This window comes from Pyrus communis, chromosome 13, assembly GCF_963583255.1.
Source record: "Pyrus communis chromosome 13, drPyrComm1.1, whole genome shotgun sequence".
NCBI lineage: Eukaryota > Viridiplantae > Streptophyta > Magnoliopsida > Rosales > Rosaceae > Pyrus > Pyrus communis.
In genome coordinates this window covers 8,112,071-8,233,966 of record NC_084815.1, presented here as the reverse complement: position 1 = coordinate 8,233,966, position 121,896 = coordinate 8,112,071, and the positions used below count along the sequence as shown (strand labels likewise).

At 38.4% G+C, this 121,896-nt stretch overlaps 3 protein-coding genes across 4 annotated transcripts; all 3 read left to right on the top strand.

Annotated features, from left to right (window-relative positions):
- Nucleotides 1-12,633: 12,633 nt before the first annotated feature.
- On the top strand, nt 12,634-17,497 carry LOC137713451 (uncharacterized). The gene is made up of 6 exons (XM_068452746.1): nt 12,634-12,764; nt 14,003-14,095; nt 14,209-14,457; nt 14,773-14,934; nt 16,929-17,018; nt 17,156-17,497. Exons 2-6 carry the CDS (start codon nt 14,008-14,010, stop codon nt 17,350-17,352), a joined length of 786 nt encoding a protein of 261 aa, XP_068308847.1. The 5' UTR covers nt 12,634-12,764; nt 14,003-14,007; the 3' UTR covers nt 17,353-17,497.
- Nucleotides 17,498-18,789: 1,292 nt separating this feature from the next.
- Nucleotides 18,790-22,387, top strand: LOC137713996 (phosphatidylinositol 4-phosphate 5-kinase 4). Of its 2 annotated transcripts, XM_068453357.1 has the most exons (9): nt 18,790-19,803; nt 19,858-20,031; nt 20,219-20,386; nt 20,514-20,679; nt 20,774-20,893; nt 20,981-21,174; nt 21,464-21,594; nt 21,695-21,767; nt 21,985-22,387. In XM_068453357.1, exons 1-9 carry the CDS (start codon nt 18,830-18,832, stop codon nt 22,274-22,276), a joined length of 2,292 nt encoding a protein of 763 aa, XP_068309458.1. In that variant the 5' UTR covers nt 18,790-18,829; the 3' UTR covers nt 22,277-22,387. The 2 variants fall into 2 exon arrangements, with proteins under 2 accessions (XP_068309458.1, XP_068309457.1); XM_068453356.1 differs by having other exon boundaries at nt 18,790-20,031.
- Nucleotides 22,388-37,944: 15,557 nt separating this feature from the next.
- LOC137713033 (ferredoxin-dependent glutamate synthase 1, chloroplastic/mitochondrial) lies at nt 37,945-64,136 on the top strand. The gene is made up of 33 exons (XM_068452264.1): nt 37,945-38,430; nt 42,380-42,692; nt 44,396-44,838; nt 44,939-45,070; nt 46,091-46,189; nt 46,638-46,708; nt 47,950-48,046; nt 49,131-49,223; nt 50,263-50,408; nt 51,284-51,443; nt 51,779-51,889; nt 51,997-52,212; nt 52,548-52,705; nt 53,173-53,302; nt 53,740-53,798; nt 53,969-54,074; nt 54,748-54,844; nt 55,212-55,327; nt 55,447-55,644; nt 55,771-55,881; nt 56,096-56,335; nt 56,428-56,526; nt 57,769-57,864; nt 57,961-58,158; nt 58,451-58,525; nt 58,630-58,758; nt 58,854-58,952; nt 61,961-62,103; nt 62,213-62,306; nt 62,724-62,962; nt 63,056-63,134; nt 63,275-63,358; nt 63,537-64,136. The coding sequence occupies exons 1-33, from the start codon at nt 38,137-38,139 to the stop codon at nt 63,696-63,698; spliced, it is 4,887 nt and encodes a 1,628-aa protein (XP_068308365.1). The 5' UTR covers nt 37,945-38,136; the 3' UTR covers nt 63,699-64,136.
- The last annotated feature ends 57,760 nt before the right edge of the window (nt 64,137-121,896 follow it).

Sequence of the window (121,896 nt, the reverse complement as noted above, 5' to 3'; positions counted from 1 at the left end):
CTGGAAATTGGTTTGTATGCATATGTCATGTGTGGAGAAAAACCCTCTAACTAGCCTTTCACCCTTTTCAATTCACCAAATTCGTTTTTATTAAGTGTTTTATGCAAAGTTTCTGTTTTAAGTTTTAAATTCGTCAAAAATAATCCCCCTTCCATTGGGTCTTGTTATTTGAGTCAAAATCTGTTTTTTTTTTAGTCTCTTGAGTCAAGTTAAGTCTTATTTTCGTAAAAATCACTTGTTAGGTCTAGAATTGAGTCTTTTTGATTGGTTGTTGCTATTTTGAGTGTTTTGAGTTAGTTTTGAGTGTATAGAGTCTAATTTAGTGTTTTTAAGTCTTATTTGTGTTGATTAGCATCCATAGTTAATCCCCGGTCTAGAATGATCCCTACTTACATAAATACTACAATTGTCAACATTAGGGTTTAATTTGTGTGTCAAGTTAATTTTCACATCAAATTTTGGCACCGTTGCCAGGGATTAGCAAAATTGCTAATCTTCACCTAGTTAGTGTCATGTGTTTTGTTTATGTCTGTTTCTGTTTTGTTTTGTTTTCTGATTTTATTTTGTTTTGTTTGCTTGTTTTAGGTATTAGCTTATGACTCGTAGTTCTCAACCTGTTCATGAGCATGTATTGGAGTTTGACAACGATTTTGAACGAACGTTGAAAAGATAGAGAAGGCATCCAGAACCTAGTCCACCTAGTTCTGAAGCCGAATCTGAAGAAGAAGAAGTGGAAGAGGAAGAACAAGCCATGGCTACAGATAATCAAACAATTAAGGAACTTTCAGCCTCGAGATTAGACAATGTTGTGCCCTTATGCATTCAATATCCTAGGGCAACTCAAGGCAAGACCAATGAGTTCGAATTGAAGTCTAGCTTGTTGCATCACATTCCCAAATATCATGGGTTGTCCATGGAAGATCCAAACAAGCATCTTAAGGAGTTTGAAGTGGTATGTTCGAGCATGACACCCATCAATGTCGATGGGAACATTATGAAAATGAAAGCCTTTCCATTCTCTCTTTTGGAAAAGGCTAAAGATTGGTTATACGAATTGGCACCCGGAACCGTCACTTTTTGGGAAAGTATGAAGCGAGCATTCTTAGAGAAGTTTTTCCCAACTTCAAGAGTCATTATCTTGAGGAAGAGAATTAGTGGCATTCAACAAAGCCAAGGAGAATCATTTCCAGTGTATTATGAGCGTTTCAAGACTCTAGTTGCATCATGCCCTCAACATCAAATGAAGGAAGATCTTTTAATTCAATGTTTCTACGAGGACTCTTTCTAATTGAGAGATAAATGCTAGATGCTTTAGTGGGAGGTGCTTTGGTTAACAAAACACCAGTGACTGCCAAGATCTTAATTGCAAACCTAGCCTTGAATGCACAACAATACAAAGGTGTTGGACAAAGAGACATCACACGGCAGCAAGTCCATAAGGTAAGTTCAGTAGCTGAAATTCAATCTCAATTAGCTAACCTCACTATGCTTGTATCTCAGGTTGCGGAATGATGCAAAGTGCAAGAAATTACACCAAGTGTGTGTGGCGTGTGCTCTATGCAATAGCCCCTCAATGATCAATGTCCTCAATTGATAGAGAATGGATAATGGGAAAACGCCAATGCCATAGGTTATCAAGGCCAAAATCAGCAAAGGAATGATCCATACTCAAATACGTACAATCCGGGATGGAGAAATCACCCAAATTTCAAGTAGAGGGAGCCTCAACAACTTCGACAACAAGGAGGATTTCGACAGCCACCCCCTGGGATACATCAAAGGCCATTCGCACAATCTCAACCTCAATCAAAAACTTCTCAACCAAACTCAGGTTCGCTATTTGATAATGATCAAGCTATTCAATTACTAACTTCTGTATCGCAGAAATTACAAAATCAAAATAATAGAATAGCGAACCAAGACAATGAGATGAGTGACATGAAGAAGCAAATAGGGCAGATTTCAAAATTCCTTAGGTAGTTTCGAGAACAAGGTAAACTTCCTAGTTCAACCGTTGTGAATCCAAAGGGTGGCTTTGAAACCGCCAAGGCCATTACGTTGAGAAATGACATGGAGCTTGGAAATCACCCAAAACCATCCAAAAAGACCTTAACGAGGATGAAAAGTTGTTGCAAGAAGAAGAACAGGAAGCAAGGGCTACGGCAAGAGAAGACCAATCCTTGTCGCAGCCCTCTAAGGCCTCAAAACCGTCCCAAACCACCAAGGTAAGTCCAAATTTGAATTTTTCTAGTTCTATTCCACTAAATGGGCCTTTTCCTAGCAGGTTAGGCAATCAAAGAAAGAAGAGAATGAGAAAGACATTCTGGAAACTTTTAGGAAAGTTCAAGTCAATATTCTGCTCCTTGATGCAATCAAGCAAGTTCTTAAGTATGCCAAATTCCTAAAAGAGCTTTGCACAACAAGGAAGAGGATTTCGAACAAGGAAGTGGTCCAGGTAAGTGAGAATGTTTATGTGGTGTTACAAAGGAAACTACCACCTAAATGCAAAGATCCAGGTAGTTTTACAATTCCTTGTGTTATTGGCAATACTAAATTTGAACATGCTATGTTAGACTTAGGAGCTTCAATTAATGTCATGCCTTACTCAATTTATGCATCTATGAACTTAAGAGAGCTTAAAAATGATGGTGTGATTATTCAATTGGCCGATCATTCTAATGCATATCCGAAAAGAGTTTTGGAAGATGTTTTGGTGCAGGTTAACAATTTGATATTTCCAATGGACTTTTACATGCTTGACATGGAAGATTCAGCCCACTCTACCCCATTGTCGATCCTCCTAGGGAGAACTTTCATGAAAACAGCCCGTACCAAGATCGATGTGTTCAAAAGGACTTTAACGATGGAATTTGATGGTGAGATTATAGATTTTAATATTTCTGAAGCTATTAAATATCCTAAAGAAGATCATTCTTGTTTTTCTATTGATGTGTTTGATTCGTTGGACAAAGATCCCCTTGAAACAACAATTGCCGAGGGATTGGGCTTAGAACCCAATCTGGCCGTGCCTAATGATGAAATTAACGAGATGGTGGCTGCCTTAGGGGCATTGCCATAACATCCTAGTAAGTCTCCAATCCCAATTTCAATTCCCGTTTTTACTAATAAGTTGTTACCTTTAGTGATTTAGGCCCCGATTCTTGAACTTAAACCATTGTCAAGTCATTTGAAGTACGTCTATTTGGGAGACAAAGAAACGTTGCCAGTCATAGTTTCTTCAACACTCATGGCATTAGAGGAAGAAAAATTGATTCGGGTGTTGAAAGATCACAAAACATCCATAGGATGGACCTTGGCCGACATTAGGGGTATTAGCCCTACAACTTGCATGCATCGCATACTTCTAGAGGAGGGGGCTAAACCAACTCGAGAGGCTTAACACCGACTCAACCCTCCAATGATGGAAGTTGTGAAGAAGGAAATTATCAAGCTTCTCGATAATGAAGTGATTTATCCTATCTTGGATAGCCATTGGGTTTCGCTGGTTCAAGTTGTTCCAAAGAAATCAGGAGTTACAATAATGAAGAATGCCGAGAATGAGCTTGTGCCAACTCGTATCCAAACAGGTTGGAGAGTTTACATTGATTATAGGAAGCTCAACGTCACCACAAGGAAGGATCACTTCCCCTTGCCGTTCATTGATCAAATGCTTGAAAAGTTAGCTGGTCATTCTTTTTATTGTTTTCTTAATGGTTATTCGAGATATAATCAGATTGTCATAGCACTGGATGACCAAGAAAATACCACTTTCACGTGCCCCTTTGGTACTTTTGCCTATCGTTGCATGCCATTCAGTTTATGCAATGCAGCTGCCACATTTCAACGATGTATCATAAGTATCTTTTCAAAATTCGTTGAGAAGATTGTTGAGGTATTCATGGATGATTTTAGTGTATTTGGTGATTCGTTTGATAATTGTTTGGATAATCTCACATTAATCTTGAAACTATGCGTTGAAACTAACCTTGTTTTAAATTGGGAGAAATGTCACTTTATGGTAAAACAAGGTATAGTTTTAGGTCATATCGTTTCAGAAAGGCGAATTGAGGTTGATAAATCGAAAATAGATCTTGTATGCTACTTACCCTCTCCTACTTCGGTTAGAGAGGTTCGTTCTTTTCTTGGACATGCATGATTCTATAGGCGATTCATCAAGGATTTTTCAAAGATTTCCAACCCCCTTTGTCGTTTCCTTCAGAAAGATGTACCTTTCAAGTTCGATGAGGAATGTGAGAAGGCCTTCAAACACCTCAAGGAGATGCTTACTTCGTACCCCCATCATTGTTCCACCAGATTGGAGTCTTCCTTTTGAGCTTATGTGTGATGCCTCAGATTATGCATTAGGAGCTGTTTTAGGCCAAAGGAAGAACAAGCAGCCACATGTTATATATTATGCATCTCGGACCTTAAATGATGCTCAATTGAATTACTCCACAACGGAAAAAAGAACTTCTTGTTGTTGTTTTTGCTTTAGATAAGTTTCGTTCTTATTTACTCGGTACTAAAGTTATAATCTACTCTGATCATGCAGCGTTGAAGTACTTACTTACAAAGAAGAAGGCCAAACCAAGGCTTATTTGTTGGATGCTTCTTCTCCAAGAGTTTGATATTGAAATCCGGGACAAGAAAGGAAGTGAAAACGTGGTGGTTGACAACTTGAGCCATATGGTGCATGAAGAGGATGCTGTGCCTATCCCAGAGACATTCCCAGATGAACAGCTGCTGTCCATCGAGGTAAATGTGCTATGGTATGCCGATTTAGTTAACTATTTAGTCACTAAACAAGTTCCAAGCACTCTAAATAAGCACCAACGTGATAAACTTAAGAAAGAAGCTCGTTTTTATGTGTAGAATGATCCTTATTTGTGGAAATATTGTGCTGATCAAATCATTCATAGGTGTGTGCATGATTCTGAATTTCATTCGATTTTAACTTTTTGTCACACTTATGCATGTGGAGGTCACTCAAAGGACTGGACGTAAAGTACTTGAATGCGGTTTTTATTAGCCTACTATCTTTAAGGATGCTAGAACCTTTTTCATAACATGTGATCATTGTCAAAGAACCGGAAACATTGGTTCAAATGATCAAATGCCACAGTGATAGGAGCATATTTATGTTACTTAGTTATGTTGTTTCCTTGCATTTAGTGAGTTAATTACTATTTATTTCACTCTTTTAAGTTATTTTCGTATGTTTTTAGGTCCTAATGGCAAAAGGAGCAAGAAAGTGCATTTTGAGGCTATTTGGAGCATTTTTGGGCATGGATTGGATAGCTTAACCATGGAGCAAAGAGGATGGCAGAAATTGAAGTCAAGAAAGGCTAGGAAAGGCTACAAATCTGGTGGAAGAAGTCCTAATGCAATGAAGATAAGGAAGAAGCAAGAAACAAGGAACCTTATCCAACCTTATCCAACCTTATCTTATCCTATCCTAGAAACCTTATCCTATCATATCCTAACTCTAACATTATCTTATTCTATCCTATCCAAATCAGGTTTAGGAATTGCAATCCTCCTTCTACATAAATATCATGTGTCCTTGGCCCTTTAGGTTTAGGAATCTGCCTTAAACACTCCTTCTAGAACACCTTATCTTCGCGCATGTGTGTGCCGCACCAAAACCTTCTAGAATTCCCTAAATCCTAGCCGCACTACCGAATCCATTTCCCATTTGGTTTCTGCCTTGAATTAACCCTTTTTCAATGGGATTGTGCAATCCTTTTCCTTCACTAAGTGTGCCTAATTAGCCTATATAAACAGCCCTATGCCGCACCATTCATTCATCCACTCACTCATTCATTCATTCATCCACTCACTCATTCATTCATTCATACTTTCATCCATCAAACACCACAATCCATTCTACGCCATCCTAGTGCCGCAAGCAAGGAAGCAAGGAGAGGAGGACTTGTGCAATCTGCCATCCAATGAGGGTTCGAAATCTGCCATTGGAGTGTGGAGAGTTTCTAGGTGTATTCTATCCTTAGTCTTAGTTCAATGTTTAAATTTAATTATCTTTGTTTTGCGAACATGAGGAACTAACTTCTTTTTAGTTAGAAGAGAATTTGAAGTCATGATTATATGTTTTATATGAATTGATTACGTCCGATTATTATTTCTTAACGCATGAATGTGATTTGCTTATCTAAGTTATTAAAACTGGTTTATGTATGTGGGTTGGGGGTTAACACTTAATTTGCATGCATAAACTTGATGCTAGAGTATAGGGGGGGTTTCACGTAATTGTTATTCACTTATATTCAAAAGTAGTGGAGGTTGCTAGTCACAATCGCGTTAAGTAAATCCTTGGTACGAATCTCATGCGTTTCATAGTGATGAGTGCCTTGTCAACGCTTATAGTTTTCACAAAGCTTAATGACTTTTGATATGTATCTTTGTTATGCATCTCATATTAAAGAACTTGAAAAAGATAATTTGGTTGTAATGCGTTTTCATTCAATTCAATGAAATAAGGAAAACTTGAGGGTTAGTTGTGCGATGCAACTAATTTGGGACGTTGTCATTCATAGTCTAAATGAGTAATAATTGGACATTGGTTCGTATGCATATATCATGTGTGAAGAAGGACCCTCTAACTAGCCTTTTACCCATTTATTTTACCTAAATTCGTTTTTCAAAAGTGTTTTCTACTAAGTTTTTGTTTTGAGTCTAAAATTAGTCAAAAACAATCCCCATGTTATTTAGTCTTCATATTTGAGTCAAAACTTGTTTTCCTTGAGTCTTTTGAGTCTAGTCAAGTCCTATTTTTGTCCAAAATCTTTATTGAGTCTAAAAGTGAGTCTTTTTGAGTATTGGTTGCTGTTTAAAGTGTCTAAAGTTAGTTTTGAGTCCATAGAGTCTAGTTTAGTGTTTTTGAGTCTTATTTACATAGATTAGCATCCCTAGTTAATCCCCGGTCTAGAACGATCCCTACTTACATATCTACTACAATTGTCACAAATAGGGTTTAATTTGTGTGCCACAGGCCCCCCCATCTTTGTTGTCAAAATTTTTTATGTTTGGGGTATTTATTTTATGGGTCCTTTCCCTTCATCTCATGGTTTTGTTTATATTTTACTTGCGGTTAATTATGTTTCGAAATGGGTGGAAGCAAAAGTCACCTTTATTAATGATTCCAAAGTGGTTGCAGATTTTGTGAAAGCTAACATATTTGCAAGATTTGGAATGCCAAGGGTTCTTATAAGCGATGGGGGTTCCCATTTTTGCAATCTAACCATTGCGGTGCTGGTCAAGAAGTATAACGTCACACATAAGGTGGCAACACCTTATCATACTTAAACAAGTGGGCAAGCCGAAGTTTCTAATCGGGAGATCAAATAGATTTTGGAGAAGACCGTTGGGCTAAACCGAAAAGATTGGAGCTTACTTTTGAATGATTCATTGTGGGCGTATCGTATGGCCTACAAAACACCAATTGGAATGTCCTCATTTCGGCTCATCTATGGGAAACCATGTCATCTACCTGTTGAATTGGAGCACAAAGTTTGGGCAGTCAAATCATTCATTATGGACATAGATGCTGCTGGAATTCATAGGAAACTTCAATTGAATGAGCTTGAAGAGATAAAGAATGAGGCTTATGAGAACGCTCTTATGTACAAAGAAAAGTCGAAGGCATTCCATGACAAGATGATTCGTACCAAAACGTTTGTCATAGGGCAAAAAGTGTTACTCTTCAATTCCCGCCTTCGATTGTTTCCAGGTAAGTTACGTTCTAAATGGATGGGCCCGTTTGTTGTTATTAATGTCTTTCCTTATGGTGCAGTCCAAATTCAAAGTTTAAAGATCGGAAACGATTTCAAAGTGAATGGACATCGTTTGAAGCCATACTATGAGCACTTTGAGGAGCATGTCGTGGAAGATATACCCATCTAGGTCGTAGGCTCCAATGAAGCTTAAAAGGAGGTATCGTTCGGCTAGAAGACTTAAAGCAAGCGCTTCTTGGGAGGCAACCCATGTATTCAAATAAAGAAGACTTAGGAATCTTTGGCTCGACAACCAGATTTGCGTTCCTAAACCCTTCTATTTATTGCTTTTACTTTGCCATAATTGTTTGTTTATGAGACTTTGTTTGAAACATTGAGGACAATGTTTGGTTTAAGTGTGGAGGGGGGTAAACAAATGATTTTGGATTGAATTTCATTAGATTTTATCACCTATCACTTCTAAAGTTGTTACTCTTTCTTTTTAAATTTCATCAGATTTTATCACCTATCACTTCTAAAGTTGTTACTCTCTCTTTTTAAGTGTTTTTAGTGTGTTTTGAGGTGTTTTAATGTGTCTTAAACAGAAAATCCGAAATTTTGAAGAAAAAAAAAATCGAAAAAGAGTGTTTGAAAAGCCCAAAAAGAGTTGTTTTTGTTTTTATGTTTGTTTGTGTTTTAGGTTACCTTCCAACACAATAATGAGGATTTGGTTTTTAATTGCATGATTGTTAAAGAAAGTTACAAACATGGATGGAAGTTTGATATGCTCTTTGGTTTATGCTTAGTTGTAGTTGTCATTTACGAATTCACATATAATCACAAAAAGAAAAAAAAAAAATCAGTTTTTGTAACATGCTTGAAGGAAAGAACTCAAACTAACGCGACAACCCTGAGAAACTTAAGCCTATACTTTGTTCAGAGAGTTATTAATCTGTGATGTTTTTGTTTTCTAAAGTCGTTGCATGATCTCATTATTTCTTTGTTTGGGTGCTACTTAGAATGCGTTTCATCACTATAGTTCCAAATATTATAACTCATGCCCGTTTCATTCAAAGCATAAAATTGAGTGCATAACATACAATAAGATGAAGTTGTTTAGTTAAACCAGAGCCAAAAACATTACCCTTTGCATATGTATTGTAGGTTTAACCCCCTTGAGCCTTAGTTAGCCTATTTTCTTTGTTAATCACATTATCCTTACCTAGCCTAGAATAGGACTATCCATACCCTTGTTCTTAAAGGATAGTGGAGCATGACTTAGAGGGAATTCCTTTTGATCTACCATTTGCAGGAAAAACAAGTGTGGGGGAAGGATTTTTGTTGGAAATCTAGGAGGTTGTACATTTAGTGTGCCAAAGAAAGAATTGAGCACGGAAAAAAAAAAAAAAAAAACGTGATAAAGAAAGAAAAGAAGAAGAAGAAAAAGTTGAAGAAAAGAAAGAAAAAGGAGTTGAAAATAAGTGAGAATGAACTCACAAGTATTGGTTGTTGAAGAAATGGTCCAAAAGTTTGAATCTGGCCCTATTTGATGTGTGAATCTCCCATGGGTGTTTAGAGTTGATTTCTGCATTCAAAAGTGAATTCTAAGTGCTTATTTCATTACTTTGCTTACTATTGCTTTAAGAACTTTTGTTTATCCTAACCTTTCTTTGTTAGCCAATACCTTAGCCCTGTTACAACCCTTTGACTTTGATCTTGATTGTTATGTATTTCAATATGTGGAGTTTAAAATTGGTACGAGCATATGGTATCCCTAGTTCTCGCGTCTAAGTAGTGGCATTCCATTCATGAGATCATATACATGTTAATAATTCCAGAAAGTGCCTTCTTTGTTATAACATATGTGAGTGTTATTCTACATGTTTACATCAATCTTCTCACATATACCTAGTGTAGGGAATATAGTAAGAAAATCTATGTGAAAATAGAGAGTATATCCGGTGAGGAATTGAGAGATTCTCTAAGGCATGTTACTACATTCAAAATGTGTTTTAATTGATTAAATGAGAGCTAGTGAGTGGTGACTGCGATTAAGTATATACCTGAGGGTAGGGATAGCTAAAAAATGTGGGATTAGTGATTTTTAATATGTCATGTTGCATTGGAAATCCCTGAGGCAATTGTTGGAAGGTCTAGGTTATGTTTTGTTTTCTTTGTTTTGCTCAGGAACTAGTAAAAGCTAAGTGTGAGGGAATTGATAGGAGCATATTTATGCGACTTAGTTAGCTTGTTTTCTTGCATTTACATAGTTAGTTTCTATTTATTATAGTGATTTAAGCTATTTTCGTGTGTTTGTAGGTTTAAATGGTAAAAGAGGCAAGAAAGTGCATTTTGGTGCATTTTAGTGCAATTGTGGGCTGGGTCAAAAGAGGCTAGGAACATGCTACAAATCTAGAGAAACAAGTTCAAGACAAAGAAGATAAGGAAAGAGTAAGAAACATGGAACATTATCCAAACAACCTTATCTTATCCAAACCTTATCCTATCCTAATCTTGTTCCACCTTAATTCCAACTACAGAGAAGACTTAATTTCACATTAGAACACCTAGATATATGGTCCTAGAAAGGTGACGCCTCTCCCTCTTCTAGAAGCTCTAGAACCTGCAATCATTTTCCTTAGGGGATTGAGCAATCATTTTCCCTTCAGATTTTGGTGCACCCTAGTCCTTTTCCCACCTGATTTCTACCAAACCCTAGACCTAATTCTGAGGGTTTGCCATGCATCATACATATATATTTAAGTTTATGCCGCACCTATCCATTCACTCATTCATTCATTCATTCATTCAGCCATCTCACACCATAATTCACACCACATACACCTAAATCTCTCTAGTGTCGTAGCAAGGAAGGAGAAGAAGAGTGTCATGCAATCTGCCATCCAAAGGGTGCCGCAAGCCTACTTTGGAGTGTGGAGTGTTTTTGGGTTCTATCTATCATTAGTTTTAGTTTGATATTTATTTTAATTTGGTTTTCAATTATGATGAACATGAGGAACTAATTTATTTTTAGTTGGAGGTGAATTTGAAGCCATGATTATGTTTTATATGAATTGATTACATCCAATTATTGTTTCTTGAGTTTTGAATGTGATTTGCTTATCTGAGTTATCAAAACTTATTTATGTATGTTGATTGAAGATCGACACTTAATTTGCATGCATGAATTTGATGCTAGAGTATAAGGGAGTTTTACTTAATCGTTATGAACTTATATTCACAAGTAGTGGAAGTCACTAGTCATGATTGTGTTAAGTAAATTATTGGCATGAGTATCATGCTTTTCATAGTTACGAATGTCTCGTCAATGCTTATGGTTTTCAAAGAACTTAATGACCTTTGATATGTTTTTCTATCATGCTTTTCATAGTTAGGGAACTTGATAAGGATAATTTGGTTGCGATGCGTATTCCATCCAATTCAATGAGTTGAGGAAAATCTGAAAGTTAATTTGTGCTTTTCACGGTTAATTTGGGGCATTGTCATTCATAGTCTAAAGGAATAATAACTGGAAATTGGTTTGTATGCATATGTTATGTGTAGAGAAAGACCCTCTAACTAGCCTTTCACCCTTTTCAATTCACCAAATTCGTTTTTATTAAGTGTTTTATTCAAAGTTTCTGTTTTAAGTTTTAAATTCGTCAAAAACAATCCCCATTCCATTGAGTCTTGTTATTTGAGTCAAAATCTGTTTTCTTTTAGTCTCTTGAGTCAAGTTAAGTCTTATTTTCGTAAAAATCCCTTGTTAGGTCTAGAATTGAGTTTTTTTTTATTGTTTGTTGCTGTTTTGAGTGTTTTGAGTCAGTTTTGAGTGTATAGAGTCTAATTTAGTGTTTTTAAGTCTTATTTGTGTTGATTAGCATCCCTAGTTAATCCCAGGTCTAGAACAATCACTCCTTATATATATACTACAATTGTCAACATTAGGGTTTAATTTGTGTGTCAAGTTAATTTTCACACCACCCTCCCATCCAAAACCCCACCCCACCCCTACCTTCACCGCAACCCCCCACCCACCTATTTCCAGCGACTTCCCCTTACGCTCGCTCAACTGCTCCCTCCGCCCAGCAATTGCGATCTACCACCAAGGATCCCAAGCTTGGGGTCCACGCCCAATCTTGTCGTCAAGGATCCCCAGGACCGTAGGGTGCAGCGGGTGTTCCTGGGCTCGCCAGTAGTCGGAAAAGGCACATACGCCAGCCGGTTCTCAAATATCCTCTTTTTTCCTCACATCGCCATCGAAGATCTCGTTCGTGAAGAGCTCCCTTTCTCCGACCCTCTCTCTCAAGAGGTTTTTGAATCTTTTGATTGCCTTTTTTTTTTTTTTGTCAGATTTGCATTTTATTGGGTTTTTATTGTTTGCGATTGTTTTATGGTGTTGTGGGGGAGGTGGGGTAGGGTGGGGTGGGGTGGGGTGGGAGGGGTTGCGGTGGAGGTAGAGGTAGGGTGGGGGGGTTGCGGGGGAAGAGGTGGGGGTGGGGTGAGGTGGGGTGGGGTGGGATGGGATGGGGTGGGTTTTTGGATGGGAGGGGAGGTGAAGAGAGTGGAGGAGAGGGAGGTGGGTCAGGGATTTTGAGTTTCTGAGTTTTTTTTAAATTTTTTTTAATAAGATAAATATTATTATATTTTAAATGCATAAAAAATTATTTTTTAGCACGTGGCATAAATTTGTCAGCGTAAGCATAAATGTGGATTCTATATTTGTCACGTCATTACTAAACGGTTTACTTAATAAATTTTCTAACAAATGTATGAAATTAAAATAAAATGATAATTAAATATATGAAATTAAAATGCTTTAAAAATTTTGTAACAAATTAAAATCTATGACAGATCTAGGGGTAAAATGTAATTGACGTAAGCAGATAATCAGAACGACCGAGAGACCACAAAATCAAAAAAGAAAGTGCCATCCATCCGATCCCCCATTGCCCGCAAGATCCCCTCTTTCGTTTGTTCCACTACACTTGCTTCCTCCTTCCTCCTTTCTCCTTCCATCCATCCATTAAAAGGGTAAATTTTCTGCCTTCAATTTGCTCTGCTGCTTCACTGTCCTCAACTTTTACGCTTACTGCTTTACATCTTCATCCAATTGCATTGTCTGTTCTATTTCTCCATAATTTCGACTGAAGTTTCTAGGAATCGAGGGTTTATTTGGGTCTTGTTTCAAGCCAAAGCTTAGATTCTCAGGCGACCTTTTCTGCTCAAAGCTCTCGCTACTTTGTTGTGTTTTTTCTTCACGTTCTCATTTTTCTGTGGCTTTGATTTAAGCATATTCAAATTTTTTTCGTAATTTCGACGGAAGCTTCTTGGAATCTAAGGGCTTTTAAGTGTTTTTAGGCTCTGGTAAATTGGGTGTGGGTTTGTCTGTGTCTCTCCGGCCTTGGTTGAAGGCGCAGGTTGCGTTTGGTTTGATTAGTATATGTTTTTTTGGATATTAAGTAAAATACCCAATTACTAGCACCGCGTGTTTTCCTTGTTATCGGATTCAAAAAGGTTCATCGTAACATTTGATTCCACGGGTCATTGATTTTTTTGTGTTTAGTTGATCGTTATAAGGTATGCTGGTTTATGCACTTTTATGTCTGGGTCGATGCATCTGTTGGATCTAGTTTCTAATGTTTAGTCGAGGTGGCTGCATTGCAGGAATAGTACATAGTGATATTGGTTATATAACTTATATTGCAATGAAAACAACTGTTTTTGTTTTCCTCCTGTTGCCACTTAATGGATTCTATAGCATAAGCTACAAGTTGTTTTGAATCTTTAAGGGTTGGGCCCTTGGGGCAGCTTGTCAGGGCATTGTTGATATATACTTTTTCTATTAGTTCATAAACAAACAGTTCTAATCTTGGCAAACGTTGGAAGATGTCGACAGTTAATTATTTTTCTCCGTCTCCTTAATTTCAGAAAAATCAATTTTTGGTGTGGCTAACTCATTATGCATTTTCGGATACTTCTTGGAAGCAACTACATATACGCACTTGTGGATTTCATAGTGTTGTACTTGTTTCGATGTTGGAGTGATTTCAATAGTTTTTAATCAGGATAGCGGAGTCATACTGACAAAAGTCCACAAATATTTCAAAACACATATGATGTTATATGTTGAGAAATTTATCATCGACCATTTTGACTAATAACGCTATCTGCATTTGTGTCGTACTATTAGCAATAAATGGATATGGGAAAAGTTGTTTTTATGTGATGCTTTAATTATTTAAAAACATATGTATACTTTGTAATGGCAGGAAACATGAGTGATTCCTCAAGTAAAGCAACTGGTCTAACAAAAGATGTCGAGACGGAGCTGCCGCTGCATTCAGACACGTCAGTAGAAGAAGGCAAGTTTCAATCAGTAGCTAGTGTTGATTGTTGATGTGGTGGATATTGGTTCCTCCTATTTGCAACTTGTTATAGGATAATTATGAAATCCTTGTTAATTTTGTGACTGCAGATTGGGAATCTATTGCGGATTGCACACCTGATGAATTGCTCTCGTCACAATCTTTGCCTGAAGTATCAAAACTATCTTTGGAAGATACCAAAGTTCAGACCCCTAAGCGACGTGGAAGAGGAACATTTTCATATAAGAAACATGAACTTTACAGTGATCAAGTATCTGATAAGTTAATTGTTGATAATGATACACCAGACGATGAAAATGTGTCCCATAATTTGGAGGGGGATCCAAAATTAATAAAATGTAAGTTATTTGTTTTCCATATTTCATTTGGATGGAACCAATATGCTATGTTCTCTTTTATATAGTGATGTTCCTTGGCTTCCAACCTGTTAATGATTCTGACCCAGAAAAGAAAATGTTGATGCCATATGAAAGTCTGCACGTTGGTTGAACATGAAAGAACTTCACAAGTAAATTATTTAATAAATCCTATAAAATTCTGTCTACTTTTTGTTTGTAATCATTGTCAAATAGCATCTAGGGGTTCTAGCCTGTAGGTTTAAATTTTATCTCAGATGGCATGCAGGAGCTGAGTGTTTGTTCTTGTGAATTCAGCAAAATATGGAACACAACATATTCTTGTTCTGGCTGACTTTCCACCAAGCACTACCACAATAGAGTTGGAGAAGCTTTTTGTGAATATTAGAGATCCTGGAGTTGTTATTCGCTGGGTCAATGATACAGTTGCTCTTGCAGTTTTCCAAACACCATCAATTGGTAATTACACAATTACTGAGTTTTTCAACTTCATAAATTTGTAGTTTATGATTAAATTTTAGAGATTCTTGCATTACAAACTTAGACGTGGATTTATCGGGTCTGCTAGTGTTGTTCATTATTTATGCTGCTCATGTTGTATGATGATGATATAAATGGCTGACCAAAAACAGTTGTACATTGTACTTAATGGACAAAACCGATGATGGATAATTTCACTTTTGTTCCAATTAAGAACTCAAAAACCCCTAGATTTAGGAAGGAGTGTTTAACGTTCAGACATGGCTCTGTGTGTGATTTGATTCCATTTTTGGGCAGAATGAGGGTTGACTATGATAATTAGTCGGTACTACCTGCAGTCATGGGACTCCTCATGCATGGTAAAAGTACAAAGGAAACAAACGTAGCATCCTTCAGACATTGATCAAGATGCTTCATAATGTTGAAATTTGAGCTACAGTAGGATATAGAGCAGTAAGTGCAGTTTCAAAACTGGTACAATCATTAACAATTTATTATAATTGAAAAAAAAAAAAAAAATAGGACATAGATACAAACACTGAATGCAAGTTGAATTCTATATGGGCCTTCTAGTTGTAGAGGCTAAAGAGAGCCTAACAATTGTTGGCCAACATTCTATCTGCATATGTTTTGGAAGCAATGGTAAACCAACAATACTTATCAGTCACAATAAAGTTATGCAAGTTAAGGTGTGGTCTCAAGTATTTGAAGATGTTCATGGCTGGTGTATGCTGGTCATAGAAAATACCCTGTTATAAGAATCAGTAAAAATAAAATTGGTTTTTAGCAATATGAGAAAGAAGAGATTGCAATTTTTCCAGAAACGAAACGAGTGGATAAACTCCTGTTCAATCCTGAAATATAGAAAGTAGATGGAACAAAAGGGATGCAGAGAGAGAAACTGATGTAGGGTGGAGGTCAGGAGATCTTCCTTATGCATGTTTCGTGTGGTGGATTGGGGAGAACAGGTCTGTTAGAATTTTTGGACGAGAACTTTGGCTTTGAAAGCTATTGAGGAGCATTAGGTTGAGGTATTTGGGGTTTTAGGCTTTATTTGGGAGGAACAGAGATCTGATTTGGGATAGCAAAGATACAGGAATTATAAACACAAATGTGCCACCATGGATCTCTGAAAGGTAAATTCAACAGTAACAATAACAGAACGACACAAGGAAATCTGTGCCTCTTACAAACACCGAAGCTCAATTTCATTAATCAAACCCTAGTAAACAGGAAATTATAGAGGAAAAGAGTATTTGTAATGTCTAGTGCCTTTATTTTCATTCAAGTTCGAGGGCAGTTTATGCACTAATTCATGCTTATTTGTGTAGTCTGGGCGTTAAGCTGTATAAGACTTGTAAAATACTATCTAACTATATTACTGAAGATTCTCTTTGAACGAAATTTTATCTCTTTTATTTTCAAAAAGTTTTTGTACTACCAATGACCAGACTTCTATTATCCCTTCTTTTTGTGTTCTAACTTGGTGGTAGTTGAGTTGCAAATCAATCTCACATTTTGACAACATCCCGTGTCTTAGATTAAAATGTTATTCTGCCTAGTAATCTTAAAATGATTTAAAAGAAAATTGTATATAGAGCTGTTTCATTTTTTCAAGCTGTTTAATTTTTTCATTTTCAATGACAAATATGCTTAGATGGTGAAACATTATTGAAACAGTTAGCTATGGTGATGGCTTAATGTATGTTCTTTTGCTCCAATGTCTGTGTCATTCTTTTGTTGATTTCAAAATGTGATGATGGCTTAAATGGAAGAAGATTATGGAGGAATAGATGTTTCAATCCTTTTACTAGGTTGTGCAGACTGGGAGCTCCCTTTCTTGTTTAGCAATTGGACCTCCACGAAGCATTACATTTTACGCCTATTAAGCACACAATTGTGATTCATTGTCTGCGTTTAAGTTTCTGCTTTGCAGTTGCTTTAATCATTTCATGATTTTAATTTTTATGCAGCACTCGAAGCTCTTAGCTGCGTTCGATGTTCTATGGCAGTGCGAGTGCTTGAAGAGAATGATTTCCTTTTGAGCTCAATTTCACCGAAAGGTAAAAAAAGCAACATGAACTTTTTACCGTTACACAATAATATTCTCTTACAACACAAAGGAGACCACTATATTTTTGTCCCCTTATCTACAAATATTGTTTGCCTCATACATTGTATTAATACTATTCGTTACTAGATCTGGAACCTCCTCGGCAAAGGCCGCAGACATCAGCTAGAACTGCTCAGAGGCTCATTGCTCATGGAATGGGACTGAAACTACCTTCCACGGCCTTTGGGTCAAAGGATTTAAAGAAACAGGAAGATGATCGAAAGAGCCGCATAGTCATGAGGCAAAAGTTGAAAGATGACGCATGGGGTACAGATGAAGATTAATATTTTTCTTACATGACAAATACTTGCTCCGTTCCTTTTTGATCTGTATATGACCTCTGTAGCTTAAAGGGTCTCTGCATTTGGTCTTGTAAGCACACATAATCAATTTCAATGCTAGAAAAACTTGAGTGGCTTGGCTTGCATATATATGGTTTCGGAATGCGTGGTTGACATAACTCGAAGAAATTGCATCTTATTCGATCTTTGTGTGTGTGTCTGTACTACAACTGTTTTTTTTGTAGGACATATCTTGTAGCCAAAATAAAGGAACTTTTCGTACATTTGTTGCAGCAAATTGTAAACTCCCAACCCTGGTTGTGGGAGGACGAATCACACTTTTACCACTTGAACTATACCTGCTACAATCCGAACAACGAACAAGAAACTTACATAGTCCGCACCTGAGGGATTAGTTTTGATTCTCCCTCCTATGAGCTCGAGTTCAACTCTCCTTCACTGTAGTTTAAATTAGTTTAATGTAGAAGATCGCTCGTATAAAGTAGACTAATTATTCCAACCATAATAAATCTGTTCAAATTAGTGATATAATGTACATCAAATACATTACTCTCCCTCGCTCAGGCTACACTGAGGGTTAATCCCCTTAATATTCCCGACATTTTGTTAATGAAAACTCCAAGAATACTAGAAAGTAAGCATCTCACACACACACACTCTCTCTCTTTCTCTCCCTCTCTCTAAATGTTTTATGGTTGTTAGAGGTTGTAGGAGATGAACGACACTTTCTCACAACCACAAAGAACAAACGTAGGAAAACAGTTGCACTCCTCACCCATCGTTGCATGAAACTCCCATGCAACCACCAACCACAACCAAATCAAGTTTATCTCTTTCTTCTCTTCATAATTCATATATGAAATGAAATAAGTGCGTAATTTGCATTACGTCTTAGACAAAATTGATAAAACAACATTATTTTATTTTATTTTTTGTGGAAACACTATTATCTGATGAAAAATAATATTATTATTATTAATACAAAAGCGGCATTACCAATTTTTTTTTCACTAATTAACAAACATAAATATACATAACCATGCATTTAGCAGCCATGTTGTCTTAATTACTTAATTCTCCTGCGACAACCCCGCCCGGTTTTGATGTTGATTTCAGTGAAACAAGTTCATCCACTTGTCAGAATTTCGACAACAGACACACATTTCTTCATCTGGTTCAGAAACAAAAGGCACTTCTTTGTTTCAATCGCTCTTTTCGCTTTCCTCGTAAAAACAAGGAATACCATAACCGAAATAATTTTGTTTTTCTTCAAATGGAAGATTCATAATTTTTGTTTTATCATCATTACATGATGCTGCATTGGTATTTTGATTCATTCCTTCATGATTTCTGCATAAAAGAATTATTTGATCGTCGTTCTTGTTTAGTTTGCAAAATTTTACTGTGAAAAATTGAATATATTCATGGAGACGTGAAATTGCAAAGAGTTAGTGCAGAAATGAGCAAAGAAAGTGGTAGTAGTGTGTATAAGGCATGGGAAGCCACGGTGCGCAAGACGCAGGCTGCAAGGAAGCGTGCTAACAGCATTTTCGGAATTTCAGTGGATCATGCAGACGATGATGATCATGACCATAGTAGCGATGAAAGTGATTGTGGCCCCGAAGATATGATATATAATGCAGATAGGATTCTTCCCAATGGAGACTACTACACCGGTCATTGGTGCGAAAATTTCCCTCATGGCCAAGGAAAGTACTTGTGGACCGATGGCTGTATGTATGTTGGAGAGTGGTTTAAAGGAAAAACCATGGGGAAAGGTAGGTTCAGCTGGCCTTCTGGGGCTACATATGAGGGCGAGTTTAAAAGCGGATACATGGATGGGAATGGTACATACACAGGGTCTAATGGCGATACTTTTAAGGGACAATGGGTTATGAATTTAAAACATGGACATGGTACTAAGAATTATTCGAATGGGGATTGGTACGAGGGGGAATGGCGACGTGGGTTGCAGGAAGGTCAAGGCAGGTATCAATGGAAGGATGGGAACCATTACACAGGGGAATGGAAAAATGGAGTGATTTGTGGGAAAGGGGCATTTGTTTGGAGTAATGGGAATAGGTATGATGGAAATTGGGAAGATTGTGTACCTAAAGGGAATGGGACTTTCCGATGGCCTGATGGGAGTCTTTACGTAGGGAATTGGAGTAAGGATCTGAGCGAGCAGAACGGGACTTATTATCCATCCCAGTCATCATCGGATGCCAATCTTGAATGGAATCCTGAAGATGTGTACAATGTTGATTTGAAGAATTGTATAATTTGTCCAGGGGATAAGGTTTCGGTTTTGCCTTCCCAGAAGAAGCTTGCAGTGTGGAGATCAGCAAAGGGTGAGAGTGTCAAGCCGAGAAGAATGTCGGTGGATGGAAGGGTAAGCGTTGGGCTGGATAAACCATTTGATAGGATGCAAATGTGGGATGGTAGCGCCCATGGCGGTGAATCACCATGTAATGCCGGTGATCATAGGGCTTCTACTGTCGGGGGAGAACTGGATGAAGATATGATGGGTCTGCATGTTGAAGATGGGAATCAAAGGGGACTCCCAATGAAGGTACCTAAGACTGCAAGGAGGCAGGGGGAAACAATCAGCAGGGGCCACAAAAACTATGAACTCATGCTCAATTTGCAGCTAGGAATCAGGTTTTAATGCATTATTAATTAACTTCAAACGATTTTATTGCACCTTCTTGTTTCTATCTTATCATTTTGATTCAACTACTAATATATCATACGCATTGTAGATCTTTCGCTTGTAAAGATGTCGTGGATTTGATTCCTGTAGTCTAATGTGAGTCATTTGATGTATGTGGAATGATTTCATGTACAGGCATTCTGTTGGCAGACCAGGTCCATCTGGATCCCTTGATCTGAAGCCTTCGGCTTTCAACCCCAGGGAAAAATATTGGACTAGATTTCCTTCAGAAGGCTCCAAATACACTCCGCCACACCAGTCCTGTGAATTTAAATGGAAGGATTACTGTCCATTAGTCTTCAGGTCTGACCTTGTACATAACAAATATACATATATCTTGCTGTTGCTGGTTTCCACAAAGCGGGGAAAATGTCACTTAATTTCGCTAGATGTAACCGTTTATCATGTACAAATGTTTTTTCCTGTTCAGGACCCTTAGAAAGTTGTTCAAGGTCGATCAAGCAGACTACATGTTATCCATTTGCGGGAATGATGCGCTTCGGGAACTCTCCTCTCCTGGTAAAAGTGGCAGCTTCTTTTACTTGACCAATGACGACCGCTACATGATTAAAACAATGAAGAAGGCAGAAGTTAAAGTAAGTTCTATTTGCACTCCCCTCATATTTTTCTCTCAAATCAACACTAGTCTTAACTGAGTACTTGGTTAATTTCCGTTTAACGGCGAATTAGGTGCTTATAAGGATGCTTTCAGCCTACTACAACCATGTTCGAGCATACGAAAACACTCTGGTCACTAAATTTTATGGTCTACATTGTGTAAAGCTAATGGGCCAACCTATTCAAAAGAAGGTACTTTCCAAGTATTGGTAGATCTATATACAACTAGTTTATACTTTTAGTTTTGAGTATACCATTCACAATTTTCTTATGATCCAGGTGCGGTTCATCATCATGGGGAACCTTTTCTGTTCTGAATATACAATTCACAGACGTTTCGACTTGAAGGGATCTTCCCTCGGTCGAACAACAGATAAGCCTGAGACAGAGATTGATGAAATGACTATTCTTAAGGATCTTGATCTTAACTTTATATTTCGACTTCAGAAGACATGGTTTCAAGATTTTTGCAGGTGAACTGTTTTCTTCTTTGGCTCCATTGTTTTGCTAACATACTGGAACAACATGTTGAAGAATACAGTCCCACATCGGAAATATAACAAAATAATATATGTGGTGGGAGGTTCACTATGATATCAGTAAGGCCTTTTGCAACAAAACTCACACCTAGTAATAGGTGGTTAAGTTGTTGACATTATCGATGATGTTGTTGGTGGTGGTGGCCATGCGACGCTAAAATGTTTATCACGACAACAACAATTAAATATACGTACTTAAATGAACGTGTTTGGGTTTTTGCAGGCAAATTGATAGGGATTGTGAGTTTCTTGAACAGGAGAGAATAATGGATTATAGCCTGTTGGTTGGACTGCATTTCAGAAATATATCAGCTGCTGGGGATCTTATTCCTTCTGGAGCACACACTCCTACTGGTTGGTATTACTTTTTTTTATATGAAGTCCTATATTTTCTTCATTTTTCATTAACAATTTGCCCATCATACAAGAGGCTGCTATGTTTTCTTTCCCTCAGGTGACCAAGAGAGCGAGGGAGCTCCCCGTCTTTCTCGAGCAGACATGGATCAACTTCTTTTAGATCCATCCAGGTCAAATCTCTCTCTACTTAAACCACTCATGATTGGTGCTTGAAACAAGTGAACATACATACATACATACATACATACATATATATATATATATATCAACCTCAGTATCTACGGAAAAAAGAACAACGGAGATTATGAAAACTTAAAATCGATTTAAGCTGCGAGAAATGCAAAACTAGTATGAAGCTTTTTATGGCGATTTGGTTTTGAGATGCAGGTGGGCTAGTATTAAATTGGGTTTGAACATGCCAGCAAGAGTTGAAAAGACGGAGAGAAAAACTGATTGTGAATTTCAACTTGTGGTAGATCCAACTGGGGAGTATTATGATGTTATAATGTTCTTTGGAATCATAGACATTCTTCAAGACTACGACATAAGCAAGAAGCTTGAGCATGCATACAAGTCCATCCAGTACGACGCAACTTCTATATCCGCTGTTGATCCGAGGCAATATTCGAGGCGCTTTCGTGATTTCATTTACAAAGTTTTTGCAGAAGAAACCACTTGAAACTTGAAATTAAGGAATTCTCTCTTCATTTCTTGACTAGCAAGAAAACTGTTCAAATTTCGACAACAAAGTTTTATTTCGTAAACACGACGAGAGTACGTACATATTTCACTAAATGAAATTGGTGTGCAGTATATAGTCCATTGATTCACCCTCGTAAAACTGTATCAGAATCCAGATTTTTCTGATGATTTTTAATCTATTTCTTCGTCTCTATCTCTGATATTGAGAGATAGAGAGGTTTATGGGAGGGACTTGTAGCATTTGCATTTGAATCCAATTGGATACTGGAAAAGTGAATTTTTGGTTTATCGATAATGTTTGTTATTTCTAAACCATTCTTTTTGTCTGATTAAATTAGTTTTTTTGTTCAATTTCTCACCATTCTCTTTTTTTTTTTTTTTTTCTCTCTCTTTATTTTCTTTTCGTTCTCCCTCTTTTTTTAACTTCTTGATAGGGTTCATCTTGTTATCCAAGTAGCCACATTGTATTGGTTTCGAAAGCTTCAAAGTAATTTAGATTACAAAAATCCAAAGTTTCGGAATACAAAACAGTTGGAGTCAGGACCTTCCAAAAAAACAATCATATTTGTATCAAACACAATAATATGATTGTTGTTCTAACTATTGTATCAAACACATTTTAGATTGGGGGTATAATAAGATGACTGTTGTTCTAACTAATACTTCATACGATATGAATGTGTTATAATAAGTTTCGGGGTGGGAAAGTCAAATTTTAGATTTTTAATTTTTGTGTCATTTAAAAATTTTCTTTTTAAGTTAATATTCATAAATTATTTTAAACGTTAGAACAAATTGACAAGGTGAAGGTTAAAATCCTACGTAGAGTCTTTTCTATTTATTTTTGCTTAGACACTAATTCGTGAGTTATGCTTTGAAGATTTCACATTCACACCAACATGGCTTGTGAGGAATGAGATTGGAACCCTTATTTTTTGTCCGATTAAATTAGTTTTTAATTTTTGTTCTGCATAAAGTAAATTTTAGTTATTGTTATAAATAAAGTAATAATTGTTCCACCTGAAACTTTGCTTAGTAACCTGTTGACCCTAAAATTTACAAAACCTACATGGTGCGCAAGCCGAGTAACTAATAAGCTAACTACGTCCTTCAATTGTATGCGGGGCGTGCCAACTCGTCAACCGAGCTCGGCCGAGGAGTAAAATTTGTTGATGTTGCGTTGCTGACTTCTTGATCTTGCGACTGCGGCCGAGGAAGGAACACGTCTTGGCCTTCGTGTTCTAGAGCCTGAAGACAAGGCTGCTAGTTCTGCGAAGTTCAATATCAAATTCGGCTCTCAGGGTGCCGAATGAAGTAACCTGGTAACATCACACTTCGCCGAGAAAGCTAATGAGATGACCTATGCCAATAAGTTCGAAAATCCTTCTCAACCGAGACTTGGATAGATAACCAGTCGGCCTCGACGCAGTGCTGTTTATCCAAACTGAAGGTGCTTTGCGGTCGGCTGATTCTACAGCAACAGTGATGTTTATCCAAACTGAAGGTGTTCGCCGGTTGCCTTCACAGTGTTTATCCAAACTGAAGATGTGTCGGCGGAAAAAGAAAATAAAAAAAAAAATCTCAAGGTGTTTGAGAGGTTTGCGCAGGGCAGTTGTGTGTTGAATTGGAGGTCCCTTTTACGTTGTACAACGCTTTGTATTTATAGGGTTGATATTTGCTTTGCACGATCATATAATGTTGCAAAGTTTAATTGCAACTCTAATTCCTAAAGTTGATCCGCATCAGAAACCAGGACATATCCTTCAAACTGAGCCGTGATATTTGTTCCAAGACTTTTCAAACCTAATAAAAGTCCATCTAGGTTTATCATATCATATTTGTAGCCCACCTAGGCTTCTCATAAAAACCCATCAGTAGCCATGCTTTATCTGATCATCAAAACATCATAGAAAAAGGGCTAGCCTACTTAGGTTCCTTGCGTCACAACTATAAACTATAATTTACCTAGCACTTACCTGTGCGTTCACATCACCAAACATACATATATGCAACTACTAATGCATAAATAAATAGGCAAACGCTATGCATGGCATTTAAAACATATAAACATTCCATATCATTTTCTGGGAAAAACCACAAGTATATAGGTATATACGGAAAACCCAAAAGCCCACTCACTGGTATGTGGAAAGGTCGTAACCCCCTTGCCTCGAGTGATTGCACTCGTCCTCGGGATAGGTCTCACCTATATGCAAAACAACTATAAAAACGTCAATTTAAAGCACATAACCAAAACTAGGTAATAACTTCTCATACAATGCTCAAATGGGGTATGTGAATACACCAACGTGATCTACTCAACCTTACGAACATCCCCATATTTTTAAAATAATTTTTCGACCACTCACGCGCAGGCACGTGCCTGGCACACAGACGGAATCCCTAATGGCGTTAGGGAATATTCTGTCCAAAAGCAAGCATATTCCGTTAAAACTAACCTGACATCGTTAACTGCCGTTAGGAATATTCCATCAGAGTTGATGGAATATTCGTCGTCTGTTCCGGTGAGTCTCGCCGGCCGCTGCCGTCTGCAACTCGAATTCTCGCCGAAAACTGGAAAATTTTCAAAACTTCATATCTTCTTCATTTCTCAACCAAATTCCATGAAATTGTACCAAAATGAAGCATACGAAGAGTAGAACAAAACCTTACTGCTTTGAAGCCCTAAAACCAATAGAATCTCGTCAGCAAAACCCACGATATTCCGGCCAAACCTGCAACTCACAGAAACTGGGCTTCCTGACGTCCAAAATGCTTCAACTTTCTTCCCCGAGCTTCGTGAGAGTGATCTAAAGCTTCCTATGACCTTAGAAGCTTCTAAAACCCCCACGATCACGTGTGCATGAACAGTGCATAAAATCGAGATTCCCTGGTTCTCAGGTTTTCGAGGGTTTCACGTCCAACAATTGGTATGGATGAGTTCCTGAGCTTGCTAAGAGTTCAAAACCCACCTTTAAACCTTCGATCCGTGTGTAGATAGTTATCTTGGAAATGGTCCGTACACCTTGTAAAGAAAATGGAAGAAGTCTGAGAGAGAAGAGAGAAAGAAAGGTCACGGAAGTGTGGTATGGGTGTGTGTGTGTGTGTGTGTGTGTGTCCTGTAGAGTCAACCACCAAAAACAACAAAACAACACCCCACAACACCAATTAACGTCCAAGGGCATTTTAGTCTTTTCGCACCTACGGTACAAATAATTCGGGACTGGCTGTCACAATAAAAACTTGAATAGTATTAATTGGATACAATAATATTATTGAATTTCCCATATAGCTTAAAATTTCTCAAATCCTATAATTTAAATACTTTTTCCTACTTAATATACCTCTTTTTTATTTTGGTTTTGTATTGAATTTTACTGTTTTGCAATTTGAAAGTTTTCTGTACAATACTGAGTTTGAATATTTTTATATAGGTGATTTAATTTTTCTTGCATTTGAAACAAAAAAAAAAAAAAAATGTGATCTTCTATTTTTCTGACATTTTTTACATCATGTTCTTATATTTTGCATCTCAGAGGGGCATATACACTCATAAATCCTAACCGCCTTGCATAGGAGTAAAAAAGATTGTCTACAGACAAAGGTAAAAAGATTCTTAATCTTTCGTGAGGTTTTCCATTATTGTTAGACTATTTATTAGATTTTTGGCTTCTACATAATTTACAAAAACTATAACTGGCAGATGGTTTTATACTTGACCTAATTGTTAAAATTATGACATGACGAGACTGAAAAAGCTGGGCTGTTCCATTTGCTTCCAGTACGTTCTTCCAACCCAGTTCCAGTTCTCTCTCGCCGGTTTTCAAGAAGCACAGCGTGAGTTCCTTTTTTTTTTCTTAATTACAGAGCATTCAATTAGCATGTGTGATTGTATTGTTAACATAAAGAACCTCTTTAACTTTTTGATAGTTTACTGATCAATTGCAGGTAGATGGTTCTATGCTCACAGAACTTGCCTGCTTGCTTCCTCACATGCCTTCCGTGCAATTTTTGATAGGGGTATGATTTTCTAATTTCTCCATTGCAACATTTTCTTTTTCGTTTTTGTAATGTATGCACTACAAAAGTAATATAGTGGGTGTAGGTTTAGGGGTTAAAGAATTTTCAACATGTAATCAGAAATGAGGGTTTTGCTTAACCACTTTTATTTACTGGTTTTTATTCGAATCTATAGCACTGAGGATATAGGTCAGCAATGAAGCAATTTGGTTGGTTTCGTGCATTTTAAACACGTTGGGAGAAGTATACTATGTCGCATCCCGGCTCGGGGCGGATCACTTCCCGGGCCCGCTCCACCACCGTAGCACGATATTGTCCACTTTGGGCTTATCATTCCCTCACGGTTTTGTTTTTGAGAACTCACGAGCAACTTCCCAGTGGGTCACCCATCATGGGATTGCTCTAGCCCCCTTCTCGCTTAGCTTCGGGTTCTATCGAGCTCCCTTCTCGCTTAACTTCGGAGTTCCGATAGAACCCGAAGCTAAGCAAGAAGGGAGCTAGAGCAATCTCATGATGGGTGACCCACTGGGAAGTTGCTCGTGAGTTCCCAAAAACAAAACCGTGAGGGAATGGTAAGCCCAAAGCGGACAATATCGTGCTACGGTGGTGGAGCAGGCTCGGGAAGTGATCCGCCCTGGGCGGGGATGCGACAATTGGTATCAGAGCATAGGTTTGGGCTAGAGCAATCCCATGATGGGTGACCCACTGGGAAGTTGCTCGTGAGTTCCCAAAAACAAAACTGTGAGGGAATGGTAAGCCCAAAGCGGACAATATCGTGCTACGGTGGTGAAGCGGGCCCGGGAAGTGATCCACTCCGGGCCGAGATGTGACATTTGATATCAGAGCCTAACCCTAGCCATGGTGTGCCGACGAGGACGTCGGGCCCCTAAGGGGGGTGAATTGTGACATCCCACATCGCCCAAAGGAGTGATCCTTAAATGTATATTCCCATCCTTACCTAGCACGAGACCTTTTGGGAGCTCACTGGCTTCGGGTTCTATCAGAACTCCGAAGTTAATCGAGAAGGAGGTTAGAGCAATCCCATGATGGGTGACCCACTGGGAAGTTGCTCGTGAGTTCCCAAAAACAAAACCGTGAGGGAATGGTAAGCCCAAAGCGGACAATATCGTGCTACGGTGGTGGAGCGGGTCCGGGAAGTGATCCGCCTCGGGCTAGGATGCGACATACTAAATGATTTTTTCCCTTTTTTAGTTTAGTTTTTTTTTTTTTTTTTTTTTTTTTTGTTGGAGATTGAAGATGTAAGCATACTAAATTGGAAGCTCAAATATTGAACAACATGATTTACTTCAAACCCCACTGTATTTCTTTGGCTCTTTTTTTTGGTGAGAATTGTAATTTTTATTTATCTTTCGAAACTCTAAACTGGTTGTTCTTCTCATATGAAAAATGTGCATTTTTACAAACCAATTAAAGGCTCCCATGATCAGAAACCTAACCAATGTATTTATCTTGAACAGATTACTTGAGGAAAAATGTGCATCCTCATCCATAGAAAAACAAAGAAGAAAGAAGAGTGAACTACTAAATGGTAGTGTGAACAATTTGGACATCGAATATAAATATATTTTTATGTGATTGTATTTATATGAACAACTTAATCCACAACTGTTTCTATGTAATGTATTCTTCAAATACCTATCTTTTGTTCATTATTACACATAAGGATGCAAATAGACTTCCGTATTGATGTAGATAGATTTTAATATGTGATATATCCTACATATACTTATCTTTTTTCCTTATTCAATATGAGGATGTAAATAAATATTTTTTTGATATGGATATAATTAGATTTTATTATATTTACACATGTTAAACAAAGTTTTAAAACCCACGGCATCACGCGGATTCTATTATAGTGACCCCTAAAACCTATATATTAACCAATCATTTTTGTGAGACATTTATTTAGGAAAATAAAAATATCACAAATAAAAAGATAAAACTAATAACAAAAACCCCACCCCACACTGAGAACTCAACCTACACGCCTCCCTCACGGCCAGATGGACGGCATCAAAATTCATTGTGTTATCTCTTTCCCAGTCTCTATTTTCCTCGTGAATGTGTGTCGTCTATATCCAGATCTGGTGGTTTTGGGATGTGGTTCTGCGACTGGGATTTCTAGGTGGGGTGGAGGTTGGAGCGGCTGGGATCTAGGAGGTCGTCTTAGGCCTAAGGTTTTTGGGAAAAGGGTTGTTGCTTTTATGTTTAAAAAGTGAGTGGAAAAATAAGATCGTGGGCTAACAGCCAAATCAGAGATTTGGGGAAGGGGGACATTTTTGGGAGTTTCGAACGGCAGATGGAAAGGTTTTAAAGGGGGTTTGTAGGCCAAACTTGTTTCAGATTCTCCCCCATCTAAAATACCCTAGAAAACGTGAGAAAAGTGAGCATGAAGGAAAGCTAGAACCACCACCCATCCGAGGGTCGAGGAAGGAGTGAGGGATCTTTTTCGAAGGAAGAGAAAGAGGTAGTTATTGTTTTTCTTTGTAGCGACCGTTTAAGATAAAATAATCACTACTACGAAACTATCCACTAGTGGCGTTTTTAAAAACAACAAGAAAAACAAATTTTTATCGGATACTAAGTAAAATTTGACAGGGAATTGTCGTAATGTCGTATAAGAGAAGCGATAGAAATGCTAGCATCATGAAAAAAAATTTCTGTTGGATCGCACTCTTTCACTTTAATTCGTAAAAACTTTGAAATATTTATGTTCCTTGCCTAACTTCTTGTTAAATGGTTCTTTCCATATTTATACTGTCTATATCGTTGTGCATGTAACTGGATTATGGTTGTGTTGAATGAAGTATAAATGGATATTTACATAGAGGTGGCAAATCAATCCATTAGGTTGTTAATAGGTACCTATTAAAACCCGTTTACTTTGATTTCACCTTATAGCATCATTACCATTACCAATCTCATCTCTATATTATGATGATATCAAATTAATTGAGTTTTAACGGATACCCATTAACAATCTAATGAGTTAATTTGCCACATGTACTTAAAAGAGGTTAAAATAATGTACACATTTTTCCCTAATATGAAGAAGGAAAGTGGACTGAAAGAATGCATAACAAGGTGATAACTATTTTTTAGGGAGTTTTAACAAAAAGCTCACGGTACTGTTCACTTTAACGAAAAACCACATTTTTACACTAAAAAGTCAATCCTGGTACTATTCACTTTACCCTTTATTTTGTCCTTATCATTAAAACTCAAAGTTTTCAAACCATTTTCATTAGTTTTCCTTATTTTTTATTGATTGCATGATGGATTGTGTATTGTCCTCGGATGAAATGCTTTCATAAATAGCATGTAAAAGGAAATTAATTGTACAAGTGGCATGTAATTGGCGTTTTTATCATGATTGTTTTGTGGTCACTTACTGAATTATACTTATTAGAAAATCTCTTTGTATTTTATAGATGAATCGACACACTACAACGTTTTGAGTCATAGTTTCAAATTTCTTTGAAGTGTTTGCTTTTCCTTAATTTTGCTGTGTATAAAGCTTGTTTGGACCTTTTCTCTATGTTTACTAAGGTTTGGTTTTATAAAAAAGTTCAATGTTTTAGGGGCTGAGATTTATTCCCTAATATTTACATATAGTCTCTTTTGGTGAGAAGTAATATCCAATTTTACCCAATTTTCTCAGGAATGTTGCAAGTGAGACCTCCATCATTATGTACCAAGTTATAAATAAAGATAAGGATTGTCTGCCTTCTCATTTCCGGTGTCTTTCCATACCCTCCTGTTTTATGTGGTCACGGTTAAGCCACGTCAACATTTTATATTGTTTTTTTTATAGAGATAATAAGACAAAAATGAATAGTAATATAAAATGTTGACGTGGCTTAACTGTGATCACACAAACAAAAGGGCACCGAAAGTGGAAAGGCAGACAATTCTTGTCCTGTAAATAAACACTTCATATAGTTGAAATTGGAGAGAAAAAGAAAAACTTTTTTGTCCTTAATTGGTGTTTTGCTTACTTGGCATCTTTAGGCGTTTGAGCTCCGTTCGCAAGTTTGGTAGCATGAAATCATCTACAATTATTTCATTATACCATATGTCATTCCACGGACTTGGGGTTAGTGAAATAGTAATCCCGCCCTGGGTGCAAAAAAAAATTGAAAAAAAAATAACAAATATCTCTTATTGAAATAGCTCGAAATGCCTTACAAGTATGCCAAAAAAAAATTAATAATACTATTATCTCCCTCATCTAGCACAACTTTAGCTCGTCTAGCTCGAAATGCCTTACAAATACATAATATTAAATCTTAATTTTTGAACTTTGATACCAATAACCATAACTAAAAGTTCTGAGCAATCTGTTAGTACAAGCATTCTCTTGGTCATTTAATAGGCCCATACATACATGAAAAGTAAGAAATATATATAATATACAAGGTCGTCGCAATTATAATAAATTAGTCTTCATACGCGAGCTCACGTACGTGTAGAAGATATTTTTTGAATTACGGTGTGCTACGTGCGACTTACACGTTTTAAATGTATTTATATGTGTAAATTGATAAAAGGAAAGTCAAATATTTGAAGTAAATGAATAATCTTAGATCATGCTAAAAGAAACCCCTCATAAACCAATTAAATCAGCTGAATTCACATAATAAAATCAACTTCTATAGAATTTACATTAAGAATAGAGAAAATAATATTTAATAAACAATTAATTGAATCACATTATTTATAACATCTCACATCACCCAGGGGAGTGAATCTTGTAAGCCTTATATGTATATTTCCATCTCTACCTAGCACGAGGCTTTTTGGGAGCTCACTAGCTTCGGGTTTCAGAGAAACTTCGAAGTTAAGCGAGTTCGCGCGAGAGCAATTCGAGGATGGATGACCCACTGGGAAGTTCTCGTGTGAGTTCCCAAAAACAAAACCGTAAGGACGTGGTTGGGGCCCAAAGCGGACAATATTGTGCTATGGTAGAGTAGAACTCGGGATGTGATGGGGGCCCAAGGCGGGATGTGACATTATTGTTAGTCTATTATGAGGCTAAGCCCATCCATTCCCTCTTAGTGTAGATAATATCGTTTGTTAAAAAATAATCGTTTGACAACTAATTTAATCACATTATTATTCGTGTGCAAAAGACATTTTTTATAATCGGTATTACACGCCTCTTGTTACATTCGGGCCCAGACCCTCACCACATCCTAGGCTCGACTCCACTGTAGTACGATATTGTACGCTTTGGGCCTCGACCATGCCATCACGGTTTTGTTTCTGGGAACTCACACGAGAACTTCTCAGTGGATCACCCATCCTGGGATTGCTCTCGCGCGAACTCGCTTAACTTCTGAGTTCCTACGGAACCCAAAACCAGTGAGCTCCCAAAATGCCTCGTGCTACGTAGAGATGAAAATATACATATAAAACTTACAAGATTCTCACCCCTGGGAGATGTGGGATCTTACACCTCTTAAGATGTTTTGAACGTGTTTAAAAATAGAGAAAATAGTATTTAATAAACAACTGATTGAATTACATTATTGCTAACCTATTGTGAGGCTAAGTCCATCCCCCTTAGTGTGGATGCATGCAAAAGACTTTTTTTTTTATAATTGGCATTACACGCATTTAAAAATGTTTTGAACGTGTTTAAAATAGAGAAAATAATATTTAATAAACAACTTATTGAATCACATTATTACTAACCCATTGCAGGCTAAGCCCACCCCCTCCCCTTTAGCATAGATAATATCGTTTGTTAAAAAAAATCATTTGACAACTAATTTAATTACATTATTATCTGCGTGTGAAAGACCTTTTTTATAATCGGCATTACACGCGCTCTTAAGATATTTTAAACATGTTTAAAAATAAAGAAATTGAATCACATTATTGCTAGCATATTGTGAGGTACTAATTAAATAATAATAATTATTATTAAAAAAATACGGTTAAAATGACAAAAATGCACCTACCGTATTTGATGTATTATTTTGGGATGCATTTGAAGTTTTTTGTCTTGGGGACATTTTTGTCCAAATCTTTTTGTTGAATGTATTTAAAATAGAGAAAATAATATTTAATAAACAACTGATTGAATCACATTATTGCTAGCCCATTGTGAAGCCCACCCCTCCCCCTTAGTGTAGATAATATCATTTGTTAAAAAAAAAATCATTTGACAACTAATTTAATCACATTATTATCCGCGTGCGAATGACCTTTTTTATAACCAACATTATATGTGTGACATTCCGCATCGCTCAGGGGAGTGATCCTTAAATGTATATTCCCATCCCTACCTAGCACGAGGCCTTTTAGGAGCTCACTGGCTTCGGGTTCCGTCGGAACTCCGAAGTTAAGCGAGAAGGGGGCTAGAACAATCCCATGATGGGTGACCCACTGGGAAGTTGCTCGTGAGTTCCCAAAAACAAAACTGTGAGGGAATGGTAAGCCCAAAGCGGACAATATCGTGCTACGGTGGTGGAACGGGCCTGGGAAGTGATCCGCCCCGGACCGGGATGTGACAAATTGGTATCAGAGCCTAACTCTGGTCGCGGGTGTGTCGACGAGGACGTCGGGCCCCTAAGGGGGGTGGATTGTGACATCCCGCATCGTCCAGGGGAATGATCCTTAAATGTATATTCTCATCCCTACCTAGCACGAGGCATTTTGGGAGTTCACTGGCTTCGAGTTCCGTCGGAACTCCGAAGTTAAGCGAGAAGGGGGCTAGAGCAATTCCATGATGGGTGACCCACTGGGAAGTTGCTCGTGAGTTCCCAAAAACAAAACCGTGAGGGAATGGTAAGCCCAAAGCGGACAATATCGTACTACGGTGGTGGAACGGGTCCGGGAAGTGATCCGCCCTGAGCCGGGATGTGACAATATGTCTTTTAAGATGTTTTGAATATGTTTAAAATAAAGAAATTGAATCACATTATTGCTAGCATATTGTGAGGTATTAATTAAAAAAAAATAATTATTAAAAAAATACTATTAAAATGACAAAAATGCCCATGCCTTATTGGATGCATTATTTAGGGATGCCTTTGAAGTTTTTTTTTGTCTTGGGAACATTTTGTCCAAATATTTTTGTTGAGCTTTGTGACACCAAAATCACTATTCTTTCTCTTGGTTTTATATATAGATATACATGAAAACAATAAATCTTTTTAATAATTATAGTAAGTAAATATATAATTTTAAAATACAGATCCTCACACCACACAATTATTATTCTTCTATTACACTAATATTACGTTGGGGAAGGAGAGAGGAATTTTTTGTGACAAGTGCAGTAGCGGAGCACAATAGATGGCAAATAAACTCATTGAGTTATTAACGTATTTGATAGGAGCATATTTATGCGACTTAAATGGCTTGTTCTCGTACATTTACGTTATGTTTCTTTAGTTATTTTAGTACTTTAAGCTATTTTCGTATGTTTGTAGGTCCAAAGGGCTAAAGGAGCAAAAAGATGCATTTTGGAGACTTTTGGAGCACTTTTGGGCTAAGGACGGATAGCTTATGCTTGAAGCCAAAGTATTGGACGAAATTGAAGACCTAATTGGAGCCAAAGTGTTGGAACCTTGTTCTCTTTAGTTTTAGGACATTTAAACCTTTCCTAATCCCAATCATGCCATGCATAACACACATCCATTCTAACACATTGTCATTACACATGCATTTCCTTCATTAGTTAACCCACATGCACTTATCACTTATCATCACCACATATCATATCACTTAATCACTTATCACTTATCATCACCACTTAACCACTTATCATATCATAACCACATATCATATCACTTATCACTTATCACTTAACATAACATCCACCTATTTCACCTACAACATCCACTTCACCTACAACATCCACCTACTTCACCTACAACATCCACCCACTTCACCTACAACATCCACCTACTTCACCTACAAATGACATAGCCATATGTTCCCTCCACTACTCCTATAAATACCCTTGCATTCATTCATTCATGGACATCTCATTTTCATACACAACACATTACAAACACATTCTCCCTTCCCTAGCCGTGAGCTTCCCATCTCTCCCCTTATAATCCAAACACCATTTTTCCATTCCCCTTCCACTTCTACACCACTCCTCATCCATTTCCATAATCCCCCAAACCTTACCTTAGACCTTGTGCTACAACAACGAGGAAGATAAGAGGGCCTAAACGTTCATACAATTCAAGTTTGAGTTGTTGGAATGTTTAGGTGTTTCTTTGATTTCAAAGTTTAAATTCAATTCTCTTTGTTTTGTACGTATGAGGAATGGAAGAGAAGAGTGCCTAAACGTTCATACAATTCAAGTTTGAGTTGTTGGAATGTTTAGGTGTTTCTTTGATTTCAAAGTTATGAGGAACTAATCCCCCTTTAGCTAGGGGGTGATTCGAAACTATGTTTATATTTGCAATATGAATTGATTAACTTTCGTTGGAATTTCATAAGTTGTTGATTCAATTTGTTTAACCGTTTGATTGATAACTTATTTATGTATGTTTATTAAGAATGCGCGCTTAATTTTCATGCATGAATATGACGCTAGAATATAAGTGAGTTTCACCTAATCGTTATGAACTTATATTCACAAGTAGTGGAGGTTGCTTATAAACAATCGCGTTAAATGAATTCTTGGCACGAGTTTCATGCTCATCATAGTAACGAATGCCTTGTCAACACTTATAGTTTTCATGATGCTTAATGATCTTTGATTGTATCTTTATTGTGCTGTTCACGTAAAGGACTTTTGGAGAATGTTGTGAATTGCGTTGCACTAACCCATCCAATTCATTAACTTAAGGAAAACTTGACGGTTAATTTAAGCGGACCTAATTAACCCGGAGTGTTGAGTTTCATAATTTATCGAAAGACCAACTGAGAATCAATCTTGTATGCAAGTGTAAAATGTGTTGAGAAGAACCCCTTAGCTATTCCATCATCCATATTTTTATCATATTTATATTTACGTTTTGCCTTTAATTACAATTTGTGCATTTTAGTTAATTTTCGTCAAATCAAACCCCCCCCCCTTTACTTTCTTGTTCTTTAATGCTTAGAATTTGTTTAGTTTATGTTTTAAAGTATTTTTGAATTTTTGGTTTGTCTTAGTGTTTTAAATTTTAATTTTGCATTCTTTGAGTCTAGTTTAGTGTTTTAAACTTTATTTTACGTTTTTTTTCCAAGAGATTTGCAATCCCTCCTAATCCCCGGTCCAGAACGATCCCTACTTATACTTATACTACAATTGTCAAAAAGAGGGTTTAATTTGTGTGCATAAAAATCTCGCACCAACGGGTACTCGTTAAAACCTGTTTCATTTAATATCACGTAATATAGATGTGAGATTGGTAGTAATGATGATGGTATAAGGTGAAATCAAATCAAATAGGTCTTAATGGGGTATCCATTAACAATTCAATGTATTCATTTGCCACCTTTACGGTAGCACCGTGATGTCGTGGAACTTGCATGTATGGTAATATCAATCTGTTAATCCAGATATGCTATGATGATAACTATGTTGAATGTCGTTGATGACCGACGAATTTGATCCCAAAACTCATGGACGACGAAGCTAGAACCATAACACCATGAGCTCTCAACTAACGACATGGATGGTGTCGTTTCACACTTCAGCAACGGCTTCAGCTTTTCCTAAAATTCTTGTTATTTATTCTTGTCACGCTTTGATACCAAACACAATGTACAAGGAACTCATACATAAATTATATTGAATAATTAGCAAAATAACAACTAATAAGAAATTCTAGTTCACAAGCGAACTAGGCATCAAATTAAACTAGAATAACCTGAAGGGTATGAACCCTAAACTCTTAGCACACTGCCCCAATATCGCTAAAAAACTCGAAGTCTCAGCCTTAATTCTAGAAAAACCCTACACCTTGGATGGTGTACTGCATTGCTGACAAGACTTGGTAAGCTACAAAGTTCGGATGAGTGATAAATAATACTATATATGCCAGCCACCAGATTTTATATTCATGAAATCTTTATATTAGTAAAAATAGTTGTGCGCTCCCATAACACTCACGCAGAAATTGGATGGCTGTGCAAGCGTCAAATAATTTCTCATATCATAAAAGAACTAAGGCTCGAGCGGTTTGGATTTGTGGGTACAAATTTTGTACAAGGTTGAAATGACAAAACTTCACCTACAAAACAAGAAACTCTGTTAGCCTAATTGACGAACAACCAAGAAAAATGGGGAGGGCATCCACCGAAGAGTCTCTGATGCCTAAGTCAAAGAATAATTTGAGAGAAACTAGAATAGAGTGAATTCTGAGTAGTAAGTGGTGGTTACGAATTCCCCTATTGGACTTTGCTATTTATAGGAGAGATCCCTCGTAGGCAGCTAGAAGGGGAGGGCACATGCCATATGAGACAAACCGTTATGTTCTGCTAGTGTGATGCAGACCAGTCTTTGTAGGTAAACCAATATGTTATGCTAATGTGAGGCAAATCAGTGATTACAGCTGCACCATCGAGTATCATCTTGGCAGAGCTAATGTAATGGACGACGCTCTTAGTAAAAAATCATATGGGTAGTTGGACAATTTACATTCCACTATTGACAAAGTTGAAAAGCACATATGCAATCCTCGATGTAGACCATCAAGGAGCTTTACTAGCTCATTTTCAGGTTAGACCGTCCTTGTTGATAGAGTTTGAGAAGCTCAGGATGCAGATCCCCAATGTGTACAACTAAAGGGAGAAGTCCTTAATAAAGTGAGAATAAATTTTACAATTGGAAAAGATGGAGCCTTCATGATACCGAGTCATCATTAAACCCTCCTACTATTGGTCAGGGATGAAATAAAGGGATTTGGATTCTCGCCGGATCCCCTCCTTAGGGATCCTAGGGATCAACACACGTGGACTGTTGATAAAAAATCGTGCGGTCACAATTAAAGGCTTTATATATTTTTAAAAGTAAAATAGACTCGTTTTGCATGAAAAATATAAAAAAGGAAAAAATTGTGGCCACACGATTTGATCTGTAGGATCCCCAGGGAAGGGATCCGGCGAGGATCTAAATCCGAAATAAAGAGGGATATCAGTGAGTATGAAATAATGATGAATAGGATAATTGGTAGAAATGGAAGTTCATTACAACTTCTTATCCTAGTCATGCCTCTTGATAATTTGTTTCAATCTCGTAACCTAAAATATTCATATCAAACAATATTATCTGCACTAAGAAAGTGGAAAGGTGGACGAAGTCTTACAATGAATTAGTAATAATGTGGTTCAAAATCTTATTTGGAGTGAGAATTGAACCTACAACTTTTCAATTACTCATAAAAAAAATACTACTAAATCGTAAATCCCTACTATTTTATAAAAATTAGCGGAAAATATGTCCTTTAGAAGTCAGAGGCGCCCCTCCCAGTTGTCCCACAACCAAAAGTGGGATTTGGGAACACTGAAAAGTCAAAAACTCAAATGAGCCGAGGGAACACCGTACAAGTCATGGAGCGGCACACAGCAGATCCCATCGAAAGAAGGAAAACGACGGAACTAGTCAATCAAACCAGAGAGGGCGAGCTAGGTGAGGTGAAGTGAGACGCGGGTGGTTGGTTTCGCTTCGAGCCCCGCCCATTTATCCCATCCCCTCCTCATCCACTTCACCACCACACTTCTCACTCTCCACAAACTCCTCCTTCTCTCTCATCACACTGTCTCTCTCTAAAACTCACCCTCCCACTCCTCTCTTTCTCTCATCGCTTTCTCTCTCTGCGCCTGCTTCCAACAATGGCTCTGCAGTCGGTGACGCCGATTGCTCAGCTTCTTCACTGCTCCAGCAATGGCCGCTCCCCCGCCACCCAGCCGCCCCGGAACGGACTCTTCGTCGTCGATTTCGCCGGCTTGTGCGGTAAATCGAAGCGGACTCGTAGGAAATTCGGAGCCGCCTCCGACCATCGCACCTTCCCTCATTTCGTCTCCAGGAACTGCCACTCGGTCAACGCCGTTCTTGACGTCGGACGCAGCAGCGACTCCGCTGCCTCGGATCAATCAACTCGGATGACTCCTGATTTAAAACCTAAGGTATGCTTGCTTTGCTTTCACACTCACTTTTATTGAGAGGAGGATGAGGAGGAAGTGTTTGTTTGGTTGCGGGGAATATTGTAAACGGGTTTTGTGTGTCTGTTTTAGTTGTCAGTAGTATGCTGTTTGGTATTCGTGAGCTTGTTGTATCTGATATAATATCTATCAATCAGGTTGTTCTTCAAGGTCCTTCTAGGTAGTGTTTGTTTGGCTTCATTCATGGAAGTATAGTATCCATTTTTCATTGCTTTCAAGCGTCCATGTTTTTTCTGACTTTCCCGAAAAGCGGAATGTGTGATTTCAGTTACAAACTTACAGGTCACAAGTCTTTGATTTTGCGGAGAATTAAGCTAGTGTTTTAGTGAGAAAGAAAATGCTCTCGATGTTACCCAAGCACCGGGTTATTTAACTCGTGTCTTCTAGTTGAATATGATTATCAAATGGTTTTGCTCATGAGTAAAGGCAGTAGTTTTGATTATTAGAGCTTATTTTCGTCAAGTACATCAACCATACTACTCGAAGAGACGAAAGTTTCAGTCTGGCCACGATTTACATTTATGAGTGTAGTCATTCTGTAGACTCTGCAAATATATCTGCCTCTACTGCATGCATGCCGAGAAGATTATGAATATAGCACTTCAGTCTTCAGCTGCACCACACAGAGCCCCATGTCATATAAAATACGCCACTCTCTCTGTGTCTCCAAGTGCTGATTATTAGAATTGCCATCACTTTAATCATCACGAATGCCCCAACATGGGTAAACCGTAAACACAGTTATTGAAACTTAAAGTGAGAGATAACTATTGATTTATATGCTATAAACAAATAACAAGTGCATATGTCTCACTATAATAGCTGTTAGTTTCATCATCATGTCTGTTAGCTATTGATCAATTAATAACAGTTCAATCACCAACTAGCTCTTAGTCTAGTGGTATTTTTGCTCTCATTGTTGAACAGATCTTCATTGATAAAAAAATTATAACAATTTAGTCATCGAGATTGTGTTTCTGCCTTTGTGCCATAACATCAGAAGTTAGCATGAGATAATATTTAATCCAAAATAAAGGATAAACCTCATTGTCCTTAAAGTTTCAGCATTGAGTCTAATCCATTGGAATATCAAACAAGGATCTTCAATCAGCAATAATTCTAGTAAGGCTTCTTTTGTTTTATAGAGATATGTCACACAACATGATAGCCTTTACAAAAAGTGGTGGATAACAAGTGTGGAGATGATTATGGTGCATGGTGTAAGAGAAATCTCATAGAGTGACATGGTAGAAAGTTATGGAATGGTATACGAAAAGGATAGAACAATAAAATGAATGTTTGTGTATTCTGGAATGTTTTTCAATTCATTATAGGTATTGGAAGGCTTCTACTTTTTGGGCAAGCTGTGCGGTGTGGTGATGCCAATTTGAAAAGTATTTTATATGTGTGTCTTAATAATACACTTGTTTATTCCAATTTGGAAGTTATGGGGATTGTTTTGGAGAGGAGACCAACTTTTAAAGGAGTTTTGGATGAATAGATTTTGTTGACTTCCTTATAGTGTTGTATGTGACATAAGAAATGTGATCATTAAATTTTTTTTGCTTGCTTATCAACTACATTCAAGGAAGTGGCCCTTGAAATCGGAGCTTCTTCTTACAAGAGGTCTCTCACTGACTCACACCAATTAGGTTACTCGTCTTGGCTACCAAGAAAGGTTAGAATATAGATGTGGAGATTATGTGGTCAATTTAGTGATTTTTCTTTTTCTATCTGGCTTAGCTGGAAAGCTGCTGTTAGTTAATTTCAGGGCGTTTCAAAAAGATGTAGAGTTGTTGAGTTTCGAGGTTTTATTTTCCTCTGTGGAGTTTGGACATCTTGTCTGTTCATATACTTTTATTAATTGTGCAATTAAATTTCGTCTTCTCTTTTTCATAAAAATAAAAATAAAATAAAAGTGGGAAGGATGCAAATTTGATGTAAAGAGAACTATTGGGCTCTTTTATAGGTTATATCATGATCATATGGCTAAAATATGACACATGAATACATCTCAGAAAGTGGTGTTTATTGGGAAACTCAAATGATTACTGATTAGTAAGAAAGAGGGCGAATCAGTTAATCATTTGCTTATATAGTGCCTTGGGGACTTGGAACTGTGCATGCATCATCCTCTTTCTTCGACATGACTTGGGTGATGCCATATTTGAATTTTGGTTTTTGAGTGTTCTTTCGGATGTCAGATTTGGGGAGCACGCTTGGTCCATTGTTACATCACTTGGGAGGTTAGGCGGCAGAGGATTCTTTGAAAGGGAGGATCTACTAACTTTTTGATAATAAAGCGAGACTTTTGTTCTTACTAATTCTTTGGGGTGGCTAGAAATTCTTTTCATTTATGTTTTTAGGTTGCCTTTTACATTACGGGTAGCTTCTTTACTTAATATAGTTGATAAGGATTGTAAAAGAGTTTTGGATTTTATTCAGGTGATACCTTCATTGCTAGTTTTGGTGTTTTAATTTGATTAATTCGTGATAATATTTTTTGTACTTCTATGAAACATAAATGTGGTTACCTGTGTGCTTTTTGGTTGAAAGATACAAAAGTGAGCATTGATATTTGATACTCCAATAGTAGGGTTTTTAATACACAAGTGGGTGGTTATTTAGTTTCTGTGTACATTCAAATGCATGGGAAAATATTTGTTTAATTGAAGCTGTACAATTGTTGTACGAAATATTTATTCCGAAAGTAATCCATATATGAAGTTCACAGGATATTACAATGTTTTAAAAGGCTCGCCTCAAGGCGCGCCTAGGTGCCCTGTGAGGCTGGCCATGAGGGTTGCCGCCTCTGTTTTGAGGGAGTGGGTGGAAGGTGCGCCTCAGGGGTTTTTTTTTTTTTTTTTTTTTTTTGTTTTTGAACTCCCAAACCCAAATTTTGGGTAGGGTTTTAATTGCCTCATACCTCTTCCTTGCACTATCGTCTCTTTGCCTTTTTTTTTTCTTCTGATTTTTATTTTTTATATAATGATGTGTGTGCTGTGTGCTCATTGTGCTTTTCATCCTCTATTTATATATATATCTACTAATTAATAAAACACTCATTGTCAACCAAAACCCTATGAAATTACCAGTTTAACCCTCTAATCAAAACAGAATATGAATAAGAAATATGGGGCAGAAATGTAATCACACAAGCAAATTTTACTGTTTTTTTTTCAAAGCCTCACCTACATGTAATCCTAACATATCTCTAATTAAAAAAGAAAAAAAAAAAAAAAACTTCCCACTCCCACATTCTCTATCACTCTTTCCTCTCTTGTTCTATTTCAAAAACAAAAATAAAAAATTTTCTCACACACTTTGTGTGTGCTCATATGCTAGTATATATAAAATATAATATATGTATATATATGTGTGTATATATATTTATAACATATGTGTGCGCTCAGGGTGATTATTTAGGTCCCGTGAGGCTTCGCCTCACGCCTCACGCTAGGCCAGGCTATCCCTTGGACACATCGCCCACACCTCACACTTTTAATATATAATGCCAGAAATTAAGTTGTCACAAGGTTATATGCATCCTCATTTATGTACTGTAAGTTTTGTAAGAGTAGCATTTGTGTGAAATACAATTATCCCATAGTTATGGTGTCAAGGGTGCTGTGAAATCTTGGGTTGGGAGGAAGGGGGGAGGCATGACCCCTGTGGCCTCAATTATGTCATTGGTGGTGCAGGATAATGTCCTTTTCTATTGTCATGAGGACTGAGTAAGAAAGAGAGACTGATCTCATGACAGTTTATTGTCTTTCATGAAAGTTGTCAGAAACTTGGAGCTTCTGTTCGTTTTCACATATGTTTTTTTAGGTGTGATAGTTCTTTATTATGCATTCTGAGTAAGTTATTGGAAGCCCTTATTTCTAGGAAATCTAACTTCCATGTTCAACAGGTTGCAGACTTGCAAGATATAATATCAGAAAGAGGAGCTTGTGGAGTTGGATTTATTGCCAATTTAGAAAACAAAGCATCCCATGGCATTGTTGAAGATGCTCTAACAGCCCTTGGCTGCATGGAACATCGTGGGGGCTGTGGAGCAGATAATGACTCTGGTGATGGTTCGGGATTGATGAGTTCAATCCCCTGGGATCTATTTGACAATTGGGCTAACAAGCAAGGAATTGCTTCCTTTGACAAGTTGCACACCGGTGTTGGAATGGTTTTCCTACCACGAGATGACAACCTTATGAAAGAAGCCAAAAAAGGTTATTTCTTGTAATCCTTGAATTAAGTGGGTTGCAATAATTTCTTTTTGTTTTCACTGATACAAGAATGTGTATCATTCTTGAATTGTGGTTAGGTTCTGCATGAGTTATTTTTAAGCAAGTCAAGCTCCCGCCCCAATCAAGATAATTTTTCTTTTGGTATCACGATGATTTAGGTATTATCTATGATTTAGGTACGATGCAATGAGTCTGCCTTTTTGTTGGTTTAAATTCATGAATCTTTCTACTGGCAAGGACAAACCCACACCACTCTGAACATAACTAACAACTGGGCTTAATGTTGCCTTGTGAAATTGCAATGCTAGAAGACATTAACATCATGTTCTTACTCCGTTTTACACAAAGTGCTCCACTATGGGGATTAACCCTGCTTTGAATCATATATTAAGTATTTAGGTTTGTGTGATCCAGGTAAAGATTTGTACATTTGGTGGGTACTACTACACCATCCTCTTAAATTCAATTACCAGTGCTCCACATTATTATTGTCAGCCTTTTGCAAACCATACACTGGTTTAGCGAGTTTGGATAGTCTATTAGCTTCAAAGCTAGCTAATCCAGCATGTGGTCAGGATTTTGTATCTGGTTTCTACCCTCACATTGAATAAGCATGATGGGTGATCTGGGATCCTTCTACATTGCTTTAAATGTTGCAGAAGAACTGAAACAAACTTTTGTACTGATCTTCGAGCAAGAGGAGTAGGAAAAGAAGATGATGTACTGATCTTCTAGAAGAGGAGAAAGAAAAGAAGACACTGTACTGATCGTTTAACAAATACTACGTCTATCAAAAACATGGTTGATAGTTGATGAAACTTTTCAGGCTTATAAAGTACAGATGTATTCTCTAGGTTCTATAAGGTGCAATTGTTGGGTCACATGTCTATCAAAAGTTTGCTTGATGAAATGTTTCAGGCTTATAGAGTACAGATGCATTCTCTAGGTTCTGTCATACGACTCATGATTTCCATAGGCCCTTTGAGGTTTTATTTCCACATGCCTGAATTTTCAAAAAAATTGATTTGATTAGATATGAAACTCTTCTTCTTTTTTTTTTTATTTTTTTTTTTGTTTTTCCATTGTAATTTCTTTGAGCAACTGACCAATATAGATTTAGGAATAAAATGTAGGAAAACTTTAGCAATGGAGATAAGAAATAGGTCCTCATCGTTTCTTAAAATATATTCGTACCGATGCTTATAAATATGCTTTGTTGACTACTAGAGTAAGATACTGGGCAGCTCACTGGGCTTCAGCTTCGAATGAGTTCAGGGATTATTCTCTTTCTTATATAGTGATGGATGCGTTCTCAACCATAAAATGAGTTTGGTTCAGCTTTCTAAAGTAGTCCTACTTGAAATGTCTTAAGCTAGTTGGTGGATTTCTTATCCACTTGTAATTCCTTCTGTTGTTTTGATAAATTTTTATTGTTTCTTCTCAAAAAAGAAGAAAGAAATACAAGTTTATATGAGTGAGTTCTTATTACTTACAATGGTGCTACTAACTTAATTTGAAGCATACCTACTTATCTTTATCGAGGCCTAGCTTTCCTACCTGTATCTTTTATAATCTGTCTATTTATCTATCAGTTTCTGTTATTTACGTTTTGCCATAATTTCTGAGATAAATTCAGTTTGTTCAGATTATCTGTTGTTTGACTGTACATTCTATTTTCTTCGTAGTTGTTGTGAATATTTTTAGACAAGAGGGTCTTGAAGTGCTTGGATGGAGACCTGTTCCCGTGAATGCTTCTTTAGTTGGTTACTATGCAAAAGAAACAATGCCAAGCATACAACAGGTATTTGTTAAAGTTGTTAAAGAGGAAAATGTTGAGGACATTGAAAGGGAACTGTACATATGCCGAAAGTTGATCGAGAGAGCAGCAAGCTCAGAAAGTTGGGGAAATGAGCTTTATTTCTGTTCTTTGTCCAATCAAACAATAGTTTACAAGGGAATGCTCCGGTCAGAAGTTCTTGGTTTATTTTATTCTGACCTCCAAAGTGACCTGTATAAATCCCCTTTTGCCATCTATCATCGGAGGTATAGCACAAATACCACTCCCAGGTGGCCCCTTGCACAACCAATGAGGTTACTTGGTCACAATGGAGAGATTAATACCATACAGGTTTTCATTTCTTTAACATCATAAGATTTCTAGATAATAATTTCTAAATTGGTTATATAAGTATACTTTTCTTTTAAGTTGACACCTCGTTTATGTTCAGGGAAACTTGAACTGGATGCAATCTCGTGAAGCCTCATTGAAATCACCTGTATGGAATGGTCGTGAAAATGAAATTCGCCCATTTGGCAATCCGAAGGCATCTGACTCTGCCAATCTTGACAGTGCAGCTGAAGTATGGAATTGACATATCTAGCTCTTATTTCTAATTACAGCTTTCTCTTTTGATGACTTACTGGAAATAAATCAATGAGAAATAAAACTAACCTATCTCGGAATGGATTTTGTAACATGGGCCATTTTTTCCTTTTTATTTGTTCTCTTTCTATAAGTGGGTTCAATATTTCTATTATATTGCCGAGCATGTCTTAAGAAATGAAGTAGAACCAATCATGGTTGAATTATAGCTTTTTGGTGGCTTATTGCTTGGCCCCACTTCTTTTAAGGATAAAACCTAGGTAATGTGTTGAGTTCAGAGAATCTTTTTTGTGTTATGAGTATGATGTCTGGGTGCAGAATCCCATAGCCCAATTATATTTTCTTCATTTTTTTATCTAACACCTAAACATGTAATTAGTTTCTAGTTGTTCCTACATTATTAAAGGGTTGCCGTGCCTGAATCCTTTTTGCTTTTGCTGGTGAGTTTTGATGATCATGTTTAGTTCATTGAGTACACGACATAAGCTTCCAACTCAGACTGATCCTTCCCTTTCTTTTGGTTTTTAATAATGGACTATTGATTGTTTTTTAATAATACCGTAAACTTTACTGTCTCAATGGATTTCTTGTATTTAGGCTATTAAAAATCTTGACCTTACAGGTTGCCAGATAATCAAGGAATCTATAGTACGAAAAATGTCTTCTGAAATTTACTAGCAAGTAAAACAGTTTGTGGATGTGTGTTGGTTCTATTTATTTATGGTATTATTTTTGTAAAATAAAAACCTGATTTCACTTTTGAACTATCCATATAAATTTATGGTAATCTGTCTGCTCCTCATTATTATATTCTATAGCTTGGTTCCTCAGCTGATTCAGGCTCAATTGCTCATCTTCTTTTGTGTTTGTGTTGTTTGAAACATACATCATCTTTTGACCAATTAGACTTGTCTGCATTTATTTTATTTCTAAATAATTATTTTTTCTATCTAGTTGACTTATTGCCTTTCATTCTTTCTTTCATGCGTGTGCTTAGTTCTTATTAAGAAGTGGCCGCAGTGCTGAGGAGGCTCTAATGATTCTTGTCCCAGAGGGATACAAAAATCACCCAACTTTGTCGATAAAATATCCTGAGGTAATCTAAGTTGGTGTTCGCCATTTGGTTTAAAGGGAATAAAAATGCATGTTGCATTGCTGTTTTTCTTTCTTTTCTTACTTATGGTTCGTGGCTAATTTTTATGTTACATTTGATCATCTTCATGTTCATTTGTTTGACCTTTTCAGTGAAACCATAGTGGAACTAAACCTTAGATTCCACATGAGGTTTAGGTACTCTAATCCGTTATAACTATCCATTTTTCGGTTTTTAGGAGGGGTTTGTTTCTCTTCTGCTTTTCCGTTTTCCTTCAGTGGTCTGCTTGACTACTTTTCCTTTGTTGTTTTATTGTTTATTGCAATAATTTAGTTTCTTTCTAAAATAAAACAGCTAAACAAATTGCATCCCAAACCAAACCGGTAGGATCCTGAAGTTATCCTGCCTTCTGGTTATGCTATATTTATACTTAATTTGTTTTTGTTTTTAGGTGATTGATTTTTATGACTATTACAAGGGTCAGATGGAGGCTTGGGATGGACCTGCTTTACTGTTATTCAGGTAAAGTTTCCAAAGTCAGTGTACACCATATTAAAGAACAGGTAGATGCCTTGTTAGGCTCTACATAACTAAAAGCATATGAAAATTTGACGTTAAAGAATGCATGGATAAATTGGAGCATTGTCTCATTTTGTATTGTTTAATTAAAAGCTATTTCATTGTGTGGCATAAGAATAATTTAACACTATCCATGTTAGCTAGTGTGGTGTTTCTTTTCCTTCATCGTACAAGAATTCTTTTTACATACCTCTAGATTGCAACTAGTGGCCAATGATCAATTTCATATTGATGTGAATGATGAGAGATTTAGGGTATCAGAAATTGGCTAGGAGATCACATGGTTCTTTAGTCTTAGTTTTTGTTTGAGAAGTATATTCTATTCTTACCAGAATGAAAATATGGGACAATTTATGGGTTATTTATTTTTTATTTTTTGAGATCACCAAACTTTGAAACTAGAGTTGACATCCTTCCACCATTTTGTTGAAATTTCTGTCTCGGTGGAGAGATTGAGGCTTTCTACCTCATTTTCCTAGGGTTTACTGAAATTCCAGTGGTACTTTTTATTTATTCATTTTTTATGTTCAAATTCCTTTAACAGCTTTGTTCGAATGAAGCAGTTAACTCTGCAGCTAATTCCTGAATTATGACATGGGCAGCAGCAAGATCTCATATGCTTATAGCCTTATAATGACATAATTGATGATACTGTTATATGATTTTTACATGTTTAACTCTTTCATTGTTGATTGGTCTGGTATATCTCAAACTATTGTTCATGTTTTCCATGCTTATATGAAAACTTTCGCTGTTTTCATTACTTTTACAGACGTTTTCATTGATAATTACATAAATCTGGATTATTAATATTTATGCGAATCTGGATCAGTTTTCCATGGACACCAATACTTTCATCCTTGGGTAGTAAACTACCATAAATGAGGGGTGAAAGTAGTTCTTTTCTTTGTTTTCCTATTGCTTTGTAGAATCTGATTTGATGAAAAACTTTCTTTGTACAGTAGTATAGTTATGTGACAAATGCAAGTCTCTGGATCAATGATATTTGCTGACCATATTGCTTTGTGTTTATAAACGTTTCACTATGCACTTTGTTAAAAGAACTGTGAAAGACTGAAGAATATCTTACTGTTAATGTTGAATCACATTTGCATTGCAATTTTATTTCTTTTAATGAACAGTTTTTCTTTCTGATTGTTGCTATTCTAACTCATGTGGTACAGTGATGGAAAAACAGTTGGGGCCTGTCTTGACCGGAATGGTCTTCGCCCGGCTAGGTATTGGAGGACATCTGATAATGTTGTATATGTTGCATCTGAGGTGCGCGCTGTTTCCTTTGTTGCTTGAAATTCTTGATGTTTGACAGTGTGCTTGGACAACTTTGGCTCGTGCCACTGGCTTTATGCTGGTGATTGAGATTAAATTGGGTTTTGAGAATGATTGGGATAATTGATAAACCTTTATTCCTTTATTTGGAATCAAAACATAACTACTCATTAAAAAGAACAGTACAAAGATAGCCTAAGTTAATTTTGTCTAGTTGCTAATGATAGTCTAAGAGTCACTCACTTATAGTAGTTAATGTTTGAATTCAAAGTCTCCAGGAAGTATTAGTAGTGTGTAGAAATACTAACCAATTAACCGGGAAAAAAAGGATGCTATTAATTCTGTTTAGAGCAGTAACGCTTAGGGAGTAGATGAAAAATGAGTCCAGTTTCAGTACCTAAGAGTTTGGTGTTTGCTCATGGGGGAGTGAATGTTTGTTAGAGCCTTCAGTTTTTGTTTCTCCTTAATGGTTGTCCCTATGTGCAATGGAGCAGCTAAGAGTATGAATCAGATTTTCCTTTATTGTCCAGTGGTTTAAGATTATTTTAGGCGGCTATATGAGTTGGGTGGTAGCATGCCCTTGTCATTCTTCATTTTTTTGAAAGGTTTTGTGCTTCTGGACATGGGTTGAATTTTAGTGTTGGGGGAAGGAAAATTTTTGGTGGCTTGGTCTTCAAGAAATAGTTTCATTTTTTAAGAGTAAAAAGATATGGAGGCGGTGGATTTCTTTGGGCATCATTCACTTCTGGATTCAAAGGCTGTTCTTTCTTCAGTGTAAACATGGATTGGGAAGCCGGTATCTCTTTTAATAGAGTGTTCTTTTTGGCTAATGTTTTTCTTTTATTTGCTTGGTGCTTAACTGTCCTTTTTTCAGTGTAATAACTGTTGTTGGTGGGAACTATTTAGTGGTGCATTATTAAATTATTTACTTCACTTAAAAAACATTTGACTAGAGACCTAGTTGTGTCCTTCATTCTCCATAGTTGCACAATAATACATACTTTTTGTTCCAAGGCTGCATGAACAATATGTTTGATGTGATGTGATAAACATCTGAAGCTGTTATTATCTTGTTCAGGTTGGTGTTGTACCTGTGGATGATTCTAAAATTACAATGAAAGGTCGTCTAGGTCCTGGAATGATGATAGCTGCTGATTTAATAAGTGGGCAGGTTTGTACTTTGTGCAGCACTAAGTTCTTTTTTTTCCTTTTCGATTCTGTTGCTTTGTTTTTCCTACAGGATTTCTGTTTTGTATTTAACTGTGATGAACATTTAGTTCTAAAATGGTAGTAATGTGGATTTAGTGATAGGTCAAGTTTGTACAACATTTGGTTTTGTCTTTCCTTGGTGCTGCAATTAGATGGATTTTGGAAGTAACTGTGATGAATTTTTGTTTTCATATCCCAATTGAACTACAGCAAATAAAGGAATTGACCTAGATATAATCATTATTGTCTAAAAAGTATGCAAATTCTTCAAAGAATGCTATTCTACAGAATAAATGATGCACAGGACGAGTAATGCCCTATTCAGTTATGTCTTTATTATACAATTTTAGGAATTGTTATTATTATATTTCTATTCCCAAAAAGCTTATGCGTCATGGCTTCCATTATGCATTATGGGATCCCAGTTAAATGTGCAGTTGCAACTTATCGGTTTAACTACTCCAATTCTTTCTTTCAAATAGTAAGAAAATGAAATTAGGACTGGCTTGTGTACAATGTGTTTCTTTATTTTCGTGTTTGGCCTAAGCATTTCGTATTTTTTGTCATGAGAACACAAAAGTGTATGATGCATCTGTTTCGCAGAGTCCTGCTCTCCTATGGTTCTCATTTAGAGGACTTGTGAGGACCAAATGCGTATTAGCCACAAGATTATATTAGTTTAGATCTAATGGCTTAAAGTATTTGACACTTAATAAAGCAATACCAACTTAAAATCCATGAACCATTAGAAAACTCATTTTCTTATTTTGCTTCATTAAGGTGTCAAATAATTTAAGCCTTTGGATATAAACTATTATAATCCTGTGGCTAATATCCATTTGATTCTCATAGGTCCTCAAAATGAGGACCTTAGGAGTGCATGACTCCTGTTTCACATTTATCAAATTCTAATCTTCTTTTATTTTTCAGCTGTGGCACTCATTATCTATGCTTAAGTTGTTTTAGAGCTTATGTTAAATCTTAAGCACTTCAAATTGCAGGTTTATGAGAACACAGAAGTTAAAAAGCGTGTAGCTTTGTCAAATCCATATGGAAAGTGGCTACAGGAAAACATGCGATCGTTGAAGGCTGTGAACTTCCTTTCAGCCACAGTTGCAGAAAATGATACAATACTAAGACGGCAACAGTGAGTCTTCTGTTTCACCGGCTATTCAGATATGGTAGAAATCTCATTGGTATTGTTGCCATGATTTTATGCTGCCATAGTGTACATGATTGATGTTCATACTTAATTTCTATCATGTGCACGCTTTTTTTCTGATAACTGTAACTGATATGTAGTATATATAATTTATAGTTTTATTCTTGTTCTATGGGATATCATGTACTGTGGTTGTAGCATACCAATGTATTCTCATTCTCCAATACTGTTAGATATTATCTCTTCCGCTGCGGACATTTCTATTATTTTACAAGCATATGCTTGCATGGTACCAGGGTGGGAAGAGAGGGGGGGGGGTGGAGGTGGTGTGTTCTGCTTGTGAAATAGTCAAGAACAAATGAATGTAGCAGTAAATATATTGTTCCTTTGGTTTCTTTCTTCTTTCCAAGAAGTAGGTTTCTTTCTTCTTTCCAAGAAGTAGACCTTTTGTCAAGGTTTGGAGCTGTTTTGTCATCTTTTTGCATTGTAAGATGTAGAGCAATTACTTAGCTGTAGGTATTTCCTTTTAAAAAGTACTAATACTGAAGGGTGCACAAAATGTAGACATCGAATTTTGATTATTCTGTTAAATTCAGAATAAATGTTTAGGTTTAGTTTTTATGAGCAGTAGAGAATAGGAACCGAGTGATGGTATTGGGTTTATGGCAGCGGAATGGATTAAATGATTCTTTGTGAAGCATCTTATTGGTGTCCATTTGTTCACTGATTACTTTTGATTTTATTGGGTCTATTTCATTGACGTCTCCAGTATTTTCGGTGGGCAAGGTTTTACTTTGAATATCATTAGTACATAATTACTTTCATGAATGGGACTTAAACATTCGACACTTCTGTTGCAGGGCATTTGGCTACTCCAGTGAGGATGTACAAATGGTTATTGAGACTATGGCTTCACAAGGGAAGGAGCCAACATTTTGTATGGGTGACGATATTCCATTGGCAATATTATCTCAGAGGCCTCATATGCTTTATGACTATTTCAAGCAACGGTTTGCACAGGTCTGTCACTTACAGTTTCAAGCAATGGTTTACCCTAGTCGAACTGAAGATGGTCCTTTAGTCATATTGTCATCTATTGCTTGAGGAACTTCATTAGTTCAAACTGTAAAAGTCCTGAAAGATGTAAAGGGATCATTTCTCAACCACGTCATACAAATGATTCATAATGTTATGGTCTGTATGTTCTTTCTGTAAATTTATCGAGGATAATGAATAATTATGTATTTGATGTTATAGTTATTTTTTTATTTTGCAAGAATAGTTTTTTTTTTTTTTTTTTTTTTTTTCTAATGTTAATTTCATATTTCTTTCTTTTTTCATTTCCTTCCTTGCAGGTTACAAATCCAGCCATTGATCCTCTTCGAGAAGGTTTAGTTATGTCTCTTGAAATCAACATCGGAAAGCGACAAAATATTTTGGAGGTTGGACCTGAAAATGCATCGCAGGTTTGTTAGCATGTATCACTTTGCCTCAGTTATATGTTATGGCAACTATAATGTTGTTGAAATGGAGATTTCTTGTGAATTAAAATTTGTTTTATGTTCTGGATCAGGTTATCTTGTCTAGTCCTGTGCTGAATGAAGGAGAACTTGATTTGTTGCTAAAGGATGCGAAGTTGAAACCCCAAGTTTTACCTACATTTTTTGATATCCATAAAGGGGTTGATGGTTCCTTGGAAAAGACTCTATATAGGCTTTGTGAAGCTGCTGATGAAGCTGTTCAAAATGGTTGCCAACTGCTTGTGCTTTCTGATCGGGCTGATGAGCTGGTAAGGAATCAATTTAGCTTATTTCTGCATTCGTGCAAAATTTGTTTTTCTTTGTTCCACCAGTTTTGAGCTTGATGTGACGTTGCCCTATACAATGGGAATAAGTTGAGTCATGATTTCACTTGAAGCTTTTTTCTTAAACTGACCTTACTATAATTTGGGAAGTTTTGCCTTGAATGTAACCAAGTAGTATGAATTAATCTATCGTCTAAAACCTGGTAATCAACGTTAAAAGATTTACGACTTTTTTTCCTTTTTGTAATCAGATTGGACTTGTTCTCTGTTGATGATAGATTGTTAACAATTCACTCATGCCTTTTCTACTTTTTCTTCAGGAGGCAACTAGACCTGCAATTCCCATCCTTCTTGCTGTTGGTGCTGTTCATCAGCATCTTATTCAAAATGGCTTGCGAATGTCAGCTTCTATCATAGTAGACACTGCTCAGTGTTTTAGCACTCACCAGTTTGCCTGCCTGATTGGATATGGTGCAAGGTCATTTCTCCTTCATGAGAATTCTTTCTGAAAGAATTATCTGGTCCTTTTGCATCTTTCTTTTTTCCTGCCTTTTGTCAATAAAAATATATATAATAGTAATTTTAAATATAGTTATAGGTGTATGTACTTTAGTTATGTCTCTAATACAGAAACATTTGCTTCACCTTTGGTTCACCACCCTGGTAGTTTACCATAGTAATCATCTTTACATTACATATTTCCTTTTAAGAGAAGTTTGACCTTAAAATTAAAGCAGATCATTTACAAATATGGGAATGTTTTGATCAACCATGTTAACGACTCTTCTATATTATGAACATTACATGAGGAGGTAGTGTCTGCAGTTTAAGGATCTCCATATTCATTTGTTGTGTTCATTGGATGAATTTGACTAAATGTATAGTCTTGCTTCTTAACCTTTTATCTATTTCAAAGTTCTTAACAATTTTGAATGGTCTTTCCAGTGCTATTTGTCCATACTTGGCATTAGAGACGTGTCGGCAATGGCGTCTGAGTGCTAAAACTGTAAATTTAATGCGTAATGGGAAGATGCCTACTGTAACAATTGAACAGGCTCAAAAGAATTTCTGCAAGGTCAGTACAATACAGTAGCTTTATAAGAAGTATAGTTTGTGGGTATCTTTTTTATTCTAGTGAAAGCATTCTTTGTATAGTTTGATTTGTTTACTTTTGGCAATTTGATTCCCTTTTAATGGATAATTAGGTAATAAATTTTGCAACCCATACTTGGTTAAGTCTTGGAAGTAGCTTATTTTTCTCTTACATGTTTTTTCTTGGGGTGACTTTTATACATGCTAAGCATTATCCAACAACTGATCTAGAGCACTTAAGTGTTGTATTTCTGGAGCACCCGGTTGAAAATGTAATTAGTTAAATGAGGCATGATTGATTTTTGTTCCTGGAATTTGCGTTTATCAATACATTTATAATGATGGACAAGGTATACCTCTTTTCCATTGCACACGTTGAGGATGCTATTCTGAGAAACGGATTGTTTCTTACTGTTTCAGGCTGTTAAAGCTGGTCTTCTTAAAATTCTTTCCAAAATGGGCATTTCGTTGCTTTCAAGGTACTGGTTTATTGTTATTATTTTTTTTTCTATGTTTGTATCTTTCTTTCTATGGTATGAATTCTGATTTAACTTTCACTCTCTAAGTATTTTATCTTTAGTTAACTTATCTCATTCCTCGTTTTATCTCGTTAATTGACAAATCTATTTTACCTTTTTCTCGGATATAGTTATTGTGGTGCACAGATATTTGAGATCTATGGATTGGGGAAGGAGGTTGTTGATCTTGCATTTTGTGGAAGTATATCTTGTATTGGTGGATTAACTTTTGATGAGGTAAGAGTCATGGAAAACTTGAAAATGGTTGCAGATTGGACATTGCTACCATCATGCATATGAATATTTATATCTATATTCTATATATAATTTATTTCACTTTTTATGGTATATATATATATATATATTTGTTTTTTCAGATCACACTGTACTGACTTGTCCGCATGTTTATACTTCTGGTAATTGAGAATTAATGCAACAAGAAAAGTAGAAAGAACAATAATGTTGCATAAATATAATCTTAAACCTCAGTTACTATCTTTATGTACACAGGTTGCATTTACAGCTATATTTCTAAGACAAATCATTTTTCCTTCAACTTGAGAACAAGGAGACCCTTTAAAAGTGCTATCAGAAGTTAGGGGTTACGTATATAAGTTTTACTTATTAAGATACACTTTCTTGCCTTCCAAAGGATTTTACAGACAGTGGTAGGAATATAGCTTCCTACTATATAGTTTAATGGGAAGATAAAGATCACACAATAATTGAATCCTAAACCCTAAACCTGCTCCACATGGAAGAGATAAAGAACACGATAGTTGAATCTGAGTGGGCAACCAATCTTAGGCTGCTAGGGGACTGTTGAAACTATACTGTGTTTAAAGTATCATGCTCTTCTGAACTACATATCCACTTATTTATTTATGATTATTTTTGTTTTCTTGAACAGCTTGCAAGGGAGACTTTGTCCTTCTGGGTGAAGGCTTTCTCTGAGGATACAGCTAAAAGACTTGAAAATTTTGGATTTATACAATTCAGGCCAGGAGGTAACTGTTATTATCAAAGGAGACGTTTTGACAGTGACTGGTGACCTTACTTCACTAGTGTCTAGACTATTAATAAAAGAAGTGAAAAATTTGGGTAACAAGAACTCCAGGTGGAAGTGGAGAATCTATATTCTGGCTTTAATTGTGTAAAATGTTGGCTGAGTTTGAAACATTGTGTAGTTTACTCAATTTTTTTAAACATAAATTTTCATCTTTAAGAAAAAGGTGTAAAGGCAACTTATTTCAAACTTAGCCAATAGTATAAGTATGTGTTCCTATATTTTAAAAGCACTTTAACACTTGCTGTAATAGCTTGATGCAATAATTGTGTTCTTAAGCTTATCAATGTTTATTTCTTTATTATAAGGGGAGTATCATGGAAACAACCCAGAGATGTCAAAATTGCTCCACAAAGCTGTCCGCCAAAAAAATGAAAGTGCTTTTTCAGTTTATCAACAGCATTTAGCTAACCGACCTGTAAATGTGAGTGCCCAAGTCATTTATTTGTTTTTGTGCATTTTCACTTATTCATTGTAGAGGTTTGAACTGAAAATAGAAAATTCATTTGATATTGACTTTTACCTTGTTAATTCAACCTTTAGGTTCTTCGTGATCTTGTTGAGTTCAAAAGTGATCGTACTCCAATTCCTGTTGGAAAAGTTGAACCTGCTGTATCCATTGTTCAACGGTTCTGCACTGGTGGGATGTCACTTGGAGCTATTTCAAGAGAAACTCACGAGGCTATTGCCGTTGCAATGAATAGAATAGGTGGAAAGTCCAATTCTGGAGAAGGTGGTGAGGTAAACCGTCCACCTTTGTTACACTTTCCATGGACAGTTTTCGTTTAATGTATTATTTTAGTCATTGGTTCATTGTTTCAGTGACGATTCTAATTTTAAAATCTAAATTGTGTGACCATCTATCAGGATCCTATTCGTTGGAAACCACTTACAGATGTCGTTGATGGATACTCTCCCACCCTTCCACATCTCAAAGGTCTTCAAAATGGAGATACTGCTACAAGTGCTATCAAGCAGGTCATTACATTGAACATTTTATTTCCTTTAATATGGACTCCCTAATGCATAATTTTAAACATCCATTATGGCACTAGCTGCAAACGGCTTCTACTACCTTGTTTAAATATATAGGAATATATTTCAGTGTCCTCTATATAAATGTTTATTGAAATGGTAGTTGATTATGCATTTCCAATAAGCAATAAATCACAGAAAGCTTTGATATATTCAGGTTGCTTCAGGACGTTTTGGTGTCACTCCAACCTTCTTGGTCAACGCTGATCAGCTGGAAATTAAAATTGCACAAGGTGCGAAGCCCGGTGAAGGTGGCCAATTGCCTGGTAAAAAAGTCAGTGCATATATTGCGAGGTTGAGAAATTCTAAACCAGGGGTTCCACTTATATCTCCACCTCCACACCATGACATTTATTCCATAGAGGATCTTGCCCAATTGATCTATGATCTTCATCAGGTTATACTTGATGCAAATTAGGTGTGCTTAATTTCTTACTGAGATATCACAAGATTGCTGATACAAGATACCAATATCCATTAAATGAATAGGTGAACCCTAATGCTAAGGTGTCAGTAAAGCTTGTGGCAGAAGCTGGAATTGGCACTGTAGCTTCTGGTGTTGCAAAGGGTAATGCTGATGTCATTCAGGTACTTATCGTAAATCCGGAATTGGCACTGAATGAGTATGTTTGTGTACTGAGCAGGATGATAATTTTGATGGCTAGCTTCTCTGTGCTTTTTATGTAGCTGTCGATGTTATAAATTTAAGTACAAATAACTCGGAAACATTGGGACACTGTTCCAGGGACTAGACACCCTTGGGAGACTGGATCCAATTAGATAAGTTGAACAGAAGGTTTAGTAAATTTCGAGGGCGGAATTTCTTTTAAGGAGGGTAGATTGTAATTCCCCGTATTTTTACTGGCCTTGTCAAGCCATAGAAGATTTTATATTTTTACCCATGCACACCGTAGTGGAAAAATATGGGTACGCATGTTTCCAGACAAACCTGTTACAGTAAGACCTACAGAAACACGTATGGGTTCGGGGAAAGGATTAATGTGAAGAGGGCTCTTTCCTATTCTATATTCTGTTTTCTTCTTCGTAGATAATACTTTAAGCCATTATTGATCACTTTCTTTCCTAAGTTTTCATGTAATCGATGCAGGAGTAGGTGTTTATGAAATGGTTGTATTTATACCACTAGTGTAACAAGTTTGAGCTTTGAGTGACAAGCAACAGTTGCAATTACAGTTTGATCCTAGAGTCAGTCCTTGTGTAAGGAAGGTTGAATATGCACATGGTGCAAGTAACTATTTGATTATGTAACAGTGTTTTAAAAAAACTAGTTTTAAGACTCGCCTAGCCGGTTTATGGGGCGGGGCTATGAAGAAAACGCCTCTGCCCAGTTGGAGTGAGCTACAGACTAGCCTAAACGCCTCGGCGATTGCCTCAAGCGCCTAGGCTATCACCTCAGGCATGTTGGCGACCTGGGAGTTTTATTTGTTTATCTATTTTTTTTAAACACAGCCCAAACCCAAAACGATGTCGTTTTGGGCAGGATTTTTATAAAATTCATGCTAATTTTATGTTTTTAACTTAGTTCTGTTAGTTTATTATGACTTTATGATGTGAACTGGAGAAATAATAATAATAGTCAAATATTTGATTGTTTGGCATGCTTGCTTGATTGTTTTACAAAGTATCATATTATATATATCAAGTATTATAATAATTTTAGGTACCGTTGAGGCTATCGCCTTATGCCTCAAGGCTATCCATGAAACGCCGTGGCTTTGCCTTCGCCTTTTAAAGCATTGTTATATAATTGAATTTTCTATTCTTCTGATCTCACTTTTTCTGAGACAAACCTCCTTTTTTACTGTGCAGATATCAGGTCATGATGGTGGAACTGGAGCCAGTCCTATAAGTTCCATCAAGCATGCTGGTGGTCCCTGGGAACTGGGACTTACAGAAACACACCAGGTGATTCAATGAAAGATCCAAAAGGGTGACTTCTTTTATTGGATGTCCTTTGAATATGCTTTAATTGCTTTTCTTTTTTTTGTAAAATTTTGACAGACACTTATTTCAAATGGACTTAGAGAACGAGTTATTTTAAGAGTTGATGGTGGCTTTAAAAGTGGAGTCGATGTCTTAATGGCTGCAGCAATGGGTGCTGATGAATATGGATTTGGTTCTGTTGCAATGATTGCTACAGGGTGTGTTATGGCCCGCATTTGCCATACAAATAATTGTCCAGTTGGTGTAGCCAGTCAGGTATCACAGTGACTGATTTTCTTCTAATTTGTTACCAGTAATGGTACACTTGTTTTACTCCATGGCTTGGCACACCATGTTGTTTGCCATTTGGTTTGTGCTACACGTGATACAAGCATGGGGTGGGTATGAGCGATAAACATGGCAAGCAACCTCGGTAGCCATGTTATGAAAAACTAAAATTCAAAAACTGTCTGGGAAGTATGTTTAGCATTTTCCATTTTGCTATTGTTTTGTCATATGGAAAATGAGGTTGCATTGTTTCATTCCTTTTTTTTCAATTGATTTACAGAGAGAAGAACTGCGTGCTCGATTTCCTGGAGTCCCTGGTGATCTTGTCAATTTTTTTCTCTATGTTGCTGAGGAGGTAAATTTGCCTCTTTTAAATTTTATAATTCATGTATTAACAGGTTTAGTGCTTAAGTTTCTTGTCTGTAGTTTTATTCTTTTTCTTAATTATTGTTTTCTCAGGTAAGAGGTATGTTAGCACAGTTGGGATATGAGAAGTTAGACGATATAATTGGGCAGACAAATTTACTGAGGCCACGAGATATATCGCTAGTGAAAACTCAGCATCTTGATCTCAGTTATCTTCTCTCAGTATGTGGTTGAATAATATATTTTTTTCCTGTCCGCATGTCATATTCTTGGCATAATTTCTTTTTTTTCTTATGGTATTTTCTTTTTTATTCCAGAATGTCGGGTTACCAAAATGGAGCAGTACCACAATCAGGAACCAAGATGTTCACACTAATGGACCTGTTCTGGATGATGTTTTACTAGCAGATCAAGAGGTAACACTTTTTTTTTTTTGAGGTGACAGTTGGACTGATGCTTGCTTGTTTAGCTAAATGAACATGGTATTTACTTTCTGATAACTCTCCTTAGTTTCTCTAAACCAACGGCTTTATGGGCATTCAGATAGGTGGGTGGGAATTTAACATAGGTATTATCTGAATGTTTGAAGTACTAGATGTTCCATGTTAAAAGTAAGTGAAGGAAAAGGGAAGGTCTATTTGGACATAGTTATGATCACAGGGCATCTGGTATTTCATTTATGTCCAGTCCACTGCTTTTAGTTATGGTTATACTGTTAAATATAATGTTGAGGCTGGTGTTAATGTCTTCTTTTTGTAGGTATACATTTTACTTGCATATAATCCATCCTTTATAACGACCAATTTTAGAATTTGAAGAGCCCTCATTTCACTTGAATAACATGTTCACTTCTTTGGTGTTAATTACACTTAACACCACCTGAGGTTTATCGAGTTTTCACAAAACCCCTCATGTTTGAGACATTACACTAACACCCCTTTAGGTTTTAATTCTCTTTCATATAACCCCTTGAGTAAAAAATCTCCATATATTTACTAATTTACCCTTATAATTAAAAAAACCTAAAAATTTTATTGAATAAGAAAATATTTATAAACATGCAAAAAACTGATATCAAAGTAAAATATAGGGAAAAAGAAATTAAGGGAAAAAAATTTAATTATTACTTTGAAAAATATATTTTATTTAATAATAAAGAAGCTGTTCATTTCTTCTTCCCCTCCCACATCCCACCTCCATTCCATCTCCTCCTCCTTTCTCCATCATCACCATCCATTTAAACTTTTGGCAACCACTTTTCTCCTACCCTAGCTAACATTCTCATCTTCTTCCCATTGGAACCACCTCCATCACCCACCCATCACAGCCACCTAGCTACCTTTCACCCCCACAATCCGCAAATGTATACCTGATCCAGCAACATAAGGGGCCAGTAGTGGTGGAGATGAAATCTGGAAGCCATGGCAGAACCCCAGCCCGCTTCCTGAAAATTGCATTCCCAGCACCACCACCACCAAAACACAAGTCCCCAAGTCCCCAAAATCCCCACCATCTTCCACCGCCACCGCCACCGCCACCGCCATTTCCACACCAACCTGATTTTGGTACCAAATTATTATTTTGTTACAGAGATTGATTTTTGGTTTGTTCAAAGTTTGAATTGGTGGTGGTGATGGAGGAAGAAGGAGAAGATGGGGGTGGTTGCTCGGGTGCGAGGGGAAGAAGAAGATGAACAGTGTTTTTATTTTTTTTATTTTTTTGAATAAAATATTTCTCCTACCCCCTCTGAGGAATCAATTCCTTTTGAAACTACATGCCATCTTTTTTTTTTTTACCAAGCGTCTGCTTATACCTTTTTCTTTGTTCTTTCACACCCTGTTCAAATCATCATTCCATCATTTCCTGGTTCGTTGTTTGCAAAGTAATATTTAATTTTTTTTTGTCCACATGGTCATCTTCTTGTAAATTATAAATGTTTAATGTTTTGTATCTTTTTTTTTTATATATAATTATAAAGTTTTTCTTTATTAGTTTCAAGTAGTCAATAAGGGCAAATTGGTAAATTTATAAACAAAATTTTGACTCATGGGGTTATATGAAACGAATTTAAAACCTGAGGGGGTGTTAGTGTAATGTCTCAAACGTGGGGGTTTTGTGAAAACTCGATAAACCTCGGGATCTTAGTGTAATTAACCCATTAAAAATTGGGTATATTTTGCACTAAATGTTCAAAATTCTTGTAGCTGTAAAAAGCTGCCTATTCACTTGTGTTCTTTAAAACAATTGCACCGGTTGGTGCTTTTTATAGATAACAAGTTTGTATGGTGAAAAATGTTTCATATGCTGCATCATGATTTTGTATGTTGGAAACTGTTGCATATTTTCTGCAGCAGCTGAGCAGGAACCAAGATGTTCCACCGAAAATTTTGGTGGTAATATCAGACATTTCAAGGAAATTGAGATACAAACCTTCAGTTTTCCCATGAAACTGTTTCTTGTCGACATTTCGGTGGCAAGGTTGAAATATGTTCCGAAGTGTCTGCCAATATGCTATCAGCCAATATTTTGTCACCAGATATATCTGATGACATATGTTGATGCTGACTGCGTACTTCCTTTTTAGTAGAATTTCTAAGAACAAACCAGTTTTTCCAGTTTACCAAAAAAAAAAAAAAACCAGAGTTTTTCCAGTTTCAGTAGTTCATTGTATGTTTGTTTTGGATGACATTGTTAATGATATTTTAGTAGGAGCTGCGTGTATTCACTATAGGTTACAGGCAAAATGACTTGCTTTAGAAGCTAGAATTGATCATTCCATGAAAAGCAGGATTGTAAAAGAAGACTACAATGGACTTATTCAAACATGTAATTTATGCTGTAGCGAAATTGTTTCTGCAGGCCCTACAGTTTTTGTAGGATGGAATTTGGTATTAAAGTGATACTAAAAGATGAGTTGTTAAACATTAGATTTTAGTACATCACAATGAGGGAACAAGAGCAGATATTTTGTGCTTTTATGTTAGTTAGCAACCGATCATTTGTTTGAACTTATTCAAATATGCATTAGTTCTTTCAATGTTTCTATGCCATCCTTTCTTGTAGTTAATTAGTAATTACGCAGATGGTATTATCTAGTAATCCACCACATGCGTAATCTGAAATTCAAGAAAAATGAATTAGAGTGCTTATAGAATTAATTTGTGCTTTCAATCAAGAGAAACAAGTTATTCTTGAAGTGGGTCCTTTAAAACTCCCGCAGCTGAGGTAACACACTGTGATAAATGACTCTACTAACTTCCAATGAAAAATCATTAGAACTTTCTCCAGGGCAGCCTATCTGGGACCATTTGTTGTGTTAAAGGCTGTACTCTCAGAATATGAAAAGGATTTCTTTCTTCTGCCATTTTACGTGAAAATTTTTCCCGTCACAAAATTTGAGGAAATACGATTTGTGTGTGTACAGATATCAGATGCAATTGAGAATGAAAAGGTGGTCCACAAGACCATAAAGATATACAATGTTGACCGCGCAGTTTGTGGACGTATAGCAGGTGTGGTTGCCAAAAAATATGGTGACACTGGTTTTGCTGGGCAGCTAAACATAACGTAAGATGTGCCATTGTCATAACTTATATAGATACTGTCTGGACTCGGGGGTCTGCACGGCCCATCTGTTTTTAGATCAAAGCTAACTAGTGTACTTCATTGTATTCAGTTTTCAAGGGAGTGCTGGGCAGTCATTTGGGTGCTTCTTGACTCCTGGGATGAACATTCGACTTGTTGGAGAGGCAAATGATTATGTCGGGAAGGTAAATTTCTCTCAATGCAAGATCTCAAAGTTTTAAGTAAACTTCATTTATGTTGGTTAGTTGAATATTTTTCATTGCTATTAATCAGTCAAGTAGAGGATTTTCCATGTTAAATATAATTTGTTAGCTTAGCGGTTGGTTATCATTATATAGACTTGGCCCGTGAAACTAAAGAAAAGTTGTCACTGAAAGCAAATCTTGTTCAAAACCTGCATTTTGTCCTAGGAACCACGTTTTTTCTTTTGGGTTTTATTATGTATAGAACTAAGTAAATCATAAAATTTAGTTCTATTGAACTTGGATAATTTCATTCCTACTACTGGCAAACTATTTTCTCTGGTCTAAATTTGAGCAATTACTGAATACTTCAATTAGTTTTACTCATGAGAATCCGATATTGGTAATTATTTCTTCAAGAGTATTTCCGGCGGAGAATTGGTTGTGACTCCAGTTGAGAATACTGGGTTTTGCCCGGAGGACGCAACAATTGTAGGGAATACCTGCTTGTATGGAGCCACTGGGGGTCAAATCTTCATTAGAGGGAAAGCTGGGGAACGATTTGCTGTCAGAAACTCACTTGCGCAAGCAGTGGTTGAAGGAACTGGAGACCACTGTCTTGAATATATGACTGGCGGTTGTGTGGTGGTACTTGGAAAGTGAGTAGTATCTCTTACATAGCTTTTTATTGTTACATAAAGATAGGCACTATACAGAGTTAACGCCAAGCTACTTCTATTTGAATTGTGCAGGGTCGGTAGAAATGTTGCTGCTGGAATGACTGGAGGTTTGGCATACATCCTTGATGAGGACGATACTTTCATCCCCAAGGTTTGTAATGATGCCCTTTTCTTTTCAGTTTGGTCGGCTGTCCTCTACCTTCTTACTTGTTCCTACTGTTCAGACTTTTACCATCTTTACATGTATTTACATACTTTAGCTTCATCAAGTTATTGTAAAACTGTGAACAGGTAAATAGGGAGATAGTCAAAATCCAAAGAGTGAATGCTCCTGTGGGGCAGATGCAGCTGAAAAGCCTTATCAAAGCCCATGTTGTAAGTGCGATGAATAAAAACTAATGCATCTAAAGATGCAGGCTTTGTTATCGTTTGGACTATTGAAATTCCTACTTTTCCGCTATTCCATCTGTATCCGTAATTCTATGTAACGTTCATGTCCCAATTCCAACAATCAACAGACGTTTTCCTAATTTCATTGATGTTTTGGTTCAAGGAAAAAACTGGAAGCGGCAAGGGCGCAGCTATCCTGAAGGAGTGGGACAAATATTTACCACTCTTTTGGCAGCTGGTTCCACCTAGTGAAGAAGACACTCCAGAGGCATGTGCAGATTATGAGCAAACAGCTGCAGGTGCGGTGACTTTGCAGTCCGCGTAGAGCAATACTGGCACACTGGTATGAAGCCAATATAAAAAACCGAAAAGTTTCCGACCTACCTTGTATAGATTGTTATACAGGAAACTCTGCTAATTAGTGGGATTTTGGAGGGCCTTGGCACCACTGCGGGCAAAGGGCTACAAATAGAAAAACGTCATTTCCTGGAGTCTTTAAGAACCTGATGATGACATTCTTTCCGCTAGGGCAGTTGTATAGCGAGTGATTATGGGAGAAATTGTTAATTCCAGCTTGTTCGTATAGTTCTAGTCTTGATAAAGCTGCTTCTGCTGTTGATAACAAAGCTGCTTCTGGTGTTGATAATAAAGCTGCTTCTGCTGTTGATATTGCTATCTAGTTCAGAGTTTGTAGTCGATGACAGTGCATTACTTCAGTCCCGTTCCTTGCTTTCTAGTAATCAATGAAATGAATTTACCTTCAGTCCCGTTCCTGTTGCATTTATTCGGAAGTGGTTTACAATTATGAATCCATGTCTTTCTTGGTCATGTTCACTTAAACGATGAAATTGTTTCCAAAGTCTAGACTCTGGTTTTTTGTTTTCAAGTTTTTACCCGTTAAGAGGTGGAGGACAGGTGAAGAAAATACAAACGATATTGGGAAGGGAAATTTATAACTCTGAGATGTAATGATTTAAAGTGAAATGCTCTTAACCTTTGCTAGGGTTAGGGTTTGGAAGAAGGGGAGCCGAGAAGTCGTCGGAGTTGGGGGTGCAGGGTTCTATTCGAGGAGCGTCTATTGCTGGTTGAAAACCCTAATAATTGGATTCACCGTTACCAACATTAACATTAACAAGGGTAAGCAAGTGGCTATTTACTATAGTAATGAAAAATGAGTTGATCATTTGCATGACGACATTAGTTCGAAACCCGTTGGTAGCTAATTTAACATTTAATTGAACAAAAATCTATCGTTTGACCAAAAGAAAAAAAACAAAAGAAAAGAAAAGAAAAGAACATGGGTAATCGCATGTAACTACAAAAACCTACAATTGAATCACGCACAAGAAACTCAGTCGACAATCTATCTAAACTGAGTAATAAGGACTAGTGATTTAGTGAATAACAACAATAGATTAATCGCTTGAGATTTAATAAGCAAAATCAGATGGATAATGTTTTCAACCTTAGATGGATAATGTTTTTGAACTGCTGCCAAATCAAGATCACATATCCCTCTAAATCTTTTACACCAATGTATCGTACTCTCTCGACCAAGTCATCATAAAAAAATACTGAAAAATCTTTCCAAAATGAAAGAAGGAGGCGCGCTACAACTAACATAACAGCGAGCTGAAAAACGCTAGCTAGCGAGGCTAACTAGCAATGGCTTTCTCTGAAAGGGGTTCGCTTCTTCAAGCTCCGCACAACCTATACAAGTTGCTGCTCGCTTTCTCTCAGCCACTAATGGCTTATGTAGTGGTTGGCATTCTTACGCGCTCTTCTTTGCCCCCATCCAAGGGTCACCTTTGGATGTTGTCATGACGCTTTGGTTACGAAGGTTGTCGAGGTCTAGGTTTATGGATGGATTCAGTTAGTGAAAGTCCCCCAAACTCAATCAATATCAACATGTCGTGATCGGTTAGGCTTGGTTGATTTTGTTAGAAAAGAAAGTAGGTTTCGGGGGTTCGTTGATTAGTATACCTGCAGTGCTGGTAAGGTCGGGATTGTGGTCATCCGTCTCCGGTTTGCCGGCCAATAAGATTTCTGAGATTGACCAGCCAGCTGGGTTGGTTTGGCTATTCCTTTCTATTGAAAATGAGTCAGCTGTTTGCGCGAGTCACCTTCTTTTAGGCTTTGCTGGATGACACGGCATTCTCGTTTAAATTAGGCTGGCCATACTTGTGATGGTTCCCAAGGATCCAATATGACCACTTAGGTCTATGTTGCCACAATATTGTTTTATGGAAGCGGGTGGGCAGAAGTTTGGCCCAATTTTTTTTGGTGTCGTAGGGAAGGGATTGGCCTTTCAAACGTATATTCAGTCGTACCGGCATGGCCCCACTGATTTGTTTTCGATCGGAGCATCAAGCAACGCAACCCGGTTCTACTTGACTAAGCCCCGTGCTCGTCCAAGGAGGGAGTTTGCTTTACCCAACTCCCTGTTTGATAACAAGGTAGAAACCCCCGACCTGACATTCATTAGTTTCAAATGAAGAATGAAGAGTACCCTGCCCCAGAAAGCACCTACTCTTATAAAAAAAAAAAAAAGCGTGACTTTACTAAACAAGCAAGAAAAGCCTTTTCTATGTTATTAGTAAAGCGTTAACGAGCAAGAGATGCGCTAACACGCAACGACTTTCGCGCAGCTCAATCCTTTGCTTTGTTTTATAGTTAGGGGCCTTTTCAATAAGGCTCGCGTAGGGGCGCTCGCGTTTTTTGGCTTCCCTAAAAAAATTTGAAGTTGGTAAAGACCCACCCCTTGTTTCAGTCAGAATGAGTCCCCGGGACCCCGGGACATTGGCTTCCACCAACAGTGGACTATTAAGGATCGCGTCCCGTGCATATTCTACATTATAGCATGCAATTGATTCAACTTCCGCTTCTGGGAGATCAAACGGAGCTCGATTAGTTTCTGCTAGACGAGAAATGAATAACATAACTAATACAGGGAACAGGGGAATATCAGACCATATCTACTTTTGCGCCATGACAATTTCACTTGAATTACGGGGACCTACACATATTAGTAAAGTATACCGGGGTCTCCGGCCAGAACCACACGTGCAAGTTTCCTAGCATGTGGCTCGTCCGTGCTTTTGCTTTTCGAGGCGCTGCCTGTGACTCAGCATGGGAGAGAGGGGTGGAACTGCACACTTTTGTGTTCAGAGCATTGTCTGAGTGAATAGGTAGTACCTACCAAGCAAAGTTTTCTTAAAGAGGCTGGGCTGGTTCCTTTTTGGCGCCTGTCTTTTATTTATATGTATTTTCAAGGCAAGCCCCAGGAAAGTATATGTTGGCTCCCAGCTTCATCTCGACCGGCATCTTGCTCTCGAGGAGGCAGGGTCCCGGAGTGAACTACTCATTGCTGTGTTGCTCTAACACAAGGAAGGGCACTTGATGAAGAGCATTGTTTTGAGGGAGGGAAAACATGGTTAACAAGCCACTTTGAGGAGGCGACTGGAGTGCTTTCATCAAATGATGCATGTGGGCTGGGCTATTCCTATCCTAAGGGGTGGCTCGATTCGGCCTGGCATAATGTTTAGAATCTCTAGTATGGACCATTTTTGTGACTTTTTTTGGTAAACAACGGGGTTAAAGGTCAAACAAAGAAAATAAAGGGGGCATTTTGATATAGATGCCTCAAATTTGAATTTTTTTAATCAAACATCTATAACTTTTAAACTTTTGATCAAACATTCTTTTACTATTTTTTAATTAAAAATTATGATTTTTATTGTATTTAATTAACCAACTAGTTCAGAAAATAATATCACAAATATTCTAAAATCACCACAAACATCCAATCATATCTTATCATAATTCGTTCAAAATGAATTTTTCTTATTCAAATAATTTGTTGTTTTAAATTCTAAAAACACATAAACATCCTATTAACATACAATTATGAAATATAACATGCACATATATTAAATATAACGTACCAAACAAATATATTAAATATAACGTACCAATCATTTGGTACGTTATTGGTACGTTATATAAATTTAATCTGGGTACGTATTAGTATTTTGGTACGTTATAAAATAGTGCTTTTGGTACATTATGCAATTCTTTATTTAGTACGTACCAAGTTATTAGTACGTTGTATTATCCTTATTTTGGTACGTACAAAACTTATGGTACGTTATGCGTAAGTTGTGTAACCCAAAAAAAAAGAAGATAACTTTTCACATTAAAACATTGCACTAAAAGATATTTTGTCAGCTCTTAATAATTAATTATTGGAATAAGGACTCATTTTAAATAAAAATGAAAATGTGAAAACTCTTAGTTCACGTTTGTACTATAAGTAGTTGTTAAAAAATTTAAATTTATTTTCAGTTGGATGAAATTAGGCAGTCTAGTCTATATCTCAATTTTAATTATAAATGACTCTTGTTTTTTTTTATAATCTATATAAAATGTTGAGTTGAAAATTGGAAAAACTATATTTCATCCAGTTAATCTTGAACCCTAGTAGATATAATTGAATCCTTAAATTGAGGAAGGGATGAGATTCCATAAAAATAGCAATAAATTAATGAATATTATTGAGTGCATTTTTTTTTACATAGAAATGGATTTAAAAGAATTTATAAAATACTTAAATTAAGAATATACTTGGAATATAAAGTTTAATTAAAAGTAAAAACACTTTAATCAAAAGTTGAAAAGTAACAGATGTTTAATTTAGAAAAATCTGAAATGAGGCATCTAATTCTAATTTATCCAAACTAAAGCAAAACATCCGGATGTCTAGAGATTCCAGCAGTGTTCGTGTGACATCCCGTCCCGGAAATATCGAAACGTACATTTGAAATTACAATTTTACCCCTAGTTCGTTACATTTACATGTAGTGTTGTGTTGTGTAGTGTTGTAGGACCACACACACTCACACACTCTCTTTCTCTCCCGTGATTCCCTCTCCCTCTGTCTCTTTTCTGTCACTTCTCTCTCTCTCTCTCCCGAGCTCCCATTTCTTCTTCTTCCTTCTGAAAACGTACGGACGACACACAAATCACCCAAACCTTGATGGATCGAAGAAACTAAGGACACCATCGAACTCGTGAAGCTCGTACGAGTGCAACCATACCATTTTCAGGTGAGAAATCCTTCGTTTTCATGTCGATTCGAGGTAATCCGATTTAGGTACTGTTCATGCAAACTTAAACTAGCATGTTTTTGGGATTTTGAAGCTTGTAGATGTCTTAGTAAGGTCCCAAGGAAGCTCGGAGTGCTTCGTTTGAAGGAATTGGACGTCGGGATCATCGTGGTCAAAGTTGGCCGGAGCTTTCGAGGGTTTTTCCGGCGAATCCACGACGAGTTAGGGGTCGAGGAAGGTATGGATGTGTTCGTCTCGTCAATACCTTCATTTTGATATATAGTACGTCGAAAATGGTTAAGAAATGAAGAAGTTATGACACTTTGAAGTTTACCCAGAAATTCCGGCAAAACACCCACCGCCTGCGAAACCAGTCCGGCGACGCGAGGAAGAAGACGCGTGCGTGGGCAGCGCGTGAAAGTTATGGACAAATGTTTGGTGTATGCGCGTTAAATAACGTCAATTTGGTTACTTTTTGTATAGGTGAAAATTATGCAGAGGAAGAATGTAACCAAGCTAGGGGAGGTTCAGGGACCTATGAGACGTCGATGTGATCAGTGAGTGGGCAGTTATTTTTCAGTATATATATATATATACGTATGTTTGACGTATTTCCCAGAAAACGTATTTTAAAAGAAATACGAATTAAATATCTTATCATATATGCATCATATTTTAATATGTGCATTACCATAATTATGCATACTGTTGCATGGTGCTGAGGAGGCCCAGGTAAGCTACATTTAATATACATTTGATATACGTACAAAATACATTTGATATACGTATGAAATACATTTGGAATACGATTGAAATACTATCGTCACATGCATTAGTAGTGGCATACATTTATATATGTGTATTGGGTGCTGTGGACGCACAGGTAAGTGCCAGGTAAGTGGTATTCATGTTTGTATTCAGTAGTAGTTTGAGATGCTTAGAGAGCTCATAATCTGCACCCCCGGTGTTAGTGCTCAACTTTGTTTTGCGCCCCTCCAGGTTCAAGAATTGCAAAGGTGTGGTGACTACGAGGAAATTCAACGGTGTTCTGACAGAATGGACCAAATGAGAACTCACCTTCGGGTGGTTCATCTTAGAAGTTGTATATTTTAAAGCTTCCGAACTGTGTAAATGGTTACGTCACTCTCACGTGACGGCCAGCATGCCCTCCTTCGGGACGGGGTGTGTCAGTCAGCAAAACAATTCTTTTCCAAATCCAAACACTTCTCAAAACTTTGTAACCCCTCGCCGTAAAACAAGTATAATTTCCCAGAAAATAAACATATATACGTATGTACAAATATGCCAAACATGCTCCAAAATATGCCATTCATGCTCGAGAATATGCCACAACAAAATCTCATAATAAATGTAAGTGCTCAAGCATAACTCATAACAATAACATATAATCTGGCAGCCGGGAGTCACCTAACGTGACCTGTACGGCTGCATATAGAGCTCCAATCTCAACTCAATAACTGAATCTGCACACGAGTCGGAACCACCTAACGTGGTCTGTACGACAGGCTGGGTGTAATATATATATGTATGCTCTAGTGCTACGATCACGTGAAGCTGGGCGATAAATCGCGGGTCACCTACAAGTCGGAACCACCTAATGTGGTATGTACGACAGGCTTGCACCTAACTTGGATCCAAGGCGAGCATGCGGTGCTGGTGAACATACACGTGAAGGCTGTGCCCTGGCCTCGGGCGGGAGCACTAACACCGGGGGTGCAGATTATGAGCTCTCTAAGCATCTCAAACTACTACTGAATACAAACATGAATACCACTTACCTGGCACTTACCTGTGCGTCCACAGCACCCAATACACATATATAAATGTATGCCACTACTAATGCATGTGATGATAGTATTTCAATCATATTCCAAATGTATTTCATACGTATATCAAATGTATTTTGTACGTATATCAAATGTATTTTGTACGTATATCAAATGTATATTAAATGTAGCTTACCTGGGCCTCCTCAGCACCATGCAACAGTATGCATAATTATGGTAATGCACATATTAAAATATGATGCATATATGATAAGATATTTAATTCGTATTTCTTTTAAAATACGTTTTCTGGGAAATACGTCAAACATACGTATATATATATATATATACTGAAAAATAACTGCCCACTCACTGATCACATCGACGTCTCATAGGTCCCTGAACCTCCCCTAGCTTGGTTACATTCTTCCTCTGCATAATTTTCACCTATACAAAAAATAACCAAATTGACGTTATTTAACGCACATACACCAAACATTTGTCCATAACTTTCTCATACGTTGCTCAATTTGGGTGTATGAATATACCACGGTGATCTACACGACGTCACGAACGCGTGACAATTTTCAGAACTCAATTTGGAGCTCTCACGCGCCCCCATGCGCACTGTTCACGCGCTGCCCACGCGCGCGTCTTCTTCCTCGCGTCGCCGGACTGGTTTCGCCGGCGGTGGGTGTTTTGCCGGAATTTCTGGGTAAACTTTAAAGTGTCATAACTTCTTCATTTCTTAACCATTTTCGACGTACTATATATCAAAATGAAGGTATTGACGAGACGAACACATCCATACCTGCCTTGACCCCTAACTTGCCGTGGATTCGCCGAAAAAAGCCTCGAAAGTTCTGGCCAACTTTGAACCAAGCTTTCCCGACGTCCAAACTTCTCCAACGAAGTACTCCGAGGCTCTTTGGGACCTCACTAAGACATCTACAAGCTTCAAAAGTCCAAAAACACGCTAGTTTAAGTTTTCATGAATAGTACCTAAATCGGACTACCTCGAATCGACAAGAAAACGAAGGATTTCTCACCTGAAAATGGTATGGTTGCACTCGTACGAGCTTCACGAGTTCGATGGTGTCCTTAGTTCCTTCGATCCATCAAGGTTTGGGTGATTTGTGTGTCGTCCGTACGTTTTCAGAAGGAAGAAGAAGAAAAGGGAGCTCGGGAGAGAGAGAGAGAGAAGAGACAGAAAAGAGACAGAGGGAGAGGGAATCACGGGAGAGAAAGAGAGTGTGTGAGTGTATGTGTGGTCCTACAACACTACACAACACAACACTACACGTAAATGTAACGAACTAGGGGTAAAAAGGTAAATTCACGCATACGTTTTTATAATCTCGGGACGGGATGTCACAACCTACCCACCTTAATAGAATTTCGTCCCGAAATTCAAAACAACCAATCAACGACCCCTAGTGGTCAAAGAACAATCTAGGATACAAATTCCTTGTCTAATCTTCTGTCTCCCATGTAATTTCCTCGACTGAATGATTCTTCCACAAAACTTTCACTAAGTTCACCATCTTGTTCCTCAGAACCTCCTCTTTCCAATCTAAAGTCGTCCTTGGTTCCTCAACCAGTCTAATCCGGATTAATTCTCAATAGTTGCACCGGAACTCCATGTGACGAATCTGCCACCTAGTGACAACGCATCGAAATATAATACATTATGCACCTTAGCCAATTCTGAAGACATCACCACTTGTATGCAACTTCATCGATTCCTTTAGTGGTCACAAACGGTCTGATGTGTTTAAGACTTATTTTGTCTCCTTTCCAAATCTCACTATTTCTTTTCGTGATGAAATTTCTAAAAATGTTGAATCATGAAACACATCATGCTCTTACAATAACTCTGGAAGTAATTCAAGCAACTTCACTTACTCTTCGATGATCACATAAAGTCCGATGTACTTAGGACTTAATTTGCTTTCCTTTCCCAGCCGAATCATACTTTTCTAAAGTAAAAACTTCAAAATTATAAGATCATCTACGTTAAACACTCGATTAGTGACATGTTCAACTATTAATCTCTTTTGCCATTCCTGGCTACTCTCAGGTTAAACTTAATCACCTGAATACTTTGAGAAGACTCATCCATAGTTTCAGGGCCTACCAAAACTCTTTCGTGATCGAATCTTCTCTATCCAGAAGTATTTCTTCCACAAATCAACAAAAATCGACACATTTCATGGTCCTTATGGCGTTACTTTGGAAACTGCGCAACCAACATACTTAAGAAACTCAGCAGTTCCGTAACCTAAATCTCTTCTCCATAAAACATATAAGTACTGTTGCACTGTGGTTGTTACTCAACACTGGAGTAAATGTACTAACTTGGTACATTGATCAACTATCACTTCAAGTTCAATCATAACCATCATATTCTCGAACTCAGCAATCTTTCTTTTTCCCCTTTTTTTTTCTTTGCCTTGGTTAATTCTTAATTTTCTTCGTTAACCATTTGAGTCTTGAGTACGACCTTACTAAAAAGACTTAACTTGAAAATTAGCAATTACTACTTCTTCTCAATCTTCCATTATCAACTTTACTTCAGTTGATTTCCAATCTACAAGAAGACAATCTTGGCAAGCGTGCCAGACATCAACTCTTACCACCGTCTTTTCACCAAGTGCATCAGCTAGAACAATTTTACGATCACCCTGGTCGTACAATCATGTTCGTTAAACAATTCAATCCACCTTTGCTGCCTCATATCAAAATCCTTCCAAGTAATGGATATTGGAGACTTTTTGGATTCGTAAAAATCTTGCATTCTTACCACAAATAATGTCTTCATAACTTCACAGCAAGAATGGTAATCATGACTTCCAAATCATCAGTAGGGTAATTCATTTCATGAGGTTCCTTTTGTCGTGAAACGTATGTAATCACCCTAACATTTGCATCAACATGCATCCAATACCATTCAAGAAACATCACTAAAAATTTATGATTACCACTATTCTCTGAGAATACTAAATTACGTGCATGAGTGAGGAAATACTTCAGTTGTTGAATCCTTTGCTCACAATTTCCCTTCCCACTCATACATAACCTCTTTTCTCAACAATCTCGTCAATGACAAAGCAATGACTGAAAAATCTTTCACGAACCGTCCATGATAGCTTGTTAAGCTAGGATAACTCCGAATCCCAATCACGATTCGTGGTTGTTCTAAATTCTCAATTTCTGCTACCTTTTATGAATTCACTTGAATACTTGTAGCAGATATAATATATCTCAAAAATGCTACTTAATTCATTCAACATTGGCATTTGTTAAACTTAGCATACAATTGACGTTCCTTCAATCTTTGCAATGCCAATTTAAGATGTTTAACATACTTTGCTCTAGTCTTAACAATCTTTTCAATAGCAACAACAACAAATCGGTCTAGATATCATTGGAATACTTTATTCATCAAATTCATAAAGTAGTAGATGCATTCGTCACTCCGAATGGCATCACCAAAACTTGAAATGACCTTAACGAGTCCTGAGAGTTATCATAAGGGCATTCTCACCAATAATCTTCAACTAATAATATCCAGACCTCAAGTCAATCTTAGAAATTACACAAATACCTCTGAGCTGATTCATTAAACATCAGCACACCATCTTGGATAACAGTTCTCAATCGTTACCCGATTCCATGGTCTATAATCAAAGCACAGCCTTAACGTCCATTTTCTTTTTCACCAATAAACTGGGGTTCCCCCAACGTAATGTACTAGGTTGAATAAAAACCTTTATCAACCAATTTCCAATTCTCTTAGTTCAAAAGACAACATTCTATAATATAAGGTTTGTACCTGGAGACAATTCAATAGTGAACTCTACATCTTTGACTGGCGGCAATCCAGGTAAATTCTCAGGGAAAACGTCAGGTAAATGTTTGACTACTCCCACTTCTTCCACACTACTAGAAGTGACATCACTTAGCACCACATGAGATAAATATCCTTGGCAGCCTTTTGATAATAATCTCTTTGCTCTCACAGCATAAATAACGGCCTGCCTTACTCCACTTTGCATACTTACAAAAGTAATCTCTAGTCATCCAGACCGATGGAAAATAACATATAATCCAGTCAACATTCAGCTATAAACATAGCTCATACTCTTTCATTCTAATCAACTCAGCCCTCGGCTGCATATATAACTCATAATTAACTCATCGTATCATGTATATCTTGCATACATTCAGTACCACCTCGCGTGGTCTGCAACTCATCACTGTATATAACATAATATGCTCTAGAATAACATCGAAATCCACAATCTAATGAAACAAAAATAGCTGGCAACAATACATACTCTACTATTACTGAGCACTCTAAATAAGTACGATACTAACATAGGATAACCTACCGGTTTACTTGCTTAACGAATCCACGAATAAGTTATTAATATTACGGTCTGCAGCCCGCAATACTGATAAATCATCGTTGTCTCGATAAGTAAGCAACAACTCTCAAGGGTGTAATATTACTATTTTGCCACTCATTAGGAAATACATACACACGTCTCAACCGCATTTATTTACTACTTTCAAGGCAATAACAATAATAACATAAAATTTCTACATTATTAACAAATAGACTCTAGCTAAGTCATTAAGAATAATTATCGTACCCTTAATCAAATCCAAATAATTCTGAGTATCTTGCAGTGATGTGTAGTTAACACATCCCTGGGCTTGTTGTTGTCTCCCACAACCTCTATTAGTGTAAATACTTCTTTCATGTACACCACGACCTAACTGACCATAATTAATAGATCCAGGAACTTGCTGGATCGGCGCCAGTTGTGGCAAAGAAGACTGCTAGGGCTTCTGTTGGCTTTGGACATAATTTGCAGTTCTATGTCCCATCTATCCACTTGTAAAGCGTCCAATGCTTTCTTGCCTACATTCTCAAAGGTGTCCATTATTGTACCTACAACACAAAGGTACATTTCCCTTACCAAAATCACCTTGTCTCTGAGATCTGAAATTACCAATACATCTATCACTTCACCTTTGATCAATGGCATTAAAACCTTTGCCAAAAGAACTAGAATTAGCTTCACTTCTTTTGAAGTTCCGAATCTTTCTATATTCTTGATATGACGAATCATTAACTTTATCGTCCTCTTTTGATTCCCATTCTTTTATCATTCTTCTTTGCTCTCGCTGAACATGTTCTCAGAGTCCTCAAGGCTCAACAACATCTTGTATACTCCTGGTAAGAATTACAATGGATAGTGGTCACCCAAAATACCACTGCCTTATGCCACCCAGCCTAAAACAATATAACACTTCAATCAAAATAGCAGTAATATTCGAATGGGACGAGGCAAATCTGAGAACTTTTTATAATACTCATTGATCGTCAGCTTTCCTTGTCTCACATTTGCAAACTCTTGCTTTCTACCATCATAAGATGCCGAAGAAATAATTCTTTTCTTTAAACAAGTCCTTAAACAATTCTCAATCGGCTGTTTCCTTTGGTGACAACGAATTATACTCCTGTTTCCACCAGGATACAAGTTCATAACTCAAACCAGGTAATCGTCTCAACCCTTCTGTCAAAAGGAAGATTCCTTTGACTTGCATAATCCAAAACGTCTTTTCCAAATGATTAAGCCATCGCTTTGCTCCCTTAGGTCCATCATTTTTCCATAAGTTGATTCAAATTCAACTCATAACCCATCTTAAAATGTCCCTTTCAGATAATATACTGAATCACCAAAATAATAGTTTCCCCTAACAGCTAAATCAGGGAGACTAAGTTCCTCTAACTACGTGGTTCGCTACGAGGCAGTGTAGTTCTGACAGAATTCACTAGAACTTCTCAAGATGTCCAAGATTGAAACTTAGGCTCTGATACCAACTGACACACCCCGTCCCGAAGGAGGGCATGCTGGCTGTCACGTGAGAGTGACGTAACCATTTACACAGTTCGGAAGCTTTAAAATATACAACTTCTAAGATGAACCACCCGAAGGTGAGTTCTCATTTGGTCTATTCTGTCAGAACACCGTTGAATTTCCTCGTAGTCACCACACCTTTGCAATTCTTGAACCTGGAGGGGCGCAAAACAAAGTTGAGTGGGTCAGCAAAACAATTCTTTTCCAAATCCAAACACTTCTCAAAACTTTGTAACCCCTCGCCGTAAAACAAGTATAATTTCCCAGAAAATAAACATATATACGTATGTACAAATATGCCAAACATGCTCCAAAATATGCCATTCATGCTCGAGAATATGCCACAACAGAATCTCATAATAAATGTAAGTGCTCAAGCATAACTCATAACAATAACATATAATCTGGCAGCCGGGAGTCACCTAACGTGACCTGTACGGCTGCATATAGAGCTCCAATCTCAACTCAATAACTGAATCTGCACACGAGTCGGAACCACCTAACGTGGTCTGTACGACAGGCTGGGTGTAATATATATATGTATGCTCTAGTGCTACGATCACGTGAAGCTGGGCACTGGTCTGTACGACAGGCTGGGTGTAATATATATCTGTCTTTTGAAGGTAAGTCAAGACGACTACCTGGTTTGAGTTATGAACTTGTATCCTGGTGGAAACAGGAGTATAATTCGTTGTCACCAAAGGAAACAGCCGATTGAGAATTGTTTAAGGACTTGTTTAAAGAAAAGAATTATTTCCTTTGGCATCTTATGATGGTAGAAAGCAAGAATTTGCAAATGTGAGACAAGGAAAGCTGACGATCAATGAGTATTATAGAAAGTTCTCAGACTTGCCTCGTCCCATTCGAATATTGCTGCTATTTTGATTGAAGTGTTATATTGTTTTAGGCTGGGTGGCATAAGGCAGTGGTATTTTGGGTGACCACTATCCATTGTAATTCTTACCAGGACTATACAAGATGTTGTTGAGCCTTGAGGACTCTGAGAACATGTTCAGCGAGAGTAAAAAAGAATGATAAAAGAATGGGAATCAAAAGAGGACGATAAAGTTACTGATTCGTCATATCAAGAATATAGAAAGATTCGGAACTTCAAAAGAAGTGAAGCTAATTCTAGTTCTTTTGGCAAAGGTTTTAATGCCATTGATCATAGGTGAAGTGATAGATGTATTGGTAATTTCAGATCTCAGAGACAAGGTGATTTTGGTAAGGGAAATGTACCTTTGTGCTGTAGGTACAATAATGGACACCTTTGAGAATGTAGGCAAGAAAGCATTGGACGCTTTACAAGTGGATAGATGGGACATAGAACTGCAAATTATGTCCAAAGCCAACAGAAGCCCTAGCAGTCTTCTTTGCCACAGCTGGCGCCGATCCAGCAAGTTCCTGGATCTATTAATTGTGGTCAGTTAGGCCGTGGTGTACATGAAAGAAGTATTTACACTAATAGAGGTTGTGGGAGACAACAACAAGCCCAGGGATGTGTTAACCACACATCACTGCAAGATACTCAGAATTATTTGGATTTGATTAGGGGTACGATAATTATTCTTAATGTTTTAGCTAAAGTCTAATTGTTGTTAATGTAGAAATTTTACGTTATTAATGTTATTGCCTTGAAAGTAGTAAATAAACGCGGTTGAGACGTGTGTATGTATTTCCTAATGAGTGGCAAAATAGTAATATTACACCCTCGAGAGTTGTTGCTTACTTATCGAGACAACGATGATTTATCAGTATTGCGGGCTGCAGACCGTAATATTAATAACTTATTCGTGGATTCGTTAAGCAAGTAAACCGATAGGTTATCCTATGTTAGTATCGTACTTATTCAGAGTGCTCAGTATTAGTAGAGTATGTATTGTTGCTAGCTACTTTTGTTCCATTAGATTGTGGATTTCGATGTTATTCTAGAGCATATTATGTTATATACAGTGATGAGTTGCAGACCACGCGAGGTGGTACTGAATGTATGCAAGATATACATGATACGATGAGTTAATTATGAGTTATATATGCAGCCGAGGGCTGAGTTGATTAGAATGAAAGAGTATGAACTATGTTTATAGCTGAATGTTGACTGGATTATATGTTATTTTCCATCGGTCTGGATGACTAGAGATTACTTTTGTAAGTATGCAAAGTGGAGTAAGGCAGGCCGTTATTTATGCTGTGAGAGCAAAGAGATTATTATCAAAAGGCTGCCAAGGATACTTATCTCATGTGGTACTAAATGATGTCACTTCTAGTAGTGTGGAAGAAGTGGGAGTAGTCAAACATTTACCTGACGTTTTCCCTGAGAATTTACCTGGATTGCCGCCAGTCAAAGATGTAGAGTTCACTATTGATTTGTCTCCAGGTACAAACCTTATATTATAGAATGTTGCCTTTTGAACTAAGAGAATTGGAAATTGGTTGATAAAGGTTTTTATTCAACCTAGTACATTACGTTGGGGGAACCCCAGTTTATTGGTGAGAAAGAAAATGGACTTTAAAGACTATCCATTGATTATAGACCATGGAATCGGGTAACGATTGAGAACCATGATCCATGATGGTGTACTGATGTTTAATGAATCAGCTCAGAGGTATTTGTATATTTTCTAAGATGGACTTGAGGTCTGGATATTATTATTTGAAGATTATCGGTGAGGATGCCCTTATGATAACTTTCAGGATTCGTTAAGGTCATTTCAAGTTCGGTGATGCCATTCGGAGTGACGAATGCATCTACTACTTTATGAATTTGATGAATGAAGTATTCCAATGATATCTAGACCGATTTGTTGTTGTTGCTATTGAAAAGATTGATAAGACTAGAGCAAAGTATGCTAAACATCTTAAATCGGTATTGCGAAGATCGAGGGAACGTCGATTATATGCTAAGTTTAGCAAATGCCAATGTTGGATGAATCAAGTAGCATTTTTGAGATATATTATATCTGCTTCAGGTATTCAAGTGAATTCTTAAAAGGTAGCAGAAATTGAGAATTTAGAACAACCACGAATCGTGATTGGGATTCGGAGTTATCCTAGCTTAACAAGCTATCATGGATGGTTCGTGAAAGATTTTTCAGTCATTGCCTTGCCATTGACGAGAAAAGAGGTTAAGTTTGAGTGGGATGATAATTATGAGTAAAGGTTTCAACAGTTGAAGTATTTCCTCACTCATGCACGTATTTTAGTATTCCCAGAAGATAGTGGTAATCATAAATTTTAGTGATGTTTCTTGAATGGTATGGGATGCATGTTGATGCAAATGTTAGGGTGATTACATACGTTTCACGACGAAAGGAACCTCATGAAATGAATTACCCTACTGGTGATTTGGAAGTCATGATTACCATTCTTGTTGTGAAGTTATGAAGACATTATTTGTGGTAAGAATGCAAGATTTTTACGAATCCAAAAAGTCTCCAATATCCATTACTTGGAAGGATTTTGATATAAGGCAGCGAAGGTGGATTGAATTGTTTAATGAACATGATTGTACGACCAGGGTGATCGTAAAATTGTTCTAGCTGATGCACTTGGTGAAAAGACGGTGGTAAGAGTTGATGTCTGGCACGCTTGCCAATATTGTCTTCTTGTGGATTGGAAATCAACTGAAGTAAAGTTGAGAATGGAAGTTTGAGAAGAAGTTGTAATTGCTAATTTTCAAGTTAAGTCTTTTTAGTAAGGTCGTACTCAAGACTCAAATGGTTAACGAAGAAAATTTAGAATTAACCAAGGCAAAAAAAAAAAAAAAAAAAAAAAAAAAAGGGAAAAAGAAAGATTGCTAAGTTCGAGAATAGGATGGTTATGATTGAACTTGAAGTGATAGTTGATCAATGTACCAAGTTAGTACATTTACTCCAGTGTTGAGTAACAACCACAGTGCAACAGTACTTATATGTTTTATGGAGAAGAGATTTGGGTCACGGAATTGCTGAGTTTCTTAAGTATGTTGGTTGCGCAGTTTCCAAAGTAACGCCATAAGGACCATGAAATGTGTCGATTTTTGTTGATTTGTGGAAGAAATACTTCTGGATAGAGAAGATTCGATCACGAAAGAGTTTTGGTAGGCCCTGAAACTATGGATGAGTCTTCTCAAAGTATTCAGGTGATTAAGTTTAACCTGAGAGTAGCCAGGAATGGCAAAAGAGATTAATAGTTGAACATGTCACTAATCGAGAGTTTAACGTAGATGATCTTATAATTTTGAAGTTTTTACTTTAGAAAAGTATGATTCGGCTGGGAAAGGAAAGCAAATTAAGTCCTAAGTACATCGGACTTTATGTGATCATCGAAGAGTAAGTGAAGTTGCTTGAATTACTTCCAGAGTTATTGTAAGAGCATGATGTGTTTCATGATTCAACATTCTTAGAAATTTCATCACGAAAAGAAATAGTGAGATTTGGAAAGGAGACAAAATAAGACTTAAACACATCAGACCGTTTTTTACCACTAAAGGAATCGATGAAGTTGCATACAAGTGGTGATGTCTTCAGAATTGGCTAAGGTGCATAATGCATTATATTTCGATGCGTTGTCACTAGATGGCAGATTCGTTACATGGAGTTCCGGTGCAACTATTGAGAATTAATCCAGATTTGACGTATGACGAGGAACCGTTAACGATCTTAGATTGGAAAGAGAAGGTTCTGAGGAACAAGACGGTGAATTTAGTGAAAGTTTTGTGGAGAAATCAGTCAATCTAGGAAGTTACATGGGAAACAGAAGATTGGATAAGGGATTTGTATCCTAGATTGTTCTTTGACCACTAGGGGTCGTTGATTGGTTGTTTTGAATTTCGGGACGAAATTCTATTAAGGAGGGTAGGTTGTGACATCCCGTCCCGGAAATATCGAAACGTACATTTGAAATTACAATTTTACCCCTAGTTCGTTACATTTACGTGTAGTGTTGTGTTGTGTAGTGTTGTAGGACCACACACACACTCACACACTCTCTTTCTCTCCCGTGATTCCCTCTCCCTCTGTCTCTTTTCTGTCACTTCTCTCTCTCTCTCTCTCCCGAGCTCCCATTTCTTCTTCTTCCTTCTGAAAACGTACGGACGACACACAAATCACCCAAACCTTGATGGATCGAAGAAACTAAGGACACCATCGAACTCGTGAAGCTCGTACGAGTGCAACCATACCATTTTCAGGTGAGAAATCCTTCGTTTTCATGTCGATTCGAGGTAATCCGATTTAGGTACTGTTCATGCAAACTTAAACTAGCATGTTTTTGGGATTTTGAAGCTTGTAGATGTCTTAGTAAGGTCCCAAGGAAGCTCGGAGTGCTTCGTTTGAAGGAATTGGACGTCGGGATCATCGTGGTCAAAGTTGGCCGGAGCTTTCGAGGGTTTTTCCGGCGAATCCACGGCGAGTTAGGGGTCGAGGAAGGTATGGATGTGTTCGTCTCGTCAATACCTTCATTTTGATATATAGTACGTCGAAATGGTTAAGAAATGAAGAAGTTATGACACTTTGAAGTTTACCCAGAAATTCCGGCAAAACACCCACCGCCGGCGAAACCAGTCCGGCGACTCGAGGAAGAAGACGCGCGCGTGGGCAGCGCGTGAACAGTGCGCGTGGGGGCGCGTGAGAGCTCCAAATTGAGTTCCGAAAATTGTCACGCGTTCGTGACGTCGTGTAGATCACCGTGGTATATTCATACACCCGAATTGAGCAACGTATGAGAAAGTTATGGACAAATGTTTGGTGTATGCGCGTTAAATAACGTCAATTTGGTTACTTTTTGTATAGGTGAAAATTATGCAGAGGAAGAATGTAACCAAGCTAGGGGAGGTTCAGGGACCTATGAGACGTCGATGTGATCAGTGAGTGGGCAGTTATTTTTCAGTATATATATATATATATATATATATATATATATATACGTATGTTTGACGTATTTCCCAGAAAACATATTTTAAAAGAAATACGAATTAAATATCTTATCATATATGCATCATATTTTAATATGTGCATTACCATAATTATGCATACTGTTGCATGGTGCTGAGGAGGCCCAGGTAAGCTACATTTAATATACGTACAAAATACATTTGATATACGTATGAAATACATTTGGAATACGATTGAAATACTATCGTCACATGCATTAGTAGTGGCATACATTTATATATGTGTATTGGGTGCTGTAGACGTACAGGTAAGTGCCAGGTAAGTGGTATTCATGTTTGTATTCAGTAGTAGTTTGAGATGCTTAGAGAGCTCATAATCTGCACCCCCGGTGTTAGTGCTCCCGCCCGAGGCCAGGGCACAGCCTTCACGTGTATGTTCACCAGCACCACATGCTCGCCTTGGATCCAAGTTAGGTGCAAGCCTGTCGTACAGACCACATTAGGTGGTTCCGACTTGTAGGTGACCCGCGATTTATCGCCCAGCTTCACGTGATCGTAGCACTAGAGCATACATATATATATTACACCCAGCCTGTCGTACAGACCACGTTAGGTGGTTCCGACTCGTGTGCAGATTCAGTTGAGATTGGAGCTCTATATGCGGCTACAGGTCACGTTAGGTGACTCCCGGCTGCCAGATTATATGTTATTGTTATGAGTTATGCTTGAGCATTTACATTTATTATGAGATTCTGTTGTGGCATATTCTCGAGCATGAATGGCATATTTTGGAGCATGTTTGGCATATTTGTACATACGTATATATGTTTATTTTCTGGGAAATTATACTTGTTTTACGGCGAGGGGTTACAAAGTTTTGAGAAGTGTTTGGATTTGGAAAAGAATTGTTTTGCTGACCCACTCAACTTTGTTTTGCGCCCCTCCAGGTTCAAGAATTGCAAAGGTGTGGTGACTACGAGGAAATTCAACGGTGTTCTGACAGAATGGACCAAATGAGAACTCACCTTTGGGTGGTTCATCTTAGAAGTTGTATATTTTAAAGCTTCCGAACTGTGTAAATGGTTACGTCACTCTCACGTGACGGCCAGCATGCCCTCCTTCGGGACGGGGTGTGTCAGTGGGTAACGTTATTTAACGCGCATACACCAAACATTTGTCCATAACTTTCTCATACGTTGCTCAATTTGGGTGTATGAATATACCACAGTGATCTACACGACGTCACGAACGCGTGACAATTTTCAGAACTCAATTTGGAGCTCTCACGCGCCCCCACGCGCACTGTTCACGCGCTGCCCACGCGCGCGTCTTCTTCCTCGCGTCGCCGGACTGGTTTCGCCGGCGGTGGGTGTTTTGCCGGAATTTCTGGGTAAACTTCAACTAATAATATCCAGACCTCAAATCAAACTTAGAAAATATACAACCACCTCAAAGCTGATCAAACAACCATCAATGTGAGGTAACGGATAACGGTTTTCACTTGTTACTCGATTCAACTGCTTATAATCAAAGCACAGCCTTAACGTCCATTTTCTTTCTCACCAATAAACTGGGGTTCCCCCAAAGTAATGTACTAGGTTGAATAAAACCTTTATCAACCAATTTCCAATTCTCTTAGTTCAAAAGGCAACATTCTATAATATAAGGTTTGTACCTGGAGATAAATCAATAGTGAACTTTACATCTTTAACTGGCGGCAATCCAGGTAAATTCTCAGGGAAAACGTCAGGTAAATGTTTGACTACTCCCACTTCTTCCACACTACTAGAAGTGACATCACTTAGCACCACATGAGATAAATATCCTTGGCAGCCTTTTGATAATAATCTCTTTGCTCTCACAGCAATGTTAACGGCCTGACTCAATCCACTTTGCCTGCCCACCAAAGTAATCTCTGATCAATCAAATCGATGGAAAGTAACTAAGTTCCCGTAGTAATCCATCTTGTCATGATTTAACGCCATTAAACTGTGCCTAAAATCACTTTCAGTTCCTTGATATCCCACAAAATAAAATTGGTATAACTTTAACTTTCACCTTTATTGAACACCTTGAATAACACCCACTCATGTAGGTAACCTACTTGTTTACTTGCTTAACGGATCCAACAAATAAGTTATAAATATTACGGTCTGCAGCCCGCAATACAGATAAATCACTGTTGTCTCGATAAGTAAGCAACAATTCCTGAAGATGTTACATTTCCATCTTACTCCACACAGGGATAATTACATATAAACACCTCAATCATGCTCCATCATCACTTTCTTTGGCAACATCATCCATAATACGAAATACATCAGCCAGAGTCAACTAGAATGACTTGTACAGCTAATTCTCTAGCTCAACTATTTATGCTAGCATATTAGCCGGAGTTACCTATAGTAACCTGTACGACTTACTCATCAATTCCTCATGTGTCAGCCGGATCCACTTTTCGTGGTCTGTTCGGCTGAACATTCAACTTATCAAACATCTTGGCACCCACAGTTCATATAACCCAAACTAATGATCCAAACACCTGCTGAACTGATATTGGTGGTATCAAGGAAACTGTCGGGTAATAACTAATTCTAGGGACAATTCATAACTCTATATCCCTTCTGTCTATACAAACACATTCACTGATTCCACACTTTCCAAAGTGTTTAGTCTTGTACCTGCTGCACAAGGTACATTTCCCTTACTCGAGTCACCTTGACTCTGAATCTGGAATTTCCAGTAAATCTATCACTTTGACTTTGACCAGTGGCATTAAAACCTCAGTTGGAAGAATTAGCTCTAGCTTCACTTCTCTTGAAGCTCTGAATCTTTCTATATTCTTGATATGACGAATCATTCACTTTATCGTCCTCTTTTGATTCCCATTCTTTTATCATTCTTCTTTACTCTCCCTGAACATGTTCTCAGAGTCCTCAAGGCTCAACAATATCTTGTATATTCCTGGTAAGAATTACAATGGATAGTGGTCACCCAAAATACCACTGCCTTATGCCACCCAGCTTAAAACAATATAACACTTCAATCAAAATAACAGCAATATTCGAATGGGACGAGGCAAATCTGAGAATTTTTTATAATACTCATTGATCGTCAGCTTTCCTTGTCTCACATTTGCAAACTCTTGCTTTCTACCATCATAAGATGCCAAAGGAAATAATTCTTTTCTTTAAACAAGTCCTTAAACAATTCTCAATCGGCTGTTTCCTCCGGTGACAACGAATTATACTCCTGTTTCCACCAGGATACAAGTTCATAACTCAAACCAGGTAGTCGTCTTGACTTACCTTCAAAAGACAGATTTCCTTAACTTGCATAATCTAAAACATCTTTTCCAATCGGTTAATCCATCACTTTGCTCCCTTAGGTCCATCATTTTTCCGTAAGGTGATTCAAATTCAACTCATAACCCATCTTAAAATGCCCCTTTCAGATAATATACTGAATCACCAAAATAACAGTTTCCCCTAACAGCTAAATCAGGGAGACTAAATTCCTCTAACTACGTGGTTTGCTACGAGGCGGTGTAGTTCTGACAGAATTCACTAGAACTTCTCAAGATGTCCAAGATTGAAACCTAGGCTCTGATACCAACTGACACACCCCGTCCCGAAGGAGGGCATGCTGGCCGTCACGTGAGAGTGACGTAACCATTTACATAGTTCGGAAGCTTTAAAATATACAACTTCTAAGATGAACCACCCGAAGGTGAGTTCTCATTTGGTCCATTCTGTCAGAACACCGTTGAATTTCCTCATAGTCACCACACCTTTGCAATTCTTGAACCTGGAGGGGCGCAAAACAAAAGCTGAGTGGGTCAGCAAAACAATTCTTTTCCAAATCCAAACACTTCTCAAAACTTTGTAACCCCTCGCCGTAAAACAAGTATAATTTCCCAGAAAATAAACATATATACGTATGTACAAATATGCCAAACATGCTCCAAAATATGCCATTCATGCTCGAGAATATGCCACAACAGAATCTCATAATAAATGTAAGTGCTCAAGCATAACTCATAACAATAACATATAATATGGCAGCCGGGAGTCACCTAACGTGACCTGTACGGCTGCATATAGAGCTCCAATCTCAACTCAATAACTGAATCTGCACACGAGTCGGAACCACCTAACGTGGTCTGTACGACAGGCTGGGTGTAATATATATATGTATGCTCTAGTGCTACGATCACGTGAAGCTGGGCGATAAATCGCGGGTCACCTACAAGTCGGAACCACCTAATGTGGTCTGTACGACAGGCTTGCACCTAACTTGGATCCAAGGTGAGCATGCGGTGCTGGTGAACATACACGTGAAGGCTGTGCCCTGGCCTCGGGCGGGAGCACTAACACCGGGGGTGCAGATTATGAGCTCTCTAAGCATCTCAAACTACTACTGAATACAAACATGAATACCACTTACCTGGCACTTACCTGTGCGTCCACAGCACCCAATACACATATATAAATGTATGCCACTACTAATGCATGTGACGATAGTATTTCAATCGTATTCCAAATGTATTTCATACGTATATCAAATGTATTTTGTACGTATATCAAATGTATTTTGTACGTATATCAAATGTATATTAAATGTAGCTTACCTGGGCCTCCTCAGCACCATGCAACAGTATGCATAATTATGGTAATGCACATATTAAAATATGATGCATATATGATAAGATATTTAATTCGTATTTCTTTTAAAATACGTTTTCTGGGAAATACGTCAAACATACGTATATATATATATATATATATACTAAAAAATAACTGCCCACTCACTGATCACATCGACGTCTCATAGGTCCCTGAACCTCCCCTAGCTTGGTTACATTCTTCCTCTGCATAATTTTCACCTATACAAAAAGTAACCAAATTGACGTTATTTAACGCGCATACACCAAACATTTGTCCATAACTTTCTCATACGTTGTTCAATTTGGGTGTATGAATATACCACGGTGATCTACACGACGTCACGAACGCGTGACAATTTTCAGAACTCAATTTGGAGCTCTCACGCGCCTCCACGCGCACTGTTCACGCGCTGCCCACGCGCACGTCTTCTTCCTCGCGTCGCCGGACTGGTTTCGCCGGCGGTGGGTGTTTTGCCGGAATTTCTGGGTAAACTTTAAAGTGTCATAACTTCTTCATTTCTTAACCATTTTCGACGTACTATATATCAAAATGAAGGTATTGACGAGACGAACACATCCATACCTTCCTCGACCCCTAACTCGCCGTGGATTCGCCGGAAAAACCCTCGAAAGCTCCGGCCAACTTTGACCACGATGATCCCGACGTCCAATTCCTTCAAACGAAGCACTCCGAGCTTCCTTGGGACCTCACTAAGACATCTACAAGCTTCAAAATCCCAAAAACATGCTAGTTTAAGTTTGCATGAACAGTACCTAAATCGGATTACCTCAAATCGACATGAAAACGAAGGATTTCTCACCTGAAAATGGTATGGTTGCACTCGTACGAGCTTCACGAGTTCGATGGTGTCCTTAGTTTCTTCGATCCATCAAGGTTTGGGTGATTTGTGTGTCGTCCGTACGTTTTCAGAAGGAAGAAGAAGAAATGGGAGCTCGGGAGAGAGAGAGAGAGAAGTGACAGAAAAGAGACAGAGGGAGAGGGAATCACGGGAGAGAAAGAGAGTGTGTGAGTGTGTGTGTGGTCCTACAACACTACACAACACAACACTACACGTAAATGTAACGAACTAGGGGTAAAATTGTAATTTCAAATGTACGTTTCGATATTTCCGGGACGGGATGTCACAGTTCGGCACCAGGAAATGTCAGTAAGAGCCAAGAGCTTGATCAAAATAAATTAATAAAACTTGCAAAGAAATACTTGCATAGCTAGCCAAAACATAAAATACACAAAAACACATATAGTTTCAATAACTTTGGCCAGATAAAAACATGTTAGAAGTACTTTATGATTTGCCATAATACTAATTTATAGTTGCTGAGTGATTTCCTGAAATTCCATTTGGGACGAAAGTATTCACTATATAAATTAGAATTTTTATTTTTCAAAACAATCATTTAGAATAGTATTAAATAATCCATTTTGTTGGATATTCAATCATTCTCAAAAGATTAAATCAGACACAAGAGTATGTCGTTATTAATATTGAACATTAGAGTTCTCGAAAGAGAAAACATGATTATTCAGTTATTCGATAGAGTCCAAAATGATCAATTAGTAAACTGATACCACTTTCCAATTTTTGTCTCAAAAGGCAATGTTCATCATAATCATAATGGATGACGAAACAAAATTTTGAGCAAAAAAAACCAATACATCTTTTCAACCAAAACTTAATCAGTGTTGCTTAATAAAAATTAGTATTGAGAATTTGCATAAAATAAGAAAAAATAGGAGCAAATAAGCATGCCAAATAATTGATACATTAGATGTGCACAAATCACTGAAAACAGTATTTCATAACATAACTAGTCTTCGAAATTCCCAAAAAAATAAAAAAAATATCAGCAGTACCACTTTAGTTTGCAAATTCACTCAAAAATCAATTCTCTTTAGATTGTCATGAAATTTTTTAGGTACGAACTATACACATATGGCTACTATTTCAAAAAATTTCATGACTTTTAAAATTTTACAAGTGACCCAAAAATGAATTCAAAAAGTGATGTGCTGCAGAAACTGCAGAAATTCTGTACAGTCCCGAGATTAAAAATTCACCAATAATTCATTTTGCAGCCAATACTCGTGAAGATTTTCAAATTTGAAATAGACATCTCATTGTATATCATACTAAAATTTCACAAATTTAGGACTTGCATATGTATATCAAAATAATATCACAAACAGACTATACTATTGCAGAAGTATTCAGAATTCCAGCAGCGTGGTATCACCTTTAATATTTTACCATAAATTTATTTGATGTCGAAAAAACGTGAAAAAATTGCAGTATATACAATCTATTCTAAAATATAACAAAACAGAATTTCATAAGGTTTGGAGTTAGGGAAGTCTCCATAAAAAATAGGCTGTCTATTAGGTCCTTGTTAGTGACATGAATGGTTTTCCTTTTCATGTGAACTTCTTGCCTGTCAACATATCATATTTCTGACTTGTAAATACTTTTATTGATTTCTCACTCAAAAATATATGTTAACAGAGAGAACTTAAGTGGAGCAAAACACATTAAATCTAGGTTGAATCCACTAAACCACAAGCAAGACGTCATATGAATAATCAACATAGTATTAGTATCATAGTCGACTTAAATCTTAACGTGTCATAAGTATTCATAATTTATAATAGGTAATCGGTCATATCAAACATTTACTTAAAGCAAACAAGATAATGCAAAAGACTTACTTGTAAATGACGCTTACATGAATGTCAAATTTTTCAAAATAACTAGTCTATCAGAATTGAAAGATTTGGGATTCAAAAATATTTTAATTCTTTTAAGTATCTGCAGTATAAGTTCAACGCAAACGTATATGGTATAAGTTGAACGTAAAACACAAAAGCCCTATTCAAAAAGGTTCCTTCAACCAGATTTATTCAATCATGCCAGCTTAAGCCAATATATATATATAGTCAAAATGCAATAAGCTTAAAGTCATGATGCAATCCTTGTTTGCAACATAATGTCAATGGATTTATGGAAAATGAGCAGCAGCGAGAAGACAAACCCGACAAACTAAACGAAAATTCCATGTTAAATTTTTGGGACTTCAAACAATTGGTTGTGTTCTGAAACATAGTTTTCACTTATTTGTGCACATCTAAATGTACTAATACCTTTAACATATTTATTTGCTCGAATATGCCCTTATTCTCTATGCAAATTGTCTATTTTAATGACCTTTATTGAGTAACATTGATTGATGATTTATTTGTTTATTTTGCTCAAACCAATGTTTTGTTTGGCCATCAATTCTGATTATGATGATCATTGTCTTTTGATACAAAAATAGAAAGTGTCATTAGTTTACTAATTAATCATTTTGGTCCCTATAGAATAATTGAATAAGCATGTTTCCTCTTTCGAGAACTCTATCGATCAATATCAATAAAGACATACTTTTGTGTCTAATTTAATTTTTTGAAAATCATTGAATGTAACATCCCACATCACCCAGGGGAGTGGATTTTGTAAGCCTTATATGTATATTCCCATCTCTACCTAGCACGAGGCCTTTTGGGAGCTCACTGGCTTCGGTTTCCATCGGAACTCTGAAGTTAAGCGAGTTCGCGCGAGAGCAATCCTAGGATGGGTGACCCACTAGGAAATTCTCGTGTGAGTTCCTAGAAACAAAACCGTGAGGGCGTGGTCGGGGCCCAAAGCGGACAATATTGTGCTACGGTGGAGTTGAGCTGGGGATGTGGTGGGGGCCCGGGCCGGGATGTGACAATTTAGTATCAGAGCCAATCCCTGGCTGGAAGTGTGACGTCGGGCCCCTAAGGGGGGTGGATTGTAACATCCCACATCGCCCAGGGGAGTGGATCATGTAAGCCTTATATGTATATTCCCATCTCTACCTAGCACGAGGCCTTTTGGGAGCTCACTGTCTTCGGCTTCCATCGGAACTCCGAAGTTAAGCAAGTTCACGCGAGAGCAATCCTAGGATGGGTGATCCACTGGGACGTTCTCGTACGAGTTTCTAGAAACAAAATCGTGAGGGCGTGGTCAGGGCCCAAAGCGGACAATATTGTGCTACGGTGGAGTCGAGTTCGGGATGTGGTGGGGGCTCGAGCCGGGATGTGATATTGAATATCCAACAAAACAAATTATTTAATACTATTATTAAATGATTGTTTTGAAAAATCAAAATTCTAATTTACATGGTAAGTTCTTTTGTTCCAAAGGGAATTTCAAGAAATCACTCACAACTATAAATTAGTATATATAGCATATCATAAGGTATTTCTAACACAATATAATTTGACCAAAGTTGTTGAAACTATATGTATTTTGTGCATTTTATGTTTTGGCTAGGCTTTGCAAGTATTTTTCTTGCATGATTTATTTTTGCCCAAAGGTGTAACAATCATGCAATTTGCAATTGGTTCTATTCTCTACAACTCGATTACACATCCATGGTGTATTTTTCAAATCAAGAACAAAATAGGTAAAAGTGCCAATTTTTTGCCTTAATTTTCTTTGAGTTCTAAATTGGATTAAAAATATTGTTGAATAATTGATGCTATTGAGACATCTAAACTAAGTGTTTTTTTAATTGATTTTATTTTAGAATTAAACACATGAATTTTAAGTTTGTGTTCTCTGATTGGGTGCTATTCTAAATTTCAGGAAATTATGTTCAAACACGCATATATTTATATATACGTATTTTTTTGAAACTGGCACAATTGCACAATTTCTTGGTGCATATTATATTTTGACTAATGCATGTTGAACGCCACATCTACATACTACAAAGTGACTTAATTTTTTAATATATGCATGTGTGTGTATATATATATATATATATATATATATATATATATGTCTTCTCGAATACTAAAATAAAATAAAGATCTGGATCATTGATTACGTTTTTTTAAGGAACTTTTATTTCCGAACCTTGCAATTTTGAGGAGTGATTGCCCAAGTGGGAGAAATAATATATTATGAGCTTATCACTCATCAATTTTGCCTCCGTTTAATGATCATGTTTTGAGTAGATAAAACATAAATTATCATATTTGTTTATATTTTAATTGCAACTAACTTTGTAGGAAATTTAGTTTGAATCACTATTGTTATTTATCAATATTGAACTGATTAATACAATACGATTGCATTCATATTCAAGAAGGGTTAATGAGTATATTCTGCTCAAAAGTGTTTTTCTCATTAATTCTTGTTTGTTGTTCAAGAAATTGAGCTTGTGATTTATATGTTATTGATGGATAATTAATCTGTTCAAAAAGTGTTTTCTTATTTAGTCCAACTATAAATCAATGTATGGTTAAATATGGAATTGACAAGATTGTATATACTTCATCTGCTCAAAAGTGTTGAAGCTATATACGTTTGCCCTTATATTTTATGTTTTAGCTGTGAAAACCTAATATAATCAGATTCTGTCCAAAGATGACTCTGGAATTTTATGTTGTTGCAATAAGAAAAACATTCAATTAAAGTTTATGCTTATGTCAAATGTTAGAAGAATAAAACTGACCATACGATTTTGTATAGCTTTCAATCACTCACTTTCTTGCAATATCTGGCATAGAGTTGAAGTTAGAAAACTTAGTAGTTGATGTTGAATCCTTAAATTTCGTAAATATAAATCCTTTGACTAATGCTTGATTAGTGGGAGCGTTTAAGAGGTATGCACATTTATGATATTTTACTCTTTTAATTGGTGAGAGTTTGAAATTGTCTTTTGTATTACTAAATTTAAGTATTAGTAGGTGATGGTTTAATTGTAAACTTTTACTCATAAATCTTGATAAGAGACTAATTTTGTAACAGTATATTGTATTTGCATCTTCTCTACCAAGACCAGTATTGATATTATAGTTAATAACAATCATACCAAATGGATGCAAACTATATTATGTCTCTTTACTCATAATAGGGTTGAAAGGAATAATAAAATTAACCAAGAAGGAACCCAATGCAAAAGCGTATATGTATGTCGTATGTAGTCACAACACGAAGACTCATTAGGTCAAAACCCCAAGTACAATAAGGCAACATACGTCACGATACAAGCAGCGTACGTGTTTGATCATCTATGAAATTATAATCAAACATATTACCTTTAATTTGAACCCTAAGCTTGTTGTACGGCTCTGATTCCACATATAATATATTTTTGAAATCATAAGAATAACAACAAGGCACTAGGATCATAGATTTGATAAACCAAATTGACATGAAAAGGAAATAAACTTATCTGTAGAACAAGAAGACAAGATGCTAGGGTTTAAAGGAAGGTCTTCTCCACTCACGCATAAGTCCTTTTGCTAGCAAATAGGGTTTAGCACAAAATAAGGATGATTACTGTGAGTGCAGGGACCTCCTAATATACTGATAAATATCCCTATAATCCAGCCTATTAGCTAATTACATAGGATATTTCATATCAATTAGGGTCAAAATAGTCATAAATGGTAACGAATTCTTTGTCCACTAATTAAGGTTTTCATGATTAATTGCACTAAATAAGGAATCCTAAACCTAACCAAATAAGGTTCCATGATTTCCTCAACTATTAACTCGGATTTACCAAGTTACTTGTATGTCAAGAAACAGCGAGCACATATTTTTTGATACTCAAAACTTACATTCTCCCACTTGAGTGTCCAAGATACAACATTATTCATCATATTTGTAGTGGGAAGATAAAACCTAAATCATCGTATTTTATTTGTTTATATTTAATTTGTTTGGGAAGATAAAACGTAAATCATCATATTTGTTTATACTCACCACCTCTATCAAGGTCAGTGACAACAAGATCATATTCTTAATATTGTATGCGGATGACATTTTATTGGCTAGCTTCGACATGTCCCTACTACAATCAACTAAGAGTATATTGACTTAAAGCTTTGACATGAAGGATTTTGGGGGAGGCTTGTTTTGTTTTGGGGATAGAGATCATCACGGATTGTGCCAAGAAATCCCTTGGTCTTTCACAAAGGTAGTATATCGACAGGATCACCAAAAGGTTTAATATGGAAAAATGCTCAAGTGGGGAATTGCCCATTGGAACGGGAGATAAGATGAGTCATAAGCAATGTCCTAAAAATGAACTAGAAAGAGGAGGAATTAAAGAAAAACCCTACGCATCTCTTGTAGGAAGTTTGATGTATGCCTAAGTATGCATAAGCCGGACCTAACTTTTGCGGTGAGTGTATTGGGTAAAGGTATCTCAAAAGAACTAGACTTCATGTTAACCTACAATTGCGTGGATAAGCTTGAGTTTGTTGCATTCTCATACTATTTAGCAGGATGTGTAGATGACAGAAAATCAACAAATGGATACATTTTTTTGTTAGCAAACGGTGCAGTTAGGGGTGGGCAAATGGTGCAATATCGTGGAAAAGTTTGAAGCAAAAGTGTATAGCATCCTCGACCATGGAGGCTGAGTTTATAGGGTGTTATGCTGCAACTCAACAGGCTATTTGGCTTAGGAACATGATGAAAGGATTTACGTCATTGATGACATTGAAAGGTCTCTCAAGTTGTATTGTAACAACAAAGTTGCATTTTTCTTTTCAAAGAATAATAAAAGGTTTTATGCAAGTAGATTGATGGACATAAATTAAAGGTGAGGGATGAAGTGAAGAAGGGCACTATCGATGTAGAGTACATAACCACAAGTGATATGGTTGCTGACCCAATGACAAAGGCTTTTATCTGTAGGAGTTTTCAAGAAGCATGTCTTTAACATAGATGTAAAAGAGTCTTTTGATTTAGTTAATGAGTGGGAGTAAGCACTCAGTTAATTGCTTGAACTATTTTTCTTGTGTTATTGCTGTCAGTTGCATTACAATTCATAATTGATTGATTCTGATGATTTGATCATATGACTAATTTATGTTTCTTTAAACAATTTTGGTACTGAAAGCATTTTTTTAGTTTGTTTTGAGGAACTAACGTTATGTTTAGTTGGTTCCTGACTTTATGACTCTAATGGCAACATAATGTTTCAAGTTTAATATGTATGTAATCATAGAGTGCGAAGTGTAAAACATAGGGCACTTTGTTTTTATATGGTTATGTATTTTGCTTGAAATGACAGGTTCCTAAGAAGGGTAGTTGCAAGCTTTTGTAAGCTCAATGATTATCATGAGTCTTATTTTATCAAGATATTTCATTGACATTTAAGTGGGAGAATGTAAAACTTTGGTTGAATGACAATGAGTTAACAACTGGATTTTTTTGAGTTACACATAACTTGTTATACGAGTTGTATAAGACACAAGGAGTCTGGGAATCTTGATAGGATAAGAGTCGTGGAGTTTAATTATATTGCAGCTGTCTAATTGAAATCCTCATCTTATGAATACTCTTGAAGCCCTTCTTTTAGGTGCTGAATGAAGGCTGAAGATGCACTGTGCCTTTGTTGCTAAAACTAGACCCATATCCTTTGCTGCAACGTGCGGTCGTCGTGGTGGCATGAGTAGTTTTCGTGGTCGTGGCAGTCCTTATCGTGGAGGTTGTGGTCCTTAGCAACCTATGTGCAACCAGTACATACCTGCAAATCCAAATCATCATCCTGGAGCTCACTTTTGTGCTGTTAATGATGGAGTTCTTGATGCCCATCCATCTCACGGTAATTCCTCTGGACGCATACACTGTCAAATCTATTCTCATCCTGGACATTCAACGATTGATTGCTTTAATCGCTTGAATATGACTTATGAGGGACGTGTCCCAACTCCTAGACTCCAAGCTTTTGCGGCTACTACACCATCTTCCTCTATTGCAACCCCTCCATTGCAAAATTCGCTATTTGATTCAGGTGGAAATGCACACATCACTAATGATCCTGCTCAAGTCACTAATTCTTGTCCATACATCGGTGTTGATCATGTTAATGGAGTTGTGACTAAAACAGGTTTGGACATTACATATATTGGTAATTCTTGCATTCATCACCACACCATAAATTCTCACTTCCAAACACTTCACTTTGCCTTAATGCCTCTACCAATATCTTTCAATACATCAATTCACCAATGACAATGATTGTTCACTTACTCTTTACCCTAATTCATATCATGTCTAAGACCTTTAAACGGGGAAGAACCTTTTCCAAGGGTGGAGTAGGAATGGATTCTACCCTTTTTGGAGCATCTTATCAAATAATACTAGCGTTCATGCTTTTGTTGGAACAAGAGTGACAAACAACATTTGGCACTCTAGGCTAGGTCTCCTATTGTCTCATGTTTTAAAGTTTTTAATTACTAGAAATAAATTACCAATTAGTGGTAATGTGACTAATGATTTTTGCCATTCATGTCCCATGGGCAAAAGTCATAAGTTACCTTTCAATTTGTCAACTTTTGTTTCTTCTTTTCCATTAGAACTTATTGACTTGGGTGTATGGACTTCACCAACATATTCAATGAATGGATTTAAATATTATGCTGTTTTTATAGATCATTATTCAAGATATTCATGGTTATTTCCTTTAAAATTGAAGTCTGATGTGTTTGCTACATTTGTGGCTTAAAAAAAAAAACTTGTTGGAAATATCTTTAGCACAACCATAAAATCATTTCAATTCGATGGAAGAGGTAAATTTGTTAACAACAATTTTAAATAGTTCTTTGCTCATCATGGAATTAATCATAGGCTTACATGTCCTCATCACCCTGAGTAAAATGGAATTTCTGAAAGAAAACATCGTCATGTAGTAGAAACAGGATTAACTCTCCTTGCTCACGCCTCTATACTAACGTCCTTATGGGATGAGGCCTTTCAAACAACCAACTATTTGATTAACAAACTACCCACCAAAGTTTTAGGTGATGAGAGTCCTTTTCAAAAATTGTTTTCAAAACCTCATAAAGATTAAATTTTAAAGGTTTTTGGCTGTGCATGTTTCCCATATCTTCGACCTTATTACACAAGCAAACTTTAATTTTGATCCAAAAAATATGTTTTCATAGGTTATTCTTTAAATCAACAAGGGTATCGCTGTTTAGATATGTCTACATGTTGCACTTTTCTTTCACATCATGTAATATTTGATAAGAAATGTATGCCATTTAAAGAATCCACTTCCATTCCACATGTGACTCTTTCGGAGTCCTCTCCTATTCTGGACCCATTGCTAGTTTATCGCCCAACACCTTAGCCGCAGTATCCTACTCATACACAAACTTCCTAAACCTTACCTACCTTATCCTCCCAACCATTATCACCACCCACATCACCACCCTTTATAATCCTATGTTCCACCAACCTCACGCCAAATCATAACCAACAACCTACATCTCAACCTAACTAAAATCCTACGGCACATCATCCCTCATTAGCCCTAGATTCTTCATTTTCCAGTGTAACCACTCATGACCATCGTATGATAACACGAGCAATGGATGGTATTAGGAAACCAAATCCTAAGTATGCTTATCATACTAATTTGTCTCCTGATATTGTTGAGCCCACATGCTTTTCTCAAGCAAATAAATTCATAGAATGGAGGGCAGCAATGGCAGATGAATTCAATGCATTACAATGAATTGAAACATGGAGTTTAGTTCCTTCTCATTCTTCAATGAATGTACTGCCAAACAAATGGGTCCACAAAATTAAAAGAAATTATGATAGTTCCATTGAGAGATTTAAAGTACGTCTTGTTGCAAATGGTTTTCATTAGCAAAAAGGTCTTGATTATAGCGAGACATTTAGTTCGGTAGTGACTCATGCAACTATTCGCCTGATTTTATCCATTGCTCTCCATTTCCAATGGCCAATCTGACAACTGGATGTACAAAACGTCCTTTTTCATGGCACATTTGCTAAGGAAGTGTACATGCATCAGCTTGTAGGTTTGTTGATCCTCAGTTTCTTTCTCATGTATGTCAATTACTCAATATGGGTTAAAACAAGCACCACATGCTTGGTTCTAGTGTTTTTCCCATCATCTTGAAGACTTGGGATTCGTTGCTTCTATTGCTGACTCTTCTCTTTTTACTTTCTTGAATGGTAAAACTGTTGTATATTTATTAATTTATGTTGATGACATTCTCATCACAGGAAACAATGGCTTACGGATATCATCTCTTATTGCTCAACTTGGAAAAATGTTCTCCATAAAGGATTTGGGACCTTTAAATTATTTCCTGGGAAGGAAATCAAGTGTACTCTTCGGCAATGTATTTGTCTCAATCAAAATACATCCTTGATCTCCTTAAGAAAACCAACACAGCTGATACAAAGCCATTGACCATACCTGCAGTTCCTGGATGCAAACTCAGTTTATATGAAGGTGAACCTCTATTGGATGGCACAAATTTTTGAAGTGTGGTGGGTGCTCTTCAATATCTTCTTTTCACACATCCAGACATCGCATTTGCAGTTAATCAGGTATGTGAGTACATGCACTGTCCCATTACAATTCCTTTGATAGCAGTCAAGCAAATTCTTCGCTATTTAAAAGGATTTCATGATCACAGCCTCATCTACAAGCCTGGTTCCTTGGCTTTGACAGCTTTTGCAGGCGTTGATTATGTTGGTGATCCAGATGATCAATGTTTCACTGGTGGTTATTGCATTTTTCTATGTGAGAATCTCATCTTCTGGGGTTCTAAGAAATAACGTGGTGTCTCTCGGTCCAGTATAGAGGCAGAATATCGTCAAAAGGCATATACCTCAGCATCATTATCATGGTTTAGACATCTATTTCGTGATATTCACTTACCAGTTGCTCCTCCATGTTTATGGTGTGATAATATAACTGCATTGGTTGTTGCATCTGATCCCTGTTTATTAGGCATGAATGCGTCATATTGAGGTTGATTATCATTATATCAGGAAAAATTTTGTTCGAAAAGTGATCAAAGTTGGGTATGTTGCCACTGTTGATTAACCAGCAGACCTATTAACCAAAGAGTTGTCACTATCTTGGGTTTCATTTCTTCTCTCCAAGCTCCCTGTTCGTCAGCACCCGTTGAGCTTGTGGGGGAGTGATAAATCTAGTCAGTAATCCAAGTCAAGGATTCTGCCAACTTAGCAATTCGTCTGCTGTCCATTTGAAATCCAAGCTCCCGTCATTCCAAACTATTGCAACCCTTTGAATATTAGTCAAAGCTTATCACAATCTCAGAAACACTAGCTTATCTTTATCTATTGTAATCTTTTATATGTTTCGTATTTTGAATATAACAAATCTGTAACAAACTCTTGTATTGAAACTCTATATAAATGAAGTCAAAGCCTCACTCATATTCAGTGAGTTGGGCTTATGCAATCTGATTCACAAAACCCTATTTTGGATTCTTTCAGTTGTAAGATGGATTAATACAACATGGTTCAATGATCACAAGTTAACATGCATCATGATAATTACAAAAATAAGATGAATGATACTAATTTGCATCGATGGGAAACATGATGGCTTGAGTTCACAGGTTGTCTTCTAATTCCAGTACTCCAATAAAATCCCTATACTATATGAACATGGTTTAATGTATGAGGAATGAACGTATGGAAGTAGGGACTTAACCTAGTACATATACAATCAGGGTTTATTCATAGCCAGCCTATTATTGGTTATGAAAATCAACCCTATCACTTCAGTGATTGAGTCATACCATGATTCTATATCTTTGTATTGAAGCCAATAAATGATTTCTTTAGCAGTTGTAAGGAGTTATGACTCCACGATTATTACTTTATTAGGACTATTGAATTACTTATATCACCAGTAACTTGATTAACGAGTTACTTGCAATCCAAGTAACCCAATCTATGATTCATTGGCATTCATAAACTTTACGTTCTCCCACTTGAATGTTAATGATAATATCCCAATAAATAAGAGCTCATGGTGATCATTGAGTCCATCAGTTTGCAACCAACCTTTCTTAGTAACTTGTCACCTTGAGTCGAATGCAGAACCAAATAACACATAATAAATTGGTCTGTTCTTTGTACACCAAGATTACATGCACATTCAACTTAAGGCACTATGCTACTAACAAAGTCATGGTATCAAGAATAGTGTTCAATTATACTAATTCTTCAAAACAAAAGTAGTTCACAAATGAACTCAACAACATTGGTAACAAAATCCAACTTTTTTGTCAATTTAGAATATGATAAGAGAACAAGTAAAATACGACATGCTATTTACAAAATCAGGACCTCTTATTAAAACTTATGAACAAAACTTAAACAAAATTTACTCTTAAAATATCATCCACTGACACTTCAAATTTTTAATACAAAAGGTAATCTCTTACTCCCACTGATTAACAGAGACAAAATTATATAGATAAATTATTATTCTCATTGATTAAAAGAGATAAAATATATAAACAAATTATTACTTGCACTGATTAAGAGAGTAAAAAAAAAAAAAAAACTTTATAAACGCCTACAAAATGAAACAGATACCTTTAATAGTTGAGGAAATAATATGTTATGGGCTTCACCTTCATCAATTTCGCATCTGTTTAATGTCATGTTGTGGGAAGATAAAACATAAATCATCATATTTGTTTATATTTTATTTGTTATATGCAACTAACCTTGCAGGATATGGAAGACAATAAGCACAGTGGAAGAACAATTCACTTGAAGGTGGTGCAATTGGAAGAACAATTAGAAGCGGCCTTCTACTTCCAACACACAATAACACTCTCTCCTAAATGAATAGGGTTTTAGCTTATTCGAGAATCAAATTAGTGTGGAAGTAGGGACCTCTTCTATATATAAGCACATGTACTGTTATTAAGGATTTCACTCAAACCGTCTTATTATCAGTAGAGTGATAAGCCATATCCCTTTAATAAGTTTAAGTCCCTTTATGACTCTATTCCTCATCACCATAGCTGATTGCTTCATCAAGTGCCTAAGCAGAGGCAACTGCATTTTCGTAGGCTGGGCCAACATTGTTAAGAATAATAGCAACTAATTTCGAATCGGCTAAAGGAGCACTAGAGAGGGATAAATTATCAGCCAAACAATTTATTTTATCCAAAAATTCTGAAATAGTAGAATCACCTATGTGAGTATTCATTAACTCACTACGGAGTTGAAGGAGACATCCCATGGATTGGGAGGCATATCTGTCATGAAGTGTAATCCAGGTAGAATGGGAACTAGTCTTCCCAATTAAGATTGCGAGCACTGTGGGATGAATGAAAGAGTTGATCCACGACATCACTATTATGTCTTGTTGTATCCATGTATCAAATTGAAGGTTGACAGCATTTGATTGCCATCGACATCCTTTAAAAATGAAGGTATGGCACTTGCTTGTTCTATCCATAATGGAAACATGATTCCTACTTCTAAGCATGGGTAACATCTGGGCTTGCCAGAGGGGATGGTTCGTATGATCTAATTTGATCGTTAGGAAGTTAAAGGCATTGGGAAGGATGGGGAGGGGAATGGGAGATTGGGAGGCCATTTGAGTGAGGGAGGGAAATAGGGGAAAAAATAGGGTTGTAGTATGACTTCAGCTCTTGGATGCCATGAAAGAATCCAAAATAAGGGTTTGTGAATCAGATTGCATAAGCTCCACTCAATAAATATGAGTGAGGCTTTCACTTCATTTATATAGAGTTTCAATACAAGAGTTTGTACAAATTTGTTATATATACAAATATTCAAAATACGAAACATAAAACAGATTACAATAGATAAAGATAAGCTAGTGTTTCTGAGATTGTGATAAGCTTCGACTAACATTCAAAGGGTTGGAATAGTTTGGAATGGCAGGAGCTTGGATTTCAAATGGAGAGGAGACAAATTGCTGAGTTGGCAGAATCCTTGACTTGGATTGCTGACCAAATTTATCAAAAACCACTCCTATGGCGTCCTCATCATCTTAGACTATGTCATTTGTTTCTTTTTAATTAGGTTTTTGGATATATAGAAATGGCTAAGTCGATTTGCAGAGATGGTCAACTCGATCATCAGCTGCTCTTTTATCATCTTCTTCTTCTTCGCTCCCTCATCATCTTTTGTTCTTTCACAGAGATGGCCAACCTGAAGCAACTCGTCCTGGTGATAGCTCCTCCCTTTTTAGCATACAAGTTTCAATTTATGCACTCGAATTTGATTTAGCTGTAGTAAGATTGTGAATTCATGACCAATGAGAAAGAAATTCATGACCAAAGGAAATATTGTCATCTGTATGATTATGAATCAGTGTTTTAAAAGGCTCGCCTCAGGGTGTGCCTAGGCGGCCTCTAAGGCTGGGCGTCAGTGTTCTCGCCTCTGTTTTGAAGGAGTGGGCGGAAGGCTTTGTTGGAGGGCGTCTGGGCGGCAGAGGCGCTTCTCAGGGCATTCATCTAGGCGTTTTTTTTCTTCTTCAAAATCCAGGTTTACTGATCCACTTTGGTATTTTATTGAACAAAAATGGTGATATTGTTCCTCCATTGATCAAGAATTTTGATTTTTGGGAAGTATCATAATCATCCAATAAGAAGGGTTTCAATTTTTTTCAAATGAACGATTTGAAGACCTATTGATAAGATTCAACAAAAGACAGAAACAAATCCACTATCTGTTTTACGTCAAGCAATACGTGGAGTAACTCATGATATAGCAATAAAAGTAAGATGTGTAGGCGAATCGGGCTGTTTCCCTCTCGATGATGAAGCTTATCCCTCATCGTCTCACTGGCCGACCTTGATCCCTGTTATTTTGAGGTCATATCTAGTATTCAGAGTTAGTTAATATCATTCCAATTGCCATTACAAAAGTAATTCATATTTTTGTCATTAAAAGATAGTAAATAGCTCTACGAACGAATGGATTAGATCGAATTGGAAAATGTAAAGTTTTGTACAAATTATCCCTTTCGTCACCATTTTGTGGAAAATCGTTAGGTATAAATATGTTAGACACCTATAACTCGATTGGTTGAATAGTATCTCTCTCCAAAAAAGCTCTATTTCACTCCCCGATGGGGGTTCTTTTCACCCTTCCCTGACGGTACTACTTCACTATCGGTCACCCAGGAGTATTTAGCCATGTAAGGTGGTCCTTGCTGATTCACACAGGATTCCATGTGTCCCATGCTACTAGGAAATCGAAATGATCTATGGATTGATCAGAGGATCCTTTCAATTGGCTAGAATCTGTTACTTGAACGAAACTAGATCTTGTGGAATCATATTGAATATTTGACGATGCATTCCTGCCATTCTAGTTTCAATGAAAAAGAAAGAGAGACTTTCTCTCTCCAAATCTCATAAATTTCCATAATAATTGCTTCACTCAGCCTTTATTTCAATTTAAATGCCCTATAAATACTCCACTCAACCCTTTATTTTCGTCATTTATTTCATTTTAAATACCCTATAAATACTCCACTCAACCCTTTATTTTCCTTTAAATTCCCATAATTATTGCTTGATACCATTTTAAATACCCTATACTACTCCACATAACCTTTATTTCCTTTTAAATTACTTATAATTGCAACATTCAACCTTTATTTTGCTTGAAATTTTCCTATAATTGTGATCATTCTTATTTTCCTTGAAGTTCTCTATAATTGCTTACAATAAAATAAATAATTATAACATTTTGAGACTATATGACATAGTTTCCAAGTACGACTACTAGACCTAGTAATAAAGAAGATGATATTATCTTTAATTTAGTTATAGTTATATTTATTTTTACAAAGTATTATATTATTATAAATTTACTTATATATATATATATATATTAAAATTTTAGGTTCCGTGAGACTTAGCCTCACGCCTCACACCTCGCGCCTAGGCTAGGTTATCCAATGGACACCTTGCCACACCCCCGCCTTTTAATACATTGTTATGAATTCAATCTTTTGATTGATTGTCATGAATTTTGAACTGGGCATCTTGAATTTTAGCGTTATTGCAGCTACTAGTTGCTTGAGCTCGATTTCGATATGGGCTTTGAAGTAGTGTATTTGTGAGTCGATTATTTGGATTTAGAAATTTTATTGCAAAGTTTCAATAATTTGATTGGTTTTATTTTTTATTTTTTATATTTTTTTATGATTTTTTTAACTGCATATTTTAAATTTTAGCATTTAGTGCGTATACTAGTTAATTTTGGTTGAAATTTGATTGGATTTTGCTACTTTGGTGTTGGATTTGGGAATTGGATGTTGAAAATTTTGATGTTGGTTGAAATTAAAGTTGAAGCAAATAACATGAATATTTTGTTATACATGAGGGGTTTTTTTTTTTTTTTTTTTTCTTCCCCCTTTTGCTCTTTATTCTACTTCTTAGTCTGACATTGCATTAAACGCTTCACTAGGTCAGTCCAGTTTAGTTTATTCTAAGTCAGTCTAGCTCAGTCTATTCTAAGCCAGTCCAACTTGGCCCCTGAAACTACTCTAGTCTGAGATAATCCGATGCAACAAACGTACCCGATAAGTGTTTTTAGTTACTCTAGAATGAATAAGTGGAACTCCAAGATATTTTTCAAGGTCATTAGTAAGTGGAGGACACAAAGAAATTACCTCCTTAGGCAAAACATTAGAAGTGTTAAGGGGACAGCAAAATAATCTTTGACTTCTCAAAACTGATTTGCTAACCAGATGCTTGACAAAATTTATCAAGACAATTTGGAATAATAACGTGAGCCTGTGTTCGAGAAGCCTAAAAAATAGGATAATATCATCAGCAAACATTAGATGTGTAATGGATGGCCCTTGGTGTGGGATTTTCACAGGTTTCCGAGATTTACAATTAACCGCTTCTTGAATTATATGAGACAATTTCTCAATACTGTTGACCCTAATAATTACAAGACCTACGTGGCGCGCAGGCCGAGCAACTAGTAAGCTAACTACGTCCTTCGGTTGAATGCGGGGCGTGCCAACTCGTCGGCCGAGCTCGGCCGAGGAGTACAATTTGTTGATGTCGCTTGGAGCGCGTCGTTGACTTCTGTATCTTGCGATTGCGACCGAGGAAGGAACGCTCTCGGTCTCTGAGTTCTACAGCCTGAAGACAAGGCTGCCAATTCTGCGGAGTTCAATAATCGTCGGAGCCCGATTCGGTCACCGTGATTATATTCGTGAGAGTATAAGCACGTCGAATCGAGACCAAGGTGTATGGGCACAGGTACTCGAACGTGATGTATGTCTTGATGGTAAACGTAGTTCGGCCGTCGGAATGCCGAACCCTGAAACCTACTTGCGAGTATCCAATCATAAAACCACTCGGCGTCCTGTACGCCGAGCAATGCGATTCGTAACACCTAACTATGCCGAGAAAGCTTAGCAAGGTGACCTCTGCCAACAAAGGTTCGAAAACCTTTCTCGACCGAGACTTGGATAGATAATCGGTCGACCTCGACGCAGTGCTGTTTATCCAAACTGAAGGTGCTTCTCGGTCGGCTGATTCTGCGGCAGCAGTGCTGTTTATCCAAACTGAAGGTGCTCGCCGGGCGCTTCCACAGTGCTGTTTATCCAAACTGAAGGTGTGTCGGCAGGAAAAGAAAAGGAAAAAAAAAAACTAAAGGTGTTTGAGAGGTTTTGCGCAGGGCAATTGTATGCTGATTCTGAAGATCCTTTTCTGTTGCGTGATTTCTTGTATTTATAGTCCCCCATTCCTTGAATCTGACTCCGATTTGGATCGGGAGTCCTTTTCCCAATTCGCCTCTTCCTCGAACAATCCTACTCCTACTGGGATTCTGAATTTTCCTTCTTTTCGGGACTTCATTCCTTGCTGGTCGAGAATCCTAATTGCATCAGGATTTCCTCGACCTTTCTATTTATCCGGATTACCTCTGATGGGATTTGGCCGACCCTGCCAGCTGGCCCGGGCCTTATTATTCGGCCCATAGTATTTAACATCTCCTTGGGCCGAGCACATCCTGCTGCTCGGCCCAGCAATAATATTTCGGGCCCAAACATTGCCCCCTCGCTTCTGAGGTCGCCGACTGTTAGCTCTTGGTCGGGCCTCGACCTTGAAGAAGCGAAAACGTTTATTGCTTTTTTGAACTTAATGACCGTTATTCCTGCGCATTTATGAAGCATGATTGCACTTTTCTTGCTGCCCCCAAAGCGTGGCCACGTGTCGATTCTCCGCCGCTCTTAAAACTTTCAATCGTGGGCCTCGAAACCGTGCGCTAACTGAAACGTCTCATCCTTATTAATGCCTTAAAACTGGCGTCGCACGCAATCGTGCGTCCTGGATTTTCGACTCCTCGATCCCCTCTTCGCAGTTTCCCAAAATATCCGAAATGATTGAGCCTTTCCCGGTTAAATTTCCCCCCAATTTGAACTAGTGCCTTTTGAATCCCAGACGTTTGATATTCATCCTGAAAGGCCTATAAATGCCCATATTTCTGCCATTTGCCTTTTACGCTTTCAGAAATTCTAAAATCTCAAATTCCTCATCCTTGTTCGTTCAAATCAAACCTTCCAGTTCTTCTGCAATACCTTCTTTTTCCAGAAACATCACTTCTCCACAAATGGCCTCCTTCATTTCAAAGTTCTCTGATGAGATCAACAAGTGCAAGGATTTCGTCGACCGGAGCGCCGTCAAGACGCTACGATTTGAAGAAGACATGGCCACGACCCACCAAATTCTGGGTCCCCTTTTCAGAGACACAGTGCCGTCGTCTGTCACTAACCTGCTCAAGGAACAGTGCCTAACACCCCTGCTGCAGGGGTTCGACTGGTCGAAATGGACTCTGGCGCGGCCTCAGGGAGCCTGGCCGTCGACTACTGCGGCTTGGGCTGCCTGGGTCGACCGGATGAGCACATTCTTCTCCAAGGAATGGAAGGCTTTGGGTATTTATGATGCCATCATCCTGTCGACCATGGAGGTCGCCATGGATAAGGAGCTGCTTATGGCGGCCCTGAGTCTATGGTGTTCGGCCACCAACACCATGATCCTGCCTTTCGGCCCACTCGGCCCCACAATCCTTGACGTCTCGGCCATCCTTGGGACTTCCCCGACCGGCCTTCCTATTGACGCTGCCCTTTCCGGATACCCTTCTCCTCTCGACCTGAAGGCACTATTCGACGAAAGGGCCGTCGAGACGCTAAGCCGGGACGACCGGGAGCCCTCAAGGGAAGAAGTTCAGAAGCTGCACAAGAATTTCTTCAACTATAACACGCTCATTCTTCACTTCGCCGGCCGAGGCGAAGAAGGTCTTAGGAAGGGAGAGCACGAGGCCTTCCTCTTCTACTGGTACAACAAATTCATCTGTTGTACCAGGTCAAATAAATGCCTGGTGGAGAATATGCCGGTGGCCCAGGCACTGGCTAATGGTCGCTTGCTGGCGCTCAGTCCAGCCATCCTTGCCAACCTCTACCGCTGCCTGGCCGAGGCGACCATTGGCAAGATCGACCCGCACCAGAACGGACCCCTCTGGGTGTTCCAACTCTGGTTGCAGGTCTACTTCTCCACCCTTCGACCGGAGGTTCCTGCCTTCCAGCGAACGGCCGCCCTCGGCCTTCAACTGGCCTCTCGACCAGCGCCACCTCACCGGGCAGCCGAGGTTTTCAAACACTTCCTCAGCCTCGACGTCCTCTCGGATGACGAGTTCTTGGTGTGTCGGCGCCAGGAGTACCCATCCTCGCTTAGACTCCCTACGGCAGCATGGGCCGAATCTGAGGATGCGGGCATCCGCCAGCGCTGGGGGTCGTTTGTCTTGGCTCGCGACCTTCCTCTTGGTTGCGATGCTCGCCGAGCCAGCTGGGAGGTTTATCACCCTCATTTTCTCGCCCGGCAGCTCGGCTATCTTCAAGGCTGTCCAGTCCCCCTGCTCGCCTCTCGGTCGCTCCTAAGTCGGGGACGTCTTACTGGTTCCTCTGAAAGGGAATGCAAGACGTCAGACCAGGAGTTCCAGGAGAAGTGCAAGAAATTTCAGCTTCGGCCGACGGTTCCTGAGTCTTTGGGAACTGACACCTTCGGGGATTGGTGGGAGGAATATACCGGAGACTTCTTCGGCGCCCCGGCCGAAGATCAGGTAAAGAAAATCTTCGGCGATCGGCCCAGATCAGCATCCTCGACTCACCCTAAGGAGTCGGCCCAAGGTAGTATTTCCGTTTCTTTCCTCCTTTTGTTTTATTTCTCGTCCCTGTTATTAATTACTTTGCTCCAGGGGGTCGTGGGTCGAAGGCGGTCGAAGTAGTTGCTGCGGTGCCAAAGGCGAAGAAGCTAGTGCCCAAGAAGGCAATCCTTGTCACCGAGCGATCGGTGCCTTCCAAGCGCCCCCACCGAGAGGCCGAGCCTGCGGAGGAGACCCCTCGCCCTTCTAAACGTGTCAAGAAATTGGCGAAGAAGGGCGACCGGGAAATTCATGTCGTTCCCAGTGATACTACTGGGACGCCTGCTCCCGCCGGCTCTCCATCTGTGCCGGCAGCCGCGGCCTCCCCAACCTCGAATCCTCCAGCCGTTTCCCCGGCAGATCCAAACGCCGCACCCGCTCTAGCTTCGGAGTCGGTCGCGGCACCTGAGGCACCCTTGTCTCCACCGGTCGTTTTGGAGGTATAATTCTGTTTTCACTTGCTTCCTTAGGTTTCTGATCGTAATGCTAACTGTTCTCCTTTTGTTCAGGATGTCGAGAGCGAGAGTGACGAAGTCCCGCTGCAACGCCGCCGTCGACCAGTCAACTCTCCTCCCGTCCATCCTCCTCCTGTAGTCGAGGTGACCGCTCGACCACGTCCTACTGCGGCGGAACGTGGCAAGAGACCCATGGTCGATCCTGAGGCCACGGCTGAGTCACCGATCCACCCGCAGGACGAAGACCCTCCCATTCCTCCACAGGAAGTCTCTTCGGCCTTTGTAAGTATTGTTTCTTTTGTGTTTTGAGTTTTTTGTGACATTGTTTTTGAAACGATATTAAATGTCAGGTGCCTGAACATTCATTTCACCGGCAATTTTACGCGCCGAGGGGCGTTGTCTATATTTCCTGGCCGCCGTCGTGGCCATCAAATGTAGATAAACTCCATCGGCCGCGTGAATTGCGTAGCGGTCTAAGGCACTGGGCTCGGCCATTAAGCTCCCTGGGTTCGAGCAATGACCCAGAGGGCATGGCCGAAGTCTCCTCTCAGCAGGTCTAAAACAATCCCCTTTTTCTTTATGCACCATATCACGCCTTACTTTCCCTCACATTTTCCTTTTATGCGCACAGCCATCGTGGGAAGTGGAACTTGACGCTCTGCTTCAAAGCACGACCGGGGAGGTCGGCTCCTCTGCAGCTCCGGCCGAATCGGCAGAAGACACGCCCGCCGAAGTCTTCGTGAAGCTGCACGAAGTCCTATCTCTGACTGCTTCCCAAGCTCTCCGGAGCAAGGGCCTTGACTCTGTTGGGGAGTGTCTTAATGACCTTGCCAGCGGTGGTCACCTGAGCCCGGAGGGCATCTCTTTCCTGACCGACCTCCTGGAGCGGACTCGGCAACACTTTCTTATCTTTGAGCGTGCCCTACAGGCCGAGGACGATTTGAAGGTGGCCAAGGTTGCGCATGAGGCTGGCCGAGTAGAGATGGAGGCTTTCAAAGCAAAGAAAGCAAAGCTGACCGAGTTTGATCTCCAGATCTCTGACCTCCAGCGTCAGATTTCTGACCTTCAACGTCAAAGGTCGGCTGCTGCTTCCGAGCTTGAGAAGGATTTCGAGGCTAACAAGTCTCGGCTGACGGCCTTCGCTGCCGGCGCACGGCGTATCCAGCAACTGCAGTGCAACAAGAAAACGCGGCAGGCTGAGATAATTTTGAGCGAGGCGAAGTGGCTGGAGCTGAAAGCTGCCCTTGAGACTTACCTCCCCTCGACCCCTTAGGAGTTCATCATTGTATTTGTACTTGTAATGATTTTCTGTTATCAATACAATGGTCGTTTTGCTATACAATGGTCGTCTTGCTCTCAATACAATGGTCTTACTCTTGCATTTCCCATGTAATTGGATAGTACTTCTTTAAAAACTTTCCATTAATCGGTAATTTGTGAACTGAACCCGTCCGATCTCTTAGATGATATGCCCCCTTGCCGAGGACTTTGTGAACGATGAATGGCCCTTCCCAATTTGGCGACCACTTGCCAAATCTGGGGTCTTTTATTCCAACAGGCAACACAGTTTGCCAAACCAGTTCTCCCTCGCCGAACGTTTTTTGTCTTACACGCTGATTATATGCCCGCTCGGCAATTTTCTTTTGTGCTATCAACAAGTTACCCGCGTCGATTCGACTTTCTTCCAAGTCTTCTAACTCTTGTCGCATCGCTTGACTATATTCAATACTGCACAAATCATTCTGCTCAATTACTCGCAACGAGCTTATACTCAATTCGACTGGTAACATAGCGTCGTGTCCATAAGTCAACGCGTAGGGAGTGGTTCCAGTAGCCGACCGGGGTGAAGTTCGGTATGCCCATAATGCTTCATTTAACTTCAAATGCCACAACCCTGGTTTCTCTTTTACCATTTTTTCAAGGATGCCGATCAACACTTTATTGCTTGCCTCGGCCTGCCCGTTTGCCTGTGGGTAATACGGCGTAGATTGCTCCAGTCGGATATTCAAACTTGCCGCGTATTCCCTAAACCTATCGGCCGTAAATATAGTGCCATTATCAGTTATGATCGTTTCTGGCACGCCGAATCTGGTCACAATATTCTCTTCTACGAAGTTGCATACTTCTTTAGCAGTTAATTCGGCGTATGACCTTGCCTCGACCCACTTGGTGAAATAGTCAGTTGCTACCATTATCCACGCGTGTTTCGCTGCCCCTGATGATGGCGTGATTTTGCCAATTACGTCCATTGCCCAACCCCTGAACGGCCAAGGTTTAGTGACCGAGTGTAGTAATTCGGCCGGGGCTCTCTGTACAGGTCCATGAATTTGGCATGGGACGCATCTCCGTGCATATTCGATACAATCTTTTAATATATTGGGCCAGAAATAACCGTGTCGTCGGAGCAACCAACGCATCTTTCGTCCGGACTGATGTGCCCCACAAATTCCTTCATGTACCTCGGCCATTACTTGGGTGGCCTCTTGTGGGCCGAGGCACAATAGTAGTAACCCGTCCTCGCCCTTGCGGTATAACTCATTTTGGTACGACACGTAATTCGTGGCGTGGACCTTCGTTCTTCGGTCATGTTTCCCATTGGGGTTATCGAGGTATCGTAACATCGTCCTTCTCCAATCATCTGGTTCTACTTCGACAGCACATATTTCCACGGGATCTCCTCGTTCTAGTAAGGATGGGAGAGACATTACCCTTGTGCGTATTACGTGTGCGCGCTGGAGAGTTTGCCGATTAATCAAGGCTGGGTATGAGCGCAGACTTGTGACTGCAATTCGGCCTAGCTTGCCCCCCTTGAGTTGTGCTCCGGAGGCGATCTGGGCGAGTTCGTCGGCGTCTGTGTTGTGGATGCGTGAAATGTGTTCAAATGTGATCCGTTCGAACGACTCGGCCAGGTAGGTGGCGACCATGTGATAGGGCGCTAAAGTACAACTCATGCAACGAAACAGGCCGTTTATCTGGTTAATCACCAGTTCGGAATCACCGAGGACGAGAACGCGGGAGGCCCGTAGATCGTGTAAAACGTGGAGGCCGATAATGAGGGCTTCATATTCGGCCTGATTATTGGTGCAGCTGAAATCCAACTTGAGGGAAAAATACCATCGGCAGTGGTCAGGCGATTGAATTGCAATTCCCACACCCGCCGAGGTCGAAGTGCTGGAACCATCAAAATGCATAGTCCAATGACTATCGCGCGTGGTGATGAAACCGATATCGACGTTGTCTCCCTCAGAACCATAAGGAGAAGGGTGTTGGGCCAAGAAATCGGCGAGAGCTTGCCCCTTGACGGCCTTTTGGGGTACATACTGAAGACTGAACTCGGATAACGCGAGCGTCCATTTCCCGATTCGGCCTTTGACAATAGGCCGAGTGAGCATGTATCGAATTACGTCTGTTTGGGCGATGACCTGCGTTACTGATGGGAGCATGTAATGCCGAAGCTTGGACGCAGCAAAAAACAAAGCTAAGCACAGTTTTTCGACAGGGGAGTAATTGAGCTCTGGTGAATTCAGATTTCGGCTAAGATAAAAGATCGCTTGTTCACGCCCTCCATTGTTGTCTTGAGCGAGGAGACAACCAATGGATTCAGCAGCTGCCGAAATGTATAATTTCAAGGGTTTGTTGCGACATGGTGGAACGAGCACGGGTGGGGTTGAAAGAGCCACCTTGATTTGTGTAAATGCCATTTGATGTTCTTCGCGCCATTCAAATTTGTCGGTATCCTTAAGTTTCAAGAGCGTAGAGAATGCCTTCATCTTACCCGCCGAATTGGCGATGAAGCGACGGAGGAAATTTATCTGCCCGAGTAACGACTGGAGCTGCTTCTTTGTCGTTGGTGGTGGGGCGCTAATGATGGCGCGAGCTTTATTTTCGTCGACTTCGATACCGCGGTGGTGCACTAAAAATCCTAGGAAATTACCGGCCGAAACACCGAAAGCACACTTGGCCGGGTTCATCTTGAGCTTGTTCTTGCGCATGCGAAGGAACGCTTGCCTCAGGTCGTCCAGATGTGTTTGACGACGTTTGGATTTCACGACCACATCATCGATATAAACTTCGACGATTGTACCGATTAAGTCGTGGAAGATCATATTCATGGCTCGTTGGTATGTGGCGCCGGCATTCTTGAGGCCGAAAGGCATGACGACCCATTCATAAGTACCAAGTGCCCCCGGGCATCGGAAAGCCGTCTTGTGGACGTCAGCTTCGGCGATGAAAATCTGGTTATAACCCGCATGACCGTCCATAAAAGAGAGCAGTTCATGATTAGCTGCGGCATCAATTAATAAATCTGAAATCGGCATTGTATACTCGTCCTTGGGAGTAGCCAGATTTAGATTACGGAAATCGATGCAAATGCGAAGGGCACCGCTTTTCTTTAACACGGGGACGATATTGGCCAACCATTCGACATACCGTGCGGTCCTAATAAATCCGGCTTTCAGAAGCCGAACTAATTCTTCCTTAATGCCGAGCTGTACTTCGTTCGAAAATCGTCGAGGAGGCTGTCGAAAAGGTTTACACCCCTCCTTGATGCGTAGCTCATGCTCTACAAGGTTTCGGTCGAGGCCGGGCATTTCATGATAGCTCCACGCAAAGCAATCTTTAAATTCGTGGAGTAACTTCCGTAGTTCGACCTTCATGGACGGTGGGAGTAACGCGCTAATAAACAATGTTCGAGGATCCTCGGCCGTGCCTACGTTAACTTCCTCCAACGGGTCCTTGACTTGAGGCCGATGGTCTTCGAGTTCGGCCGGCGCAGCCTGAACTTTATCGAAAGAAAGAACGGGGCCGTTATCTGCTTCGGCCAGAAATTCGATTAAATTGACGCCCGAGTGCGGTTGCTTGGTAATGGCGTACCAATGGGCCAGCAGACGTTCCATTGTAGATGAAACCGCGGCCTGACGCCTTTCTTGCGTGGTGTGCTCAATCATCGGCGTTGGTGACTAGATCTGCCAAGCCAAGTCTCGCCGAATCCTGTTGGACAGTCTCGGCGCCGACCTCAATTACTTTCTGTACCGAAATTCTCGTCGGCCGCCCATCCTCGTTAAGGCCTTGGAGGGTGATGTAGCCGACGTGATCATCGTAATAGCGAGCCTGAATCATGTTGGTTTCAAATGGCTGGTTATCGGCTGGGTGGACCACGACCGATTTGCCATCCCAAAAGATGAGGACTTGGTAGAGTGATGACGGAATGCAACTGGTTTGGTGGATCCAGTCGCGACCAAGTAATGCGTTATAATCGGTCTTGGAATCAATGACAAAGAAAGCTGTCATATGTTGACGACCGGCAATGCTAACTTCCAACGGAAGTACGCCTTTGGTCTGAGACTTGTCACCGACGAAGCTGCTCATAGTAATCCCTGACGGAATGAGTTCACTATCAGAACGGCGTAAAGCCTTCATGACGGAGATTGGCATAATGTTGACTGTGGCGCCGCAGTCGACGAACACCTTAGAAATGGGGAATCCTTCGATATGAGCCGTGACATACAACGGCTTCAGGTGTTGGAGATTAACCGAAGGGGAGCGGGGAAATAGCTCGGCCAAAGCTGCCGTAAGGTTGTCCCCGCTTTGGTTTTCTCTATCGTCGTCGTTTGCGACGAAGTCTACTTGCGTTGCTTCCTCGGTAACTACGTCCCCGTCCAAGAAATTCGACTGGTGGGTACCTGGCTGGAATTCGGCTGGTAGGACGTGGACCATACTGATCTCCATATGTTCGAGGACCGAGGGACCCATTGGCTCGTGGTCATCGTCGTCTGCAGAACTAGCCTCAGTAGTAGTTGGCGGAACATCCTGAATTAAACTTTTGAGTTCCTCGGTAAGAGCCGGTATCTGAGAAGTAGGAACCAAATCGAATGTGGGTGGGCGATTTCCTTCGACAATGTTGACTGCCGAAGATTCATGTTGATCCTTGGTTACACGGGCTCGTTCTTCATAGGCAATACGGGCGTTCCTCGTGTCTAGATACGTATCCAACCGTGCTATCCGTTGTTCCTCGTCGGCCGTGAGGCCGAAAAGCGATACAGCCGAGAAAACTTCGAAATGATAACGTAAATGCTGGAGGTCTTCAAGCGAGAAGGGTAATTCGGCGGTATCGATATCTGTATAAGGATCGACCTCAAAACCCAGGACCCGAGCCTCCCGTACATGTTGAAACCGAGCTTTAATGGCTGAATCAGAAGTTTTCTGGATAATTTGCTCGGCATCGGGACAAGTCAGCGCTAAGTCGAGGGCTTCCTGACATGCCTTGGGGAGTCCGTACAAATCATTTGCGGAGTATTTCTTATGAAATTCTCGCATGTATTCCATGGATGCACCGAGGAATGGAGGGTGTAAGTTGCGCCGTATTTTGATAAACGGCTCGCGCGGTGGTAACGGAGACAGTTTCCTTTCGGCCTCTTGTGTAAAGTACTCTAGACGAGCTCTCGTTTCCCCAGGCCGGAGAAGGATCTTAATACGTTTCTCAGCCTCCTCAATGGTGGTTTCGAAATTAGCATCCGCTACTTTCTTGCCTTCGGCTAACTCGGTCATGATAGTCGGGGTTGGCCGTTCGCTACTATCTTCCACGGCCTTTTTTGGTTGCCATTTGTTGGCCGGGCTGGCCTGCGCTTCTCGTCGCCGAGCCATGCAATCTATCCGTTGACGACGACGTTTTTGGGATTTGGACAGCGCCGTATACAAACCTGTCGGAGAATTGTAACTGTACCAGCGTTGATCCGATGTCCTTGGTGGTTTGAAAGTTTTGCGATCAACTGGCGAGCCCGAACTGTTGGCATTGCGCGAATAATAATCCTCATTGTAGAAGGGTGCGGCGAAGTCAAGACGCCGCCTGACCGAGGTCTGTTCTTTCGGCTTTACTTGTGGGCCGAGTCGGTCGAACACTTGACGTCGTGGACCTAATCCCTTTGATGACGCCGTAGGGGCCGTTGGTGGGGTTGAAGATTTCTTCCCAGGTTCAACTGTTGTTTTACAATGGTCACATAAAACCTTCGATCCACAAGTTTCGTCGGAATTTGACCTCGTCATCGGCTCATCGGCGGGTAGCACCGATTGTTCCGTTGGTGGTGCATTTGAAAATATATCAAGCTTTAGTCTTGTTTGACCATTCCTTTTACGGATATGCTGCACCGGGACATATTCGGCCTTCCCTTTGTTTCTGGGAAGGTGAGCATCCACCATACCAATCGTTGTGGAAGGGAAAGGATTAACATCGACCGCCATCTTTTCCGGAAATTTCAACTTTCCTTTTTCGATCCAACTTTGAATTGTGTCCCGGAACACAACACAATTATTGGTTGCATGCTTATTAGAATTATGATATTTGCAGTATATCTTTCCTTTTAATTCATCGGCCTTAGGGATAGTATGTCCCGGCCGAAGCTTGATGATTTTTGCTGCCAATAATTGATCGAAAATTGCATCAGCCTTGGTGATATCAAAAGTGTATACTTTTGATGACTTACTCGTTTCCTCGGTGGCCAAACGGGTTTTGGCGTCTTTGGTATTTACTTGCGCCAAGGCCTTGCAAACATAGGGTTTGTCTATTATTATCTCGGCCGCATCCACACTAACATACTGAGGGTCTTCACTTTCGGCCGATGCATAGCTCACCGTGGGGTTCTTATACAACGTCCCCCGGGATGGTGACTTGGATATCTTTTCTTCTCGGAGCAGATACTCATATTGTTCGACGTGTTGAGCAAGTTCGTACATATCTCGAATATTTGCCCCCAGAAACTTCTTTTTGTACTCCACGTCTAATCCGTTAAGGGCGATCCTGACGAACTCCACCTCCGGGAGTGGTACTCGGCACCAATTCCTGGCCGACTTAAACCTTGTTAGGTATTCCATTGGAGATTCGTCAGATGCTTGAGCCATCCTGGCCAACGACGATACGGACATCTCCATCCCTGGCCGATAAAATTGTTCATGGAACTTTTCGACCAACTCTTCCCAACTTTGCACGGAGTTGGGTGGAAGATTAATGTACCAGGCGAAAGCTGAGCCTGTCAGTGAAAAGTTAAACAACCGTAGTTTGTAGAAATCGCTATTGACGTCCCCACACTGCGCTGTGAACCGAGCCACATGTTCTAGTGAGGATAAAGATGATTCTCCGGCGAAGAGGCTGAAATCGGGGATCTTAAATCCTCGTGGGTATTCAAACCTTTCTACATAAGCTGGGTATAGATGGATAAATTTTGGAAACTTCGGCCCTTTCTTCAGGGCCGAGTCAATCATTCTCTGGACTTCGGTGATGTTTACGGAAGCGGCTTCTTCTCCCTGGCTTGGTCCCTCGGCTCTATTTCCTGGTCCTCTTCTTTCCAAGAGGACTGGTTGTGGCCGAGCGGACCCTCTCTCGGCTGGGATGGGCAAATTCGTCGGGAGCTGCCGAGGCTGGCCGACCTGGCCATCTTCGAAGGCTTTACTAACCAGTAGTTCAAGCATTCTGGTCTGTGTATCGCTGTTACTACGTATTGCGTCTAGCAAATCATTCATCTTCTGACCAATCGACTGCTCGACCTGACGATATTGTTCATCTAGTCGTCTCCGAAGGAATGTCCTAGTTGGTGGATCGGAACCTTCCCCACCATCGTCATCACAATCTTCCACAATCCCTTCCATGAACATCCCAGCTGTTTGATTCGGGACTGCGGGGTTGTAAGGTTGCCCGCCGAGACAGACCTCATTCTCTCGGCGTGTTACACTTGTGGCCTCGGGCGGCGCAATTATGATCGGATTTTTTGTAGAGTGCAAATCCTGCCCAAGGCCTTGCACTGGCAAGTCAGTCGTTGACTTTCCCATGGTTGTTTTCTGCTTCGTAGACCGTGTCTCAATGGTCATGAACTCCGAAGGTTTAGCACAAATGGTCCCACCGGGCGTGCCAAAATGTTGACCCTAATAATTACAAGACCTACGTGGCGCGCAGGCCGAGCAACTAGTAAGCTAACTACGTCCTTCGGTTGAATGCGGGGCGTGCCAACTCGTCGGCCGAGCTCGGCCGAGGAGTACAATTTGTTGATGTCGCTTGGAGCGCGTCGTTGACTTCTGTATCTTGCGATTGCGACCGAGGAAGGAACGCTCTCGGTCTCTGAGTTCTACAGCCTGAAGACAAGGCTGCCAATTCTGCGGAGTTCAATAATCGTCGGAGCCCGATTCGGTCACCGTGATTATATTCGTGAGAGTATAAGCACGTCGAATCGAGACCAAGGTGTATGGGCACAGGTACTCGAACGTGATGTATGTCTTGATGGTAAACGTAGTTCGGCCGTCGGAATGCCGAACCCTGAAACCTACTTGCGAGTATCCAATCATAAAACCACTCGGCGTCCTGTACGCCGAGCAATGCGATTCGTAACACCTAACTATGCCGAGAAAGCTTAGCAAGGTGACCTCTGCCAACAAAGGTTCGAAAACCTTTCTCGACCGAGACTTGGATAGATAATCGGTCGACCTCGACGCAGTGCTGTTTATCCAAACTGAAGGTGCTTCTCGGTCGGCTGATTCTGCGGCAGCAGTGCTGTTTATCCAAACTGAAGGTGCTCGCCGGGCGCTTCCACAGTGCTGTTTATCCAAACTGAAGGTGTGTCGGCAGGAAAAGAAAAGGAAAAAAAAAAACTAAAGGTGTTTGAGAGGTTTTGCGCAGGGCAATTGTATGCTGATTCTGAAGATCCTTTTCTGTTGCGTGATTTCTTGTATTTATAGTCCCCCATTCCTTGAATCTGACTCCGATTTGGATCGGGAGTCCTTTTCCCAATTCGCCTCTTCCTCGAACAATCCTACTCCTACTGGGATTCTGAATTTTCCTTCTTTTCGGGACTTCATTCCTTGCTGGTCGAGAATCCTAATTGCATCAGGATTTCCTCGACCTTTCTATTTATCCGGATTACCTCTGATGGGATTTGGCCGACCCTGCCAGCTGGCCCGGGCCTTATTATTCGGCCCATAGTATTTATCATCTCCTTGGGCCGAGCACATCCTGCTGCTCGGCCCAGCAATAATATTTCGGGCCCAAACAAATACATATAGAACAAATAAATATGGGGAAAGAGGGTCTCCTTGACGAACTCCTCGCTGCGGAAAAAAGTTCTGCATAATTCTCAATTTAATACTACTTGAAAATCCATATGAGTCACATAATTCATGATAAGCTCAAGAAAAGTGTCTTTAACACCTACCTCTTGTAAAGTTTGACGAATAACACCCTATATGAGTTTATCATAAGTTTTAGCAAGATCAATCTTACAAGCCATATAACATTTCCTTCCTTTAGTTTTCCTATAAGTGTGAAAAACTTCTTGAGTCATGACTATGTTATCCGTAACATGACGACCATGAGTAAAACTGACCTGATGGGGGCTGATTAGCTCAGTCAAAAAAGGCCTAAGACGTCCCACCAATAGTTTAGCATTATTTTTCATCAACAAAATAATTGTACTTTTTAAAGATGCTTAGCATAACAAGTATGAGGATTAAACAAAACTAGAGAAAAAGCATAGCCGCAAGAGGGGAGGAGGAGGATTTCGTAATGCCCAATCACATTTTATTTTTTCCTTCTTATCTCTCTCATGCCAATCATTCAACCTAAAACAGTTTGTCTGTAAGTTTTTTCCTTTACTGTTAACTTTATTTCTATGCCTAATTGGAGCAATTCATTGCATTATGTCCATGTGCTTTCAGTTAATCCTGTGATGACGACTCTTATTCGCTAATATGCAACTCTTATCCGCTAATATGCAACTCTTATCCGCTATTACGTGCAGTTGAATTATTCCCCAAATTCTCTGCCCTTGTTCTACATGTTTAGTAGATGTTGTGGAACCTATGGAGGTAGTTAGACTTCGACTTGCGACAGTAGTTAGGATTTAGGGTTATGGTTTAAGGTTTAATTTAGGATTTTTGTCATTTTTGGCTATACAGACTCCAATTGAGATTATTCTAGAATTTGTGTTTTGAGTTTGTAATTGTTTGCGAATTTTATCCGCTATAGTTTAGCACATTAGGAATACTGATTTATAGTTGCATTGAAATTTGTGTGTTGTACATTTTTAATGTAATGTTTAAGACTATTAATAAGTATCATTCTCTTAAAAAATATATAAATATGTACTAGCCTCTTATAACACACTTATACGTGTGGCAACTAGCTCTTTTGTTATTTCATTAAAATAGTTGAATTTACTATTTTACCTCTTAATTCTATTTTTTCTTCTCCTACATTTATATAAAAGGAGAAGTACTTTTTACTTTTTAGTATTACGAAAGTTTCACCAATTTGGTTTTCTCCTTTTATATATACTTCTAGTTTCTTGCCACATGCATGCGTATGGCAATTAGCACTTTTTTATTGTTTTACATTTTTTTTATTTTTAATTTTACTTATTTTAGATTTTATTATTTCTTATTAAAATATGTTTTGAAAATAATAAACGTAACCACCCATAATCCCACTACGTGGGTATTACAAGAGCTTCACCATATTTGCCTCCTCTCTCTCTCTCTCTCTCCATACATACATACATACATACATACATACATATATATATATATATATATATATAGATAGATATAAGGGAATGATCCTTAACACCACGTTTTTGTTGACTATATCTATGAAGTGTGCAAATGTCTAGCTCATCAGTTCCAGCTCAGCAAAAGTTAGTTAGACAGTTGGTACCGTTGCTAGAGTTTGTTAGGCCGTTATCTCAGTAGCTTAGGCTGCAAGCTAACATTTGTAGCTATATAAAGTTGTAATCTCATAACTGTAAACTCAATTCATTCAATATCAATACAAATTTTCTCTTGTTATTTCCTCTCTCTCTCTCTCTCTCTCTCTCTCTCTAAAGTTTCATGGTGTTCATAGTATACTTTCTCCATTCTTGATACTTTGTTAATATGGTATCATTGCCAGGATCGATCCTTGGTGGCCTACTTACTCTGATTGTACTCTGAAGGGTGGTGAAAATCTTTGATCAAGATTGTTCAGCTCAATTTTGGGTTCAAGAAAAGCAAAGTTGTCAGGTTTGCAGTCTCGAAATTTCAATTTTCTAAGTGTTCGATGGAATGTTTTAGTGAAAATTTTGCTTCATTATTATAATTGTTAAAGGTCGATAGCCATATTTGCTGAAAGTTGTGAAAGATTCAAGGTCAATGATGTTTTTGATTGAGTTTGTCAAGGGATAGAATGGTGGAAAGCCATTCACTTTGTCTAATCACTTCAGTAAGGCCGAGAGCAAGAAGTGTATGCAGATTTTTTGAAAGTTTATTCAGTAATGTTAAGATTTGTTCACTTCAGTAAGGCCGATTGCCGTAAGTGTTTTGAAGTTTTTCTTGGAACTTCCCTTGGTATATTTCTTCATATTTCTTGGTGTTAAGATTGATTTCTTGTGTGATATTGACACAATTGCTGATTGAAGGGTTATTGGGAATGTTAACTGTAAAGCTACAGGATGACAATTTTGTAAAGTGGAGTTACTAATTTCAGTCAGTATTGAGGGGATATGATCTGTTTGATTTCTTTCTTGGGGAATCTACATGTCCACCCAAGTTTATAATTCATACAGAAATTGGTGTAACAAAGGAAATCACTGCAGCTTACAAAGAATGGGTGAAGAAGGATATGGCATTGTTAGTTTGCTTATTGCCACTCTCTCTGCTCATGCCATGGAGCATGTCATCAAATGCAAGACATCTCATGAGGCATGGACACGCCTACAAGAAAGATTTGCATCAATTTCAGTAGTTTGAGTGAATCAACTGAAAACTGAGCTTCATACTGCAAAAAAAGGAGAATCTATGGATAAATTCTTGCTGAGATTGAAGAATATCAGGGATCAGTTAGTTTCTGCAGGTGAAAAGATTTCGAATAATGATTTGATGATTGCAGTGCTATCTGGTGTACCTGCTAATTTGAGATGATAAGAACAATGATTTTGGTAAGAGGTACAACTTTGCCTCTAAAGGATTTCTGGGCTCAACTTCTTGTTGTAGAAATTGAGTCCAAGATGTAGTCTTTAACAAGTGAAGAGTCTAACTCACAGGTGAAGAGTCTAACTCACAGAGATATCAGGGATATGAGCATGGTGAAAGCTTAAATCCACAGGGAATGCCAGGATGATACATTGGAGATCAATTTGGGAATAATTTTCAAGGTGGTAGTTTTATGGGAAATGGCAACAGATCTTCAAGGTTCAATAACAGAAATGGGAACAACAATTTCAAGAAGTTTTGGCAATGGGACCAACAATTTCAAGAATTATTCTTTAGGGTTCAATAACAGAAATGGAGGCAACAACAACTACTCTGGTAATGGGAAGAGTCCTTAGAATGGTTTTTTTTCTTTTCTTTTCTTTTCTTTTTTTTTAATTATATATATATATATATATTTTTTTTTTTTCTTCTGGCAACAGTTATGGAAATGGTGGTTCTTTCTCTAGTAATGGGAACTCAAACTTTGGTAATGGCTATTCTAAGTCAAATTGGGCACCTCATAATGCATTAATTATTGAGGAATGTGCTTTATGTACCTAAGATTACTGTCAATCACTTATCTGTTAAAAAGTTGTGTAAGAATAATGGTTGCTGGTTTATTTGTAATGATATTGTGTTCTTTATACGGG

Coding starts and splice junctions, on each gene's coding strand:
- LOC137713451 (XM_068452746.1), top strand. CDS start 14,008: ATGAGTGATTCCTCAAGTAAAGCAACTGGTCTAACAAAAGATGTCGAG. Junction 14,096..14,208: donor AGACACGTCAGTAGAAGAAG/GCAAGTTTCAAT, acceptor TTGTGACTGCAG/ATTGGGAATCTATTGCGGAT. Junction 14,458..14,772: donor GGATCCAAAATTAATAAAAT/GTAAGTTATTTG, acceptor TTGTGAATTCAG/CAAAATATGGAACACAACAT.
- LOC137713996 (XM_068453356.1), top strand. CDS start 18,830: ATGAGCAAAGAAAGTGGTAGTAGTGTGTATAAGGCATGGGAAGCCACG. Junction 20,680..20,773: donor TGAAGAAGGCAGAAGTTAAA/GTAAGTTCTATT, acceptor ACGGCGAATTAG/GTGCTTATAAGGATGCTTTC. Junction 20,894..20,980: donor GCCAACCTATTCAAAAGAAG/GTACTTTCCAAG, acceptor CTTATGATCCAG/GTGCGGTTCATCATCATGGG.
- LOC137713033 (XM_068452264.1), top strand. CDS start 38,137: ATGGCTCTGCAGTCGGTGACGCCGATTGCTCAGCTTCTTCACTGCTCC. Junction 49,224..50,262: donor CTGATTTAATAAGTGGGCAG/GTTTGTACTTTG, acceptor TTCAAATTGCAG/GTTTATGAGAACACAGAAGT. Junction 58,159..58,450: donor CAGTTGGTGTAGCCAGTCAG/GTATCACAGTGA, acceptor ATTGATTTACAG/AGAGAAGAACTGCGTGCTCG.